The sequence below is a fragment of the Phocoena sinus genome, chromosome 6 (genome assembly GCF_008692025.1).
Source record: "Phocoena sinus isolate mPhoSin1 chromosome 6, mPhoSin1.pri, whole genome shotgun sequence".
Taxonomy (NCBI): domain Eukaryota; kingdom Metazoa; phylum Chordata; class Mammalia; order Artiodactyla; family Phocoenidae; genus Phocoena; species Phocoena sinus.
This window is the reverse complement of record NC_045768.1, coordinates 3559003-3694784: the sequence shown is the minus strand read 5'-3', so window position 1 is coordinate 3694784 and position 135782 is coordinate 3559003. Positions and strand designations below refer to the sequence as shown.

Here is a 135782-nt window from a genome sequence, read left to right as displayed (position 1 = left end):
AGTGTGAATCAGGATGTTGCCTTTGGACTTAGACCCCGCCCCGAAAGCGTGTACCTTGAGGTGTGGAGAGACAGACACCCCCTGCCGCAGGAGCCCTGGGAACGAGGTCGATATTTTTTGGAGAGCAACCTGGCAGAATCTATTACAGTTTTAAATGTTCTTTCCTGACGTCCAGGCGGCCTGTAGGAGTTTATCCCACAGTGACTGTCGCACCTGTGCCAAAGATACACTGACAAGAACGGTTTCTGGTTGGTTGTGGGCAGTAGCAAGAAGCTGAGAGGGCCTGGTGTGGTGAGAGAGCCGGGTGGGCGGGGGCCCGTGTTCAGGTCCTGCACCTGTGACCCCACACCACAGGCCGGGCAGGTGAGCCCCGACCTCCCACGCCAGCCTCCCCGCCTGTAACAGGGGTGTTAGTAATAGTAACAGTACTCCCTTCTCGGCATTGTTAGAGGGCTGAATGAGGCTTTTGGAAATACTCAGAACACTGAGTGCTGGGCAGAGTTTGATGAAGTGGGTAAGTGAGTCCACTGATAGGGACGACGTAGTTAATTAAACGACGGCCCGTCTGTGCCAAGGAAGACCGCACAGCCTTTGAGAAAGCGGGCTCCATGGGCCAACGTGGCTCGTGTCCAGAAAGCTTGCTCTAGGAAAAGCAGGTGTTATAGCAGACTCTGTGCTATAAAAGTAAACTGGGTGATCATGGAAGCCTGGAAAGATGGGGAAGTTTGGGCCCAGAGCAGTTATCTGCAGGGAGGCGGGAGGGCGAGAAGCTTCTCTTCCCTCATCAAGTATTTCCATCAACGAGTACTGACCGCCTGTCAGGGCCCCAGGCTCCCCTTGGAGCCAGTGTCAGTGGGGACGTGACAGGCGGCTCCGTGCAGGGCCGGGGGCTGGGGAGCCGGTGGAGCCCCAGTGAAGGATGAGTGGGCGATGGGAGCCTGCAGGCAGGTGTGTGTCTTAAAGGAGATAAGTGGGGGGTGGGCTGTCATGCACAGTGAGTGGGGTGCGGGAGGGTCCTCGGGGGAGCTGACCTTTGAAACAGACCTGTGTGATGACAGAGCCGGGCAGGTGAAGATCCGGGGAGAACGTTCCAGACCAGGGGGCTGGCACATGCAAAGGAACAGTCGGGGGTGTTGCCCCCGAAGTGCAGAGAGCCGAGAGAGGGGTGGGGTGAGGGTCGCACGGACCACAGAAAGGCGCTTAGATTTTATGCTAAGGAGAAAGGTGTATTGTCCCCTTCCTTTAAAAAATACATCCTGGGGAGTTCCGAAAGGAGAGAGGAATGTGTGACGGACGCCCACTTACGTCACCAGCCTCAACTTCCTGCTGCTGGTTTCACCTCCCACCACCTCCACCCCCAGCATCACAGCGCGTCCTCCAGAAACAAGTGTGTGTCTCTAACTGGGAAGGACTTGGTTTATTTTAACTTAGCCATAGTGCTGTCCTCAGAACGAGCAAACGTTAACAGTGTCCTTCACGTCATCCAGGGCCCAGTCCTCGCTCCGTTTCCCCATTGCCTCAAAAGTAAGTCGAGAGCCAGACAAGGGTCGATGTCTCTCAGGCCAGTTGAGTCCATAATGCCACCGCCCCACATCCTTTTTCTGATAGCAGGAGTAAATTGTGCTTGTTAGAAAAGACCAGACATTATAGAAATGTATAACTGCAAGGAATCGGTTCCATTCCCTCCCTGCTGAAAACCCTAGTGTGTACAGTTTTCTGTGCGTATGTTATACTCATTATGAGAGTTTCAAATTTTTTAAATGTACATGTTTCTGAAATTTGAAACTTATTTTTCCCCCACAAGCAGTTTACTCTTACAGTCAGAAACAAAAATATGTAGAAGAAGGAACTAGAGGCACCCGTCCCCCGCCCCGCATCGCCGGCCCTGATGCTGGATGGCAGCGTCAGAGTCACTGCTCCGTCCTGTAGGGCCAGCAAACAGCTGTCTCCCAGCCTCTGGGAGGGGGACAGGGGTGGAGGTCCGGCTGCCCTTGAACCCACAGGCCCTGTTTTTCTCCCATGTCGTTTATCGATTTTCCAGCGCGTGGAAGGAACCTGCCTTTTCTCCCAGGGCTGCCATCGATTTTTCTGCTCTGATGGCCCTCATGGGTACCAGGGACTGGCACAGAAGGCCTGGCCCCCGCCTTGCTGGCCTTCCTGGGTCCAGGGGGGCTGAGCTTCCTATATGGCCAGCGGGCAGAGGACAGGCTGGGACGCTGGCCTGACGGGGGTCCCCCCTCCTCGAGGCAGTTGAGGGGGGAGGGCAGGCGGCCCGTGCCCTGCTGCTGCCTGGCCCAGAGGGAGTGCCCGGGGCTTTCCTTCGGGGGTGTCTGGGGCCTCGGGGAGTTGTCTTGGAAAACAGGATCGTGCTCAGGATGGTTTCGAGTGGAGTCATGTTGTTTACAAAAGACACAGATTTGATCCCGTCTTTGTAACTTTGTTTCCCAATGTGAAAAATCACTTTGTTGTTCTTTATAAATATGCCGATGGTATGTACTCATGTAGAAAATTACGGTAAAATGGAAGCAGATTTAAAAGGTATTAATCACCTGTGTGACATCCAGGACATACTCTGCCATGCACTGCAGAATAATTGAGAGGGTTTGGGGCGGGGCCTGGATGGCGTGAAACTGGCCCTGTGGAAGCGGATGGTGGGCTTATGGGGGCTCCTTGTACTGTTCCCCCTGCTTTGCGAAGCTGTGATGTTCCTGACGTCCCACCTCAGAGGGAAGCGCTCTGAGCCCCCTAGGAATCGTTGACCCTGTGTGTTCTGTGCTAACAGCTGGTGGCAGAGCCCCATCCCCCCCCCCCCCCTTTTGCTTTTGGCCGCACTGTGCGTCTTGCGGGATGGATCTTAGGTCCCTGACCAGGGGTCGAACCCAGGCCCCTTGCAGTGGAAGCTCGCAGTCCTAACCACTGGGCCTCCAGGGAGGTCCCCAGAGCTCTTCTTTTAGCCTCTGTGACGAGAGCATCTGGTAGTATCCGTCCTCCCTTCACTGCGGTATCGTTGAGATGCTTCCGAGCAGGATGGAGGTTAGCGGCCCCGCCAGCCTCCCTGGGCTCAAGTCCCAGCTCCATCACCTCGAGCTCTGGCTCGAGGCAGGTTTCCAACCCCTGTGGCCTCAGTGACTTCACGGGAGATGGGTCCTTCCTCGTAGGATTGTTTCGAGGGTTAGATAAGTGACTTGTGGGCATCGGTAAGCACAGCTGCGCTCTGACAGCTGATTGGTGGTTCCCGTGTGGCCGCCCGTGCCTCAGCTGATTCCACTGTCCCTGCCCTGATGGGCATCTGGGCTGTTTCCAGCTTTTCACTGGCTGGACGGTGCCGTGCACGACACAACGCAGTCGTGAGGCCACCAGCCTCACGGCAGGGGCCCTTCCCCACACCCCAGCCTCGGGGACTCTTGGCCTGGCCCTGCTTCGGAGCCTCTCTGAGCTGACTCGGACTCGCTGCCCCTTCTTCTCCTGGTCATCAGCCTGAGAACAGAGGCGCCTGCCTTCAGTGGCCGGGGCTGAGATCCGCTTCTCACCCAGATTCCAGGGAAACGCACCCACACGTGGGCTGCCCGTGTCCAGCGGGCCCACGCCTGGCGCTCCCGCCCTCAGCAGCTCTCTGCTCCTAGGGAAGGCTACAACAACCCCTCCATCTCCGGGGAGAACCTGATCGGCCTGAGCAGGGCCCGGCGCCCTCACAATGCCATCTTCGTCAACTTCGAGGGGGATGAGGTACCCGAGCAGCCGCTAGAGGCTGCGGCCCAGACCTGGAGGAAGGTGTGCACCAACCCCGTGGACCACAAGGTGGAGGAGGAGCTGAGGAAGGTGAGCCCTGCCCCCCTGGCCACACCTTCACTGGCCGCACCTTGTCTTAGGCTTATTTATTAACACATGGGAACTCTTCACCTCCAGATGTGACATCTAAAGCTATGCCAGTGTAAACCCTGCCCTCCCAGAGTTCAAAGTGCTCCTTAAAACTCATAAGAGGTCCCTTTGGGATGGTAAACGTTGTCCACGTGTGACCTCGGCGTGGAGCTCCGGGATTCCGGAAGCTTTTGTTCATCTAGCCCTTGGCTGCAACACATCAGATGGGGCACCTGGTGCGCACCAGGCCCGGCGCTCCCTCCCCGTTAGAGCCGGGCTGGACGGGGGCCCTGGGCGGAGGCGGCCTTCTGCCTTACCCGCTGGCCTGCAGGTTCTGGGAGACCCAGGCCAGGGGACTCTGGTCCTTGTGTCGCCACAGGTGTGGACAGTAGGTTCTCAGCACATCACTGCTGACTGACCCTTGCCTCTGCCCCTGTTGAACTTGACTGTCCCCTTGGTGCGGGACGGGGGTGGGGTGGGATGTTATTCCTTAAGTGGTGGACACCTTGTTATATTTCTAGCAGTCGCTAGGTCGGGGGGACGTGGGGGCCACTCTCCAAGGCCCCTCGTTGTCATCGGGACACAGCCCAATCTCCCACCTGGCTCGGGGCTGCTCCCACCCTGGCCCTCCCACTCCAGCCCCCCTGGCCCTTCACAGCCCTCTCACTGGGAGGGGGTGGGCCGTCCCCTGTGGCCTTCGTCACATCCCGGCTCAGGCCCCTGCCCTCTGGGGCTGCTCAGGGGCCCAGAGCTCCGGCCCGTCCCCCTCCTGGCCCTGCTCTGGCTCCTTTGGTCCTCTGCCTCCCCGCTGCCCTTTGAGCCGCCTAAGGACAGGGACAGCGTCTCTCATGGTCATTTCAGGAACCCCAGGCCCTGCAACTGCACTTGACACGTGCTGGGCGAGCAGGGCGCTTCTGAGGGCGGGACGAGTGGGCGTGCGCAGAGGCCCCCCCCACCTGCCTGGCCCCTGCTCCCCCCACCCCCACTCCTCTCAGGAAGGTCCTCTGGGGCCAGACCGTGCGGGGAGCCTGGGGCAGTCGGGGAAGCTGCGGGTGCTCTTCTCAGCCTCTGCCTTGACCCTCCAGCTGTTTGAAATCCGCCCCATCTGGTCACGTAACGCTGTCAAGGCCAACATCAGCGTCCACCCCGACAAGCTGAAGGTCTTGCTGCCCTTCATGGCCTATTACATGGTGAGTGCCCGCCCACCGCCCACCTCGCTTCCCACCTGTGCTGTCCTGATCCCTGACGTGCCTCAGAGCCCCAGCAAGGGCAGGCGGCCCTGTCCCAGCAGCTGGAGGATGGCTTCTTAAAGGGATTATACTTTGTTTTTTGTGGTGCGCGGGCCTCTCACTGCTGTGGCCTCTCCCGTTGCGAAGCACAGGCTCCGGACGCGCAGGCTCAGTGGCCATGGCTCACGGGCCCAGCCTCTCCGCGGCATGCGGGATCTTCCCGGACCGGGCCACGAACCCGTGTCCCCTGCATCGGCAGGCGGACTCTCAGCCACTGCGCCACCAGGGAAGCCTGGATTATACATTTTTTAATGGCCTTGTATGGAGAGCTTTCTAAGGACCAGGCCCTGGGTTAAGTGCTATGTGCATAGCATCCTTTCTTCTTCCGTGGGGCATGGCAGCAGGGTTTGGACCTCTGATGAAGAGGCTCGGCTCAGATTGGCGACTTGATGGGCCAAGATCCTACAGCCAGGGAGTGGCAGAGCCCCCTGGGGACCCCGGCCTGTTTGGCTGCAGCGTCTGGGCCCCTAACCACAGTGCCACCTGCCTTCATGCATTCTCCCTGGGTTGAGGGGCGTTCAGTGGGGGTCACATATGCCTTGGACTCAGTCCAGGAGGGATGGAGATGGGGCTTTCATCACTGACAGATTCCCCAAGGTGCTGTGAGGAACAGCTCCTGCCAGCCAGGGGTCCAACCTGGGGCCTGGGGAGGCAGACGGACAACGTGACCGTGACCGTGGTGGCCAGGAGGTGGGGGGCATGAGACGGGCACATCCCTCCTGGGCTTAGACCCGACATCACAAAGCTGCTGCCTGCCTTTCAGCACTGGCTTTCTGGACACCAGGACCTCGGGAGCACTGTCTGGGGACAGTGCCTCCCATCCACTAGCACAGTTGTGACAGTTCTTGAGCTCTTTCTCTGTGCCGGGTACTGCGGTGAGGGCTTCAGGGGCACCGTCTCATTTAATCCTCACCAAGACGCCATCTGACTGGAAGACCAAGGCTTGGAAAGGCCAGGTGACCTACCCGAGGTGACCGAGCCACACGTGCGAGCTGGGGGGCAGGGTTCCAGAGCCTGTCCCCAACTCGGGGGTGTGTGGTGCTGCCCCGTGTGGGCAGCCACCTGGGCCTGCAACTCAGGGGGGCCGGGGATCGGCCTTGACCACACTTCGCACTCCCGCCCTTTCTGTCTCCAGATAACAGGCCCCTGGAGAAGCCTGTGGATTCGATTCGGGTACGACCCCCGAAAACACCCAGACGCCAAGATTTATCAAGTCCTTGACTTCCGAATCCGTTGTGGAATGAAATACGGTAAACAATTACCGAAACCCTTCCTTTTTTTTCCCTTTATCGTTTTCTGTTTCCAGCATTCTCTTCTGTAATAAGAATATATCCACGTGGAGAGGATATATTCCCCCCTCGGTGGGACTGTTAGGGACAGAAGAGCGCAGACACGAGGACCCGAGCTCTCGTCGTGGCTCCTGTGGCGATGGTCTAGTGGCTACTTACAGCTCCTGTGGTGCAGGCCAGGCATCCCGTCAGTCTCCTGTCCCCGGCCCGCGGTGACCCCCCCGCACACAAAGCACCAGGACGCGGCGGCTCCTGTCACTCCAGCGGGGGGCCTGAGTCCCCTTCTCAGGAGCCGTCCCAGGGAACCCCGGTGCGCCTGTGGCTGCCAGAAGGGGCTCTGTGCCCACCCCACCTGATGCGCGCCCCCCTCCGGCAGGTTACGCCCCCAGCGACATGCCCGTCAAGGCCAAGCGCAGCACCTACAACTACAGCCTCCCCATCACCGTCAAAAAAACGAGTAAGGGGCTCAGGCTCCCTCTGCGGATCAGGCGCTGGGGAAGATGGGCGTCCGGACGGCGGGATGGGAAGGGGCTTCCCGAGGAGGTCACTCCAGGGCACTGCTGGCCCGCGCACCCCGGGGAGGGAGGGCGGGAGAAACACACCCCCGTATTCCAAACCCTGCCGTGGTCCCCTCGCAGGCAGCCAGCTCGTCACCATGCAAGACCTGAAGCAGGGCCTGGGTCCCTCCGGGTCGGCCAGTGCACGCAAGTTGGCCTCCAACAAGTACAAGCTCAAGGTAGGTGTCCCCTGAGCTGCCTGCCTGGGTGAGGGCACGGGGAGCGGCGGCCCCTCCCTCGGGCAGGCCCAGGACCCCTCACACAGCCCCCAGCCCCGTCTGTGACGCCAGGAGGGGCTCCGACTGAGGCCGCTCTGCCCTCCCTGTGCCTTTACGTGACTCCCACCTCCCGGTACAGCCTCTGGGCGTGGGTGCTGGGGACCACCTGGGCACGTCTTAGGGAGGGGCTCAGATGCCAGCAGCCCCGCGTGGCAGCCACGGGGCTGGTGAGCCTCAGGCGCTGTGGGCCTGAAGCCAGAGCGGACCGTCTGCACCCTGGCCGCGGGCTGGCCGCGGGCCTCCCTCACAGGCTCAGGCTCTCGTTAGCACAGGCACGCAGCAGGGGCGGCGACTCCTGGGGCCCTTCCCGTGCCTGGCCGACGTGTGCTGCTCCAGGCTCGGGGGGAGGCTGGCAGGGTGGCCCCCTCCCTGGAGTCACCTGCCTCGTAGAGGGGGTGGGGCGGCTGTCTCCCAGCAGTGTCAGGTCTCCGCTCCTCAGGGAGGGCCCGGACCCTCGCCAGAGCAGCCGTCCTCCTCCAGGGCTCTTGTCTTAGGCCTTTATCCCCACCTCTGGAACTGGCCTGCAGGGCCACCTAAGATGACCGAGCAGTGGAAGAGAGACGTGCGGAGGGCCCTGCAGGGAGGCGCCGAGGCAGAGCCCAGGCCCGGCCCCCGGCGGCTCACGGTCCCAGGGCCCAAGGGAGGGCCTGGCTGCTTCGACCACCCCTCGACGCCTGGGGAGTCGCGGCTCGTCCTGCCAGGTCCTGGGAGCAGGATAGGCAGCCGCCCTGGGAGACGCCCCGTGGGAGCCACGGCATGGGGCTCTCCTGCGCCACCCGCCCCCGGGGACGCTCCCTCCGACCTTGCCGTCTCTGCCCTCCTTTGCCAGGACTCGGTCTACATCTTCCGGGAGGGGGCCTTGCCACCGTACCGACAGATGTTCTACCAGTTTTGCGACTTGAACGTGGACGAGTACGTACGTGTGGGGCCCTGAGACGCCGAGGTGGGGACCGTGGGACTCGGGGTCAGTGCAGAGAAACCAGCCGGGGACCGAGGTGTTTCCTGCGACTCTTCCACTTCACGTCAGCCTTAATCTCTCAGCGAGAAGGCCGGCCGCCTGGGAGTCCTCTGCCCGGGCTCGCGCGGCCCTCGGGAGTGGCTTCCCGGGTGCGCCTCGGGCCGCACCTCTGAGCAGCTGGCTGGGCTGTGCGCAGAGCACAGCGCTGGGCCGGGGTCTTTGCCTTCCTCCTCCTCTGCCCGCATGGGAGTTCCTGACGCGGTCCCCAGGCCCTGGAGTTGATCAGAATCCCAGAAACCTTTAAGCCAGTTGTTCCTAGTGATGTTTAAAAACCTGGGGGAGGGGTGCTGGGGTGGGAGGAGGCGGGAGCGTGTTAAACCCAGCCTGGAACCTGGTGAACGCTCAGGCTCTCACCAGGCAAGTGGGCCGCGGCACACGCCCCCCTCGTGTGCAGGGTGGGGATCGGGGCCCCAGCTGGGGGTGGACCGCTTTCTTGACGCCCTTCGGGACCGAGCTCCTCCCTCGGGATGGCGCTCTGAGTGCTGTTTTTCTGAGCACGACCCCAGCTCTGCCAGAACCGCTTCCTGGCACCTGTGGGCAGAGACCCCACCCGGGAACTCCGTCTCCCAACGCCAGGCTGCAGGAGATCATTCACCGCAATGACGGCGCTGAAAGTCTCTGCACAGAGCGGGACGGCTGGTGCCTCCCCAAGACCAGTGACGACCTGAGGGACGTGATGTCCCTCATGATCCGGCACACCATCCGCTCCAAGAGGCCTGGTGAGTGCGCGGGCGCAGGGAAGCCTGGGTGCTCTGGGCCCCCTCTGGGGCCCGAGCAAGTGTCCCTAGTGGAGCTGCTCCCCAAGAAATTGCACCCAGGTGGGAGCCTCTTGCCCTGACAGTGGTGGGAGGGGGGCCTTCGGAGCCAGGGCTCAGCCCTGGGGGCTGAAGGCAGGAAACGGGCCCAGAGGGGTGGGGCTGGAACAGGGCCAGTGCTGCCAGGGGGGCCGCCGCTTTATGCCCTGACGTCACCCTGCATCCTCTGGCCACGTGCGGGCACGTTGCTCCCGTCTCCCCTGGGAGGGCAGGGACGGCGGGGCCTGGGCTCCTGTCGCCCGGCACTGCCTGCCCCTCCCCAGGATGAGCGGACATCCCCGCACGGGGTGTGAGCAAGGGGAGTGAGCCCTTGCTGCACTGCAGGTGTGATGGGGCTGGGGGAGAGCAAGCGGAAGGGCCCCTCTCGGGGGTTCCTCCCAGGCTCGGGGAGGGGGCGTCCCAGACCCACCAGCCCCTGTGGAGCTGATGGGAGTAGGGGTTCTCAGCCTCCTTTAGGACACAGCCCCCCTCTGAGAGTCCAGTTGAGAAAAGCACTGACACAGAGCCCTGCACACTTCTGGGGCGTCCACAGGACCCGTGAGCTGCCCGAGGCTCCTCCGGGGAAGAGGTTTTCAAGGCCCTTGGCCTCAGTGTTCCCTGAAGTGCTTTTTCAACTGGAGTCCCAGGTGCCCCAGCCGTCCTGCTTCCCAAAGCAGCTTCTCTAGAGCTTGAGCCCAGACACCCGTATTTGTAGACAGGCCCCCAGGAGCCGAGGGCCTCTGGCTGAGACCAGCGACAGCTGGTGTGGGTGCGCCCAGGAGCCAACGACGGGACACACACGGCCTGTCTTTTGGCCCAGCTCTCTTCTCCAGCCCAGCCAAAGCTGACGACGGGAAAGAACAGCTGACCTGCGGATCTGGGGACGAGGACGCAGAGGACGCGGAGGACGAGGACGACGAGGACGACGAGGACGACTTCAAGCCGTCGGACGGGAGCGAGAACGAGATGGAGACGGAAATTCTGGACTACGTGTGATGCAGCCCTGGGCTCCAGGCTGGGCCCCCCGACCGGGCCTGATGAGGGACCCAGGACAAGCCGGGGCCCCCTGCTGCTGCCCACAGAAGCCAGAATGTCCTCAGGCGGCCCCGCTGAGGAAAGCAGCCGGGTACGGCCGACCCTGGGTGCCCGGGCCATCCCGAAGGTGGTGCCCCGGCTTTGCACAGCCGCGAGCCAGCCCGGTGTCCCTCGGGCTGAGCCAGCGCCCAGCGCCTCCCTCTGGCCGAGACCAGCAAGCGCTGGAGGTGGAGATGGTGCGGCGGGGGAGGGCCGGCCCTGGCTGCCGCTGAGGCAAAAGGACGGGGCGAGGAGCCTGGTCTGTGGTCACAGGCGGCCAAGTCTGCCATCGTGTCTGGACCCCATCCGTTTGGGGTAACCTGGCAAAGGGCAGGCCCAGCTGGAATTGTCCGTATTAAACACATTTTCCCAAGGAGCCTTGGTGTCTCAGTGGGGATGTCAGCCAGAGAGGGGTTTCCTCTTGCCTCTGGGCTTGGGCTCCGCGCTGGACGTCGTTTGTCCCTTCAGTCGTTCATTCAGTGACCTCGTGGTGGGTGATGTTGGGATGGTTGAGAACAGGCCTGATGCCCCTCGGCAGTTGGGCCAGGTGAGAGCAGCCAGGAGTAACTGCAGCCCCGGGGGGCCCTACGGCCTCACGTTCATCCCTTCCTGTTCCAAACGGATGTGTTCTTGAGAGGTTCACGGGAGACAGACCCTGTCTCAGGGCTGCCTGGTGTGAAACCAGAGGTTTCCAGGGATTGCAGGGTCCCTGGTAGGGCTGAACCTGCCCTCCCCGGGGAGTACCCCCACACACAGTGCCTGAGCCAGAGATGAACCCCATCACCCACTTCCTCAGCCGGCAGGCTGGGCCACAGAGTGTGACCACAAGCTCCAAAGTCAGACAGAAGCCCCCTCCCACGACAGGTAAGAAACCCCAGTGGCTCACAGTTGGCCTGAAGTGGTGAGTTCTGGGAACCGGCCTTGTAGAGCTGAGCGCCCCGACGTGCCTGTCGCTCCCACTGGGGGTGAGGTGCAGCTGCCTGGGCCTTCCCCCTTCCCTCACCTCTGTACCGCTTTCACTCAGGCCGAGGTCTCTGCCGGTGGATCTTAGCTGCGGCTGGTCCCACTTCTTAACCGTGCTGCTAACCTCAAAGCTCAGAGGGAGACGGTCTGGGTTCTGGCCCCCTCTCCCGGAAGCTGCCTTGGTCCCTGTGCAGAGCTGAGAGAGGCATGCCGGGGGGGCAGGGACACTCCCTCTGCAGCTAAGCCCCACCTTACCCAGAACCTGCCTTCTATGTGCCGAATTGGACGGGCTTCCCAGGTTCTTGAAAAGTATTCAGGGGTTCCCTACTTAGAAACCGAAATACCTACACACAGCCCCTTTTAAAAAGCATTTTATCCTGGAAAATAGCAAATATACACAGAAGTTCTGAGTATTGTATAATAAGCCCCTATTTATCCATCATATGGCTCTACCAGTTACCATCCCATACTTCAGTGTGTGTCTAACACATCAGGACTTTTTGTTTTCAAAACACGGTGACGCTGTCATCACACTTAACAAATCAACAGCAACTCAGCTTCGAACGCGCCCATCCAGTTGGGAGGCACCGATGTCTGCTGGGTCCCTTTAGTGACACGAGCGCTGACTGACCCTCAGATTCGGGTGCTGTCCGCCTCATCCACTGGCCTCATTTATGGCTCCACAGCAATGACCAGTGATGACCAGGGGGACGCTTTTAGCTTTGTGATGATCTGTTTCAATCAGTTGCAGTCATGCTTTTTGCTGCCCTACTTGTCTCATGTCTGGCCTGAGAGCAGCCCCGGGTTGGGTCCTGTGTCCTTTGACGCACCCTCTGGTCTTCCAGCCTCCTTGCTTCCAGCCACCATGATGGCCCAGGCTCCTCCACTGCATTTCCTGTCTTAGATCCAGCCTAGCCGTTGCTCCAGGGTGCCACCTTCCTTGGTGTGGGAATGGTGTTTAGACACCCCAATCTGGGCACCAGGGGGTGCTTGTTGCGCCTGGGTTTTCTTTACCTCTAGGGCTTTGGATTACACAGCTAGGAAATGGACACTTTTTTACCCCCCAAAAAATAATGTTATGAGTTCATATAGATATCTCCCAATGAAAATGTAAGATTATAAGGTTTTACTTCTCTGCGCAGCATGTGGGATCTTAGTACCCCGACCAGGGATTGAACCCACACCCCCTGCATTGGAAGTGCAGAGTCTTAACCACCGGACCGCCAGGAAAGTCCCTCTCTGATCTTATTCATTTCTTTTTCCACCTATGCTGAAAATCTTACACCACTAGCATGATTACTTTTTCTCCTGTAACATACATATATTTTCAAAATAGAAAATATTATAATAGATCATATAAATTATCAAGTATACAAATTTAAATAACAAGTGATAAATTATATAAAGTAATCTTTGATAAAATAATATGACCATCAAAAATCATTTAAGGTTGTGTTGCACTTGCTTTCTCCTTAGGATAAATGCTGCTATGAACATACAGTCGCGCCTCCAAGTCACTTGAAGTAACTGTTTTCTCTGTGGCTAGAACATCTACTGATATAGTTAGGTTCCCTACAACTTAAAATGGACATTTCTCTGCCTGAAAACAAATTTTAAATGTTCCTTTTGAGCACCTTGTAAACAGTAGACCCTGATAATTGTTGTGCTATGAACCTCTCAGACATCGTTCCCTGAGCAAAGGTATCAGTGGGGAAGTTAACAGAGGTAAAGACACATGTCCAGATCCCACAGCTATCGAGTGGCAGTGTCAGGGTTGGACCTGTGTCTGTCTGATTTACAACATCTGCAAATGTTAACACAGGTGCATGTGCCCTTACAGAATGTGCTCCAGCCCAGAAAAACATTTTAAAAAAGTATTTGTGCCATTAAATCAATTTCGTTAGTTTTCTACTTTGTCAGTTATACCAATTCAGAACTTTTGATACTTCCAACGTAGACTCTTTGGAAGGTCATAGATGCTCCGAGCACACAGTGATAACCGTGGAGTCTTTCTGAAGGAGGATATGCTTACCCACAGATATGTGCATCAAGTTTCAGGGGCATCCAGGCTCCCACGGCCTGTCCTTAAACTTCCTAACAGGCCCACGGACCAGGATTCAAAACTCCCAGTTCAGACATTTGGATTAAGTTTTCTCCACCGAATTACCATAATGCGGCTGATACGTAACAACCACACTGCTCCAAGTTTTGTCTGATTTTCCCAGTTTTCTTTTGTGAGAACCAAGGAGTCAGAAGATTGCCTGAGAGAGGAAAAAGCTACAGCCGAGGCCACGCACAGCAAATCCCACACAATCCACAGCAGGGGGACCGAGGTGGCCCAGGCACGCAGGCCAGCCCCTCTTCCAGGTTAGAGTCCCAGGGCTCTTGGGAGATCTGTCAAAGAAAAACCAGACTACACTCCAATAAAAATGATTAAACACACACACGGACAGTTGTTAAAGCAGTAAGAAGACTTTTTTTTTTTTTTTTGGCCGCGCCGCATGGCTTGTGGGATCTTAGTTCCCCAACCAGGGATGGAACCCAGGACCCTCGCAGTGGAAGCCTGGAGTCTTAACTACTGGACCACCAGGTAATTCCCCAAAACAGATTTTATTCAGGATTATTGCGATAGGGAAAGAGAGACTTCCATATAGAGCTGAGCTCAAGTCCAAATACAGCCTGGGCAAGTGGGGTTTCCTAGCCAAACAAGGCTGAGAGAGAGTCTGTGGATGGAAACTTACTAAGAGGAAACACCAGGGCTTCCCTGCTGGCGCAGTGGTTGAGAGTCCGCCTGCCGATGCAGTGGACGCGGGTTCGTGCCCCGGTCCGGGAAGATCCCACATGCCGCGGAGCGGCTGGGCCCGTGAGCCATGGCCGCTGAGCCTGCGCATCCGGAGCCTGTGCTCCGCGACGGGAGAGGCCACAACAGTGAGAGGCCCGCATACCGGGGGAAAAAAAAAAAAAAGAGAGGAAACACCAGGGGAGAGGGGGCTTCCGGAGAGACTGACCTAACAGGATTCTTGCTGAAGACAGACCAGGGCGGTCAGCGATCATCGGTGCGGGGGACGGCAGAGGATGGGGACCCCGATCAGAGATCGAGGCAGATATGGAGGGTGGGGCATTCCGGTTAAAGCAATTTAGCGAGATTCTTGCTAAAACCGGACGATGCAGAGTTGAAGAAGAGGTCTGGGAGCCTGAGTAGAGTTTGGTCAAAGAGAGGCTCTTTGTCAGACCTCAGCCAGTGGCCGAAGCTATCTCGGCTGAGATGAATGCCCCTGCAGTTGGTCTCTAACACAGGGTCAAGCAATGAACACATTGGACAGACCCAGCCAGGAAGCCGGGGCGGATTTTTTTACTGGACAGTGTTAGACTCTCCCAGGCACTTCTGGGCATGCTCGTCCTGTGTCTATCGATCACCTATTCTGTGCAGGACCATGTGAGGCCCTCGCTATCCAATGAAGAGGCAGCGACCCCCTATTAGTGAACTGCAGGTCCCCTTCCCTCTCCTGCCCCCTTCCTTTCCTCCTCGGCTACTATAAATAACACTGCACTGAACGTCCTGGAATGTTCCCCTCCCCCCTATTTAGAATTACCTCCTTTAGAACAGATTCTTAGAACTGGAGGAGACGGGCAAAGGTGTGAGTCAACAAGGGCATTTCCTTGTCACTGGCAGCACCCCTCAACACCTTTACACCCCGGCCCCACACTCGCCAGCCCAGCCTGCATGGCCTCTTCTTCCCAGTGTCCTGACCCCCTCCCACCTGCAGCCGCCCACCCCTCCCCACCTTTCTCCAGCCTCTCTCCATTCACTCTGCGTCACAAAAAATCTGGGCACAGGAAATGGTAGGCGGACAGGCAGGCAGACAGACGGACGGCTGTGTATCTGCAGGTTCCCTGTGGCCAGAAAGCCCGGCCCTTCCTTTTCCCCGGGAAGCCCTCAAGGCTGGGCTGGATCTCTCGTCCTGCCCTCCCAGGACTGCGCTGCTGACAGAGAGAAGCCCCCATACCCGGAGGGCGGGACGATGCTCAGGTCCCCACCCCACCTCGAACTGCACAGCCAGCCGCTGCCCAGTAGCCCGTGGCCCTCTCTGTTGCAGAAATCACGCGCCCAGTCGCCTATCAGCGCCCACTGCAGAGCTGCAGGCACGGCATGGGGACGAAGCGTGCCCATTTCCCCAGGAGCGAAAGCAAGCCCTTGTCGAGGCGCCCGAATGCAGCGCACTTAGCACCCAGCCAAGCCCCAGGCCTCCCCACACCCCCTGCACCCGTGCCATCTGCCTCTGTTCCCAGGCAGGCAGTAACCTACACAGGTGCACTGTAGGGACCAGGTCACAGGGCAGCAGCCGACCCTGGGAAAGATGGACTGTCCCCACGTGTGTGTGTGTGTGCGTGTGTGTGTGTGCGTTTGCGTATATATGCGTGTTTGCACGTGACCTTGGCCCAGCCCGACCCCGGCTGGAAACAGCAGGTGTCTCCTGACCCCAGGTACACCACCTGGAGTTCGGCCAGCCTGGAGGAAAGGGTAACGGTAGGAGGCGGGGGAAAGGGTCCCTCCTCAGGCAGCTGTGGGCCGGCTCCAGGCCCATAAATACCGCAGGCCCAGAGCGAGGGCCACAGAGAGGCAGCCACACACCATGGGGCGCTGGGAGCCGGTGGTCTTGGGCCTCGCCTGCTGGCTGGCTGTAGCGAGTGCGGCGAAGGTAAGCGAGAGCCCAGCAGAGGGGTCGGGCCAGGGGAGGGGTCCCTCTCTCCTCCGCTGAGCCAGACCTGGAAACTGGGGACAGGGCCCAGCCGAGGGAAGACAGGCAGAGTCACTGGCAGAAAGAGCCAGACTGAGAAAGAGAACCCGACGACAGACTGTCAGCCTCTCCTGGCACTTACTCTGCATTTCGTGTTTTGCCCTTCGCAGGATGACTCAGGCTGCCAGATAAAATACTGGGTGCCCAATTCAACTTGAATTTCCCATAAACCACGAGTCATTTTTGGTGTATGTTCCACCCAATATTTAGGACATACACTAAAAAAAAAAAAAATCATTATTTATCTGAAATTCAAGTGTAACTGGGCAACCTGAACTTTTATTTGCTGGGTCGGCAACCTGACCCACAACACCCCTCTGGCTCCTTCCCCTCTCCAGAGATGTCAACGCTGTCCCTCTTTTCCGGAAGGGGAGACGGGGGCCCAGAGCAGACAAGGGGCTTGCCCAACATCACACAGCCACAGGGGCTGAGCAGGAGCCTGGAACCTGGGCTAGTCCAACCCTGGAGTCTGGCTCGAAGTGTAACCTCCATCTCCCGGTCCCCCACCCGCCTGCTTGCTACAGCTCCCCTCCCCAGTGAGAGTCAGGAGGCCCAGCCAACCCTCCTGGGGCGGCCATACCGTCTGAGCTCCCTCACTGCCCTCCTGCAGCGTGAGGGCCACAGGGCGGGGAAACACTTCCAGGGCGGAGCGAACAGCCACGCGCAGAGCTCACCGTGCGGGTCCCACCACCCTTCAAGCTGCTCTCTCAGGCCCTACTCTTTCCACCCTCTGCCGTCCCGAGGTTCGAACCCCTGCTGCCTCGTTCTGGGCGCCGTCTGCCCCCGAGAGAAGGTCACTCTCCTTCAGGGGAAGCTCTTTTCTGGGTGCTGAGGGGGCCCTGGTTCCTTCCGTATTGCTCCAGAGCCAGCGACGCCCCTCCCCACCGGCCTCGATGGATGGCCAGGGTCCCCATGCCCTGCCCCGCCCCGGGGCCCTCAGGCTGATCTCAGTCACACAGAGCCACTTCTGAGCTGCTCCCCGCCAGGCGCTGACCTGGTCCGTGCCCTCTCCCAGCAGCCAGGGAGGCTGATCAGGAAAAATGCCTCGAGGCTGGGGGTGTGTGAGGCTCCTCCAGGACAGGAAGCAGGGAGAGAGAGGGACAGGGGCCAGCCTGGGCTTGCCGCCTGGGCCCAAACCCCAGGCACCTGGCAGGTGTTGCTTCCAGCCCCTTCCTCTCCAGTTCCAGCCCACCTGATCCCCACCCAGCAAGGCAGGGGGCCCCTCTCAGCATAGACTTCAGAGGGCAGCTGGGATCCCGCCAGGCCTGGGACGTGGGGCTGCCCTGCCCCTGCCCACCTGGAACCGAGCGCAGGTGAAAGCCAGGAAGCATGGACTTGTGCTCACCCTGGGCCACGGGGTGAAGCGCTGGGAGGGGAGAAGGGCCGGCCCTGAGTTCAGACAGTTTCCCAGCGGTGAATGCAAACAGGAAAGCCTCAGTGTTCCCTCCAGGAACAATGGGTAGATGAGCACCAGCCCCCGGGATGCTGGTGAGGATTGGACGCATTGGTCCGCGGGGGGCCAGCTCCGCACAAGGGCTAGATATGCAGCAGCGGTGCCGGCGGCCTTGCGGGGCAGGGTTCTTTCCCGGCTTGGAGCACAGGGGCTGTGAGGACTTGAGGGGACACCGTCGGGGGAGATGAGCGGAGGAGAAAGGCCCACCGCTCAGGGAGCGCACAGCTGGGCGTGAAACATTCAGTGTCCACGGTGCACCTGTCACTGCTGGCAGCTGGACAAGCAAACGGGCCACGAGGGAGATACTGTCGTCACCCATCTTACAGGAGGGAAAACTGAGGCTCAAGGGCATAGGCGGCCACAGCAAGAATCCAAACCTCCACCCCACGTGTCCCAGCCTTCTTGGAAGGCTTTCCTGAGGACACACTGCTTGAACCAGCCTCCTTTGAGATTCAGGGAGCAGGACACCCAGGGGGCGGGTGGGGAGTGAGCCCCCTCCTCAAGCAATGGGAGCAGGTGGCAGGGGCCTCGGTCACAGGTACAGATGGGCCTCTCCTTGAAGCTGTCTCTGGGGAGCCTCTGGGCACCCGGGGCCTGCGGGTGGGCTCCCTGCCCCCAGGCGCTGACCAGCCCAAGCCCCCCTGATCTCCCGCCTCCCATCCCAGCTGGGTGCCGTGTACACGGAGGGCGGCTTCGTGAAAGGAGTCAACAAGAAGCTGGGCCTCTTTGGCAACTATGTCGACATCTTCAAGGGCATCCCCTATGCCGCCGCCCCCAAGACCCTGGAGAACCCACAGCGACACCCCGGCTGGCAAGGTGGGAGTGGGTGAGGGTGGGGCAGGCCCTGTGGCTGGTGGGCCCATCCTCACCCCAAACCCTCCGGCCGTCCCCAGGAACCCTGAAGGCCAAGGACTTCAAGAAGCGTTGCCTGCAGGCCACCATCACCCAGGACAGCACCTACGGGAAAGAGGACTGCCTCTACCTCAACATCTGGGTCCCCCAGGGCAAGAAGGAAGGTCTGCTCTCCCCACACACCCTCCAGCTCCCCTCGCCCTGCAGGATGCCCCCAAGTAGCCAGAGGCCCTGTCCCTGCCCCTGGGTTGTGTCTGGGGGCTTCAGAGCTGCACTTCCCTGACATCAGCACAGAGCGGGGAAGGGGCTCATCTGGGGTCCCCGGGCCTGCTCCCCCCGCCTCAGTCTCCCGGAACCTGCCCGTCATGATCTGGATCTACGGAGGTGGCTTCCTCGTGGGGTCCAGCCAAGGGGCCAACTTTCTCAGCAACTACCTGTACGACGGGGAGGAGATCGCCACTCGAGGCAACGTCATCGTGGTCAGTTTCAACTACCGCGTCGGCCCCCTGGGCTTCCTCAGCACCGGAGACTCCAACCTGCCAGGTCCGCTGGGCACCGGGGGCACTGGGTGTGGGAGTGAGCGTGCCCAGCCCCTAAGCTCTGAGCCCAGCGGGGACACCCCTCAGCAGCCCTTGTTCTGAAACAACTCCCGACATCCCCCCAGAAAGGCCCAGAATCCTATCTGCAGAGTGAGGGAGCTGGAGCTGGACCGTGAGACACAGCTGTAGCCAAAGAGAAGAGGTTGCCAGCCAGACCCAGAGAGCGCCGGGGGGAGGGGCAGGGAGCCAAGTGAGAGAGACAGGGGCTGGGACACCGAGGCAGTGACTCGGGACACGGAAGCCCCAGGACAGACAAGAGGGAGCGTGGCCCAGCGGGAGACAGCGGAGCGGCCCTGGCCCTCCGCGCCCCTTCCCGAGCCTGGGACCCGCTCCCACAGCTCCCAGCCCACCAGCCTCCTGGGGACGCTGCAGGACGTAACATCCTGGGGCTCCAGAAGGTCTCCGCACAGTCAGGGACGTGCTCATCCCACCCACACGGACAGCGCACCTTGTGTGGGCCAGGCCCCTAGCACCCCGGTCTGGGCTGAGGGTCCCCGATGAAGGCCCCTGCCCTGTCCCCAGGTAACTACGGCCTTCGGGATCAGCACATGGCCATCGCTTGGGTGAAGAGGAACATTGCAGCCTTTGGGGGAGACCCTGACAACATCACCATCTTTGGGGAATCAGCCGGAGGGGCCAGCGTCTCTCTGCAGGTCTGGGGACCCCTAAGGGGGGGCCTGCCCCCAAGGGTGTGGGAGGGGGTGATGCAGATAGGGAGTAGGGGGGCTGGAGCTGACGTGTGGGGTGTCCTTGGCCGAGCCCTGGAGACGGGGGCGGGGGGGGGGCGAGGTTGGTGACAGGACCTCTGTGTATTGCAGACCCTCTCTCCCTACAACAAGGGCCTCATCAAGAGAGCCATCAGCCAGAGTGGTGTGGCACTGTGCCCCTGGGCCATCCAGAAGAACCCCCTCTTCTGGGCCACAAAGGTAAAAGGAGGAGCTGTGGGGGGGAGACTTCCTCCTTTCCACTCTCTGTCCTGGACCCCGTGTTCTCTGCCCTGAGCACTGCCTCTCCCCAACCCCCAGATCGCAGAGAAGGTGGGCTGTCCCTTGAACGATACTGGCAGGATGGCCAGGTGTCTGAAGATCACCGACCCCCATGCTCTGACATTGGCCTATAAGATGCCCCTGGCAGGCATGGAGTGTGAGTAGGGGCTGCTGGGCGGGGGACACGGGGGCTCCACATTGGGCGCCACGTCTGATCCTGGCTCTGTCGCCAGCTCGCTGGCGTCCCCACGCAGCTTGCTGCCACCACTGCCCTTGCAGGCCTCAGTGGCCTCGGCCGTAAGGGGAGGAGGGACCGTTCTTTCCTCTTGTCTTCGGTGGGTCACGACCCCTTCGAGGAGCTGATGAATGTTTGGTCTCCATCCCCCAACAACGCACACACGTGCAGTCATCCGTACACAATTTTTGGCAGACTCGTGGACCCCAGACCAAGAGCCTCTGTCCTAGACGAACATTCATTCTTTCCTCCACTCATTCATTCAACAACATTTCCTGAACACCCACTGTAGCATTTGGCCCTTCCAGCTCTGCTACTCTGTACCCAGGAAGGTCAGGGGGACCCCAGCAGCAAAATCCTATGAGTGTCTGTCTCATCAGCCCAGTAGGTGAGAATTCTCTCTTGCTCCTCCTTCTAAGGCAAAGCATGATGGGACCCCATCATTCGTATTTTACCTAATGTGAATTAAACCATAAGTGCTAGGCAAGATGAAACCAAAGCAAACAACACGGCCCCGAATGCAAACCAACTTCATGCCTGAGGGTTCCGCATCTGGGGAGTCAACCAACTGAAGATGGAAAACGTTAAAAAAAAAAATTCCAGGAAGTTCCCAAAAGCAAAACTTGAGTTTGCCTCTCCCTGGCAACTATATACATAACGTTTGCATGGCATTTACAACTAGTTACATAGCATTCACATTGTATTAAGTATCATAAGTAATCTAGAAATGATTTAAAGTACGCAGGTAAATGTGGGTAGGTTATATGCAAACACTGCACCATTTTATATAAGAGACTTGAGCACCTGGATTTTGGTGTCCTGGTAGCAACACCCATGGATTTGCAGAAATGCGACTCTATTTCCTTTTGAGCTGAACTGGAGGGAAAACGGGCCAGGCCTAATGAAGGCAGGGCAACCCTCTGCCCTAAGCCAGCCATATGGTCCTTTCCCGGCCAGTTCAGGGGTCTCGCGCCATTTCCGGCTAACACACTGGAACCCAGCGTGGAGAGGGGGCACTCTTTCTCCATCGGTCCCCTCAATGATTTCGAGGTCTTCCTCCCCCCTGATTGAGGCCCAGCAAGAAAAGAGGGACAGGAAAGGGACATCAGCTGCAGCGAGAGGACAGTCTTGGCCCCTGGACCAGTGGTTCTCAACCTGGGCGATTTTGTGCCCAGGGAACACGTGGCAGAGTCTGGAGACACTTTTGGTGGTCGCAGCTGGGGAGAGGGTGTTACCTGGTGTCCAGTGGGTCAAGGCCAGGGAGGCTGCTAAACACCCTGCACTGTGCAGGACGGCCCCTACGACAGAATGATCGGGCCCGAATGTCAGTCGCGAGGAGCCCTGGTCTCCATCAAAGGAGGTAGATCTCCACCGCGGCCTCAGGATGGAGTCAGCTCCTGTCCTGGAGGTTGAGGGGCAGGGCAGGTGGGTACCGGAAGGTGTGAAAACCTGCTGCTCTCCCCCGCCCCCCCCCACCCAGACCCCATGCTGCACTACCTGGGCTTCATCCCTGTCGTCGACGGAGACTTCCTCCCCAGTGACCCCATCAACCTGTACGCCAACGCTGCGGACATTGACTACATAGCAGGCACCAACGACATGGACGGCCATGTCTTCGCCAGCGTGGAGATGCCGGCCATCAACAAGGACAAACGGGCCATCACAGAGTAAGGGGGGGGGGGAGTGGCACAGGGACGGTGCCCCGGGGCAGCTGGGGGAGGCATCGACAGAATGAGGAAGGGAGCACCGTGGCAGGGATGGGGGGGTCGCCCGTGGCCTTCTGTGGCATAGGGGTGCAGATACCCTCCTGTGGGCATGGGGTGGAGGATCCAGTGTCAGCCTGGACTCTGCAGGGAGGACTTCTACAAGATGGTCAGCGGGTTCACCATCACCAAGGGGCCCAGAGGTGCCAACGCCACCTTTGACTTCTACACCAAGCCCTGGGCCAAAGACTCGTCCCAGGAGAACATGAAGAAGACCGTGGTGCACTTGGAGACTGACATCCTCTTCCTGATGCCCACGGAGATCGCTGTGGCCCAGCACAAGACCAACGCCAAGTGAGGAGGGGGGCGCGGGGCTGGCCCACCTGGGATCACGCACCTTGCCAGCGAGGTCTGGCAGGTGGGTGGCTCCCAGGTGTCCGAGAGGCCTGGGAAAGGCATGCTCAGTCCCCGCCTGTGCCTGCACCATCTACCAGGCCTGACGGGGCTTGGGAGGGCCCCTCTTCCCCTCCCAGCCTTGAGGGCTTTACAAAACCCTCCCGTGAGCCTCTGCCCAGTGCAGCCCTGCACGCTCTCCCACACCCCATAGCTCTTCCCATCGGAAAGTCCTTGAGTCTGCCTTCCATCCCTCATGCTGTGTAGAAGGAGGGCAACACTGGGTGATGTTCTCTGCTGTGGGTTTCGAATTTGCCAACTTTCAAAATAAGCCTGTGGCCACATTAAAAACCTCCATATAGTAATAGCCGGTGAAAATAAAAAATAAGTTAGGAATGCTTAAAAAGTAGAAAGATAAAATTACACCTAGAAGTCTGGGATGAAAGCTTTGCAATAAATTTAGCTCTGAGGTTCCTGTCAGTCAAAGCAAAAAGGGAAACATCTGAGGGCATATACTACCTTGTCCCATCAAATCAAGAACACAAATTCACTTGCAGAGAAAAAGAATCTGTTGTGTTTTTTTTGGCTGTGCCATGCAGCATGCGGGATCTAGTTCCCTGACCAGGGACTGAACCCGTGCTCCCTGCAGGGGAAGCGTGGAGTCTTAACCACTGCACCGCCAGGGAAGTCACAAAAACAATCTTTCTTGATACTGAATTGTGAAAGGAAGACGCCTCCCTATGTTTGGTAGAGGCGAAGTATAAATACAATTGAAATCGTAGAACCCGTGAAGTCATAAATTTGGCCACAGCTTTCCTTCCCCCAGGTGTAATGATCCAGATCCTTCCTGAGTCTTTTTAAAAAAAATACTTTATATTTATCTATCTATCTATTTATTTATTTTGTCCATACCACGTGGCTTGCAGGATCTTAGTTCCCCGACCAGGGATTGAACCCGAGCCCTCGGCAGTGAAAGCGCCGTCGTAAGCCCTGCACCACCAGGGAATTCCCCTTCTGAGTCTTGTGGGAATTCCCCAGACCCTTCCCTGCTCTCCCCATGGCCTTCCCCTGGGGCCCCAGGTGAACACCCTGCCAACGTGGGTGGTCTCCACTGCCCTCCTCAGGAGCGCCAAGACCTACTCCTACCTATTCTCCCAACCATCTCGGATGCCCACCTACCCCCGCTGGGTGGGGGCTGATCATGCAGACGACCTCCAGTACGTCTTCGGGAAGCCCTTTGCCACCCCGCTGGGCTACCGGCCCCAAGACAGGACTGTCTCCAATGCCATGATCGCCTACTGGACCAACTTTGCCAGAACTGGGTAAGGCGGCGGTGAGGGTGGCCTCCTGCCACCTTGCCCTGCAGGGCTGGGGTCCAGTCCCTGTTCGCTCACTTACACTTAACCTCCCTGAGCCTCGGTACCCCCGTCTGTGTAAGGCTCAGAGCTCCTGGCCGGGCCTCAGGGTGCGTACGTACCCAGCCAGTGCCCAGGAGACAGGGAAGTGCTTACGGGGCAAAGGGTGGAGAACTGCCCAGGAGAGCCGGGGCGGAGCCGGGCCAGGGACCTGGGTCTCCAGCCTGCCGTGAGCCCCTGGGCCCCAGCCAGCTACCCAGCCTTTTTTCTCACTCTGCAGGGACCCTAACATGGGCCACTCGCCTGTGCCCACGCACTGGGATCCCTACACCCTGGAAGGTGGCAACTACCTGGAAATCAACAAGAAGATGGATGGCAGCTCCATGAAGCAGCACCTAAGGACCAATTACCTGCAGTACTGGAACGTGACCTACCAGGCACTGCCCACGGTGACCGGCGAGGGGGCCACTCCCACGCCCCCCACGGGTGACTCTGAGGCCACCCCCGCGCCCCCCACGGGCTACTCTGAGGCCACCCCCGCGCCCCCCACGGGCTACTCTGAGGCCACCCCCGCGCCCCCCACAGGCTACTGAGGCCACCCCCGCGCCCCCCACGGGCGACTCTGAGGCCACCCCCGCGCCCCCCACAGGCTACTGAGGCCACCCCCGCGCCCCCCACAGGCTACTGAGGCCACCCCCACGCCCCCCGCGGGCGACTCTGAGGCCACCCCCGCGCCCCCCCCAGGCTACTGAGGCCACCCCCGCGCCCCCCACAGGCTACTGAGGCCACCCCCGCGCCCCCCACAGGCTACTGAGGCCACCCCCACGCCCCCCGCGGGCGACTCTGAGGCCACCCCCACGCCCCCCGCGGGAGACTCTGAGGCCACCCCCACGCCCCCCGCGGGAGACTCTGAGGCCACCCCCGCGCCCCCCGCGGGAGACTCTGAGGTGGCTCAGATGCCCATAGTCATTGGCTTCTAATGTCCTTGGCCTCCAGAGGCCACAGGGTGTGACCCCACGGCCCACCTTCCCTCCCAAGCTCTTCCTGAATAAAGCCTTATCCCTCTCTGTCTGGCATCTCTTTTTGCTCCCAAGACCCAGCTGGAGGAAGGGGGGCCCTCAGCTCTCATGACAGCACCAGGAGCCCGGCCCAAGGGTTTCACCCTGATCTGTCAGCCCTCAAGCTCCAGGAAGCCGACAGGACCATCCTCATTTTGGAGAGGAGGAAACAGGTTCAAAGAAGTGAAGCATCAGGGCCAGGACTGGGATTCCGGAGTGGATCCCTCCACACAAGGCTGCTGGCTCCGAGGGGCTGGGCTCTGCAGGCGGTGGCCGCCTCTGGACCAGTAGAGCCCAGCCACGGCCAGGTCCTCTGGGGTGCGGGGAGGGACCTCTGTGTTCTAACTACAGTCTGCCTCCAGCTGGATGCGAGTCAGTGAGAGGGTAAGGCATTGCACTGGAAGGATCAGAAGCAAAGGGTGCGAGAGAACTGGGCGTTGGGCAGTGCCCGATGTCTCTGGCAGAGTCGGCGGCGGGGGGGAGGCAGAGGTCAGAGTCGGGGTCATCTCCACCTCTGGGAGTCTAGTCCAGGCACATGCCCAAGGTCATCAGAGCAAGATTCAAACCCAGAGACTCCACAGCCAGCGCTTGTGACAATGTTGGGGCTTCCTCTCCCCGCTCCCCTCCATTCTTCAGTCACTGTGGGGTGGGGGTGAGGGATCAGAGATTCCGGAGTCCTGAGCAGCTCAGCCTGGGGAGGGGTGGGGGGAGTGGGTGCAGTAGCACCGGGGGTCAGCCGGCCACCCTCCCTCTCCAGCAACAGATGGAAGGCTGAGCCCGGGCAGCGAGTCCTGCAGCCCCACGCAGCAGAGCTGAACAGGGGGCATACCTGGCCCCCCGAGGAGCAGGGGTCACCCCAGGCTGGCCTGTGACCACCTTGGCGGCTCTGGGCTTCCTGGCCTGGTCGGGTGTAAAAGACGGAAGGAGACAGCCCCTCGCTGCAGTGTGGGCTCTCCCGGTCACTAGCCCTGCTCTCGGCCGATGGAGCCCAAGGATGCAATGTATCCCTGCTCAGCACGCACGTGACTTCTCTAAGTGTTTCTACGTGCTGGGTCTGCTCTCAGGCGCCTCCTCTGGGCCTGGACAGTGCTGCAACGTGGTACTTCTCTCCCTTGCTGGGGGACAGAACAGTTGTGCCTATCATTCAGGAAATCATGTCCCTGGATGGCTGGGCCACATCACAATGGCCGGCATCGAGGTGTGTGCTCAGTCCCTAGGCTGCACGGGCCTCCCTGGCAGGGGCGAGCCCTGCTGTGTGTCTGGGTGACACCCGCAGCCGTCGGGACAACTTGGGGAGACGCCTCGTAATTCGTCTGGCTCTTGCCTTTCCAGGCTTTATCCAGGGGATGAAGCTGAAAATACCAAGGTGCAGGCCAGAGGCCTGTCCAGAGTCCTGGAGGCTCCCTGATGGGCCAAGTGGTAACCCTTTAACTCCTCTCATGATGAAGCCCCGGGGGAACACGCAGGTGAGCTCAGGTCAGAGTCTGTTTACCACCCTGACGAGACTTGGTGCTTCAGTATGTCATTGGCAAGGCTGTGCCCAAGCGTGTCTGTGGGTTGGCAGTCTTGGGGTCATCCCCCCTCCCCGCCCCCATGCCTCATCTTTCAACCTTCCCCGCGGGAAAGGTTCAAACAACCACAACCCCCCTCCCCGTGACATAACCACAACACAGACTCGGACAAAAAAACGCAGCCATTCTGGGGGACTCTGCAAGCTCTAAGGGCTCCGGCCCAGCTAGCCTTTAGGACATAGTCAGTACCAACACAACTGCCTTTGTAAACTGGTGATTGTGTAAGACGGTGGACCTCAGAACCACACGGCCTCTGACTTTATCTTGGCTAGAGAGGGACAACGCAGGGGTCCTTCACTGGCAGGAATGAGTCTCCTTATCCTAGCAAACCAGCACTCACCCGGGATTCATCAGACGCCAGCCCGGATGAGTGGCCACCACATGCCGGACAGAGAGAGGAAGGACGCCTTCTAGCGAGTTTCTGGGTGAAATCAATTGTGTGAAGAATTGTAGAAAATCCTAGAGTTGCTGGAAATCCTAGTTCACAAGAGCAGAAATGCTTAAGGAATGAGGCCCAGCTGTAGCCTTAAAAGCTGCATCACAAACACTTCCCCTGGACGTGAAACCAGCAGGAAAAGGAATTCTGATGTCAGAGACAAGGATTCCAGGAGGTCAAGGGTCGATCACAGGGCCCTGGAGGATGCAGAGCCCCCATGCTGTCCATAGTCCACTGGCTAATAATGACCCCCTGGCCTGTTCCTTCCCACATCGCACTTTTTGATCTGTTGACAATTTCTGCCCACTTACTGCTGATGAAATTCCAGAGTTTGACCTTGAAATCTACAAGTGGTAGACTGGTGGTCAAGACACTCTAACAGGACAAGGAGAAAATGCTCCCTCTTCCTGGAAAGCTGTAGAAATCAGCTTGTATATGTCAATCCCAGTCTACTATATATAATATAGATAACTAATAAGAACCTACTGTATAGCATTCTGAACTCTACTCAGTGCTCTGTAATAACCTATATGGGAAAAGAATCTAAAAAAGAGTGGATATATGCAGATGTATAACTGATTCACTTTGCCGTACAGCAGAAACGAACACAACACTGTAAATCAACTATACTCCAATGAAAATTAATTAAAAAAAATATTTTGCCAATAAGAAAAAAAGAAAAGCAGCTTGGGAGGAAGTTATTTTTTAAAAACTGGGATAAAAATATATATAACATAAAAATGTTAATTTTATAAACAAACATTTATTTAAATATTAAATTATTAAATAGATTATTTATTTATTTATTTGGCTGTGTCGGGTCTTCATTGCGGCTCTCGGGCTTCTCTCTAGTTGTGGTACGCAGGCTCCAGAGCACGCGGGCTTAGTAGTTACGGCACGCAGGCTCTCTAGTTGTGGCCCACAGGTTTAGTTGCCCTGCAGCATGTGGGGATCTTAGTTCCCTGGCCAGGGATCGAACCCACGTCCCCTGCATTGGAAGGCAGATTCTTAACCACTGGACCACCAGGGAAGTCCCAAATATTTTATTTTTAAAAGTATGATTCAGTGACATTAATTCTATTCTCACTGTTGTGCAACCATCACCACTATTTCCAAAACGTTTCATCACCCCAAATAGAAACTTTATACCCATTAACTCCCCATTCCCCCCCCACACCTCCACCCCAGTAATCTCTTCTACTTTCTGTTCCAATCAATTTGCCTGTTCCAGATAGTTCTTACAAGTGGAATCAGCGTTTTCAAGGTCCATCCACGTTGTAGCATGAATCAGAGCTCCATTCCTTTTTACGTCTGAATAATATTCCTATGCATACCGTTGACGTACAATGGTGCACAGTATTCTCTCATAATCCGTATTTCTGTAAAGTCGGTAGTGATGTTCCCACTTTCGTTTCAGGTTTTAGTAATTTGAATGTCTTTTTCCCCTGTTTTTCCTTTAGTCAATCTAGCTAAAGGTTTGTTAATTTCACGGATTGTTTTTCAAAGAACCAACTTTTGGTTTTGTTGATCTTCTCTGTTTTTCTACTCTGTTTTGTTTCTCTCCCCTATAATCTTTATTATTTGCTTCCTCCAGCTAGCTTTGGGTTTAGTTTGCTCTTTTTCTAGTTCTTTAAGGTGTAGAGTTAGGTTACTGATTTGAAATCTTATTTTTTAACGTAGGCATTGACAGGAGTAAAATTTCCTCTTTGTACTACTTTTGCCGCATCCTATAAGTTTTTGGTACATTGGTTTTGATTCCTTTCATCTCAAGGCATTTTCTAATATCCCTGTGACTTCTTCTTTGACCCACTGGTTGTTAAAGAGTGTGTTGTTTAATTTTCACATATCTATGAGTATTCCAGCTTTCTTCTCCTGTAGATTTCTGGCTTTATTCCACTGTGATTGGAAAAGATACTTTGTATGATTTCAATCTTTTAAAAATTACTGAGACTTGTTTTGTGGTGTAATACGTGGTCTACGCTTGAGAACACGCCACATGTTCTTGAGAAGGTGTGTTCTCTGTTATATTCTATACACGTTAGCTAGGTCTCATCTGATGTATGGTGCTGTTCAAGCCCTGTTTCCTTACTGGTCTTCTGTCTGGTTGTTCTAGTCATTATTGGAAGTGAGGTCTGAAGTCTCCAACTGTCTATTTCTCTCTTCAGTTACATCCATGTTTGCTTCATGTGCTTTGGAGATGTGTATATGTTTACAATTGTTCTATATTCTTGATGGATTGAATCTTTAAGTGATATATACTTTCTCTCTTGTTACCTTTTAGACTTAGTCTATTTTGTCTGATAATAACATAGCCGTTCAGCTACCTCTGTTTACTATTTTCACAGAATATCCTTTTCCATCCTTTATTTCAACTTTTTCATATCTTTGTAGATAGGTGGATCAGGTTTTTTAAAAATCCATTTTATCACTCTGACTTTTAATTGGAGAGTTTAACCCATTTACATTTACAGTAATTACTGATAAGCATTTTCTTCTTCCATTTAGCTATCTGTTTGTATAACTGTATGCCTTCTACACTTTTTGCTCCTCAATTCCACCACTATTGCTTTTTAAGGCTTTGATTTTTTTTTTTAATTAAAAAAAAATTTTTGTTTTTGGCCACACCTCGCAGCTTGTGGGATCTTAGTTCCCTGACCAGGGACTGAACCTGGGCCCTCGGCAGTGAAAGTGCAGAGTTCCAATCACTGGACCGCTGGGGAATTCCTTTGGTTGATCTTTTTTTAATAGTGCACCATTTTGATTCCTTTCTTTCCTGTGCATTTCTAAAAAAATATTTTCTTATTGATTGCCTTTGGGATTACAAGGAACATCTTAAACTCATAACAGTCTAGTTTGAATAATCCCAAATTAGTTTCAGTAGTATACAAACATGCAGCTCCTCTGATCTCCATCCCTCCCCCTTTATGTGGTTGTTGTCACAGGTTATGTCTTTATACATTCTGTTCCCATTAACACACTTCTACTTATCGTTTTATGAATCTGCGTTTAAGTCATATAGAAAAAAGAGAAAAGGTACAAACAAAAGTGCAACAATACAGGCTTTTAGAATTACCTATTAGTTACCTCACCCAGTGTTCTTTACTTTTTCACACGGCTTGGAGTTACAGTCTAGTGCTCTTTCATTCAACCCAAAAGGCTCCCTTTAGCATTCCTTGTAGGCAGGACTATTAATAACAAACTGCCTTAACTTTGTTTATCTGGCATCATCTTAATTTCCCTTCATCCTTAAAGGATCGTTTACTACATACAGAATTCTTTTTCTTTCAACACTTTATTTTTTATTGCTTTCGGCCACACAGGTTGGCACGCGGGATCTTAGTTCCCTGAGTGGGGATTGAACCTGTGCCCCCTGCAGTGGAAGCACACAGTCCTAACCACTGGACTACCAGGGAATTCTCATCTTTCAACACTTTATGTCACTCTACAGCCTTCTGGTTCCCATGGTTTGGATGAAAAAAATCAGCTGTTAATCTTATTGTGGAGGGACCCCACCCCACCCCTTGCACATGACTGTTTCTTTCTTGCTGCTTTCAAGATGTCCTTTTTGTCTTTCAACAGTTGTGTTGTAATGTGTCTTGTGTGGCTCTCTTTGAGTTTATCAGGCTTGGAGTTCATTGAGCTTCTTAATGTGTAGATTTATGTCTTTGATCAAATTTGAGATGTTTTCGGCCATTATTTCTTCAAATAATCTCTCTCCTTCTGGGACTCTCTTTATGCATATGCAGTTACATTGGATGGTGTCCCCACAGTCCCTCTGGGTCTGTTCAATCTTCTTCCTTCTTTTTCCTTTCTGCTCCTCAGGCAGAATAATGTCAACTGCCTTAGTTCACGGACTCTTTCTTCTGACGGCTCAGATCTGCCACTGAACCCCTCTAGTGAGTTCTTCATTTCAGTTATTGTACTTTTCAGATCCAGAATTTCCACTTGGTTTATTTTTATAATTTCTATCTCTTTACTAAATTCCCTATATGTTCTTACATTGTTCTCTTGATTTCCTTTAGTTTTTCGTCCGTGGCTCCTTTTCGCTCGCCGAACATATTCAAGACAGCGGACTTAACGTCTTTGACTCGTAATTTTAATGTCTGAGCCTCCTCAGGGATAGTTTCTGTCCAATTCTTTTTTTTTTTTTTCCTGTGAACAAGCCCTATTTTTCTGTTTCTTGATATGCTTTGTGATTTGTTCAGACCTGGATATTGAGAATTATAATATCGTAACTCTGGAAATCAGATTCTCCCCCTCCTCAGGGATCGCTTCTGTTGCTTGAGGGCTGCCATCTTCCGTTTCTGTAGTGACTTTTCCAAACTGTTTTTGCAAGGCCTATATTCCTTGTTGTGTAGTCACTGCAGCTTCTGCCCCATTGTCTCAGGGGGTCAGTGTGTGACCTGACAGAGATTTCCTTAACAGCTGAAGTTCAGCAGCCATCACCCTTCATCAAGCACTCTCCTGGGTGTTGTGTCTGATGAGGTTCCAGAGTCTCAAAAGTGTTGATTCTGATAGTTTTTTTCCCCCAGCTTCATTGTTGTTTCCATGGAGAGACTGATCTTTACTCCACCATTTTCTGTTAAAAACGTTATTTTTATTTATTTAAAAAATATTTATTTATTTATTTGGTTGCACCGGGTCTTAGTTGTGGCACGCGGGCTCCTTAGTTGTGGCATGAGAACTCTTAGTTGCGGCATGCACGTGGGATCTAGTTTCTTGACCAGGGATCGAACCCGGGCCCCCTGCATTGGGAGCGTGGAGTCTTAACCACTGCGCCACCAGGGAAGTCCCCAAAACGTTGTTTTTAAAAACACTGGAATTTCACAGGTTGCTGCTATGCCGTGTGAAAGCACTTCCAAATTCAAATATCAGGGGTTCTGAGGGGCTGTCTCAGCTCATGGCCCAGTTTAATGATACTGAAGTGAACATCTGCTCTGTGAAAGGTGGACTTCTCTGTTTCCTTAAGTGAGCCAGAGAAGGGTGGCTGGCCCTTCTTGCTTTTCCTGCCCTTCTTTATTTCCTGTGTAAAATAAACCAATAACCCTGCAAGATTTCCTATTTGAACATGGAATGTGAGAGTCTATATCTCACTTCAATGAGCACAGGCAATGAAAGAACAATACCACAACTCCCAGGCTATAGTAGAAACAGGATTTTAATATAATATTCAAGTCTAGCATTTGCTATTTACAACAAATAAATATTGCCCCTCCCCAACTGGTAAACATTTTTTTTCACCTTTTATACAAATATTCAATCCCCCTCCCCTCCCCCCAAAACCCTCCTTTCCCACCAATCCCCGTCTCGTGTGGTCTCGTAAAGCCCAGGATACAGTGGTGGATGGCACTTGCAGTGTCATGAAATCTGACATCAGTGGGACTTGGCTGAGACCATCCTCACTCACCGGTTAAGAGTGTGGTCCGTGAAGGGGGTGTCTCTCTCCTCTGCCAGGGGAGGGCTGGAGTGGGCAGTGGGCGAGACTCCCTCACTTTCAGTTGGCCCTGATGATGGAATCTTTGGTGCAGCCTGAGGAAGGCCACAATGGTGGGAGGAGAGAACTGCAGTGGTCAGACCCGGTGGATGAGTAGTGCCCTGGGGTGCCCATGGGCACAGGTGGCAGTGGCCCACACCTGGGAAGGTGTGAGGGAAGTGTATGGAGGGCAGTGCCCGGCGGCATGCAGGGCTCCGTGCCCATTGGCAGCGCTCCTTGGCAAAAGTCAGCTAGTCCTCTGGTTCCAGAGAGCAGAAGGCACCTAAGGCAGCGAGTGGTCCACGGGAGGCCAGGTCAGCCCATCGACTGGCAGGCATCAATCCCGGCAGCAGGAGAGGTTCAGGGTGAAACTGGAGTCTGGGGGTGGCCTGGGCTGGCAGCTTGGGCACAGGTGCCCACCTGGCCTGAGCCACTGTAGTCTGTAAGTGCTTAGTTGCCCAGCCAGCTAGACCCTGGAAAGGGCAGCTCTGTGGCTGGCCAGCTAGGGACGAGTTAGAAGATGCCCTTGGCAATCTTGAGTCCCTTCTGTTTCATGCGCGGGAGGGTAGAGCTGGCTCCATGCCTGACCTTTGCCCCCTTGGTGAAGGTCCGTTTCTTTAGGACAAAGTCATAGTTGGCAGTAGAGTTCATGGCGTAGAACACATTGGCGTTGTCAGGGATCTTCAGCTCTGGTCGGGGAGGGGCAGAGGGTCAGCTGTGCTTATGCGGGCCCCACTGGACACCCCACCACTTGAGAACCCCCAGGAGAGCAGGCCTGATCCAGACACCTGAGACCCCTCAATGCAACTCCAGGACCACCAAGGACCCCTCTTAATGACACCTGCCTGGGACAGACTCTGCTGAGGCACTGAAGGACTTCCCTGGTGGCACAGTGGTTAAGAATCCGCCTGCCAATGCAGGAGACACGGGTTTGATCCTTGGTCTGGGAAGATCCCACATGCCGTGGAACAACTAAGCCTGTGCTCTAGAGCCCGCGAGCCGCAACTACTGAGCCCGTGTGCCGTAGCTACTGAAGTCTGCACGCCTAGAGCCCATGCTCCGCAACAAGAGAAGGCACCGCAGTGAGAAGCCTGCGTACCACAACAAAGAGTAGCCCTCTCTCGCCACAACTAGAGAAAGCCCGCATGCAGCAACGAAGACCCAGCGCAGTCAAAAATAAATAATTAATTTAAAAAAAAAAAAGAAAAAAGGAACTCAAAAACAAAAAGGATTCTGGGGACTTCCCTGTTGGTGCAGTGGTTAAGAATATGCCTGCCAACGCAGGGGACGTAGGTTCGATCCCTGGTCCGGGAAGATCCCACATGCCGTGGAACAACTAAGCCCATGCGCCACAACTACTGAAGCCCGCGTACCTTAGAGCCTGCGCGTCACAACTACTAAGCCCGTGCACTACAACTACTGAGACTGAGTGCCAAAACTACTGAAGCCTGCGCACCTAGAGCCCGCGCTCTGCAACAAGAGAAGCCACCGCAGTGAGAAGCCTGCGCACCGCAACAAAGAGTAGCCCCTGCTCGCCACAACTACAGAAAGCCTGTGCGCGGCAACGAAGACCTGACACAGCCAAAAATAAAAATAAAATAAAAATAAAAAGGACTCCGACTCCAGGAAGCCCCACCTCAGTCTGCAGCTGGCAAAGGGTCATCCCATCCTGCCCCCTGCTGCCTTCACTGATCGGGAGGTCCAGCTGCAATAAGCTTTCTAGAACCTAGATCACCTCCCCAGAATCCTGCACAACTCGGGACAAGGGCTCTGGGGCCAAGTTAAGGGCGGGCTTTGCCCCAGGCCTCCTGCACAGGGTTTCATAGGGTGCCAGGATCCCAGCAGGTACTTGCTCTTGGCTCTGTTTCCCACCCTCTCCTCTGGCCTTGAGCCTGTTACTCTCCACTGCTGGGCTGGAACATGTGTGCTCTGGGCTCCATCGTGTGGCTCTTACTCTGGTCATTAACCTGTCTAGGTCTCAGGCTTCCTTTTCTGTAAGATGGGGGTCCCACCTGCCTTGCTTACCTCACCAAAATGGTGCAACAAGGTTAAGAGAGGATTTAGAAAACAATTTCTAGCGGTCGTGGCGGGTCATTGCTAACTGTCTGGGTAATGGCTGTGAATGCAGCATGGGAAAGGAAAGAGTGATGATAATCTTTGCAGTTATGGCACATCTACGGCACACGTACACACATGAGCATATAATCCATGTCTGTATGGATCAACTCACTACCTATTTTATCTCCATTGTGGGGATGGGAAAATAGGCACAGAGGACTTAAGGAATTTGCCCGAGGTCTACAAGCTGTAGCTGTCTGGTTCCAAGTCTGTGCTTGTTCTTGATCCTTTCCCTTTCCCAGTTTTTAGAATACCCAGCTGCTCCCTAGTAGCCTCCGTGTTTAGTATCTACTGTGGGCTGAAAGTTGGTGTCCTCTCTAAATTTGTTGAAATCCTAACCCCCAATGTGATGGGATTAGGAGGTGAGGCCATTGGGAGGCCATTAGGTCATCAGGGTGGAGCCCCACGAATGGGATTCGTGCCCTTATGAAAGGGACCCCAGAGAGCTCCCCACGCCCTTCCACCATTTGGGTTCACAGTGAGAAGTCAGCCACCAGCAACCCAGAAGAGGGCCTTCACCAGAACCTGACCATGCTGGCACCCTGATCTTGGACTTCTAGCTCCAGAACCAGGAGAGATAAATTTCTGTCATTTAGAAGCCACCAGTGGTGGTATTTTGTCATAACAGCCAGAACGGACTAAGACAGTGTCATACGTTCATGGATTTTCACAAATTCGATGCTTTAATCCACGGTAGTCATGATCTTTTCTGAAGCACTCATTTCCCATCTTAGCCAGAAAACGCACTTTTGTACGGCCTGTGGGCTCGGCCATCTGGCTGCCTGGCCCCAGGAGAACAGCCTTTTCTCTCCCCTCCTCAACCATGCTAGCACTGAACGAGGTCTCCCACTGACTATTCACGGCCACGGAAGGGCAAGGAACAAGGGTCCAGCAGCCACCAGGGGCCAGTGAGGAGACACTGGGGGCATCCAGAGCTGCCCCTAGGCAGGTCTGTGTGTGGAGAAAGCCCACGCCCACCCTGGTGGCATGTCTTCTGGGGTGGTGGGCCTGGGGCACGGTGCTCCCTGCCCCCCGGCCCCATCGCCCGCCTGACCGTCCCTGACTTACTTCGATCGTCCGAAATAACCTGCACCAGCTCGTAGTCTTCTGGCTCATCCTCATCCAGGTTGTGTTTGTCCATGGCTTTGCGGATTACAGCTGGAGCCTTGTCTTGGCTGGTCACCTGGACGGGGTGGGGGACAGGCCATCAGGGCAAGGGTCTGGTGTAGCTTGAGGGTGTAGCAGCCAAGGGCCCTCAGAGCTGCCTCGGCGCTGTGCGCACAGGGGCTCACAGCCTCTGACCCGAGGCTGGGTGCAGGGGGGTTGCGCCTCCTTCTCCTGCCCCTCTGCGGAGGCCTCCATGGACCCCGATCACTTACCCCCCAACTCCTGCAAGCCTGCCACCTCCTCCCAACACCACCTAGGGCAACCGCCTGCCCCCGGGGCTGCTCCCCTTAACCGTCCCCCTTGACCCTGCCCATCCAGGACAACGGTATCATTGCACCTGGGTACAGACCGCATCTAGTCCCAGCCCTGGAGGTGAGAGAGGAGCAGCTGGCTGGATGCCCAGTGGCCGCCTACGTGCCAGGCCTGCACTGGCTGGAGGCTGCAGTGTTGGAGCGTGCAGGCCGAGCCCTGCTGCCTCGACCCCAAGGGCCAGAGCACAGGCAGGGCTTAGACTCGGGGTGACACAGGTGACGGTGTTAATGGGGCATCTGACCCAGTGTGGGAGAATGGGGGAGGATTCTGGGGGTGCAAATGACTCACTGGCAGCCTGAGATCTGGAGGATGAGAGGAGTCCTCCCAGCCCCCAACCCCCCTTCAACATACATAGTGTTTGTGGGCAACTCCCACTGGCAAGATCTCGACACCTCCAACTATCCCCGGTGTCTGACACTGCCGGCCACCTCCACGGCCACCAGCCTGGTGCAGCCATTGCTACCCACCCTGGATTGCAGCCGCCGCCTCCTAACTGGCCGCCCTGCAGCTGCCGGCACCAGCCCATCGCCCACGGAGAGGCCGGAAGTCACTGCTGCCCCTCCAGTGCTCCAACGAACAATGCTCCCACCTGTCTCGCATGAGATCCAGGCCCCCGACGCTGGCCTGCTCTGCTGAGCCCTACTCTTCCCCCGACCCCTGCTCCTTCACTGCGGACCTCCTGCTTCTCCTCCAAGCCCCAGGCACACTCCCGTCCTGGGAGGCTGCACGCTGCTCCCTCCTCCCCCCAACACTCAGGCCCTTTATGGGTGAAGTCCTGCCCCACTGCTGCTGTAAACCCCTAGTCAACCACCCCGGCACAGATCACCATCGACACACTAGCTGGTTTTTTTTTGTTTTTTTTTGCCCTACGCGGGCCTCTCACTGTTGTGGCCTCCCCCGTTGCGGAGCACAGGCTCCGGACGCGCAGGCGCAGCGGCCATGGCTCACGGGCCCAGCCGCCCCGCGGCATGTGGGATCCTCCCGGACCGGGGCACGAACCCGTGTCCCCTGCATCGGCAGGCGGACTCTCAGCCACTGCGCCACCAGGGAAGCCCCCACCAGCTGTTTTGATTCCTTTCCCTGGTTGGCCCTCTGTCCTTCCCAGCCCGCCAGGAGAGCAGCTCTGGGAGGGCAGGGATGACCCACGGTGCTCAATACGGGTTTGCTGCCCGGCAGAGGAAGGGGCCCGCGGGACGCCCGGCAGAGGGAGGGGCCCGCGGGGACGCCCGGCAGAGGGAGGGGCCCGCGGGACGCCGGCAGAGGGAGGGGCCCGCGGGACTGCCGGCAGAGGAAGGGGCCCGCGGGACGCCCGGCAGAGGGAGGGGCCCGCGGGGCGACCGGCAGAGGGAGGGGCCCGGGGACGCCCGGCAGAGGGAGGGGCCCGCGGGACGCCCGGCAGAGGGAGGGGCCCGCGGGACGCCCGCCGGCTCACCAGGATGCTCTTGTACATGTTGCCGTTGTCCACGTCCAGGCTCACCCGGATGATGCAGCAGTCGCCCACCTGCTGGTTGTAGAGGGGCAGGGAGGAGCTGTAGCCGCAGACCCCCGACACGGAGCGCTTGTGGGTGCGCGTGGTGGCCACGGGCGTGGTGGAGGCTGAGGAGGACGAGGTGCTACTGGAGGCCGAGCTGATGCCGGAGGTCTCCGGGGACGACTGGGAGGTGCACTCCCAGAACTGCGGGGACGGCACGATCAGCGGAAGCCCCGGGCCACTGTCCAGCTCCGGGGGCTTCTGGTGTGCAGCGGGGAACTCTGGCCCTAGGAAGGGCTGAGAAGGGCTGTCAGGGAGGGGGTGGGGCAGTCACCTTCTTCTCCTGGCCGTCAGGGGACTCTGGGACAAAGCTCATGGTGATCTCCTCCACGTCGGAGCTGGAGGAGCCGGCCGAGTGGACACTCAGTGCGTCGGCAATGTCCCCGCTGCTGAGGTAGGGGCCGCACCTGAGCTGGTCACAGGACTTGGAGTGGTAGCTGCTGCCGGTACTGAGCTCCGTGCTGGGGGCCTGGCGGCTGCATGGAAGGGCTGGCTGACTTGGGGGAGGCCTCTCCTGGGACACAGCCCACCCCCATCCCCTACACCCTGTGCCGAGTGCTCAGGCAATCACCCCGTTGGCTCCAGCGTCCGACAGATCATTTAGCATCACCCCATTTCACAGGGGGAAAAAATGAGGCCCAGAGGGGTGGAGCAAGTGGCCCCGTCACAAGGCTGTCGGCGGGGGAGCTGGGATCCCAGTGCCAGCTGCCTGACTCCCGAGCCCGCTCGCAGCCCGAAGCTTCCCTGAGCCCCGAGGGAGCGCCCCTGCCCACCCGGGCACTCAACTCGCTCCAGCGCTTGACGATGGCCGTGCTCTTCTTGACCTTGAGGGTGTTGCTGGCCGACTCGGAAGGGGGCTCCAGCTCACACGACAAGGAGTAGCTACAGGACAAAGCGGCGGCTGTGGGGAGTCGCACCCGGGTCTCCCTCCCGGTGCCGGCCCGGCCGTCAGCAGTGACGGCACCCATGGCTGCCCGGGATCCCAAGCCACAGGCTCTCTGGAGCTGCCCAGGGACAGCCCACGTGTACCCCCCCAGCTCCTGCCCGGACTCACCTGTCAGCCTCGCTGAGCCGCTCCATAGCCCGGAACCAGGCCCCAAAGTGCTCTTCGGCTGCGATGCTGTAATTGTTGCAGGCCGATTGGAGCAGCTTGATCTGGGCGATCACTTCGAACTCCTGGGGCCAGAGGGGAGGATAGGATGCTGACGGTCTGGGTCGGCCGGGCCTGTGCCAGCCTCTGCGTCCCCACTTCCCACCCAGTCCTCACAGCCAGGTTGAAACAGCCCCTCCAGGAAGGTGTCCTTGATTCGACCTCCTGCCCCATCCTCCCGTGGGAAAGGCTCCCCCTCTCTCTGTATCCAGCTCTCCCCAAAAATGTGACAGGGAGGGGTCGGAGCCAGCTGTTCTAGCCAGGTGGCTCTCTGATCCCGCCCCCCACACGGGCCCCCTTCCCGTGAGGCTGCGTCTGCTCACCTTCCTCCTCTTCTCGAAGTTGATCAGTCTCCCCTGGAAAGCACACGGCCAGCGTCCATCAGAAAGTGTCCCCTAGCCCATGACCGCCCCTCACGGGTCTCAGGCTGCACTACCCAGAGCACACACCAGGGGGCAGCACAGCACACACCTGGACCTGGGTGGGGCCGGGGTGCCGGGGCGGGGTGGGAGGGGCGCCGCGGCTCAGGGGTCTGAGGACAGTTAGAGAGACTGAGGCCTTGGGCAGGAAGGCCAGGTTGGCCACGTGTGCCTGACCCTGGAGGGCCCAGCCTCTCCACCCATGGCCGCCACCTGAGGGCGGGGCTGTGTCCTGCTGGGTCAAACCCCTTGCAGCTCTGATGAGCCCCACCAGGCGGGCACCAAGCTCTGTTCACTCACTGCCGAGATAGGCAGGTGTCCCCGGGACACAGGGGCGGCCAGGGGGCTCTCGTAAGATGAGGTGCACCCTCTGCTGAGAGCTCGGGGCTCAGGACCCCCCCCCCCCAACCCCGGCCCTGGGCTGACTCACATACAGATAGTCCTTCATTGCAGTGTCCAGCATCACCAGGTCTGTGAGGAACGTGCCCAGGTAGGGGACGGTGCCCTGGATGACACCCTGTGACAACTGGGTGGGGCGGGGGGGAACTGATGAGCAAGGCCCCTCCCCTGAAAACCCCTCAGCCCCACTCAGGCCTCCCACTTGGAGCAGCCTGGGGACCTTTAGCCTTTTCCCCCCAGTCCCCCTCCCAGCGTGCATGGACCCAAACTCCCTCAAGTCACCTTGCAGGCTTGGTATTTGGCAAATCTCCAAAATCTATGGCCCCCGGCCCCTCCCCCCTCCCAAATCCCCACTGGGCCCAGATCTTCCAGGCCCCTGCTCTGGTGGTTACTAGTCCCCCGACACCAGCTGTTCAGGGCGCAGCGCCCCCAGGCCCCGGAGTAGGTCGGTCTAAGGGTCATGTCAGGCAGTGCAGCTACAGGAGCGGGGGCTCGGGGCGGCCCCTCCTCTCCCAGCCTCGGGCACACTCACCACCTCCTTCGGCCGCCTCTGGGCTCTCTTGGGGTTCATCTCCAGGGTGGCAAACTTGGAGGTCCCCTCCTGCAGGGCCGAGGACAGGGTCGGTGAGGCCTTCTGACCCTCCCCCCATCAACCACCAGCAGACACGACCTTGGCCCTGGTGACTGGTGCAAACGCTCCAGCCACCCCAGTGTACTCCATTCCTAGATCTGCACCCCTGCTCGGGTGCTCACGGGGTGTGGGAACGTGGGTCAGCAGCCCGGCCTCCTTGGAAAGTACAGATGAGGATTACACCTGCCCCTCGGGGTCTCCAAGGACTCAGCGCCACACCTCCATCACCATGGCTGTGCTGTTCCCCCCGACCCCCCGTCTCTGCAGGACGGTAGGAGATTTCCCTTCCCCCTTGAACCTCACTGCCTCCCCGTGAGGTTGGCACCCTGGGGTCAGCATTTGCCCACTCTCCAGATGAGGAAACTGAAGCCCAGAGACAGGCATTGCCTTGCCTCTGAATGAGCCTCAGAAGGGCTCAGAGCCTCTGGTGTGTGCCGGCCCCCCGCCGGGCGAGCCATCGAGAGAGGGACAGGGAGTCTGGGGGGGCCTGGCTGAGCAGGGTGTCTGCCGCGCCAAGGCCTTCACAACCCCACGGAGCCCCTCGGGATGTCCCCTGCACAGAGCTCTGCCTTCAGCCGCTCAGGAGGGGTCTCCTTGGTGCCACCTCTGAGAGGGTGAGCTGGGGCTGCTGGGAGCACCGGGTGGTGACACTTTGCTTCCTCTTTGTATGGAAGTTTCCGGGGAAGGACCCCTGTGAATGCATCAGCACCCCTGTGCACTTGGCACAAGCTGTCTGGGCCATTTGTCACGGCCACCAAAGGCCCTGTGGTGAGACTCTGAGAAGAGTCCCTGGATTCCTTTGCAGTGTCTGCCCTGAGGCAGAGGGAAGAGCCCCCAGCCCCCAGATCTACCTCCTGGTCTGCTCATTTGGACGATGGCTGGGCGGCCCCTGCAGTGCCATCCCTGGGCAGGCGGGGTGCCTGGCCCTCGGAGGTCAGCGCAGACAGGAACAGCAGGGCCTGGCTTTGTGGGGACAGGCTAGGCTGGTCTGGGGAAGGAAGAGACCCTCACCCTTGACCTCATCCACCCCGAGTGCCGGGTGAGGGACCAGTGAGGACCCAGGAGACTCTAATCCTGCCCCTCACCTGCCCGCAGCTCTAGGACAGCCCAGCTGCCCTGCTCCATCCCTGTACTAGGGCCTCCCATCTCCCAAACTGCCCCCCACCTGCCCACAGACCCGACAGATCTCATGAGAAGTTTTCGAAGAAACTTTCAGTGGGAACATAAGCCCCTCCACCCCGAGCCCCGGGACTCTACCTTGATGAGCAGCTCTCTGCTTAGGGAGTAGTTGTTCTCATCTGAGAAAATCTCCGACAGCTTCTGAAAGATGCGGAGGCTGTCCCTGGGGGAAGGAAGGAGAAAGGAAGGCATGGTGGGGAGGGGTGCGGGGGCAAAAACATTTGAGGACCCAGAGACCCCAACTGCCTGGATGGGTGGTTTCCAAACAGAGTTCTGCTGGACCCTAAGGGCTCGGTAGGCCTGGAGGGGTGGGTCTCATGTGGGTCACCGGGGAACCCCATTCCCAGTCGACTGAGTGGCTCTGTTTTGGCCAGTTCTGATTTTAAGCGCACAGAGTCGTGTGGGTGAAGTAGACACATGAAATCCCCAACGTGGCTCAAGCCAGTACCTGCCAGAGAAAGAGACCGGGTCCTGAGGCGGAACTGCTGGCCCTGAGAGACCCCGCCCCCAGGATGCGCTGTCCCTGGGCAGGTTCCAGGCAGCACCCAGCCCCGTGGAAGGCCCCAGGTCCACCCTGGAGCTCCTCCAGGGAGAAGCCTGCCCACCTGGAAACTTCTTCCCACGTCTTCTTCAGCCGGTGGATGGAGTTGCTCTGCAGAGCCGAGAGGATGGCGTAGAGGGACGAAAAGTTCTTGAGGACCCGGCACTCCTGGGAGGGAGGGGCCAGGCTGTGAGAGGGGGCCGAGCTCCCGCCTGCTCCAGCTTCAGTCCCTCTTAGGGGGGCACCCCCCTCCCGGATGGGACAGACGCCCCGGGAGGTGCTCCTGGGGTCGGATGAGATCAACTCAGGGGCAGAAAGGGCTCCCCGGGCCCTTGGCGGCCGCGTACCCGGGCCACCTCGATCCAGTGCTCCAACACCCGGGCCCTGGCGCGGGCCGTCACGCTCCGGTCCCCGAGGCAGGTGGTGATGACGCAGTTGGCCACACTGTTGAACTGGGCGACGGTGGCACGGACGGTGGGAGCCAGGTGTTCCTTGCCCCTCTTGTCCCGCTGAGACCAGATGGAGCCCAGGCAGTGGTAGGGCACCACCTTCTTGAACAGCTCCTGGGGGCAAGGGGAAGGTCAGCCGGCACTGCTGCACCCCAGCTCAACGCCCACAGTCCCCCCAGCCCCACCCCCAGGCCTCGGCAGGGTCACTGGTCAGAGCTGGAGCTCTGGAAGCCGGGGAGGCGGCTCGAGCCCGGCCGGGGGAGGCGCGGGGAGGTGGTGTCTCTGGGTTTTGTTCCCTGCCCACTGTGGGCACCCAGCGCAAGGTGAGCCAGAGTGACCCTGGCAGGAAAGAGAGGTGGCCACCTTCCCCAGTCCACCCCAACTCCCAGCACGACATGCGGCTCACACCTGCCCATACAGGTGGTGCTTCTAGCCCTTGGTCATGCCTCAGGCCTGCCCCCTGTCCAGATGCCCCTTCACGTGGGCACTACAACCAGAGGCTGCGTCTGCCACGGCTTCTAGCACGCACCAGGTGCCTGCTAAGTGCCGAAGCTGGTGAGGCCTCCTCAGCAGACGTGGGGGGCAGGGGGGGCGGACCACGGAGTGAGCGACCGTCCGCTACCAGGTGGGCCAGACCCCGCCCAGCTTTCTACCGCTCCACCTCATTCCACCCAGACACCGTGTGCGAGGGATGGGGCCTGGGTCCACAGCCTGGAGGGGAGTCGAGGCCTTCGGGTGAGGAGACCTGCCCAGGTGACGCGGTTTGTCATGGGCTTTGGGGCAGGACATCAGCTCTGGACAGGGCAGGGCAGACGCCTGAAGGAAGGTGCACCCCTGCCCGCCCTGCTGAGACGAGCTGCCTACCGCGTCCATCAGCGTGAACTGCTCTGCCACCAGGTTGGGCGGGAACGCCAGGAGGTGAGGCTTCTCCTCACCCAGCCCGTTCTCTGCAGCCACGGGCGAAGGCCAGGAAGGCTCTGTGGCTGGAGCTGGTGCTGGTCCCAGAGCTGGCTCGAGGTCTGGACCTGGCACCGGCCTGGGTGCTAGAGCTGGAGCCGGCACTGGCTCGAGGGCTGCAGTTGGCTTCAGAGCTGGAGCCAGAGCTGCAAAGAAGAGCGGAGCTCAGCAACACGCCTGCCTTTTTTTCCAGGACAGAAACCACATCACTGCCTTCCAGAGAAGCTTCAGCTCAAGAAGCACCCCAGGACGTCTCCCCGCCAGTGGTCCCCACGTGGGCGGTCTGAGGCAGCCCCGGGGACTCCTGCGTGTCCAGCACCGACCCCGCTCCTCACCCTCTGGCTCTGCCTTGGTGAGCTCTGTGCGCTCCAGCTGGGCCAGGAGAAGGTGGGCGCGGCGCTCCAGGTCGGAGCCGGGCATGTTGAGCTGCACGTAGGCCACCAGCTGCTTGAGGCACGGGAAGTCCGGGGGCTGACAGAAGTCCTCGGAGTACTGGTCCAGCCAGGTGCCCAGGATGGAGGAGACGGCACTGGGGGCAGGCGGGCGGGCAGCAGTCAGGGGCCTGGCCTTTCCTTCCACGCGGCCCTCCCCTGGCTCCCTCATGGGGGATGGGCTTCTGGGCCCGCCCCTGCCCCACCCGCACTGGGCTGCCAGGCGGGGGCAGGCCTGGTAGGAAGGGGCCCTCCGTCCCTGGTGACCACCTCTCCCTTCCTCGGGGGAGCCTGACTCTCTCCTGTCTGCCCCCAGCCCCCTGGGCCCTCCCCACTGGGAAGGAAACTGCAGGAGGGCAGGGAGGGCCGGCCCGCTCTGTTCGTCGCGCTGGCCTGGCCGCACACAGTAGGCGCTGCATAAACAGGGGAGGGAGGAGGGGACAAGCAGAGTGTGCCCCTGCCCGGCCTTCACGGGCCTCGCGCACCTGAACCGGAAGCTCGCGCACCGACGGCTGCCTTGGTCTGTGCACCGGAGTGCGGGTCTCGTCCTCCCAGGGACGCTATTCTTGGTGGTGGGGATGTAGCCAGCCCCCTGACCCTGACTGAGCTCCCGTGAGCCCCAGCTGAGCACTCACACTGGGCTGCGAGGCTGAAGTGTCAGCAGCTTGCCCCCCACACCTCCTGTCCTGGGCCCCGGATCTGAGGGGGGATGGATGTTCTCAGGGGCCGGCTCTGAGCCCCCAGCCTCCCCTCTGCTCCCTGGGGACATGGGACCCCAGCCACAGCTCTCTGACTCCTTTCCTCCTGCAGGAGAAGCCCCCAGACCTCAGCCCTCCAGCGGGAATCACAAGATACGTGGCAGCCAGGGTTCTGCCCAGCCCCTCCCATCAGACCCAAAGTCTACTCACTTTTTCAGTTGGTCCTGAGGTCCGCCGTCCTCGCTGGAATAAGGGAGGATGCACCCGTATCTAGAGGAGGCCGTGAGGGCGTCACATCTACCGTACCTGCTATGACGTCTAGTGTTACTGGCTGACCCCCCGGCTAGGATGGAAGCCCGGGAGGGCGGGGATTTTTGTCTGCACCGTTCACTGAATTAAGCCAAGTGCCTAGAAAAGTGCCTGCACACAGTAGGCGCTTCGTATGTATTTGCTGAACGAATGAGCCCAACCAGCACCTTACAGATGCCCGAGTGGGCCTGGGCCCTCAGCCGGCCCCCAGCCAGCCCTGCCCTGGCTACTCCCAGGAGGGACCCCTGAGACAGAATCTGGAACCTCCTTTACAAACGGGAAAACTATTCTGCCCAGCGGCTGGAAGCAGAGAGCTTCTCCATGGGGCAGAGGAAAACCTTAATTAAAACCACCCCAGCCCTCAGCAGCCCTTTCCACAGGGCCGGGCGCGGGGCCGCACTGTCCATGCTTATCCAACAGTCCTGGCAGCCCGGCCTTCACGTGAGTAAACTGAGGCTCAGAGAGGTAAAGCGACATTCCCAAGACACACAGCCAGTGGGTGGGCGGGGCGCTCACCTTTGGAACAGCAGGTCCAGGACCCGCTGGGTGGTGGTGAAGGCTCGGTAGGTGCACAGGAAGATGGTGACATAGGAGAGGTCGCTGCCCTGGAAGGCGGGCACCAGGTGCTCCACCAGCTTCTCCAGCGTGCCTGCCTTCACGGTCCGCACCTTGCAGGTCTCATACAGGTTCAGGGCCGAGTCATTTTCATACTGGGGTGGGACAGAGAGGCACAGACGGTCAGCGACAGCACCGTGGCCCACTAGGCGGGCAGGGGCTGGAACTCAGAGGAAGCTCCAAGCACCCGGCGACTTCTGGACGGAGATGGGACGTGAGTGCCCGGAACAGAAAAAGGGTCTCAGCTTTTGAACTGGAGGTGGGGCGATGAAAACTCGCAATACCAACACCTTCAGGTCATTTTATTAGCTGAGTAATGACAGCACCTTGCCGTATTAAGGGCAGAGTCCCCGGGATCCCTGGCAAAGCATCCCCGTTCTAGAGATGAGAAAACAGAGGCTCAGCCTGGGGTGGAAAGGCACGGTATGTTAGGACCCAGAGGCTATTCGGGGCGGCACTGTGGAAATGGCTGCAGAAGGGAATCCCGTCAAGGTTCACGGCAGTGAAGGCTGAGTTATGGTTGCGAACCAGCCTCCCTTCTGAAATGTTACGTATTTGTCAGGCCCCCGCTATGACCTGGAGGGGTCATGGAGTTGTGTTCCGTGACGGCAAGTTGCAGAGAACCATATATAGTAGGCTGAGTCCTTTTTGGGTTTAAAAAAAAAAAAAAAAAAGCCCTACTAAGTAAGGTGATGAAAGCCTTGGCGAAGGTGTGGAAGGACAGTCGTTAAAACAAGAAATACTGGGGCAAAATGCATAAGTAATCCCAGCCTAAGATGAAGTGGAAATAGTATGGAAGTGTCTTTTTTTGATGTTCATACAAATAAGTGAACAGAGAACTATGCACTTGGCCCAGCCCAGGGCTGGACAGTAGGGGAGGGCTGAGGGCCCAGATTCCTTTGGGAGCAGGGCTGGGGGCCCCCCAGGCAGGAAAGCCCTGGGAGGGAGCCCAGTGGAGTGGCCAGGGTGGCCCCTGCATCCCAGGCCTTGTCGGGGTTCTGGGCACGGAGACCCCCCATCCACACTCACCCCGAGCCAGCGCTGGCCCTTGTTGGCGCCGTGGTGCACCTGAACCTTGCGCAGGGAGATGGAGTAGATGACGCCGTTGACCAGCTCCTCGCCAATCTCCTGCGTGGAGCTCTGCAAAGACAGCGCCCGGCCACCGGGCGGGGGTGTCGGGGCCTGCCTGGCTGTGTGGCAGGGGGACGCCCCGTGCCACTTCCTGCTCCCTAGATGAGGCAAAGGTCGGTGGCCACAGAGACCTCCAGCCCAGAATTTAACAGGACGACAGCTGGAGGGCCGGGGGTTACTATCGGGGTGGCAGGCACTGCCCCCAGCACCCCCGTCCTCACCCCACCAGCCATGGCTGGGTGTGAACGAGACGTACCCAGTGGGGTTCCAACAACAGCCTGCCCCTGCCCAGGGGGGTCCCCCCGCTCCCGCCCCCACCCCAAGGCGAGTACTGTTATCCAGTCATTTCACAGGTGACTACACAGAAGCCAAGGGAAGGGCAACCCATCCAAAGCCATGCCGCTGAGGGTAAACAGCGGAGCCGGGACCCCGAGGCCCTAACTCAGCCCACTGCACCTAGGGGGCTCTGGCCCCCCGAGAAGATGCCTCCCCCAGGGCGTGAGGCCGCTGGCCCCCTCACCCTCACGTGCCCAGACGGCACCTGCAACAGCTGCTCCAGCCCTGGAGTCAGCCTCCCGGGTCTGGGGCAGGTGCGGGCATCCTCGACAGCCACAGCCACGGCCACTTCCTTCCCTTTCTGCTCATTCAGTCTTGTGCCTTCTTGGGCAACAGAGGCGTTCCCAGTTCCCTGCTCGTCATCACGTGCATGGGGGCAGCGTGAGAATGACGGCAGTGCTGGCATCCGGGCTGATGCCTGGGGTTCCACAGAACTCCAAAACCACGGGACTTCGGCTAGGCCAGGAGTGGGGTGGGGGGTGTCATCTGGCTGCTTCCTAGACCCCGGGCAGGAAGACCCTTGTTTTAAAAGGCAGTGATCCCTCCTGCTGGGCAGGCTGGCCCGGGGGCTGCATCAAGGCCTGGTCAAGGTCACTCAGTCGTTCTCCACCCCCTCTCCCACTGCCCCTGTCCAGGGATGGGGTGAGCTTGCAGTGGGGAGGGGGGCCTAGGAGTAAAGAGACAGACCTCTGAGAGTTTAGGGAGGAGGGGGGAGGTGCTAGCTGGCAAAGGGCCATCATTCACATGGTCAATGCCAGCAGCTAGGATCACGGGTCACTGCCCCAGCTCAGGGTAGGTGTGGAGCTCACAGAAGGCCCAGTGGAAGTGCTAACTCAGCCTGGGCCCCACCGACAGCCTTTCCCTAAATCCCTTGGCCTAAGCTGGGCCCCTGGGTAGGAACCAGGTGCCCAGTGTCCTGTGGGCTGTACCCCCGGACATCAGCACCCCTGGGGTCAGGGGCTAGGGAGCGGGATGGGCCTGGACCTCCTGCCTCAAGGGCTCTGGGAGGCCTGGGAGCCATCCTCCGGAAATCTACTTCCTCTGACCCAAGGCCGCCCTCCCACTCTGGGCATTGTACCAACAGGAAAGCCAGTGCAATCACACAGGGGCTCCTGACCCTTCGCCTTCTCCGGAGACACAGCCAGGCATTTCTTGGAAGTCAGCAGGGAACCCGCAGGTAGAGGTCCCTCATCTCAAGAGCCCACGCCTGGGGAGGTCCAGCCCTTCCATCGAGGAGGAGAAACTCTTCCTCCTGAGGCAGAACTGAAGCAGATACGCACTTTCCTCCCCCGGGTCACACATCCTTCCCCGGCCTAGAAGAGGCCGCGGTGATGGGTGATGTCAGGGGCCTGCCATCCACCTGTGAGACCAGGGCCCTGTCCACCCACCCCTACCTCTCCTCAGGGGTCCTCGACTGCCTCTCGCAAAGGCTGCTGCCCGCCCTGGAAAGGCCCGTCCCTCTCCGGGGGATTCCAGCCACCTCTGGTCCAGCCTGGAGCCAGACAGTGTCCTGATAGAGTTCCCGTGCTGGACCTGCCTGACTGTGGGCACGGGACTCGAACCCCGTGGGAGCACACACAGCACCTGGCTCCCAGCGGGGCCCCATCAAGGCCTGCTGGACAGAAGCGCTTCCTGGCCAGGCCAACCAATGGGAGGCCTCGCCATCCCTGAGCGGGTCTAAATAGCGGCTCTGCAGTGAGCCATGGGCCTCGCTGGCAGACAGAACAGCTGGCTGCCCTGCCCAGACGTCATGTGATCCCGAGCCCTTCCCCCACCCCGAGGGGCCCCCTTCTGCCAGCCCGGTGGGGGGCAGGGCAGGACGCTGAGAGCCGCACATGCTGGGCCAGGGGGAGTCACCGCCTCGTGGCACAGATGGAGAGCTGCTCCAGCCCCGCGGAGCTAACCCTGTCCTCTCCGGGCCCTTCACCACAGCCCAGCAGCAGGAACAAAACCAGATCGTCCAAGCAGCGCAGAGAGCAGGCGCCATTTAAACCATCGACCAAGAGACAACGGCGGGGTGGGATCCAAAGATTGCTGCCCGCATCCTGGGCACAAAGCGGCAGAGTGGGGCGTCTGCTCTGCGCTCCCACCGCGCTTCCAGGGACAGAGAAGGACAGCGGCCGACAGCCCTGGCATCTGCCCCGGGACCCTCTGGGGCAGGAAGAGCTGGGCCCTGGACCCCACAGGTGACCCATCCTGTTAGCAGAGCAGACAGCACACAGGCCCGGGAACAGGCAGCCCGTGTGGGCAGCACCAAGCCTCTGGGGGTGCTCTGGAGCTCCCGGGGGAGGGCATGGCTGAGCAAACAGCAGACACCCTGGGGGGAGGCGTCCACAGGGCAGCAGAGAGCTCTTAGGGGGAAAGAACACCAGGTGGGTGGCTGTGTCCTCAGGGGACAGATCCTCCTGTCCCGCCCCAAGCAGGCACCCACAGATGTCCCCAGGGCCCGGGGACGCAGCTGGCAGCTGGGCCTTGCACACAGTGCCGAGCCTACCACCACTTGGGTCTGGAGCGAGGGTGGTAAGATGCCTCCAGGCCCTCGTGAGCAGAGGCTGGCAGAACGGGCACCAGGGTGCCCCATACCCCGCTGTCCCTCAGAGCACAGCCCGGAGCCCCAGGGACAAGGAATCAGCCTGGGTGACATGTTAGTGTGTCACCTGATCAGCCTCCTTGGGGTGATGGGCCAGCAGGATGCCGTGGCCCCAACTGACTGCAGGCCGAGCCCTGATTCCCGCAAGACAGAGTAACAGGGTTGCCGGGAGCCGACCCCACCCTCATTTCTGGAGAGAACAGAGGGGACCTACTGGGCCTTTTCCAGCCCTGCCATCTCCCCCAGAAGGCGGCTCGTGCTTGCACACACGGGGGTGGCGCCTTCTCCCATCCTGGTGACCTCTCTCCTCCCACACAGCTGTACATTTGCTGTGGAAGCTCCAACTAGAGACCACGCGGGGCCTCCAGACCCACAGACGCCTCTGGCTGCAGACCGTCTCCCCCTCACTGGCCAGGGGCTCACGGAGGAAAAGGGCCTGAAGCCACACCATGGTCTCCTCCCTGGGGCTGCACGTGGTGGTCTCCTCCCTGGGGCTGCACGTGGAGAAACCTGGTCTCACTCAGGCGAGCGGGGGGTGGGGGGTGGGGGGGAGCGGGGGGTCGGTGGCCCCCATGAGATCACCACCCGGGGACCTCATGGCACCCCGCTGAGCTGCTGCTCAGGCCCACTGAGTCACAGAGGTCACCCGAGGCCCTGACCCAGCCACCCGCCAGCACCCTGCAGCCCTGGGCCCACCGGACCCACAGGTACTGTCTTTCCTGCAGGGCTCTGGCTCCCAGCTCAGCTGAGCCCTGCAGCCCTTGGCCTCAGTGAGACTGGCTGGGAGATGGGCGAAGGGCAGCAGCTCTCCAAGGGGACGAAGGCGGCAGGGGTCACGAGAGGGGACATGAGCGGCTCGGCGCCAGGCATACAAAGCACCCAGGAACAGGACCTGAGGGCGCTGTGGCTGGCGGGCTGACAATGGACACGGGGCCAGGGAAAGCCTCCCGGGAGACCTGCCAGATGCCCGGAGAGCTGGAGGAGGGCCAGGTGAAAGGGAGGGCGGGCCATCCTAAATCCGTGCAGAGGAGGAACCAGGCCTGCGGCTTTCCGACCCTTTAGCCTTCTGTCTGAATGCAGGAGCCAAAACACGAGAGGGATCAGGGATCAGACAGGGCTGCTTAGTCTCTCCGAATCCCAGGATCCCGGGACAGTTTGAATACAAAGTCGAGCACCCATTTTACAGAGGTAGAGACCAAGGCCCAGGGGAGACGGTCAAGTAGAAAGTGTCCAAGCCCTGGTTCATCTCTCAGATTGTGTGCCCAGGGAGGGAGAAAGAAAACGCCAAATGTGTGTGGCCCTCCCGGTGGGCGACGGGGCGCCACCCTCGGGCCTGCCCCCACCCCAGGTGGGTGTCCTGCACCCTGAGCCCGAGGACATGAACAGACCCCCAGTGAGGACTCAAGGTCAGCCCTGGATGGGGGTGGCCACGCTCCTGGTCCCCAGGCACTGCAGCCCAGAGGTGGCCTTAGTAGGGGACCACACGAGGTGCATGGGTGGCAGGGCAACCGGGGAGCTCAGTGACCCCAGAAACTGCAGTTTGGGGACCAGCCTGTGCTGAGCCTCCAAAGAGGCTGACCCATCTCCCCAAGAACCTTCTCGGCCAGCCGGAGCCTGGCTACTCGTCAGCGTCTAGAAGAGAAACGTGCCGCCAGTGGACAGCGGAGACCAGACCTCAGGCTGGCCTTGCCCACCTCGTCCTCCTGCCCCCCCAGGACCGGCTCCTGACCGTCAGGCCTCTAGGGGCCAGGCCTGCAAGGGGGCATGGCTGGTGACAGCTGAGGAGGAGGGTGGCCTCTCACGAGGGGGTGGAGGGAGGGCCAGCTGACATCAACACCACCGGCCACAGCATCCAGCACTTGAGGGCATTTCCCAGGTGTCAGGCCCTTTGCACGCTCATCACATTTAATCCTCCCGACACCTCTCTTGACGGGTGGCGAAAGCCAGGCGGGGAGCTCATCCCCGTCAGGAGCCAGGAAGAGGCAGCCGGGGCAGGGATTTGAACCCTGGCCCGTGACAGTCATGTGCCGTGGAGACACACCTAGGCCTCGCTCCACCGGTGGCTGCCACGGTCACAGCCTCAAAGTGCAGTTCAGCCCCTGGTCACACACATGCTAGAGGGAGGGAGACCAGAGACAGAACAGGCTTCCTCAGGTCACACAGCCAGAGGGGGGCGGGGGGGCGGGGAGTGGCAGTTCCCTCGCACCCGCACCTCTCCACTGAGAGGGGACTGGTCGGGGCTCCTGCCACAGGATGGCCAGGGCACCCGCAGGCCTGGGGTCAGCTACGAGAACCAGGCCTGGGAAGCACCATGCTGACCAGGCTGGCCAGCGTCCTCCTGGAGCCCTGGGCACGGGCACTCCCCCAGCACCCTGTCAGAAGACACAATCGTGGCAGCCACGGCCTGTCCGGCTCTGACGCAGTACCAGGCGCCATGGGGACCGCTTGCCAGGCCGCCTGTCTCTTTCGGTCCTCACCAGAAGCCTAGGCGGAGCAACTGGCCTCGAGTCCAGATAAGGAAACCAAGGCTCAGGGAACGAGAGCACGTCTAGGGCCGCGAGAGGCTGAGTCGGCCTTCCAGCCCAGCTCTCCTCCCTCCAGAGCCCAAGCTCTGGACCAGCACGTGTGACGCTGCCCCTTGGGTCAAAAGGACATCGTTCCTCCCTCAAGCCCGCAGAGCTGGCTGTGCCAGCATCCGGGGGCCCCCTGGGGAGGAGAGGAAAACGCCAGGCAACACGCGCTCCCTGAGCTCCCAGACTGCAGGCCCATGCTGGGTGCCCTCAGCCTGCTCACCGAGCACCCTTCTGGCAACCATCGGCTCGCCCCCTCCCCCGCCCCCCGCCACAGGCTGGTCAGGAGATGGAAACCGGGGGCTGCTCAAAGCTCCGCTTCTTCTGCACTGGGCTGCAGGCTTCAATTCCCACCTCCTCAGAACTGGGTTGGGGACAGTGGCTTCACTGGAGCCACGTGTCCAGGAACGTGGCACTCCTGAGCCTGAGAGGCCGGACGCCGAGCCTGAGGCAGGGCGGACACAGCATGGTGCCACGCTGTGAGGGCCTTACAGGCAGCCAGTCCTCCACTGGGTGGCTGGGCGCCACCTCCCCAAACCGCCCCCACTGGCCTGCTCGGAGGCTGCAGGTGGCCGGTGCTAAGTCTCCTCCAAACCCTCCTCACCAGCAGTGAAGAAGGGCCCGGAAACGGCTAACTTCCAGGCTGAGGATGGGGCCCCAGTCCTGCCTGCCAGCGGTCTAACACCTCCCAGCACTGAGCCCCCACCCGCTCCTGCCCCAGGGCCATCCCGGAGCCGCTGGGGAAACAGCTCAGCGTGCCCAGTCCGGAGGAGTCCTCCCCGCCAGAGAAGGAACAAGGACCCAGTACCAGCCAGCCTGGCCCCTGAGGAGTAAAGCAAGAGGGGAACCCGAGAGTCCATGGGGGCCCAGCAGGTGGCAGCCGGTCAGGCCCCTCGTGAACCTGACAGGCTGTGCAGTTGCTGGAGGCCGCCCCCTTGGAGCCTGCCGGGAAGCCTGGCTGGAAGATGACAGTACACAGACTTACACACACACACACACACACGCACACACCACACACACAGACACACGCACACCACACACACACATCACACACAGACACCAGACACAAACACAGACACACACACACACGCACACGCACACACCACACACACAGACACACGCACACCACACACACACACACATACATACCCCTACCTCTCAGGTCACGCCTCTTGGCCTAAGGCTAATGAGCCCTGGGGGTTAGACTGGAGCCCTGCACACCGTGAGATCAAGAGACCAGACAACGGGGAAGGAGGCGCGGAGGCTGGAGGGAGACGCATCTCCCCTGCACATCTCTGCTCTGCCCGGGAAGGCTTCCTCATTTCATTCCACCCACATACGCCGCGCTCAGGGCTTGCAGCTCCCTGCCTGGGTGGGATTCCCGCCCCTGCCACTCACTGGCTCGGCGAGTTTGTGTAATCTAGCACCTCGGTTGTTCCATCTGTTAAATGGACGACAGATGATCCTGACCCCCAAAAGACATAACGCACGCAAACTGCTCACACACGGCCTCCCACCAAGTGCCGGCTCATGTTACCTATCATCGAAAAACTTCAGGGTCCAGCTGCGGGCTTGTTTCTTCCTTGAAGCTCTGCCCCGTGTCTTGTGGCCCAAAGCACTTTCACCTTCCTCTGGCCTATAAGCACCCCTACCCTTCACCAAGCATGGGGACTTCTGGGCTGCCTGGGCCTGGTTCCGTTCCCCTAACAGCTCCACCATCCTCCTGGGGCACGTGTAATTGTCTCACTGCGAGGTATCCTTCTCTGATCCCTGTGGGCTCTCGTACACAATAGGCGCCCAGCACAGAATACTGCCCAGCTTCAAATCCCGGCTGCGTCCTCGCTGGCCGCGTGTACATTTAGTTCAGGGACTTCACTTCTCTGAGCTCCAGTCTCCTATAAAGTGGGGTCGGCACCTACTCGGGAGGGCTGGTCAAAGCCAGCTGGAACGAGGGGGTGGTGTCTGCAGACAGTAGGTGCTACGGACTCCGGGACTCCTCCTGCCTGGCTGAGGCAGTGGCCTGCACGGAGGCAGGGGCGTGGGCCCGGTGACCTCCAGAAAGCACAGAATTGCGCAGGCCGGGCTGGGTCAGCAGTGGCCTGGCTTAGAAGTACGATGATAAGCAGATGCCCAGATGTGTGAGGACATCTGTTAGCCCAGAGAGGGAAGGACGGGGTGGAGACTTGTTAAGGAAAGGGGGACCGGGGAAGGAAACAGAAACTGCCTAGTGGTTTCCAGACAGGACAGGGACCACAAACAGCCGCTTCAGCTCTGGCAGGCCCCAGCGACCAGGAAATCGGCCCCAGGATGGGAGGGGGTGGGGGTGTTGGCAGGAGGGACAGGGACTTCCCCACCCCCTCCCCCAGCTCATGGTAAATGGTCATTGTGTTTGGTTTCCGGCAGTGGCCTCCTCTCCTGCCAGGACCCTGGTTTTCCTGCCCCAGCCAGAAGCTTCCCCTTTGATTTCTAAATAGCAGCCACGGCCTGGATCTCAGTGCTGGGGCCAGTGAGGAAGAGGAGGGGGGAGAGGGGGAGAGGGGGAAAAAGAGAGAGAGGGAGAGAAGGCAGACCCTTGGGCAGGGGTAGGGCTCAGCTCTGCCTCTCCCTCGGTTCCTCAGGGATACAGACGGACAGACAGAGGGAGGGAAGGAGGGAGGGAGAGAAGCAGCTGAGCGGCCCACCCCTGCGAGCACGCAGGCCGGACCCTCCAGTACACAAAGCCCGAAGAGCTGCCAGACATAATGAAAGTCAGATGAGTGCTGGGCTGGTGTCAGGCCGCCCACCCCCACCCTCCCAGGGGTCTCACTCCAGCCACTAATGAAGACCAGAGCTGTGGGTGGATGAGGGTCGGGGAGTGTGCCTGGCCGGGCCACCGGCCAAGCTCCGCAATAAAGGGTCTCCCCGGCCCGAGGTTCTCCCACCAAGAGCTCCCTCCACCCCCTGCCTTCCCCCCACTCTGGGCAGGGAGATGCGCTTTATCCTCGGGTAAGTATGCATCCCGGCCCCGTCTAGGCACTGGGGACACAGAGGCACGAGACCCAGACTGGCAATTACAACTTACCCGGGCCTAAAGTGACAAAGCAGGGATACCAAGGGGCCCTCGCCAGCTCGGGGGCTCAGGAACCCCGCTGAGCCCTCCGACCCAGGAATGGCCTCTGTCCAGGCCCCAACCCTGGATTCTGCCACCCTGGCCGCAGGGAGTAGGAGGCTGGTGTACAGTCAGGTAGGAGGCGGGGGGGCACTCCTCCCCTGCCCCCCGCTGCCCAAAGCACACTAGAGACAGGAGTCCAGCCCTCACCTAGTTCCCCCAACCACATGCATGATAGGCACACCCCCGTTCTGAATCCTCCCAAATCCTTACAGATTCAGGGTGTCGGCGCATTTTCTAATCAAGAAGTGAGTCACCCCTCCACCTGAGAGGCCCTTGTCCCAACCTCCCCGCCTGGACACCGGGCCCCACTGGTTGGAGGCCTGTCTCCCCACTCCCCCGCTTTGAGCAGCCCAGAACATCGGAGTCCACTTCTGCCCCCAGGGGGGGCTGTCTGTAAGACCACTGTGCTCCCAACTGCCTCTGAGGATTCTAGAAGATTGCCGCCCTAACCACTAGTTCACCACCTGCATTTCGAAGCCAAACTGCCTAAGCCGGCCCCGGCCTGGCCACGGGGACTAAATACGGCCCAGCCCTGCTGTAGGGAAAGGCACAGACGCAAACAGACAGCGACTGCCCGCGGGAGCAAGTCTACCTGGGTTGCAGGGGCGCGGGAGTGGCACACCTGGGCTCGGTGAGGTCACGCACTGGGACGGATAGAGGGGGGCACGAAGACCCGGTTCTGGTCCCGAAACTGTTGGACCGGCTGGCGGCAGCCCCTCCGCCCACCTGGCTGCCTTGGGGTTGGCGCAAGGAGGGGGATTTCTGCGGAAGGACCCTCCCCCCCCCGCAACCTCCGGACTGGGGGTGGTGGTGACCACCACCACTGACGGTGGGTGACCCGCTAAGGACGCTGGGCCCCCACCCACTCCTCGCTCGGCCGAGCGCCGGGCCAGCCTGGCTCACCCACCTCCAGGCGCGGCAGGTCGGGGTCGAGCTGCGTGAAACTGTGCAGCACCACCGGGCAGCTGTCGGGGCCGCCCACCTCCAGGCGCACGGCGTCCCACACGCTGCGGCTCCGCCGGGAGCCCGGAAACAGCGGCTCGGCGCCGCCCGCAGGCCCGGCCGCCTCGGCCCACATGCGCTGCACCATGGGCGGCTCGCAGCGGTGCGGGCGGCCGGCCGGGCCGCGGGACCCGGGGCGGCGCGGGCGCGGGGCCGGCCCGGCGCGCGGCGGCGTCGGCGGCGGCGGCGGCCCGCGCGGCTCGGCCCTGCCTGCGCTCTGCGCCCGCGGCCCGGCCCCGCTGAGGTCAGGCCGGGGGCGGGGCCGGCTGGCCAGGGGCGGGGACCGGGAGGCGGGGCCTGCGGCGTGGAGGGGCGGGGCCAGGGGCGGGGGTGGCCAGAGACGCCGGAGGGGAGTGTGTACGCCTGCGCGCGCGGAACCCCGGTGGAGTGATGGCGGCTTGCGTTTTACGGAGTGCTCGTGCGGCGTGTGTCGTGGGGCTGCGGGTTCCACGGTTAGGCCCTTTGTGTGGGTGCGTGCGCGGCCGCAGCGCACGGGTTGTGTAGCTGTGTGACTTGTGTAAGTGTCGACGTGTGGCCAAGCAGTGGGTCTCCACCTCCCATAAATTCCAGTTAAGCCCCTCCCTAGCTCTGTGGCCTCGGACAAGTTGCTTAATCTCTCTGAGCCTCAGTTTCGTCACCCGAGAGGATCACAGTGGGTAACTGACATATATAGCACTCACTCTGCCGATGCCTGTGCCTCGCTGTGTGCTCCCGCGTCCTGGAACCGGGTCCTCAGTGCACACGTGCATTTGGAAGTCGTGAGGGTTGGGGTGTGTATTTGGTGCGGCGGGGAGGGGCCTCTGCCTGCACTGTCTCAGCCCTAAGGCCACCCTGAGGAGGTACAGGCAGAAGGGAGGCAGCAGAGGAGGGGCAGCTGGGGGAAAGGGGGAGAACCCAGACCAGGCATCACCAGGTGGGGCCAGCACTCAAGAGTGAGGAGGGATCAGGAGAGACAAATGCCAGCTAGGCACCTGCCACTGGTCTGGTCACCTGGGGCCACTCACTGGTGGCTTGAGTGCTCAAGGTCTCAGGGCAGCCTTCAGGGTGGATATAGGATGCTGAGGGCTGGGGAGGAAGCAGGGCTAGGGAGCCTCAGCTGCGCTTTCTAGAAGCCAGGGAGGAGGCAAGTAGACAGATGAATGAATGGGACCCTCCCGCACACCAGCACACTGCCCAGGCCTGCCCCGGGCCTCAGCCCTCAGCCCTCACAGAGGCCTGCAGTTGCTGTTAGCAGCCCCGGCAATGCCACCAACCTCCCCAGAACTGGTTCCATACCATGGGCCTCAGTTTTCCCATCTGTAAAATGAGAGGGCAGGTCCAGACTACTCATTCCATAAGCATATCTCGTGCACCCACTGTGTGTCAGGCCTCAGATACCCATGGACAGTGGGGGCCCAGCAGCTCCCACCCACTTGCGTGCGCACGTGGGCAGCTTGAGCACCTGCCGGATGGTTCTCCATCAGGCACAAGGCGAGGCCTTGACAAAGACGCACGGAAAACAACTTGGTGATTCCTATTAAAGGCATTAAAAACGCTCATGCCATGAAAAAGAATGTGTATGTGCATAACTGAATCACTTTGCCGTACATCAGAAATTAACACAACATAAGTCAACTCTGCTTCAGTAAAATAAATTTGGAAAAAAAAACACAAAACGCTCATGGCTTTGATTCGACAATCCCACTCTTGGGAATTAACCTTAAGGAAGCATTCAGAGATGTGGGCATGGATTTCTGTACAACGGTGTTTATGGAAACCTCAATTACAACACTAACAAAGGAATCAACTCAAACACCCTATGCAGACTTACTGTCAGGACCCCGTGCGCCATTACCTACCACAGTAGGACAATGATACAGGGAGATGCTCAGCTATAACTGTAAAGTCAGAAAACCACGATGCAGAGCATGCTTTTAGAAGCTGACATTCCACGCGAACATATGACTAGAGGGACCTACATTGCAAAAGGAATGGTGGTTATTTCTGGGCAGTGCTATACGCTGTTTTCTTTTTACTTCTCAGAATTTGCTAATTTTTCTAAAATATTTTAGTAATCACACACACATAATAAGAAACGCTGGGTTTTGTTTGTTGTTTTCGTTTTTAAAGCAAGATGGGTAGATTTGGCTGGGGGTGGAGACCCCTAGGAGGCTGTTGAGGAAGCCCCAGGGGAGGGTGAGGTGGGTGGGACATATTTAGAGGAATGAGGTCTTCAAAGACCAAGACAGGGGTGACCTGGACACTGGACACGGCCTTGGGCTAGAAGCTTCTCTTCCCACACTCCTTCTCCTGGGGCCAAGCTCTCAGTGCCTGGAGAGCCCAGCACCTACCTGTACTCACTTTATCTCTTTTCTCTGCTCCCTTTATCTCTTTCTCCCAGGGAGGGGCCTGGGAAGCAAGCTCGTGCCCGTTTTACAGCTGGGGAAAGGGGGCCATGGAGGCCAAGTGACTCCTGAGTGCACCAAGGTCACTACCTCTCTGACCTTGAAGGTCAAGGGGGCCGGGGTTAGGGGGGCCCAAGCAGGCTGGGGAGGTGAGGACTGGGGAGTTCCATCAGGATGCAACACACCAACACAGTCGGCCTGGCTGCCTCCCATCCGACTACCTGGACATCATTTGCATGGAGGGGGCGATGGGGGGGTTCCCTCTGGTTGGTGTCTGTCTGGTTGGTGCCTGTCCCCCTCCCCGCCTTGTTCCCCCCACTTTGGGGCTCCCCTCCTGGGTCCTGGCAAGCTTGTTTGCTGCTCCAGCTGCGTGAACATGCGCGCACACATACGCACACATCCTTAGTTCCCAGAGGGGCAGGGTAGCACAGAAGCCAGGTTCTGGCACTGAAATACCTGGGTTTAAAGTCCAGCTCCACCCCTTTCTTACTGTGTGACCCTCCCTCCCTGCCAATGCCACCCACCCCTCAGCCCTCGGCCCCCGAAGAGTCACCTGATCTCTAAGGCACAGTTTTCTCCTGGTTAGCAAAGGGAAGACAGCACAGGTAAAGCTCCTCACCAGGGACTGCAGTTCACTGAGGCCCCCCTCCCCGGCCCTCAAGCACGTCCCCTCACGATCCTCCCCCAAAGCTGTGGGGTAGATCTCTTCCCAAGGGCAAAAGAGAGGGGGCCAGGACAGTAGGTGCCACCTGATGGATGAACACAGAGCCACCCACGAAGTGCCCTTGCCAAAAACCTAACCTGAATCCAACCAGGCCTCTGCATGGAACAACCTTTCGGGGGAATGACAGGGCACAGAACATGTTAAACATGTATAAGGATGCACCCCACAAATTCCAGACTCTGGGAATCTTCACAGGACAAACCACCCAGTTTCAACAAATACATTTCAGGGGAAAACACAAAGGAGAAACTGTAGATTAAAATAAAGGTGGGACAGGGACTTCCCTGGTGGTCCAGTGGGTAAGACTCCGAGCTCCCAATGCAGGGGGCCTGGGTTTGATCCCTGGTCGAGGAAGTAGACCCTGCATGCATGCCGCAACTAAGAAGCCCGCGTGCCACGACTAAGACCCGGCGCAGCCAAAATAAATAAATAAATATTTTAAAAAATAAATAAAATAAAGGTGGGACATACGACCAAATGCAACGTGCAGATTCTGGATTGTGATTTGAACAGGGCAACTGTTTTTTTTTTTTTTAAAAAAAAAACAAAGAAAGAAAACAAAGAAAACCCTGAGGAACAATTGGGATTATTTGAACACTACTGGATATCTGATGATAGCCAGATGATAGACATCATTTTTTGGGTGTGCTCACAGGATTTTGGTTACTATTAGAGGAATGTATTAAAATATTGATGGATGGGGCTTCCCTGGTGGCGCAGTGGTTGAGAGTCCGCCTGCCGATGCAGGGGACACGGGTTCGTGCCCCGGTCCGGGAGGATCCCACATGCCGTGGAGCGGCTGGGCCCGTAAGCCATGGCCGCTGAGCCTACGCGTCCGGAGCCTGTGCTCTGCAACGGGAGAGGCCACAACAGTGAGAGGCCCGCGTATCGCAAAAAAAAAAAAAAAAAAAAAAAAAAAATATATATATATATATATATATAGAGAGAGAGAGAGAGAGAGAGAGAGAGAGAGATGGATGGAATGATGTGCCTGGGATTTGTGTCAATATCGTTTGCTGTGGGGAAGGCGGGCAGGACATGGGGCCAGTAAGAGAAGAAGACTGCAGCACGAGTGGCCCCGCACTTGGTGATCACGAGCGCTGCGTGCCTTTATGCCATTTTCTCCACTTTTGTGTCTTTTTGGAATTTTCCATAATAGAAGTTAGAAAAGAAAAAGGACACAGTTTGCAACTTGTCCCCTAATGCTGCTGAGGCTCACAGTAGCCCTGGAGGGAGGGGAGCAACCTCCAGACCCGGGGCCAGCGCAGTGACCACGCCCCCACCGTCACCATTTCCCAGGCTCCACACCCAAGGGGCACTCAGAGCATCCTTACAACACAAGGGGCCCGAGGCAGTGGGCAGCTGGGAAACTGAATCACGCAGCTCAGATGGGGCTGGAGGCAAACCCAGGGACCTCAGGCAAGCCTGAAATCGAGTCTATGCTAACCTGGGCCCTTGGAGAGTCTGCTGGGAGGGAGAGAGAGTACAAAGCACTGTACAGCCTTTCCCCGGAGAGTGGATCTGTCCTTCTCTGGGCGTCACAAGGAGCCCTGGACGACATCGCCATACAGACCGTTCCTGTAGGCAGGACGCTCCTCGCACGGGAAGCTCAAAAGACAGGTCTCTAGCTGACAGCTGGGAAGAGAACCGGGCCAAATCTAGCCCACGTGTGTTTTGGTTGGCTTGCAAAGTGTTTTTCAATTTTTGAGCCAACAGTAAAAGGTCAGGTGATTTCATATAAAAATCCACATTTCTGGCTGCTCCTGTAACTTTGGACAACCCAGCCGCACCGGGTCTGTGTTCCCACGCAACAGGAGACCGGGTGGGAGCTGACAGGCAGCTGTCCTCTCCAGCCGAGCCATCTGCTTGTGGGTTTGCCCCAGACCCCACTGGGCTTCCCCTCACTCCCTGGCTCAGAGGCCCCTGAGTAGCCACCTCCGGTTTAAGGGAAAGGTGTCTCAGGCCAAACCTCTGGGGCCCCTTTTCCTACCCACTGTCGTCTGATCATTGGTCCCCCTGATGCACAGCAACCAGAGGGGTCTTGACCCTTCAAAGCCCCCCAGCCCCTCGCCCTCAGGCAAAAGACCAACTGCTTGGTGCAACCCCAGCTTGCATCTCTGGGGTCCTCTCTCACCACGCCCAGTGAGGCTCACACAGAACAGCTGCGGTCCTCAGAGCCTCGAGCCAGCCCCTCTCTGCCTAGCCCATGCTTCCCACTTCCCACCCATCACTTTGCCCAGCACAGGGTCCCAGAAGATGGGGTTTGGGCCCAGGGTGCAACTCTGGGGAAGCCCGGCAGGCACACGGTGGCTCAGAGCGAGAACTGATTCAAGGAAATGCCCAGATGACAAGGGCTTTGGTCATCACCTCCTCCAGTCTGGGCTCGGCCAAGGTGATGGAGGGAGCTGGTGGCCCAATGAGGAACAGGTACCCGGACTCGGACCAGGCCTTTGTGGAAAACCTTTCACCTCTCACTGGGCAGGTGGAGGTCACCAGGTCTGTCTGTCTTTTCTGGTCTATATTTAGAGCCTGGGGAGGTCATTGAAGGGGTGTGGCCTGGCCAGGCTCCTCGGTCATTCCCCTGACCTGATGTCACCATTCCTGGCAGCCTGAGTCCTGGGGTAGCCCTCTGTGGGCAGGTGAGCACACACCTTGGCAGGAGGTGACGCACCTGGGCTGAGCGTGGGAACTATTGGCACAGCGAGTGGGCCCAGCTTAGCCCCACCTCCTCTGCCGCTGGTCCCTGGGAACTTCCAGGGACCGCCTCCTCCTCTTTGGCCTCACAGGCTGGAGGCCAAGCTCAGAAATGGTCAGGAGGTGGGAAGTGAAGCTTCCAAACATCTAGGAGACCATCCTGGGTGGAGGGGTTTGACATCATCATCGCCCCAAATCTCTGACCTCACAGGGCGTTGCTGTCCCAGGGTGACCAGAACAAGATGAATCAGTGCCCGGAGCCGTGGAAGTGGCTCAGGAGAGCTCCCTGTGCGGCCTCCCTTCCTCCCCCGGAGGTGGGTGTGCGTGGCCCTGACTCTAACTCTTGGGACGCTAAGGGGGACACTCGGAGGGGCACACGTGTGATCCAGGGCCACAGAGTGAGACCAGGAGCCACTCTGATGACAGTCCTCCACTCCCAGAGCGCTCAGGGCCCAGCAACCTGAGGGGTCCCTGACGTCCCCAAAGGCCACCAATCCAACGTGTGACTAGCCCGAGGTGGGAGTGCAGGGGAGGAGAGAGGAAGAGAAACAGAAGGGACACAAACACGTGGAAACTCAGCCTGAAACACGAGAACAACGGAGGGGAAGGTCAGAAAGGGAGGGGTCCCGTCCCTCGCAGGGACCACGCCGGTGGAGCGCTGGGCACACACGACCAAGGAGCAGGCCTGTAGGTTTGGGAATCTCTTAAAACGTAGAGCCTAGGTTTGTGTTCAAGTCCCTGCTAGGCACCTTCCTAGCCTCAGTTCCATCTCCCTGAGCCTCAGTTTCTCCATCAGTAAGAGGGGGATAATAACAGTAATAAAAGTAGTAGTAATACCACCACCACTTGGCTCTCAGGAAAGATGATGAAACAATGCACAAGAGCTCTTTGTAATCTGAGACACCTCATATGAACCCGCAGAGCCGCTAGGACAAGCCGCAGCCACGCTAACCCGCCTGGGCAGGCGGCAGGTAGACAGGCCGGCCAGGTGGGCAGACACGGGTCCCAGGGTAACCGCCACCACCAACACCACCACCCCCCCGCCTCCTCTTCCACACCCAGAATGGGAGATGGAGCCTCCCTGGGCAGCTTCCAGCCAAACTTCTTCAACCAGTTCTGACGGGAGGGGAGGACGTCAAGGGCCCTGGCCGTGGCCTAGCCAGTCTCTCAGCAGAGGCACCGAATGCCCGGGAAACTCACCTCGGTGGCCGGTGCCGGCAGAGGTGTCTTCGGCCAAGGTGTGGGGCTTTGGAGAGCAGCACGGCGGGCGACGACCCTCTGTCTGGTGGTCACCCCAGAGACACAGGCGAGGAACACCCAACCCTTCCTGCCTCTGGGCTCGGCAGGCCTGGCTTCCTGGGCCATCATGGGGTGGGAGCCAGGCCGGGGGTGGGCTCCCAGGGAGGCCCTCTGCCAGTCTGTCTGCCCATCTGCCGGCCCCAGTGGAGTCGGGCGCCCGAGTGCCTAGGCCTGGTGTCACCCGCGTGGCTGTCATACCTGCTCCCGTGATAAACAGGGCCAGGAATTCCCACTCTCACCAGGCTGAGAGCCAGCCAAGGGTGGGTGGACCGGGCTGTGTCCTGAGCCGGGCCAGTAGCTGCAGCTCAGACCTGCTGTCTTAGGGTGGGCCCAGCTGTGTCTCCCAGCACCCTGAGGCCCTGTCCCCATTTCCCCTGCCTGGGGGGAAATCACCACCCAGAGTCAGAAAAGGTGGCGAGTACACGTCACGGAGGTCAAAGCAGCTTGGCCAGTGGGGCCCCCAGGCAGGTGTGAGCCCTGCCAGGCCCTGTGGAGGGTGCGCAGGAGACCCCGCTTTCTCTAAGCCATCATCTAATTCCGGAAGCCTTCCCCGCCACTCAGCCCTCGGAGCTCCTCCACCCCTGGCACCCAGACATGGGATTTAATTTTAAACTGCGGGGACCAACCTAGGGTTGGCAACCGTTTATCTTGCCAAGTAGGGCAGTAAAAAAAAAAAAAAAAAATGCCACCACTATCATTACCACTATCACCACTATCATTACCATCGTTTCAGAAAAGACCCCACCAAAAGTAACAAGGAGGGCATACGATCAGAAAAAATGGATAATTGTTAAATGAATACATTTGGCTTTAAGGAAAACTCACGACCTTGTCTCCATTTTTCTCATTTTGCTGCAAACCAGACATTGTATGCCATGGGATAAGCCCAACCCACACATCTGACAAACGGAAAAGCTGAGGCCCGGGGAGCAAGGACTTGCCCAAGATATCACAGGGAGAATCCGGGTCCTGTCTGTGCGCACCTCTGCGGAGCCCACATCCTCCCTTCGTCAGCATCCACAGCCCAGATGCCCAGACCCGGAGATGCCAGGATGACCCAGAGGCCAAGGGCTGCTTCCTTACCCTCCTCGGACCCTGGTGGGCAGCCGGCTGGGGACGCAGGATCGCGGAGGCCGAGAGGAGAAGGGGGTGGACAGGGGTTCCGGAGCCGGCCCACAGGCACATCAGGCCCCGGGGCCCTGGTGGGGTGGCCAGGGCCCAGCATGCCGCCCTGACGCCAAGCCCCGCCAGCACTTGCTCTGCCTCTCTGAGCAAGTGTTTCACATCCTCTTCCGGTGGCTTTGTGGGGCGCAGGCAGCTCAGAGCCGCAGAACCGAGACCTGGTTCCTGCCCCCGCCTGGTACTGCCTCCCTTTGGGACTCGCAGGTTCCTCTTCTCTCTGAGCCTCAGTTTCCTGATCTGTTATAGGAGGGGGGGGTGGTGTACAGAGGTTTTCAAATTCAAATCCCCGCCCCCCACCTCTGGGGCAGGAGAATTTCTTTCATGGAAGAAAGGACTCCCGGGACACAGGAGCCCCTAGGGTGGGGCTTCTCTCAGGGATGTGGGTGGGCATCTGGAGGTTGGGGGGCTGAGTGGGAGGGGGTTCCAGGTGGACCTTGAGGCAGCCGCCTTCCTGCCTGCAGGTGCCCACCTCATGCCTGCACCCAGAGCGCAGCATGTTTCCCTGGCACTAAAATCCCTCCAAAGGCTTCTGTTCAACCCACAAAAGCATCCAAAGTCCTCCCTGCCCCCAGCCCCCTCCCACTCACTCGGCCCTGACTCACCCCACGCTCATCTCCACTCAGGCACCCCTGCTTCTTCTCCCCAGCCACCTTAGCCCTTCTGGGCATGGAGGCTCTTAATCTGGACCTTTGGGAAACTGGGTGGGTTTAGGAGACTGGGCTCTCTATTAGCAGCTCTGGGACTCTGGGCCAGCGACTTAGTGGCCTCAGTTTCCTCATCTGTAAAATGGGCACAAGGACGCTGCAGGATTCAACAAGAACTCAGCACAGGCCTGGTTCGTGGCTGGCACTGAGGGGACCTGCACTCTGATCGTGTCCCATGGACATGGGCCTGGCATATAATATACACTCAGTGAATGTTGGCGGAATTGCCCCTGCACCAGGGGTACTGTGGCCTGGCTCCACCTCCAAGAGCAAGCTCCAGATGGCAGTGTGAGGTCTGTGGGGTGCTCGGCACGCAGCCCTGCAACCGGATCCCAGTGGATAACTTGGAAATGTTTGTTGTCACCCTGGTCCGGCAGAGGGGAGGCCAAGAGGGCTGGCAGACACACTCTGGTCCACTTTCTCGAGGACAGGCTGGCATGGCAGGGCTCCCCCAGCTGCTCAATCTTGTTGGGGAGAAGCCCTGTGCAGGCTCCAGCAGGACACGGGTGAGGCAGGGGGCAGTAGAGTTCCGAGGAGGGAGACAGCCCTGTGGGGCCTGGGCAGACCCCACCCTTGGCCTCTCTCCCCCTGTGTTGCCAGCTGACTGGCCATGTGACCTCGGGCACCCCTCGATGCGGTTTGGCTGCCCTGGAAGTGGACCAGCGAGCTCTCCCTAGCCTTGGGGGCATTGGATGAAATGGGGGAGGGTCTTCCCTGAGCCATGGCCTCCTGGTCCCTGGGCCCAGCGCTGTGGCAGGGATGAGCGGGTGGGCGACGGGATGGGAAAGCCTTTCCAACTGTGTGGACATTCCTGGGGGTGGCGGAGAGCTTCAAGAGGCCTTTAGAAGAAGCAGGGGTGGGGTCACAGGAGCCAATAGGGAGCCAGGCTGCCCAGTTAGGTGTGTCCGTGTGTTAATGCCTTTGATTTGACAGGCATTTATTGAGGGCTTCCCGGGTACCAGGATCTGTGCCGGGCGGCACATCTCCCTCCCGGAGCTCCTGAGCACCAGACAAGGCTCCCCGGGCTCTTCTCCAATGACCCTAGGCCCCCGCACAGGTCAGTCTGGCCTCAGAGACATTTGGGCCATTCCTTTGTGAGCCAGGCCAGGCCCAGGCAGGGCTGGACCCGAGCAGTGGGCCCTGAGCTCTGGGAAGGCCGAGGGCCTGAGTCACAGCCAGGAGGTAGGACAGGACCAGCTGCCGGCAAGAAAGGCAGGAGCCCTGAGGAGGAGGGGCGAGGGGAGGAGAGGCGGGGCCCATCCACCCCTCCTCCCACCCGTGTAGGGCAGAGCAGAGGCGCCTTTGTTCCTTGCCGGCCTTGTGTCACCACATGGCCCACACCATCACTGTCACGGCCTGGAACGGAGACCGGCCACGGAGAGCCAGGGCTCTGAGGCTGGGACCAGTTAGGGGCGCTCCACTTGCAACCCCACCCCCACCCCCGCCACTTCACCTCCATTCCTGTGCCCCTATACTGTGCACGGAGCTCTGGGTGGGCGTGGCCTCGGGGAACACGCACACCAGCCCTGAGATGCTACCCCGGCTTCCACGCTTGTCCCAGGACACCAAGGTCACGTGACCTGAAAATGGCACTCTGCCCACGATGCAAGGTAGCCCTGGGATAAGGCACCTGGTCAGCCACACACGAGCCCAGACGTAGCAAAACCCCGCTCGTGGACACACGTGTACGCACAGACGTGCGCCCCGAATCAAGCCCTTTGGGCAGGGGAGGGATTCCGGGGGAGCCTGCTGCCTCCGGCACGTGGGGTCCCCTCACCCTCTTCAGACTCCGGGGGCGGGGCTGGGGGCAGGCCCTGGTGGGTGGGAAGCACACCGTTTATAAACACCGCGTGGCCGTCGCTAGGAGCTGTGACTCAGAGCCGGAGTGGCGACTCCAATTCAAGCTGTTTACTCAGCACAACATCCTGTCCAGGAAGCAGGCGGGAGAGGCCTGGGGCCAAGCTTTCGTTCCTGTTTCCTGCAGCCTCCTGACCTGACTTGGGGTCCTGCTGGGGGTGGGGACAGCCCAGTTCTCCTCCCTCTCATTTCTGGGAACATGAGGCCCATCATCAGGTCTCTCAACACAGTCACCACCAGCCTGGCCCTGCTAGGTAGGGGTGATGCCACAGCCATGCGCACCAGTGTCCCAGCCCCACAAGCTGGGAGAGGGGCTTAGGTCCGGGGGGGGTTCACCTAAGGCAAATAGAAGCCTTGCAGGCAGAAGTGGCTACTGACGAGACAAAACACCTTTCCACCCAGCATCTGTGAAACAGATGAAGCCACGGCGACTACCTCTGCTGTAAAACAGAAAACCGAGGCCCAGAGAGGGCAAACAACTTGCCCGCGGCTGCACAGATGGTCAGTGCCAACCCCAGGTATATGCCTGGGCCTGTCCGGTCCCCAGGGCAGCTTGCCTTCCTCCACTGTGCACTGGGTTAAAGTGGATTTGTTCCTGGCAGCACGGGCAGGTTTGGGGCTGCTGGGTCCCCGTCAGCAGGGTGGGTGGTCTGTCTGCTGTATGAGGCCCAGCTTGAGATTCTGACATCCATTTCCCTGTTCACCTCCCCCACCCCCAACTCCATGCCTAAACCGGAGTCATCGACCTCTCTAGTATTTCTGTGTTCACTGATATGCCAGTGTGGATATCATTTAATCGTCACAATGTGTGAGGCAGTTTTGCAGGTGAGCTTGGGGACAGAGCTCAGAGACGGCACTGAACTCACCCAAAGCCACACAGCAGTCTGGCTTTGGGGCTGTTGTTCCCATGCTGCTCCCAGCTTTTCATAAGAGCCGAGGGAGAGTCTATCCTGGAGGTGCCCTTCCATGGGCAGGGGGTCCCTCTTTACAGGAAGGCCATCGGGGGCCAGAGCCTCAGGGTGACTTGTGGAAGGCCACACGCCCGAACCGGAAGGCTTTGTCCCCTCTTCCAGGCTGGGGAGATGTGGGGACCCCTGGGAACGGCAGAGCCACAGGGAGCATCTGCCAGGGGAGCCGGGAGGGAGAAAGACAGAGGGGCTGTGCTTGTTTTGAGAGCTGAGGCTTGGCCCCGCCCCAGGCAGGACAGTAACCCAGCGGTCAGCTGCTCTGACTACTGATTCACTGGCCACAGGGCTCCCCTGCTCGGGCTGTCCACCCGCCGGCCCCTTTTACCAGCCCGCTGAGTCACACAGGTTGCCAAGAAGCTGAGGATCCGAGAATCCGGGCCCTGCCCCAGCTGCTCCCCATGGCTTTGCGCCAGCAGGATCTAGCCGGGCCAAGGGTGCCGGCGGCCCCCTCCCGTGGCAGCCGAGGACAGTTCTCCGCCCCTTCGGGCCTGCACCCGCGTCCAGCTCAGCAAAGAGCTCAACATCCAACTCTATGGATTAGAGTGTCAGCCACGAGCTGGGGCTCCAGGTAGACGGAGTCTGGGCTCAAACCCAGAGCCTGCCACTCACTGGCTGGGGGAGCTAGCAAGTGACTTTCTCCCCACCCCGCGCTGAGCCTGGTCCTAAGCCACACATGGGGATGACCTCTGCTTCCGAAAGCTCGCATGGGTTAAATGCAATATCGGATGGAAGCACTTAGGATGGGGTCTGGCATAGGCCACATGTTCAAAAAACCTTATCCTCAAGTAGCCTAGGACATTCTGTGGGGAAGAATCAGTGGTTTTCCTTTTTAATCCCCAAATTGGGACTGACTGACACTGTCGTAAAATGCAATTGAAATGCCGCGGCAACATCCAATTGCCGTAAAAATCTCTAAGCAATTTCAGTTTATCTTGCATCCCTGAGGGACTGGTAACGGGGTTTTCAGTCTGCACCATCTGCAGACCAGAGTGGCGCCGGGGGCCCAACTACAGCACCACACTCAAACCACAACTGATTAACTGAGCAGGTACTAGATGCCAGGCCCTGCTCAGGTGCTGGGAACAGGCCAGGGAATGAAACAGATAAAGATCAGCTTCTGGTCCTCAAGTATAATAAGTAAAATACTTGTTTGAAGGCAAGCATGCTAGAGAAGAAAAAGATAGGATAGAGTATGGGATTGGAGAGCTGCAACTTTAAATAAGGTGGGCGAGCTGAGAAAGTACCACTAATAAAATGTTAATAAAAAAATCATCCAGGGCTTCCCTGGTGGCGCAGTGGTTGAGAGTCCGCCTGCCGATGCAGGGGACACGGGTTCGTGCCCCAGTCCGGGAAGATCCCACATGCCGCGGGGCGGCTGGGCCCGTGAGCCATGGCCGCTGAGCCTGCGCGTACGGAGCCTGTGCTCCGCAACGGGAGCAGCCACAGCAGTGAGAGGCCCGTACCGCAAAAAAAAAAAAAAAACCAAAAAACAAACAAATCATCCACTGTGGGATTGGTTTGTGTCTCACCACTCAATTGGGCTGTAAGCTCAATCTGCCCCGTTCGCCCTCATACCCAAGTACCTGGAAAGAGGACCGGCCCGTGGTGGGTTCTCACACTGTCGATGGGCAGATGGATGACTGTGTCACTCACACGTGCACACGCACACCATCACAGGAGTGCAAAGGCCACTGTGTTCTAAGCATCTTTTCAGTTCTTCCCTCTCTTACTGGAACGGGTCTAAGCTCCTTGATAGCAGGGACACTGTTCCCTGACGTATCGACCCCTGGAACATTTCCTGGCACACCGTGGGCTCTCAACAAATACTCCGTGGTCCAGGTGGTCCCTGCGGCTTCTAAGTTCCTGGACTCGAAAATATTCAGGGTTCGGGGCCAATGAGCTCCATCTGGGAAGATGACCAGGAAAGCTTCCGGGGGGAGGTGGTGAGGCTAGAGAGGAGCCTGAGGAATGGCAAAGAGGAAGGGCGAGGCCCAGTCTGCCAATCTGCCATTAAAACGGTTTCCAGAGAGTGGGGCTGGGAGCACAGGTGGGGGGCATGCCCAGGCAGGAGCAATGGGGAAGCCAGGTTTTCTGGAAAACAGGAGCCTGGAGGCTCCCAGAAGCCAGCCTGCCTGGGGATGTCGGTCGGGGGAGGTGGGCAGTCGATTTAGCTCTGGTTCAACCTGGGGTTTTTTTCTCCTTCGTGAGTCCCCAGCTCAGTAACAATTCTTCGGGAACGGGTCTCTGCTCATCGGGTAAGCAGAGCTCGCTCTGGTGTGGTTAGGCCTGGCCTAGGAAGCCCCTTCCCGAAGCACAGCCAGGCCTACTGAGGCTGGGGTGGGGGAGGGAGTTGAGCCCACAGTCAGGCCCCTGTGCCCAGCGGGGCCTGGTCAGTCAGGGCTTCAGGGCCAGGGGAGTCAGGACAAACGGGCTCTTGTGGTGAGGAGGCTGCCTGCCGTGCCAGGGACACTGCGTACCCGGCGCTGCCACCCACCCGCCTGCGGGGGCCCAGGGCCTGGGAAGCGGGGCTGCCCTTTCAGAGGGGGACCTCCTGAGCTGTCCTGGCCTCTGAAAAGGACCTGGGGCTCCAGCTGGCTGCGGGAGATGGTGGGGCTGGTGCCCACTGCCTTCTTTCTCACAGTTCTTCTCCAGCAGGCCGGTGGGGGGTGGGAGGGCGAGAGGATGCCCTGGGGCTGAGTGATGGTTTCACGGCCTTTGTCCCACCCTCCCACCGTCCACTGTCCTTCTGCCAAGCCCTGGACTTAGCTCCTTCCTTGGTTCCTCCCACAGAAGGTGAGACTCCAGGGCCTTCACCTGCTCATACCTGGGACAAGGGACAGGGGGGACAAGGGACAGGGGTGCCAAGGCACCAGCTGACCTTCTCTGCCTGGGGACCCTCCGAGAGCTGTGGAGGTCTCCACGCGACCGCAAGAGCGTGCCCACGCGTGCCAGGCATGTGCCAAGCACTTCAGAGCCCTGTGAGCTGGGCACACTTCTCAACCATGTAAAGATGAGAGGTTGAGGGGTCCGGCCTCCTCATGGTCAAGGCTTGGGCCTGGTGCTCTGAAAAGGGAAGACGCCTGCATGCAAGCACGTGCACACATGCCTGTGCTCTCGTGATACGCGCTCTCCCTCCCCCGGCACCAGTCGTGAGCCCGCACGTGTCCTTTCACACGTGTGCTCGCTCAGCCACTGCCGGACTGCCATGTACACTACTGGCACGTGATGACAAACGTGGTCACAGATTCACTCAGACGTGCACACATTCACCCAAAGGCAGGGGGATGCTCCCAAGACAGTCGCATGTCCATGTGCAGGATGGGACACCCAGCCCCAGGAGGCTCGCCTGTACCTCATACTGCCAGGCGATGGCCACCCCACGTCCCCAGACTCAGTGAGCACGCTTCCTCAGGGACACCCCATGCCTGCTCCCGGCAGGGCTGGTAAGAGAGGAAGGAGGCCCGTACTCTGTGCTGGGATTTCCCGGTCCCAAGTGGCTGTGAAAGAAACTGTTTTTGAAATCCTGGAGAATGGCAGTCGTTGTAGTCGTCTGCCGTGACGTGGACGCGGCACTGCCCACCTACAAGCTCCCTGCCCCCAAAGTCCGCAGCTGCCACCTCCCTGGCCACCCAGGGCCTCAGGCCAGGTGGACTGCCTCGCCCTTGAACTTCAACCCGAGCAACTAGAAGGTCAAAGGGCAACCTTCCAGTCTGCACCTTCCAGTCCCTATGGGGGCAGCGGTGGGGGGGGTCGGTGGTCAGGGGCCTGGAACGCTGGCTTCAGGTTAGAAGGCTATGCAGGGAAAGCTCACCGGACAATCTTCTCAGCTTCTCTGGGCCCCAGTTTCCCCAGCTGGAAATACGCGGGGATTCAACTTGGCGCCCTGCCCCCAGCTCTCCAAGGGTGGTCAGCACTGCTTGTCCACACAGCTGGTGGGCCACACGGCCACCTGCTTTCCTTGAAGGGTTAAAGGCATTTCCTGCCACCTGCAGAGGGCTTGCCTGTGCTCGTGCCAGGTGCTTCAGGGACATTTCACACACCTTGACATCCAGGGAGTCCACAGGTGAGGCAAGAGAGGCAGGGAGGAGTGAAGGCATCTACCTGTCTGGATGCCGCAAATCCTAGCCAGGCTCCCCGGCCGCCCCAGACTTCTCTCTCCCCTTTGACCTCTAGACAGCCTCTCCCACATGACCAGGGGCCAGGGCCTCCCTTACAGATGGTGATGGAGATGGGCCACAGCCCAGACAGATGGGGGTGGGTAGCAGCAAGAATCTCGTTGGAACAGATTCATTTCAGATGGCGGCAGCCCCAAGGGCTTCCACACTGTCCTCCTCACCTCCCCACCACGCTCTCACCCTCCCAGTTCTGAGCTGGACAGTTACTGGGAAAGGGCCTCCTGCGACAAAGGCCTGTGGTCACGGTGGAGTTCCAAGAGTGGAGGGGCTGGGAGGTGGGTACGTTTTGGGGCTCAAGGTCACTCACTGGCCAAGGGGACTTTCCTCTCCACCGTCCAGGGTCACCCCCTCCCCACCACAGCTCCAAAGAGTCAGGTGGTCACACCTGGACTCTCAGGTGGTGCCAGAGAAGAGGCCCTGTGCCTTCCCCAAGTAAACCCAGAAAGCGGGGACGATCTGGGGTGCCCCCCCAGCCCCGGGGTGGACCCGCCCCCTCTTCCCCTGAGGGGTGGGGTGGCGTGGGGGAAGGGCCCAGCTGCCTCACTTCGGTGAACTGAGCTCCCTCCCTGCAGAAAGCCCAGGGTGGGTGGGGGCAGTGCCCCCGCGTCTTGGTTCCCTCCCGCGCCGGTGGCCTCCTGCCCGTCCTCCCCGGCCGCCCGCGGGGCTGGGGCTCACCTCGTCCGCCCGCGCGCTCGGCGGCAGGACCACCAGCATGAACGCCGGCAGGGGCGCGCCGCCACGCCCCGCTCCGGGCACTGCTGCCGGCGCCCGGGTCCCGGGCCATTGTCTGCGCCGCCCTCGCCCCGCCCCCTCCTCCTGCTGCGCTCGAAGCGAGGGCTGGGGACGGGGGTGCGGGAACTGGGCAGTCAAGGCCAGGATCGTCCGGCAGCCCCGCGCTGCCCGCACGCCGAACACAGGTGTCCAGCACCGGGTTACCGGGTGCCGCCGGAGCCTCCCCCAACCCCGGAGGTGGGCACGCCCCCTCCCCGTTTGACAGATGCGGCCAGGGAGGCACAGAGGGGTGAGACGATGGCCCGAGGTCACTCAGAGAGTGAACGGTCACGGTCAGTCTAGAATCCTGGCTCGGGGTCACCAGCAGTCCCACTCCTCCCTGCCCAGCTCCAAAGTCCAACCACTGGGCAGCCTGGCCCCTACCAGCCTCTCCTCCCTTCCAACACGCCACCCTGTCCTGTGGTCGAGGGGCTCCTTCCTGGCTACCCACAGCCCTCATCCCTGTCCTTGGGGCTGCTGGGCACGGGGTCAGTGCCCACAAACTAAAGCAGCCCCTAAGAGGCCCACAGGGCCGGACTGCCTTCCATCCCCATGGCACCCCATTTCCTCACACTGGGGAGCAGTGAGCCACCACGGGTTTAGTGCCTGTTCCAGGACACTGAGTGCTAAGCACTGAGCTGGGATACAGACACAGGTGTCCATCTCCAAAGCCAGTGAATGGCCTTAACCACGAGGCCGCCTGCCTCCCCTGGACCGTGGAGACGGATGCAGATGGGCAGATGAAGAAGCAGTGCCTGGCCTGGTCCTGGTCCCTCACCCTCCCACCCCAAGGCCCCATAGGTGGCATAATTTATGCACTTAATGGTGAACACACGGGTACAAGGGTAGCTGTGACTACAGACGGGGAAACTGAGGCTAGTAAGAAGGGGCATGCCAGGGTCACACAGCCAAGTCTCCAAGGCGGCCCAGAACAGAAATCCTCTATCTCAGCACTCTACCCGTCGCCCCCTCCAGCAACACCCTGCGTTGCCGCCCTGCTCCAGGCCCAGGTTACTCATGGCTTCAGCATGCAGGGGGTGCAAAGCACAAGACACCATACTGCCCCCAGCCCTGGCTGGTACTGGGTTCCATCTGCTGTGCCCTCCGACCCTGCACTTTATGACGTTCTGCTACCATCAACTGTCACTCAGTTGTCCAGGAAATAGCCGTTGCTAGGGGACTGGCCTGATGCCCGGTGGCTGGCTGGCAGGGTGGGGCAATGGGGAGGGGGGGAGCAGGCTAGGGTTTCCCTCAGGAAGACTCAGAGGTTGAGGCTGCTGGGTGGAAGAGGAGGGTGTGGTAGATCAGCCACAGAGTGGCTAAGGCTACACACAGGCCATGGGAAAGCCCCAGCCCTGAGCCTTCCTGCAGGCAAGTATTTCGGGGACCCGTAGTTGCCGAGCAACGCCTCCTGGTTGCCATGGGAACTCTCCTTTCTCCTGGGACTTATCATTAGGGGGATGCCCTCTCCTCTCCACCTCCTCACCCTGGCCTGGCTGCCCTGGGAGGAGACATTGACGCCCCAAAACCCCATTCCCCCACCCCCAGGGAGACCACTCAGCCGTGACCCTAAGAGAAGACTCACTGAGGTTCAAAGTCCCAGAACCCTAAGAAAATGCAGAGAACAGAGTCCAAGGCCTTCATTAGAGCGGGGTGAGGACAAACGGGTCCATTAGCTCTGTTTACATCTCCACTCCCGCTGTTAACCACCACCTTGGGGCCTGCCCTGCCCTGACCGTTGGGAGCTCACTGTAATTGGAAGGAATTTGCCCCCAACGCCCATGCCCATGCCGGGCCCCTCCCAGGCTTGTCTGCACGCAGGGACGCGCCCTCACCAGCCCTGCCACTATCTAGCTGTGGGAGTCCCTTGGCCTCCCAGGGCCTCAGTTTCCCAAAAGTGAGGATGGCAGCAGTGCTGATCTTGCAGATACAACGAGACACTGCAGCCCAAGGCCGGACGCAGGGGAGGTGCCATGGGCTGGCTGTCGTTACAACAGGCATCTCCGCAGCCCGGGATGGAGGTGTGGGAGTGGCCTAGAACTCTACAGAGCGTGGCCCCGTGGCCAGTGTGCCACTGCTGGCCGAGCGGTCACCAAACCCAGGCCCCCAGGGTCCCAGTCAAATGCCTTCCCCACTGGATCTATTGCTTGTCCTATACCCTTGTCCCTCGTGTCTACGGTCTGATCCCCTCAGATGGGAGTCAAGGTGTTCCACACGGGCCAAGTGCTCAGCTCTGAGGCCCTCGATGAACACCTGCTGCGTAAATCCCTCAGTGACCCACCGCCAAGGGCTACTGACCCCGGCCTTGTGAGATGCGGAAGCGCCCAAAGAACACAGGAAGAAACGGCCTCCACTTCCCGGGCCAGGGCCACGCGGGGCACTTTGCTGCATCTCAGTGATGCCTCGGGGAGCCCAGGGGCCCTGGTCCTCAGCAACAGATGGTGCTCCCCGCTTTGTACAACCGGGCAGAACCCCACCAGGCGGGCCATGGGAGAGCTCAGGCAGCATCGCCCCCTTTGGGCAGGGTCTCTGGGGAAGGGACCCCTTAAGCATTGACCTGCTCGGCCTGCCCACCCATCCCCATGGCTGCCTTCTGCGATCCCCCCAACATCTGGGACGCACGGACACCCGGCCGGCGGTAATGGGAGAGCTGTCTGGAAACCACCCCCAGTGTAATCATAGCTGCAGGGCCCCTGCAAGCAGCTGAGAAGGGTCGGCTCAGCTTGCAGGTATAGCAGGAAACGAAAAACTAACCCTTGTGGGTCTGACGGGGTCGGGCCCCGTGGCGGCCCATTCAGGTCGCCACCCAGTCACTACCCCGGGGCCCCGCCTTGTTTGATTTCCTCCGCAGCGCGTCACCCCTGAACTGACTGTGCTCCTGGTCTGCTTACAATTTTGTGTCTGTCGTCTCCTCGCAACTGGAAGGTGAGACCTTTGTCTACGCGCCGCGGCTGTTCAGAGCCGCGCCGGGGCCGTCGCAAGGAGGTCACAGCGCCACCTGCTGGTGCTGCGTCAGGACGCGCCGAGCTGGGGAGCCGTGCTGTCCCCGACAGGGCACCCCCAGGCTCCATCACACCCCAAAACCTCCAGCCGGGGGCCAAGCCCCGGACACCTGATCAGACCCCAACTGCTGCCCCCATCCCTGAGGACACCTGGGTACCTGGCCTTCGGGGGTAGAATCACTTCAATGTCCTTGTTCTGGACTGAACTGTGTCCCCACAAAAGGCAAGTTGAAGTCCTAACCTTGTGCACCTGTGAATAAGACCTTATTTGGAAATAGTCTTTTTTTTTTTTTTTAGGAGCACTCTTTTTTTTAAAAATTAATTTTTACTGGATTATAGTTGATTTACAATGTCGTGTTACTTTCTGCTGTACGGCAAAGTGAATCAGTTATACATCTACATATATCCACTTTTTTAGATTCTTTTCCCATATAGGCCATTACAGAGTACTGAGTAGAGTTTCCCGTGCTATACAGTAGGTTCTTATTAGTTATCTGTTTTATATATAGTAGTGTGTACATGTCAATCCCATCTCCCAATTTATTCCCCCCGCCGCTTTCCCCCTTCATAAGCATAGGTTTGTTTTCCACATCTGTGACTCTATTTCTGTTTTGTAAATAAGTTCATTTGCGCCATTTTTAAAGATTCCACATATAAGCGATATCACGTGAGATTTGTCTTTCTCTGGAAATAGGGTCTTTGCAGACATGATCAAGTTAGGCTGAGGTCATACTGGAGTAGGGTGGGCCCTAATCAAATGACCAGTGTCCTTATAAGAAGAGGGAAAACCGGATACATACACACAGAGGAGGCCATGTGAGTATGGAAGCAGAGTTTGGAGGGATGCGTCTACAAGGCAAGGAACATTAAGGATTGCTGGCAACCACCAGAAGCTGGCAGAGGCAAGGAAGAAGGAAGGATCCCCTCCTAGAGTCTTCAAAGAGCATGGTGGCCTCCAGAACTAAGAGAGAATAAATTTCTGTTGTTTTGAGTCACACGGTTTATGGTACTCTGTTACAGCAGCTAAAGGAAACTAATACACCACCCCACCTCCAGTGGACCAAGTCCTACCTCTGCTACCCCAGCCAAGTGCAGCCAAGCCAGTGTTCCAGGCAGAGCCCAGGAACCTGATGACCATGCAGGTGACCCGGGGCAGTGAGGATGGAGCGCAGGTGAGCGCTTGGTAGATGCCAGACCCAATCATCATTCTCATCTCCAGCATCGTAACCTCCCCTACTCAAACCAACCCTACCACAGGACACTTCCTTCCGGAATATCTCTCTGCACCCGCCCATCGCCTAGATGAATCCCACCAATAACCCGAGAATGGTCTCAGAGGCAGACCCCACCCTGATTGAGCCTCAGTTGAGACCACAGCCCAGCCTCCTGGGGGACCTCAGGGCAGAGGCTCCCAGCTGAGCTGAGCCTGCCTCCTGGTCACAGACACTGAGAGGGTCAGTGTTTGTCCTTGTAAGCGCTACATTAGGGGATGCTGTCGCATGGCACAGACACCGGGATGTCCTTCCAGGTCTTGCCCTGCCCTCCTCCCCGCTCTCCTTCTCAGCTCTCCCAGCCACACTGGCTCCTGTCTCACTTCTTCCTGGCTACAAAATCATCTGTTTCCAAGTCTCTGCACCTTTGACCTTCCCCCAGGCTCACTGCTCACAGAGTGTGCAGGGCTGGCTGCTCTTGTCTTTCTGGTCACAGCATCAATGTCACCTTGGAGGCCTTTTAGACCCTCCAGGGGCTCCTGGCCCTCCTTCCAGGGCCCTGACTCATTCCCTAGAGCACTTGCTCTTCTCTCTCACGGGGATTTGCTTTCCTGCTTTTGTCCATCTGCCCTTCTAAGCTGTGAGCTCCTGGGTGAGTGCCCAGGGCACAGTAGCTGAATCAATAGAGGATCTTGGAGCCCCCTCCTGCCTCTGAGCAGCTCATATTGTGGACCTGGAGGCTAGCAATAAAAGGTGCCTTTTGGGTCGGAGGCAGGGGGACGCCCAGAATGACTCCCGGGTGCCCCTTCCCTGCTCCAGTTGCTCCATTGAGCAGAGTGAGCACAGCCCGCCCCCTGGTGGTCAGCCCCAGCACTGCAGCCCCAGGCAGGAAAACCAGAAAACAAAACACACACCTTTGTTTGGGTGTAGTCAAGGCAGCGACTCTCCCTACCCCGGAGGGGCAAAGGAGCAGGACCTGCCGGCTCCAGGGGAGATGTGCAGGACCTCAGAAGCCTCTCTTGCTCCCCTCTTTCCCGCCACTGTCCTGGTGTCCAGTTCACTCCGGAGGCCTCCTCACTCCAACCAGGGCAGTGACTCCACCCACTTCCAAATGAGGACCCCCAGGTGCCAAAAAGACGTGGTCCAATGCTCTGCCTCATTCTGTGCCACCCAGGTCCCCAGTTCCCCAGGCCCCCAGGCTGCCCCCTGCTCAGAAGGGCCTCGAAGGAGTAAAAAGCATTTTCTACTCGGAAGACTTGGAGCACAGCGGGTCAGGGATGGAGAACCAAGGCCAAAAGACTCTTCTACGAGCTGCAGGACCCTTGGGATCACCCCATCTATGCACCCCAAATTACAGTGGAGTAAACCAAGGACTTCTCTCCTGTGATTCCCTCCACACTATGGGGGAATCTCATCCTAGTTCCAGGTGCCCAGAGTGGTGGATGCAGGACCCGAGGAACTGTCCTCTCCAGGCTGCCCTGGGGATTGTTCCTGCCTACGCTGACCCCCGGGAACCTTGGAGACGCCCAGCCCCTCTGCCTGGCACCTCTGTCCCTCACGCTTTGAGCCCTGGGCATGTTGCCAGGAGACTAGATGGTCCTGCCCCGTGGTAGAACTGCCTCCAGCCAATTTCTTCTTTCCCCCTTGTCACTTCTGTGTCCACTCTCCTCTGAATCTACGCCATGGTCCCCACCTGTGAAGTCAATGTGTGTGTATGTACCTGTGGGCGCGTCGGGATGCCGAGAGGAAAGGGCCCCTCATGGGTGGGGGTGAACAGGGGTCCCCCAGAATCTTAGGGGCTCTCATTCCCAAAGGAAACCCCATGATAGTGGCTGAGCACTGGCATTGGAGGCTGGAACCCTCCCTTCTCTTCTGGACTCTGCCCACCTCGTGGCCCCGGGCCAGTCCGTGTCTTTCTCCTGGCCTCAGTTTCCCAACTGTACCAGGAAGGGTTGGACGCGGAACTGCTGCGTAAGCGAGCGCTCAGCGTGGACTCGGCGCGATGCTCCTTCCCGGCTGGATGGGGTGTGGGCGGGCGGGGGGGGGGGGCGGGCACGCGGTCCTTCCTCCACCCCCTGGCGGTGGGGAGAGCGGTCGCGGCCGGGCGGGGCACTCACCTGGCAATCTACCATCATCCTCAGCCCTGGCAGCACATCGCCGGCCCCAGGGCGGGGCCCAGGGCTCGCAGAGGCCGCTGGCCTCGGCCCGCGCGCGGCGCAGGGGGGCGCCCGGCTGCGGGGCTCATGGCGCGGCCTCCCGTCCCCGCCGGGCCCGGGGCTCCGCCAGCGCCACCGCCGCCGCCAGCGCCGCTCCCATTGTCTGCGCCGCGCCGCCGGCCGCTCGGGCCCCGCTGCTGGGTTCCGCCCGGGCTCCCGGGCTCCGGCCGGGTGGGCGGGGACCGCCGCGGCCCCGCCCCGCCCCGCCCCGCCCCTGCCCTGCCTACCGCAGGTGTGAGGGGCGGACCCCGCCGCGCGAGCTCGGGGACGCGCAGCGGTCTCCCTCTCGCTGGGTGACGTGGGTGGACCCCGCCGGGGCAGCAGGGCCTAGAGTCTACGGCCGGGAGCGCACACGGGGCCTGCGCGGGCCTGTGGACGTCGCGTGCACGTGAGCCCCGCCTTGCCGCGCGCTCGCGCGCAGCGCACCGGGGAGTCACGGTGCGTCTCCCACCTCCGCCACCTGCTCTGTTCCTCCTGTGCCCCCTAGGACCTCCAGCCGCCCCAAACACAACCGGGCGGGGGCTGGGCCGGGTGGTAGTGTAGACCTGGAGATGTGAGATTGTACAGCCCCATCCTTCCGTCCTACCCCGTATGCCACCTGCTGGGGCCAGCTCAGCGCATGAGCGCATGGCTGGGACAGGCAGTCCTGGAGGCGGCAGTGGACACGGGGTACAGAAAAGAAGGTCAAGCCGCCCCTACCACCACCCCCCCCCCCACACACTCCCTTCCTTGTTTTCCTGGCAGGACTTCCGGACACGAGGTCCAGCCTGTGGCCAGCTGCAGCCCTGGCTGGTGAAAGGGGGCTGGAGGAGCCGAGGGAGGAGGGGCCCACCACTGGCTGAATGACTGTCGGCGGTAGTTAGTAAGAACACCCCCTGGGTGCTCAGTGATTTTGACTTTTTATTTGTGAACAGTGGCCTCAGCTCTCAAGGTCACTCAGCTCTAAGTGAACGGGGGACTCAGAATCATTGCTCTTTACCTTCACTGAGCCCGCGCTGACCATCAGAGGCCTTGTCCTGTGTTGGGCGCCCTCAGCCAGACGACCTCCTGAGTCCAAGCACTTTGGGCACCTTCCCCCTGCTTTAATCCCCAACACTCCCTCCCAAGGTCAGAGTGACTGACCTTATGTTCAGTGGAGGAAACTGAGGCTCTGAGAGTCACCACACGGGCTGTGACGTGGCCCCGCTGTGGGTTTCAACCCAGATCATTCTGACCTCAAAGGCTGTGGCTGCACAGGAGCCCAAGGTTGTGGCCTCTGAGCCCAGCCTTGGAGGTGAGTCCCTCTTGGATGGGGGGCTTCAGGGAGGGGTGCTGCAGGCAGGGGCTCTGTGGCGGGGAGGGCTTGGTCGGGTCCCTGGGGGAGGAAGGCTGTAGGGAGGCTGGGGTAGGAGTGAGGGGTGCACACACTGGGGAGGGTGTCTGGACCAGACCACACAGGGGTCTGAGTGTGGGGCAAGGAGTTGAGGATCACTGCAGGTTGGGGGCAGCAGGGGACACGATCCATGTGGTTTTATCAGAGCCACAGCATCTGAACTGGAAGGAGCTTAGTGGGTGCGTTATTCACCCCACCCAAGCATGCATCCCTGAGATGCAGCCAGGGATGGGGTCTGCCTCAGTTTCCTCCTTTGCACAGTGGGGGCTATGATGGTCATCTGCCCTCTCCCAGGGTTGGGCATGTTGCCTAGCTAGGTCCCAGACCTATCTACTTCTCCAAGTACCTGCCCAGAAGTCAGTGCCCAGAGGTCTCCCAGCCATAATCCCATTTGATCGTCACCCCAGGGCCTCAGAGAGATAGAGTAACCTGCCCAGCATCCCTCGTGTGCTAGGACAGACTCAAACCCGTGTTCTCTCAGCTGCCTCACATTCATGCAGTCATTCAACAAACACTCATGGAATGCCTCCTGGGTTTCGGGTACCAGGGTAAACCTGGCTGACCGCCATCTGTACCCTCTTGTGGTTTACCAACTGGGGAAAGGGGTGGAGATGGGCAGAACACTGTCAATGATGACATAGGGATGAGGATTTATGGGGACACTGAAAGGCACCCACCCTGGAGGGGGAATAAGTCAAGGCAGGCTTCCTGGAGATGTCAGGAGTCTGTCCCCAGGAATTGGCCAGGTGATTGGACAGGGAGGCCTGACCAGCAGGCCGTGTGAGTGGAGGTGTGCAGGGCCAGGCCCTGTGGCAGAGCAGGGATGCTGGACTGTAGGGAGTGGGGAGGTGGTAGGTGGCCATGAGGGGACAGCAAGTTTAAGTTTCAGGGGCCTCCCTGGCAGGGGGCACTGCAGACATTTTGCATCTGTAATTTTGTCTATTTCTTTTTCTGGCACTCCCCCTCCCTCTGCTGGGTCAGGCCTGTCTCCTGCCACCCCTTCCACTCCTACCAGGCCCCTTCTTCCCACGCACGGAGCGGCTCTGGCCCCAAGCCCTCAGCTCCTTTTTGGGAAGTAGCCTGGACCCTGGTTTGGGTCCAGGAGTTGGGCACTGTAACTCACTCCACTGTGTCTGAGGCCTGCGCCCTGGGATGGAGACCAGGGTAGCCATAGTGCCTGGGGTTTGAGCCACGGCTGAGAAGGGCCCATTAGCTGGGCTGGGAGTGAGAAGGGGCTCACTTCCCCGCAGCAAGGATGGTGCTGCCCGGGCCTCAGGGCCTCAGGGCCACCTGCTCCTGAGGGCTTCTCTGGTCTCCATGATAAGGGCCCTCTCCATGCTCCAACATGGAAGCTCCTTGAAGGCAGGGCCTGCTCATTCAACACTGCTGGCCTCACACACACCCTGGGGCAGGTCCAGTCACCATGGTTAAGGTGCTCCCCACTAGCGACACATGGGCCATGGGTCCACCCTTGTCCCTCTGCCCAGGGAGCCCCTCGGGGCCTCTCCCTGACCGTCCTCTCCAGCGCAGGCTGTCTCCTCACAGCAGTCACTCAGTCTGTCCACACTCTTGCAGTCTGTCCTTGCTTGCCGCCCAAAACACAGGTGCAGGAAGAGTGGACTTGGGGCTGGCCCCCGTTTTGCCAGGGGTGGTCAGGTGGGTGGGTTCCTCCTCCTCCCGACGTGGCCACAGACCGCATCGCCCCCCGCCCTCCGCCCCTGCCTTACGTGGCAAAGATGCTGCTGCCCCCAGGGGAGTGGACACCGGGCCAGCCCCCACTGCATCTCTGTCCCACCAGGCAGAGGGAACCACCGCAGGACTCTGAAGACCCTCTAATCCTGGGCTGCACCATGGCCTTGGCGCCCCAGGTCTGCCAGGGGCATTCCAGGGCGAAGGCTGACCGTGCACGCAGGAACCCCGGCAGACATATTTGCTACGTGCTCAGGGACCAAGACCCCACAGGGTATCCAGCTGGTGGGCTCTGCGCCCCCCAACGCAGAAGAGCATATCTGGCGACACTTCCACTTCACCCATCTCCACGGGAGAAGCAGGGTGAAATCCTGTCTGTTGCAGCAGCCAGCGCCAGCATCAGCCCAGGTTCTCTGGAAAACTGTATCCTGACCACACCCACCCGAGCTGAGTGTATTTGCAACCCAGGCTGTCTGCATCCCTGAGGGCTGGTGGCCAAGATACTCGGATGTGCAGGTGAAGAAACCCCAGTTAGGGCCGAGCACACGCCACCTTTATTAAAAACTGCCCAAACCCTCTTACAAAGGAGGCGGCTGGTGCCAGGGAGTGTGGTGCACCTCAAGGGAGGTGGGACATGAAACCAGAGCGAGCCTAGACCTGGTCGATTTCAAAGGCTCACTCAGGGACCCGAGCGAGGAATTGGCTCCATGTGGCTGGGGGACATCACAGTATCCAGGGCCCCTGCAGCCAGAGAAAAGGGGTCCGGGATGCCTTTCACACAGTGTTAGAAGTGCAACTTTAAGGGCAACAGGCAACAGAAGAGGGGCAGAGGGGGAATTTGAGGTACCGGGCGGGGCTGAGACTCCAGAGCCTGCCCCAAGGCACGTGTGCTGGGTGAGGCCTGCCGGGCCCTGTCTTTTTCCACCTCTGGTCTCCCCGCCTCCTGTCCTGCTGTTCTTGGGACACAGGCTACATGATCTTGGCCTTCTCCTCATATGCGCACCACCCTTCACAGTTTACAAAGGTCTTTACAGGCCCATTTTCCCGTTGGATTCTGCTGGCAGACTGAGAGGTAGACAGCACAGGGCTGGTCTCACTTAAGGCTTGAGAAGTGAGGCACCGGTGCAAGGAGGTTCCGGTGAGCTGGGCGCTCACTGGGGTCCCCCCTATCCACGGCAGCCCCGGCTCAGCCATCAGCTTCTCAGCCAGTCGGTGTCCTTGTCGAGGGTAGAAAAGCGGATCAGCTTCAGGCTGGGGGGCTGAGGCTTCCTGTCATCCCAGAGGTACTCGGGGGACAGCACTTTGGAGGGCTTATGTGAGATGAAGCGGCGGTTCAGGTGACTCTCCTCCTGCCAGGCCGCCATGATGCCGTTGGCCTTGTCTGCCAGGATGCCCATGTGGCAGCCTCTGGTAAACTCGTATACCTTGGCCACCCGCCCCCCAAAGACCTCCCCGCCATAATAGAAATCCCCCTCGCCATCCGCCACAAAGGCGGTGGAAAGAGGCCGGCGCTCGTAGGGGAACTGCTGGCGGGGAACAGCGAAGTAGCCAGGGTGAATGGCAGCGACCAGGTCCCCCAAGGTCTCGGGGCCCCACGGGTTCCGGAATACCATGTCCACATCGAGGCAGAAGAGGTAGTCGACCTCCCGGTGCGCCCTCTCAGCAATGTGCTGGCTGATGCTCTGCATCCGGCGTGTGGAGATCTCCTCCCAGCGGGCCTGCCTCAGGACGGGGATGATGCTGACGAGGCGGCCGGAGCCCAGCCGGACCCGAGGAACGGCCGTGGGGTCGTTAGTGAAGACATAGTAGTGCACCCGGAACCCCTGCATGAAGAACTGCTCGGCTGACTCCAGGAAGTGCTGGACGAACTGGGTGTACCTGGTGGAGAGAATCCCATCATGCACCATGGCCTCAGCAGGGCCACTGCCTGGGTCCCCACTATGTGCTGGCACCACACGGACAGGGCTGGGGTTGGCCAGGCTGGGGTCCACCTCCCAGCTTTCCATCTCAAGAAGTCACTCAGGTCCGCCCCTCGGGGTCCTTGTCTGTCAAATTCCCACAATCTTAGTACCAACCTCTTAAGACCGTCCTAATAATGATAATTGATGACTCATATTCACAGACTGAGCTAACTTTTACTGAGCACTTACTAAGTGCCAGGCAGTGTTCTAAGGGATTCTTCTCTCCTTCTAGCCTCATAAACTCCCTAGAAGGCAGGGACCACAGTCCCCACTTCCTAGGCACAGACACTGAGCCTCAGAGAGAGGAAAGTAGCCAAGAAACGGGCAAGTGGCCGAGTCAAGGGAAGGTGAGTGGTGCTGGCTGCTGGGTGCCGATTGGGCCAGGGGTGGGGGGGGGGTCCCCTGATCCCCGCTGGGCCATCCATCATCTGGCCGGTGCTTAGCTGCTGGGGACCCATTAGGGTCCCTCTCTCAGGAGTCCCAGAAAGGGACCCAGAGGGAAGCTGCCAGGTGATGGCTCCTAAAGGAAAGGGCAGGCGGGGTGAGGAAGGAGAGGGGAAAACAGGAGGTGTCCAGAGAGCCCTTAGGCCGGAGGCTGGAGGAGAGAGGGTCCCCAAGGATGGGCTGGCTCTGCCTGGGTCTCTTGACCTGCCTGTGGCCTGACCACGGACCCCCAATTCTATGCGGTGGTCTGGGGGGCTTTCCACTCCTTCATACCTGCCTGGACGGTTCAGGGGAAGCAGAAGGGGTGAAGGGACAAGGGTGTCTCCTGACAAAGGCTCCTGCTGCCCCCTCGCCTGGGCTGCCTCCCCCTCCCCCCTTCCATGCCAGGGCCAAACCCCCTTCCTCCAGGAAGCTCCCCTCCCACCAGCATACTCCACTCTGTACCTTCCCACCTGCACAGCACCTGGTTCAGGGCCTCCCTGGTGCCCGGGTTGGGGTCCTGTCTCTCCCCAGACTATAAATTCCTGGGGCTCAGAATTTATAACCCCCCTCCCCCCAGCCCAGCCCAGCCCACTACTCACTTCCCCACGGCAAACACCGTGACCCCGACGGTCAGGTTCAGCGGCTGGTAGATACGATGCAGAAGTTCCGGATCGAAGGTTCCCTCAGAGACAATGGGCGCTAGCCAGGGTGTGAGTGTCAGGAACTCTGTGGGCCTGGCAGCAGAGGAGGCCGTGGGGGCTGAGACCCTCCCCTGGGAAAGCCTCCCTCTCATCTTGGCCCTGCCAAAGCTGTGTGACCCCGGGCAGCTTCATCCCCGTCTCTGGGCCCCAGTATCCTCATGTGGAAAGTGGGGATAGTCATAGCTACTTCCCAGCGTGGTCAAGACCAGGAGTTAATGCATGCCCAGTGTCTAGAGGAGCCTGGCATTTCCGGTGCCCGCTAAGTGCCTCGGAGACGGGGGTCATCAACATCACCATCAACGACGGATCGAGCGCGACTACGCAGAAGGCACAGTGCTCTGCGTTATTATTATTATTATTTTTTTTGGCCGCGCCACGCAGCTTGAGGGATCTTAGTTCCCTGACCACGGACTGAACCCAGGCCCTCAGCAGTGAAAGCACGGAGTCCTAACCACTTGGACTGCCAGGGAATTCCCTGCTGTGCATTTTGCAAACGCCATCTCATCTGGTCCTCCAACCTCCTATCAGGTGGCTATTATTATTATCCACCTGTGCACAAACATCCCAGAGTGGTTGGCTAACTTGTCCAAGGTCACACAGCTAGTGACAGAGCTGGACCGGAGCCCAGGTCCCAGACTACCCAGACCCCGAGGCCAGTGGACACCTCCAGTACCCCAACTTCCAGATCAGAGGCCTGAGCGGCCCCCTCCACCCCAGGTCTCTCCATTCTGTGCCCAGGCCCTAATCGACACCTACTTTTGCTCCAGCAGCTTGGGCTGAGGGTACTGTGACCTGCAATCAAGAAGGGTGAGTGGTTAAGGGGAGGCAGCCCCCAACCCCGGGGCCGCAAAGGGGGAAATGACCGTCTGCTTACAGTGTCACAGGCTGGAATGGCTTCTCCCCCTTGTACTGCAGCTTCATGTTGCTGGTGGGAGAGGTGAGACAGAGCCATTAGTGCCGGTGGGGGGCAGAAACACTCAGCAGGGAAGGATGAGGTCGAGGTGAAGCACCCCCATGGGACAGGCACCCCCAACCCCCCAGATGCCCTTGACCCTCCCCCACTGCTCTGTCCACTCTGTCGGGGCTGGACTCCCATAGAGGAAGTCTGTCCAGGGTCACCGTGTGGCAGGGCAGTGATTCCAGCCTGGTACCACTTGTCTCCAAAGTCTTTTTCTGTCTCTCTTTCAAACATATTGCTCTGAAAGAGCCTGGGCACTGGGGAGAAGGTCTGCGGAGCTGTAAAGGCCCGGTGAGCCCAGTTCTGCCACTTTCTAGCCTGGGTGGGCGAGTTACTTAACCTGAACCTACGGTGATGGTCAGTTGAAGAAGCCAGTTACACAGCCACCAATCAAGGCGTCGCTGTGAAGGTACGGATTTTGTAGATGTCAGTAACATCTACACCAGCTGACCCCATGTAAAGATCATCCTCCACAGTCTGGCAGGCCTGATATGGTCAGGTGAAAAGCTACAGCATAGAACTGAGGTTTCCCTGAAGAAGAAATTCTGCCGGTGGACGGTAGTGTCAGGTCCTGCCGAAGAGTTCCAGCCCACCCTTCCCGATGGCCCGCTCCGTGGATTTCAGACTGGCTTCGCCACCCCACAGTCGTGTAAGCCGATTGCTTTCAATCAATCAGTCAGTCGTCAGTCAGTCTCCCTCCGTCTTCCTGGTTCTGTTTCTTTAGTGGAAGGCTGACTGATACACCCATTTTCCCTTATCTGTAAAATGAGGTAGCACCCTTAACCCTTAGAGCTGTCGTGAGAGGTAAGAGAGGTATGTAAGTCGGGGCCTGTCAGCCAGTGCCCAGCATGGAGCGAATGGTAAGGGCAGCACCCTGGCCCCTTCTTGGCGGGCTGTCTGTGTGGCTGGCCCTCACTAGCTGCGGCCAACCTGGGGGGATTAGGAAGGAGGGCTGATTAAGGAAGGAGGTGGCCGGCGGCAGGGTCAGACACGGGAGGCTGCCGGCGACATGCCTCTGGCTCTGCCACCAGCTGGCTGGAGAGACCAGGGGCCGGACATCTCACTCCTCGGGGTTTAGTTCCCTCACCCTTAAAATGGGGACAATAATATCGCTCCCCAGCGTGGAAGTGAGGCCTGGGAGATGGAAAGGCTTGCCCAAGGCCACCCAGGGACTGGGTCAGAACCTGTTCCAGCAGAGGCCTGAGCTCGCCTGTAAGGCTCAGACCACCTGAGGACGTGGGTGCCTGCCATTCACTTGGGTCTCTTCAGTACGTCACCTACGGTGGGATGGCTTAAGCCTCCTGGAGCTTTCCTAGTTTTTTCAGTCTATGCTTTGTGTGTGGGGTAAGATATACATAACAAAGATTTCCCATTTTAACCATTTGAAAGTGTACAGTTCAGGGGCATTAAAGGACATTCACATTGGGCAACCATCACCGCCATCCATGTCCAGAGCTTTTTCATCGTCCCAGACTGAGACCCTGTCCCCCTGAAACACTAACTCCCCATTCCCTCTCCCAGCCCCCGGTAACATTGTTCCTACTTCTGTCTCTATAAATATGACTATTCCAGAGATCTCTTAGAAGTGAAACCCTATTATATCTGTCCTTCTGTGATCAGTCTATACTCTGGAAGCAACAAGTTTTAAAAGGTGATCCATCCAATTGGCCCCCTGCCCTAGTTTCACACCGACAAGCACGTTTTAGGCCCCCGCTCAGAAAGGGATAGGGGGACTTCCCTGGCCGTCCAGTGGTTAAGACTCCACGCTTCCACTGCAGGGGGTGCGGGTTGGATTCCTGGTCAGGGAACTAAGATCCTGCGTGCTGCCCAGCACAGCCAAAAATAAATAAAGAAGACAACATCTTCAAAAAGAAAAAAAAAAAAAAAGAAGAAAAGAAAGTGATGGGACTCTGAGAAGGTAGTCAGAAGTGAGAAGGGGAAAGGGGCCCTTGTTCCACACTTCCCTGGCCATCGGTATTTCCCTTTCCCCCACCAGCCTGGACACACTCTGCTCTGGCCACTTTAACGGGTTAGACATAAGAATTCCAAAGCCACAAAAGGAACTTCATATTTCCAAACCTCTGAAGGTCGTGAAACTAAAAGTAGAGAAGAGATCCAAATGAACAGAGGGGAAGATGTGACCATTCCAAACAAACAAAACTCTCCAACTTTATCTATTAAAAAAAAATAATAACTCAGTAGAACCAAAAGATAGACACACTGCAAAGAAAAAAAAATGTAGCAAGTACTTTCGGCCAAGGGTGGCGATAGAGGACCCGCCGACAGGCCAAGGAGAGAAGGTGCTGGAGCAGGCGAGGCACCAGAGAGGAAATTCAGTTAATGGGAAGGCGTGGGGGAGGTGAGGGCCTGGTAGGAATCAAAGAAATGAAATTTAAACCACATCGCATTTCCCGTGTCTGGAGTCAGCAAGGTGGTTTGCTTTTTGTTTTTCATAGCACCTAATACTTCCAGCACCAGCCCAGGGGCAATGCAGCTGCAGCGGGGTGGAGGGGGTGGCGTATCTGTGTGAGTTCGAGTGTGTGTGTGCCACTGTCCCCCTGGAGAGCAACCTGGCGCGATGGAGGAATACCTCAGCCATATCCTTTGGCTCAGAAACTTACCAAAGGAAAGGATCTTTAAGATGGAAAAAGCTGCCTGTCCAGAGCTGCTCATTACAAACTGATTTAGAACGCTGGGAAACTGGAAACAACCTAAATGCTGCAAACTTGCTGGTGGGAAAGGGAGAGGGATTCAAGAATTAGGGCCCAGTCCCTGGGTGGAATAAAATGATGGTGACCAGATGCCAAAAAAGCAAGCCAATTCTGGGGAAACTGGATAAAAATCACAAAAACACTGTGGTCACAACTACTTTCAATAGCAAGCAGCCTTTCTGCTTTTTAGAACAATCTGTTCAAATAGAAAGCGTAGCAACCAACGAGCTGACAATGAACTCTGGAGTCAGAGTATGACTTAGACCAGCAAAACACAAGAGGGTATTTCATTTTCTTTCGTCTTTTCTGTTATCCAGCCTCCTAATTTACTGTATTCTATGTTTATAATAGTGAAACACACTTTGTTGTTAGCTATGAACTATGTTGTTAGTCTATGATCCAGATTTTAAACTTTCCTTTTGCTGTCATGAAAAACAAGACTGGGTGGCCAAATGTCCCCTTGAGACTGTCCCAAATCACCTTTTTCACTCTTTTTTTTTTGGCCTTTGAAAATTATTGTTACTAGTTTTAGTCTGATGACACAGAGGACTTGGCTGGGAAACACACTGGTTCTTATAAACCAGCACTTGTTTGGGGCATGAAACAAAGCACAGTGAGAGGACGTCACTGGGATCAGGCCGGCGCCGTCACAGAACAACCTGCCCAGGGCAGAGAATTATTCGCTAATGACAGCTGAACGACAAGAGCGCTGGGGCGATCTGAACGGAAGACTGTTCCATCCCATCTTGGCAAGTCTGAGATACGTTTGATATCGGATATAAAAAGTGACGCAATCAGTAGGAATCATTTCAAGTTCTAGGTTCATCTATAACCAAATCTTTTTCACTCTTAACTGACAAAATGTCAGATTTGTTATGTCGGGGAGACTGGTCACGTGTCCATTTCTTCTTTGAAGCCACAGAGAACACAAAATAGAGCAAAATGTCAAGTCCTGGACTTCCCTGGCGGCGCAGTGGTTAAGAATCCGCCTGCCAATGCAGGGGACAAGGGTTTGATCCCTGGTCCAGGGAGATCCCACAGGCCGCGGAGCCACTAAGACTGCGAGCCACAACTACTGAGCCCACATGCCACAACTACTGAAGCCCGCGTACCTAGACACCATGCTCTGCAACAAGAGAAGGCGCCGCCATGAGAAGCCCGTGCATCTCAACGAAGAGTGGCCCCGGTCGCCACAACTAGAGAAAGCCCGTGTGCAGCTAAGAAGACCCAATGCAGCCAAAAATAAGGAATAAAATAAAATAAATAAATGTATTGAATAAAGAAAAAGAAGTCAAGTCCTGAAAGCACTCTTTCCTGAGCACCTCCTACGTGCCAGGTGCAACACCAGGATATTTACAGGCATCGTTACAGTACCCCATGCTCTGGCTGGCTCGGGAGGGGCACCTCTATCATCCCATTTTACAGATACAGCAAGTGAGGCTCAGAGCTACGCAACAGGCTCAAGGTCACAGCTGTGGAGGGGGCACTGCAAGGACACCCAAGGACTGAAACAGGGGAATTTCACTCCACATCTGCGGCAGCTCACCACACGGCTCAGAATCGTGACCTTAGGACCTAAGAACCTACAAAGTGACCTTAAAAACCCCCTCACCCCCTCCACTCCGGGGGCCCCCAATTCGCCCTGGCCCATACTTACAAGATCTCTGGGCAGGGGAGATAATAGGGGACATAGGAGACCGGCAGCCAGTTCTCGACATACACCCTGGGAAGGAAATACATCTGTTGACCTGACTTTGCACGTGAGGCTGAAAACTCGCTTTGCTGCATGTCAGTGGGAATGCAGGCCCCACGTGGTGCACCTGGGATACACCTCCCCTCCCCCCGCCCCCGCCCAATCATTCCTTGGGTCTGGCTGACCTCGGAGGACAAAGCCTCCTGGTCTTCTGCAATGAGTCATTAGCCCTGCAGCCATTCATTCCCGGGACAGGAATGTTCTTGATGCCAGGCCCTGCACACAGGGGGCTGGTGGTTGGGGGCGGCCCCCAGAGCTTTGTGGGAAGAACACATAGGGTGAATTCTGGAGCATAAACGTTAACATGGCTAGAAGAACAGTCCAGGCAGAGGAAAGAGCGAGTGCAAAGGCCAGACCAGTGCAAAGCAAAACACATTAGCCAGGCTAGTTCAGTCTTACCGGGGCTGGGGTGAAGGGACAGGTGCACCGAGAGAAGGGGGTGGGACCTGGGAATCCTGTGAAGGGGTCAAGCTTTGGGGGTTGAGATGCTGAGAGATGGAGGGGTCTGGGGTAGGCAGGGAGGGCTCCATGGGGCATGCTCACCACAGACAGCAGAGGGCCACGCCCACCAGCAGGCAGAACCCCAGGCCCAGGGCTAGTCTGGGGCAGCGCATTGCAGGGCGGGCAGCATCTGAGCCTGGGTACCTGCAGAGTCTGGGTGTGCCCTGGTGAATCAGCCCACCTCTCTCAGAGGTGTCAGGCTCGGAGCCTGTGTCTCCGGGGTCCGGGAAACACCTGCAAAGGAACGCTCCTTATCCACAGGACAGTGGCCCCATTTTTGCTGCCCTGCCCTCCCCTGGGCGGCCTCACCCGGGGAATGTGGATTCCAGCTGTCTCCTCGTACTGCTGGGCCCAGGCCCAGGTCTGGCAGCTCTGAAGGACAGAGGCTCAGGACTCAGCCAAAGCCTGCTGCGGTGCCTTGCGAAAGGCCCCGGGCCGGAGAGGCGCCTGGCTCCCTGCCTTGTCTCTCAGGTCTCCCTGCTGACCTCCTTCTGTGATGAGCTAAGGGCGGCCATCCTAGGGACTAGGGGAACAGCGCTTGGGGGGGGTGGAGGGGGTGGGGCGGGGCTTGGAGAAGGATTCCAGGGGAAACTGGGAGGACGCCGGAAATCAAGCCCAGAGCCCGCACCGCGGGGGCACACTCGGCCTGGGGAGGGGTGGTGCGCTGGGAGAGGCGGCATAGATCCCCCGGGAGGGGCGTTGGGGCAGGGGTGGTAGCAGCGCATTCCTCCGGGAGAGGGGGCCTGGGCTCTCCCGGGACCGCGGGAAGGCGCTTCAGCTCTCACCCGCTCTCGTTGGTAACCCTGGGCAAGGCGCTCTCCTGCCAGCTCCACCACAGCCTCGGCGTCCTCCTCAGCTATAGGGGGCTTGGTGAGGTGGCAAGACGCAATCCGCACCGCCCCTGATGTGCGGGAAGGGCTCTAAAGCGCTGGGTCCGGCGCGGGTCACAGAGAGCGCGGGACGCCTGACAGCTCTGCGGGGGTCCGCCCGAGGTCAGATAAAGATCCCCGGGCCGGAGTTTTGGGGCTTTGGCCCCGGCTCACCCGGTGGCCTCTGGCAGGCCCGCTCCCTCTCCCTCTCCCTCCCTCTGCGGACCTCCGTTTCCCCACCCGGGCTTGGGGCGCGGCGTCCTCCAAAGCTCCGCGTCGACCGTTGGCTCCGCTGGATTCTTCCTCCGGTGGGGCCCGGGCCGCCGGGGCCGCTCCGCCGACGCAGAACCACGCCCGAGCTTCGGCCGCCCCAGCCGGGGATCTGCACCCAGAAGCTTGGGTCTGAGACACGCACCTCGACTTCGGCCGGCCACTGCAGGCTCCGGGCTCGCGGCGCTGCTCCTCCGGCCGGGCGCGGGGCGGGGACAGGGAGCGGCGCGGGAGCGTGACTGTCCCTGCGGGCTGCAGACTCAGCCCCTTGCGGCCGGACCAGCGTTAGAACGGACGGAGGGGCGCAGCCCGGCCCTGAAAACAGAGTCTCGGTTCGCCCGCAGTCCGGCGAAACCCAGGGCCTGCCGGGCGCCTTTAGTAGCGCGCTGGGTGGGGCCCGACTAAGGGCCCGCAGGGATCGGGGCCGGGCGGGGTTCGGGGGAGGGGAAAGGAGCCGCGCGCCCCGCCCACCGGCCGCAGCCCCACCTACCCTCCTGCGTGCCCCGCCCGCCCCGCCCCGCCCACCAGCTGCAGCCCCCAGTCCCCAGGGGTCCACGAGCGCCGGGGTCCCAGGACCTTTAACCTCTGCTGGCTACCTGGGCCGTGGCCTCCGACGCAGGCGACCCACCTTCCAGGCGAGGAGCGCGGGTCAGGGAACTCTGGGCTGGGGTGCGGGCTTGAGAAATCAGGGAAACGATTTGAGGGAAAAACTTAATTGTTTCTAGAAAAGCCTCGAAGCAATCACCGGATGGGAAACCAGCTGGACGTCGTACTTACTTTCCGGGTTAGGATCATCACTCTTTTGCTCGGGGCCCCTGGGGCCGGCACGCCGGCCTGGAGACCGTGAGCGGCTCCCGGAATCCCTCGGAGCCTCTGTTTCCTCTTCTGTGAAGGGAGTTGGCCATACTTTCTTACCAAGGCCTGTCCGAGTTGTATTGACCCTGGTTCATCCTAGGGACTCCAGGAGCCCCAGGGGGACCGTCTTATATGTCTCCAAGTGTAGGCCAAGCGCAGAGGGTGGTGGTAGAGGCGTGGCGACGGAGGGGGCATTCAGAGGGACAAAAAGGAAGGCCCCCTCAGGGTAAATAAGGGAGCTGTAACAAGGGCCGGGGAGAAACCCGATACAATTAGGATGAGGCGAAAGCTATAGGCATTCAGTAGAAACCGCAATTCGAATTGTAAATTTTGATCTTTCCCCGGCTGGCTATGGATTATGCGGTGGGATATTCTCGTGATGCTGGTCAGCGTGGTGGCAACTGTCAGCCACTCCGTCACCAGGCTCAACAAGGATACACTTACGACCATTCTGTACCCTGACAGCCATTCTGTTTTTCACTTTCAGTATAGTGTTCAGTAAATTGCATGAGATGTTCAGCTCTATTATATTATAAACTACCAGCTAACGTACGTATTCTGAGCAAGTTTAAGGTAGGTTAGGCTAAGCTATGGTGTTCAGTATGTTCTCACCTTAGGATGGGTTTATCAGGATGTAACCCCACTGTAAGTCGAGGAAGATCTGTGCAGAGAAACAGCATGGGAGACAAAACAACAATCAAGGCTCAGAGAGGTTATAGCTTTGTTCAAGGTCACAATGATGCAGCTTCAAGTTGCGAATGCAGATCTGCCTGGTGCATGGGCACAGCCTCCCAGGTCCTTTGTGGGTGTCATTGCCTGTGTCCTTGGAATTTCCCTTGAGGACCTCAGGTTCCTGTAAGGCAGGGGTTTTTTTCCCCAGAGTCTGCAGGGGCCAGGCACAGGCCCGCAGAGCTTGTGACTGCTGGCTGAAAGGTCGTGCTTCCATTTTTAGCTGCAAACACCTGGTTCCCTGGGACCTGGTCTGGGACCAACTGATTGGTTTTTCTCATTCAGTTTGTGTTTTTACAAAGTTCTCTGGTGTACCTTCCGGACACTGGTCCCTCCCTGGTGATAAAGAGGTGAGCCAGGGACTTCCCTGGTGGTCCAGTGGTTAAGACTCTGCGCTTCTACTGCAGGGGGCATGGGTTCAATCCCTGGTCTGGGAACTAAGATGCCACATGCTGTGTGCAGGGGCAGACCCAGCCCTGGGGTCCTGGCAGACACACCAGTATTCTGTCAACAGGCAACACCCATCCGCTGGCCAAACCAGCATTCCCTGTTTTCCCTGTCCCCCCTCCCCTCAGGAGAGGAAAAATTCAGCCTAAGGACAGCATCAGGGCTGGTCTGGGAGGAGCTGGGTGAAGAGATGAAGGAAGATAAAAGGTCCCCGGACTCTCTTCTTGGAGGGTGACTCGGCAATAGGACCCTGATACCCTCCCCTTCAACTAAGTTTATCTACTTCTAGAAACCAGAGAAAACAGCTAGAGACATGTATAAATTGCTCATATGCATCGATGGTCATCTGTGCCTGGCTCTGAGAGCCCTGCAGGGGACACCCCCAGGGGCTGGCAGGGGGAATCTGGTGTCCTGGCAGTGGGAACACTCAGACAGAGGTCCCCACTGCCCTCACCACCGCTTAGTGGGCTATGTCCGAGTTAGTGGGATAGCTGGGACTTTTAAGTAAAATCGAAAACATTGGAGGGTAGCCCTCCCAGGATGAGTCAGTGTTTCACGGCCTCTGAGTGTGTGTGTGTGTGTATGTGTGTGTGTATACACTGTTTCAGATGTGAAGTGGTGAAGTGTGTTCCAGATGGGGATAGGCCAGGGAACAGGCCACAGCCTGTGGGGGGGAGGGCCTCTGACATCCCTGCTCAGGGCTCCATTTCCCAAGAGGAGGCGGAGCCGGGTAAGGGAAAGGGGATGCAGGGGAGGGGAAGCCTTGTGCCTTTGGACCAGAGAGATCTGGCTTTAACCCCAGGGCTGCTAATTACAGGCCAGGAGGGATCTTGGCATCTCAGTTTCCCACTTAGAACAAGGGGGAACTGTAGTCCCCAGGTCAGAGGTTCTTGTACAGATGATCAGAGGTTCTCGTGCAGATGCAGCTGGAGGATGACTGAACCTTCGTCCCAGGGCCTCACCAGGCAGTGACCTCACCCAACCAGCTGCTCTGAGCCAGGCAGTCTCTAGGGTCATCTAGCAGCCTGGCCCCAGCAGCCTCCTTGCAGCTCTTGGGCAAGCCCTCATCCACCGTGAGGGCTGTGAGGAAGAGTCCAACTTCTTCCTTTGCATGTGAATATGCAGTTGTCCCAATACCATTTATTGAAAAAATCTATTCTTTCCCCAGTGAATTGTCTGGTTGCTCATCAAAAATCCATTGACTACAAATGTGAAGGTTTGTTTATGGACTCTCAATTCTCTTCCATTGATTTGTTATGTCTATCTTTATGCCAGGACCACACTGTCTTCATTACTGTAGCTTTGTAACGAGTTTTGAAATCAGGAAGTATGCGTCCTCCACTTTTGCTCTGCTTTTTCCGTATTGTTTTGGCGATTCTGGATCCCTTGCATTTCCAAATGAATTTCAGCATTGGCTTGTCAATTTCTGCAAAAAAAAAAAAAAAAAATGGCAGCTGGGATTTTGCTATGGATTGCATTGAATCCATAGTTCCATTTGGGAAGTATTGCCATCTTTTTTTTTTTTTTTTTTTTTTTTTTTTTTGGTACGCGGGCCTCTCACTGTTGTGGCCTCTCCCGCTGTGGAGCACAACCTCCGGACGCACAGGCTCAACGGCCATGGCTCACGGGCCCAGCCGCTCCGCGGCATGTGGGATCTTCCTGGACTGGGGCAGGAACCCGTGTCCCCTGCAGCGGCAGGTGGACTCTCAACAACTGCGCCACCAGGGAAGCCCACTCTCTTAATAGTATAACGTCTCTTGATCCATGAATGTGGGATATCTTTCCATTTATTTCAGCCTTCTTTAATTGCTTTCAATAATGTTTTGTAGCTTTCATTGTATAAGTCTTATATTTTTTATCCTAAATTTATTTCTGAGTATTTTATTCTTTTGGATGCTATCGTCATTTAACTTGTTTTCTTACATTCATTGTCAGATTTTTCGGCATTAGTTTTAGAAATGCAGTCGATTTTTAAATTGACATATAACAGTATATTAGTTTCAGGTGTATAAGATAATGATTTGATATTTGTATATATTGCCCAATGGTCACCACAGTAAGTCTAGTTAACAATCACCACCTCACATAGTTGCACAGATTTTTTCCTTCTGATGAGGACTTTCAAGAACCACTCTCCTGGCAACTTTCAAATATTCAACACAGTATTATTAGCTCTAGTCACCATTCTGCACACTACATCCCCAGGACTTCTTTATTTTATAACTGGGAGTTTGTACGTTTTGACCCTATTCATCCATTTTGCCCCCATTTACTCCCTACCTCTGGTAACTACCAATCTGTTCTCTGTATCTATGAGCCCCTATTTTTTTTTCTTTAAGATTCCACGTATAAATGAGATCATATGGTATTTGTCTTTCTCTGTCTGACTTGTTTCACTTAGCATAATACCTTCAAGATCCATCCATATTATTGCAAATGACAGGATTTCCTTCTTTTATGGCTAAATAATATTCCATTATATGCATATCACATCTTCTCTATCCATGCATCCATCAATGGATGCTTAGGCCGCTTCCTTATCTTGGCTACTGTAAATAGTGCTGCAATGAACATTGGGGTGCATGTATCTCTTTGAGTTTCATTTCCTTTGGGTAAATACCCAGAAGTGGGATTGCAGGATCACATAGTAGTAGTTCTATTTTTAATTTTTTGAGGAACTTCCATACTGTTTTCCATGTGGCTGCACCAATTTACATTCCCATACAATTGATTTTTTTGGTATTTATCTTGTATCCTGCAACCTTGCTGAACTTGTTTATTAGTTCTAATAGTTTCCCCCCGTATTCTCTGTGATTTCCTATATACGTGGTCATGTAATTTGCAAATGGAGATAGTTTTACTTCATCCCCTCCAGTCTAGATGCCTTTTATTTCGTTTTCTTGCCTGATGGACCTCCAGTGAAATGTGGCACTGAGCTGGCAAGACTGGTCACTGCGCACCTTGTTCCTGATCTCGGGGGAGGCTTCAGTCTTTCCCCACTGAGTGTGACGTGAGCTGTGGATTGTTCCCAGATGCCCTATATCAGGCTCAGGAAGTGCCCTTCTGTTACTAGTTTCTTGAGTGTTTTTCTCATGAAAGGATGTTGGGTTTTGTCCAATGTTTTTCTGCACTTAGTGGGAAAAGCTTTTACAGCAGCTTTTAAGCCATGAAATCATCTGCCTCCCCCTCTTCCTCTGTGTTTCTCCCTCGCCAAACACACACAACCTCCCTGGAAGCAAATCAGAATCCAAATATTAAACACTCACTGCAAGATGGTTAAATGATTAGTGTAGCCGTCTTCATCCTGTTATCCTTGCCCTGGCTGCTGTGTAATTGGGGGTGGACCAGACTATTGGACACCCCAAGCAAATGACAGCTAGAAATTCAAATATTAATGATGATTTCCAGGGGTGGTGGCTCCCTCTTTCTTGCATACGCCACGATTGCCTCTTCTCTTCGCAGACCGTAGAGTGAAAATATTTAGCGTCAGAGGAGAGGGTTGTGCATGAAATAGCATGTATTAAGTTGTGTGCTAAAAGGTAACAATGAACAGGCAAAAGACTTGACTTCCCCAAGACATGTATTGAAGGGATGATAACATATTCTGTGCAGACCTTCCTGTTGTGGAATTCCGCACTCAGAAAATCCTGTTTTTAGTTTATTTTTCTGAGGCCTTATATGTCCGCCTCTCTGTTCCAGGAGTCTGCATGCTGACCGTATTGTTGGCCAGCCTCGTGAGTGTAAGCTCTCTGACCACATTCTGGATTGTTACAGGTAAGAGGGCTCTGGGGGTCTTCTGTGTGTCTTTAGCCAGGACAGTGTCAGCCAGCCTTTTCTCGGAACCCCGGGCAGCGCTGGCAGAGCTCAGAAGGAAACACCAGGCTTGCGTACCACCAGGAACTGAGTCTAAGGCCTCAGGTAACAGTGATTGTAAAGGGGAAGCAGGAAGGACAGAGGCGAGTCAGGGCGCTCCACCAGGATACACCCGTATACACACACACACACACACACACACGACTTATACACATGTGCATGTAGACACACACGCACATGTGTATATGTTGTGTGTATATATAGAGAATTGATTTTAACATGTGGGCTCATGTGAGCAAGGGGGCTGGCATGTCCAAAGCCTGCAGGACTGGACACTACAGCGGGCTTCTAGATGCTGTGTCTTTTTTTTTTCCCCCTGTCGAGTATTTAATTTAATTAATTAATTTGTTTATTTATTTTTAACATCTTTATTGGAGTATAATTGCTTTACAATGGTGTGTTAGTTTCTGCTGTATAACAAAGTGAATCAGCTATACGTATACATATATCCCCATATCCCCTCCCTCTTGTCTCCCTCCCATCTTCCCTATCCTACCCCTCTAGGTGGTCACAAAGCACCGAGCTGATCTCCCTGTGCTATGTGGCTGCTTCCCACTAGCTGTCTATTTTACATTTGGTAGTGTATATATGTCCATGCCACTCTCTCACTCGTTCCAGCTTACTCTTCCCCCTCCCCGTGTCCTCAAGTCCATTCTCTACGTCTGCGTCTTTATTCCTGTTCTGTCCCTAGGTTCTTTAAAACCATTTTTTCTTTTTTTAGATTCCATATATACGTGTTAGTGTACGGTATTTGCTTTTCTCTTTCTGACTTACTTCACTCTGTATGACAGTCTGTAGGTCCATCCTCCTCACTACAAATGACTCAATTTTGTTTCTTTCTATGGCTGAGTAATATTCCATTGTATATATGTGCCACGTCTTCTTTATCCATTCATCTGTTGATGGACACTTAGGTTGCTTCCATGTCCTGGCTATTGTAAATAGAGCTGCAATGAACATTGTGGTACATGACCCTTTTTGAATTATGGTTTTCTCAGGGTATATGCCCAGTAATGGGATTGCTGGGTCATATGGTAGTTCTATTTTTATTTTTTTAAGGAACCTCCATACTATTCTCCATAGTGGCTGTATCAATTTACATTCCCAGCAACAGTGCAAGAGGGTTCCCTTTTCTCCACACCCTCTCCAGCATTTATTGTTTGTAGATTTTTTGATGATGGCCATTCTGACTGGTGTGAGGTGATATCTCAGTTTTGATTTGCATTTCTCTAATGATTAGTGATGTTGAGCATCCTTTCATGTGTTTGTTGGCAGTCTGTATATCTTCTTTGGAGAAATGTCTGTTGAGATCTTCAGCCCATTTTTGGATTGGGTTGTTCGTTTTTTTGATATTGAGCTGCATGAGCTGCCTGTATATTTTGGAGATTAATCCTTTGTCTGTTGCTTCATTTGCAAATATTTTCTCCCATTCTGAGGGTTGTCTTTTCGTCTTGTTTATGCTTTCCTTTGCTGTGCAAAAGCTTTTAAGTTTCATTAGGTCCCATTTGTTTATTTTTGTTTTTATTTCCATTACTATAGGAGGCGGGTCAAAAAGGATCTTGCTGTGATGTATATCATAGAGTATTCTGTCTATGTTTTCCTCTAAGAGTTTGATGGTGTCTGGCCTTACATTTAGGTCTTTAATCCATTTTGAGTCTATTTTTGTGTACGGTGTAAGGGAGTGTTCTAATTTCATTCTTTTACATGTAGCTGTCCAGTTTTCCCAGTACCATTTATTGAAGAGGCTGTCTTTTCTCCATTGTATATTCTTGCCTCCTTTATCAAAGATAAGGTGACCATATGTGTGTGGGTTTATCTCTGGGCTTTCTATCCTGTTCCATTGATCTATATTTCTGTTTTTGTGCCAGTACCATACTGTCTTGATGACGGTAGCTTTGTAGTATAGTCTGAAGTCCAGGAGCCTGATTCCTCCAGCTCCGTTTTTCTTTCTCAAGATTGTTTTGGCTATTCAGGGTCTTTTGTGTTTCCATACAAATTGTGAAATTTTTTGTTCTAGTTCTGTGAAAAATGCCAGTGGTAGTTTGATAGGTATTGCATTGAATTTGTAGGTTGCTTTGGGTAGTATAGTCATTTTCACAATGTTGATTCTTCCGATCTAAGAACATGGTATATCTCTCCATCTGTTTGTATCATCTTTAATTTCTTTCATCAGTATCTTATAGTTTTCTGCATACAGGTCTTTTTGTCTCCTTAGGTAGATTTATTCCTAAGTATTTTATTCTTTTTGTTGCAATGGTAAATGGGAATGTGTCCTTAATTTCTCTTTCAGATTTTTCATCATTAGTGTATAGGAATGCAAGAGATTTCTGTGCTTTAATTTTGTATCCTGCAGCTTTACCAAGTTCATTGATTACCTCTAGTAGTTTTCTGGTAGCATCTTTGGGATTCTCTATGTATAGTGTCATGTCATCTGCAAACAGTGACAGTTTTACTTCTTCTTTTCCGATTTGGATTCCTTTTATTTCCTTTTCTTCTCTGATTGCTGTGGCTAAAACTTCCAAAACTATGTTGAATAATAGTGGTGAGAGTGGGCAACCTTGTCTTGTTCCTGTCTTAGTTCCTGATCCTGAAATGGTTTCAGGTTTTCATCATTGAGAACAATGTTGATTGTGGTTTTGTCAAATATGGCCTTTATTATATTGAGGTAAGTTCCCTCTATGCCTACTTTCTGGAGAGTTTTTATCATAAATGGGTGTTGTATTTTGTCTAAAGCTTTTTCTGCATCTATGGAGATGATCATATGGTTTTTCTCCTTCAATTTGTTAATATGGTGTATCACATTGATTGATTTGTGTATATTGAAGAATCCTTGAATTCCTGGGATAAGCCCCACTTGATCATGGTATATGACCCTTTAGTATGCTGTTGTATTCTGTTTGCTAGTATTTTGTTGAGGATTTTTGCATTTATGTTCATCAGTGATATCGGTCTGTAGTTTTCTTTTTTTGTGACATCTTTGTCTGGTTTTGGGTGATGGTGGCCTCGTAGAATGAGTTTGAGAGTGTTCCTCTCTCTGCTATATTTGGAAGAGTTTGAGAAGGATAGGTGTTAGCTCTCCTCTAAATGTTTGATAGAAATTCGCCTGTGAATCCATCTGGTCCTGGGCTTTTGTTTGTTGGAAGATTTTAAATCACAGTTTCAATTTCAGTGCTTGTGATTGGTGTATTTATATTTTCTATTTCTTTCTGGTTCAGTCTCGGGAGGTTGTGCTTTTCTAAGAATTTGTCCATTTCTTCCAGGTTGTCCATTTTATTGGCATAGAGTTGCTTGTAGTAATCTCTCATGATCCTTTGTATTTCTGCAGTGTCAGTTGTTACTTCTCCTTTTTCATTTCCATTTCTATTGATCTGAGTCTTCTCCCTTTTTTTCATGATGAATCTGGCTAGTGGTTTATCAATTTTGTTTATCTTCTCAAAGAACCAGCTTTTAGTTTTATTGATCTTAGCTATTTTTCCTTCATTTCTTTTTCATTTATTTCTGATCTGATCTTTATGATTTCTTTCCTTCTGCTAACTTTGGGGTTTTTTTGTTCTTCTTTCTCTAATTGCTTTAGGTGTAAGGTTAAGTTGTTTATTTGAGAGGTTTCTTGTTGCTTGAGGTAGGATTGTATTGCTATAAACTTCCTTCTTAGAACTGCTTTTGCTGCATCCTATAGGTTTTAGGTCATCATGTTTTTATTGTCATTTGTTTCTAGGTATTTTTTGATTTCCTCTTTGATTTCTTCAGTGATCTCTTGGTTATTTAGTAGTGTATTGTTTAGCCTCCATGTGTCTGTATTTTTTACAGATTTTTTCCTGTAATTGATATATAGTCTCATAGCGTTGTGGTCAGAAAGGCTACTTGATACGATTTCAATTTTCTCAAATTTACCAAGGCTTGATTTGCGACCCAAGATATGATCTATCCTGGAGAATGTTTCATGAGCACTAGAGAAGAAGGTGTATTTTGTTGTTTTTGGATGGAATGTCCTATAAATATCAATTAAGTCCATCATGTTTAATGTATCGTTTAAAGTTTGTGTTTCCTTATTTTCATTTTGGATATCTGTCCATTGGTGAAAGTGGGGTGTTAAAGTCCCCTACTATGATTGTGTTACTGTCGATTTTTCCTTTTATGGCTGTTAACATTTGCCTTAAGTATTGAGGTGCTCCTATGTTGGGTGCATAAATATTTACAATTGTTATATCTTCTTCTTGGATTGATCCCTTGATCATTATGTAGTGTCCTTCTTTGTCTCTTATAATAGTCTTTGTTTAAAGTCTATTTTGTCTGATATGAGAATTGCCACTGTAGCTTTCTTTTGATTTCCATTTGCATGGAACATCTTTTTCCATCACCTCACTTTCAGTCTGTATGTGTCCCTAGGTCTGAAGTGGGTCTCTTGTAGACAGCATATATACAGGTCTTGTTTTCATATCCACTCAGCTAGTCTATGTCTTTTGGTTGGAACATTTAATCCATTTACATTTAAGGTAGTTATTGATATGTATGTTCCTATTACCATTTTCTTAATTGTTTTGGGTTTGTTATTGTAGGTCTTTTCCTTCTCCTGTGTTTGCTGCCTAGAGATGTTCCTTTAGAATTTGTTGTAAAGCTCCTTTGGTGCTGCTGAATTCTCTTAGCTTTTGCTTGTCTGTAAAGGTTTTAATTTCTCCATCAAATCTGAATGTGATCCTTGCTGGGCAGAGTAATCTTGGTTGTAGGTTTTTCTCTTTCATCACTTTAAATATGTCCTGTCACTCCCTTCTGGCTTGCAGAGCTTCTGCTGAAAGATCAGCTGTTAACCTTATGGGGATTCCCTTGTATGTTTTTTGTTGCTTTTAATATTTTTTCTTTGCATATAATTTTTGATAGTTTGATTAATATATGTCTTGGCATGTTTCTCCTTGAATTTATCCTGTATGGGACTCTCTGTGCTTGCCGGATTTGATTGACCATTTCCTTTCCCATATTCAGGAAGTTTTCAACCATAATCTCTTCAAATATTTTCTCAGTTGCCTTCTTTTTCTCTTATTCTTCTGGGACCCCTATAATTCGAATGTTGGTGCATTTAATGTTGTCCCAGAGGTCTCTGAGGCTGTCCTCAATTCTTTTCATTCTTTTTCCTTTATTCTGCTCTGCAGTAGTTATTTCCACTATTTTATCTTCCAGGTCACTTATCCATTCTTCTGCCTCAGTTCTGCTATTAATTCCTTCTAGAGAATTTTTCATTACATTTATTGTGTTGTTCATCATTGTTTGTTTGCTCTTTAGTTCTTCTAGGTCCTTGTTAAACATTTCTTGTATTTTCTCCATTCTATTTCCAAGATCTTGGATCATCTTTACTATCATTACTCTGAATTCTTTTTCAGGTAGATTGCCTATTTCCTATTCATTTGTTAGGTCTGTTGGGTTTTCACCTTGCTCCTTCATTTGCTGTGTATTTGCCTGTCTTCTCATTTTGCTTTTAACTTACTGTGTTTGGGGTCTCCTTTTTGCAGGCTGCAGGTGCGTAGTTCCCATTGTTTTTGGTGTCTGCCCCCAGTGGGTAAGGTTGGTTCAGTGGCTTGTGTAGGCTTCCTGGTAGAGGGGACTGGTACCTGTGTTCTGGTGGATGAGTCTGGATCTTGTCTTTCTGGTGGGCAGGACTGCGTCCAGTCATGTGTTTTGGGGTGTCCATGAACTTATTATGATTTTAGGCAGCCTCTCTGCTAATGGGTGGGGTTGTGTTCCTGTCTTGCTAGTTGTTTGGCATAGGGTGTCCAGCAGTGTAGCTTGCTGGTCATTGAATGGAGCTGGGTCTTAGCGTTGAGAGGGAGATCTCTGGGAGAGCTTTTGCCATTTGGTATTACGTGGAGCCGGGAGGTCTCTGGTGGACCAATGTCCTGAACTCAGCTCTCCTACCTCAGAGGCTCAGGCCTGACACCTGGCTGGAGCACCAAGACTCTGTCAGCCACCCGGCTCAGAAGAAAAGGGAGAAAAGAGAAGAAAGAAAGAAAGAAAAATAAATAAAATAAAGTTATTAGAATAAAAAATTTAAAAATTATTAAAAATAAAAAAGTAATAAAAAAAAGAGAGAGCAACCAAACCAAAAAACAAATCCACCAATGATAACAAGCGCTAAAAACTATACTAAACAAACAAACAAACAAACAAACAGAAAATGGACAGACAGAACCCTAGGACAAATGGTAAAGGCAAAGCTATACAGACAAAATCACACAAAGTAGCATACACATACACACTCACAAAAGGAGAAAAAGGGAAAAATATATATATTTTTAAAAAAAGGAAGAGAGCAACCAAATCAATAAACAAATGTACCAATGATAATAAGCTCTAAATACTAAACTAAGATAAACATAAAACCAGAAACCAATTAGATGCAGAAGGCAAACCCCAAGTCTACAGCTGCTCCCAAAGTCCACCTCCTCAATTTTGGGATGATTCATTGTCTATTCAGGTGTACCACAGATACAGGGTACATCAATTTGTCTATGGAGATTTAATCCGCTGCTCCTGAGGCTGCTGGGAGAGATTTCCCTTTCTCTTCTTTGCTCGCACAGCTCCTGGGGCTCAGCTTTGGATATGGCCCTGCCTCTGTATTTAGGTCGCCGGAGGGCATCTGTTCTTCGCTCAGACAGGACGGGGTTAAAGTAGCAGCTGATTCGGGGGCTCTGGCTCACTCAGGCCGGGGGGAGGGAGGGGAACGGAGTGCGGGGCGAGCCTGCGGCGGCAGAGGCCGGCGTGACGTTGCACCAGCCTGAGGCGCGCTGTACGTTCTCCCGGGGAAGTTGTCCCTGGATCACGGGACCCTGGCAGTGGCGGGCTGCACAGGCTCCCCGGAAGGGGGTGTGGAGAGTGACCTGTGCTCACACACAGGCTTCTTGGTGGCGGCAGCAGCAGCCTTAGCGTCTCATGCCCGTCCCCGGGGTCCGCGCTGTTAGCTGCGGCTTGCGCCCGTCACTGGATCTCGTTTAGGAGGTGCTCTGAATCCCTTCTCCTTGCGCACCCCAAAACAGTGGTCTCTTGCCTCTTCGGCAGCTCCAGACTTTTCCCCAGACTCCCTCCCGGCCAGCCGTGGTGCACTAACCCCCTTCAGGCTGTGTTCACGCCGCCAACCCCAGTCCTCTCCCTGGGGTCTGACCTCCGAAGCCCGAGCCTCAGCTCTCAGCCCCGCCCGCCCCAGCGGGTGAGCAGACAAGCCTCTCGGGCTGGTGAGTGCCGGTCGGCACCGATCCTCTGTGTGGGAGTCTCTCCGCTCTGCCCTCTGTTGCTCTGCTCTCCTCCGTGGCTCCGATGCTTCCCCCCCCACACCCCCATCTCCGCCAGTGAAGGGGCTTCCCAGTGCGTGGAAACCTTTCCTCCTTCACAGCTCCCTCCCAGAGGGGCAGGCCCCGTCCCTATTCTTTTGTCTCTGTTTTTTCTTTCGCCCTACCCAGGTACGTGGGGAGTTTCTTGCCTTTTGGGAGGTCTGAGGTCTTCTGCCAGCGTTCAGTAGGTGTTCTGTAGGAGTTGTTCCACGTGTAGCTGTAGTTTTGATGTATTTGTGGGGAGGAAGGTGATCTCCATGTCTTACTCCTCTGCCATCTTGAAGCTATCCTTAGCTGCTGTGTCTTGAGGCAGACTTTCTTTTTCAGGAAACCTCGATTTTTTGAAGGCTTGTAAGCCCTTCACGTGATAAGACCCACCCTTTGAGTAATCTTTACTTAAAGGCAAGTCAGCCACACCTATAAGTACCTTCACAACATGTGTGGACTAAATCACCAGTTTGATCGAATGACTGCACACTATGGCCTGGGCAGGTTGACACGTGAGACCAACTGTCACGGCCCACCTTCTTTTGACTTGGTACCCACAGCTCTGCTGTAGCCACGTTGAGTCTCTAAGTGAAGACAGTAAGAGTCGTTCTCCCTCCTAATGAGACACGCGGACACTGTCCCCAGGGCATGCAGAGTGCTGGGGTGATGCTTACTTTTCTCCCTGACGACCTGTAACGACCTGTAACTTAAACCCTGTGATGTGAGGGTAACAGTTACTTGTGCATCTTATGGTCGATGTTATGCTATATGGTAAGAAGATAAAGGAAGGGAAGAAAAGAAATGGACTTGATGCGTACACAAGTGTGTGCGCACAGTCTGCAGTCATGAGGTTGGTGAACTTTTTGTCCTCTTGCAGCACCAGTGCCAGCTCGACTGCCGACTCCCAAGCTGGCACCACTGTCAGTGCCAGATCTTGTACCAGTGCTAGTGCCAGAGCTGGTATTAAAGGCGTTTCTGGTACCAGCCCGACAGCTAGAGGTAGCACCAGCTCCAGAGCCAGAGCCAGCTCCAAGCACCAGCTCCTGCAGCGTTCCAGAGCTGGAGCTGGCTCCAGGGCCACCTCCAGATTTAGAGCCAGTGCCAGGTGTAGAATGAGAGCCGGCTCTATCACTAGATCTAGAGTCAAGTCCAGTGAGAGAACTAGTTCCAACACTGGCTCATGGAAAAGCCCTCAAACTCCAGTGAGCTCCGCAACTGGCTCTAGCACCAGCTCCAGGGCTGGAAGCAGCTTTGGCACCAGCTGTCTCACCAGCTGCAGGGATGGAAGCAGCTCTGTCATCAACCAATTTGCCAGCTCCAGCAGCAGCTCTAGAGTTTGGATCAGACCCAACACAAAGTCCAGAGTGACAGATAACAACAGGAAGTGAACTCGAGTCTACCCCAGCACCACCTCTGGCAACACAGCTAGAGCTACAGGCAGCTCTAGAGGTAGAGCTCTCTCTAGAGCTAGTGTCAGCACCAGAGCTAGCTCGAGCATTAGCTCCTGAGCTAGAGAGAGCTCCACTGCCAGTTCCAGGGCAAAAGCCAGCTCCAAGCACCAGCTCAAGAGCGCGAGTGATATCTGGAGCCAGCTCCAGCCAAAGCTCTAGACTCGGTGTCAGTTCCAGCACCCGCTTCAGCACTGATCCATTGCCGGAGCCAGTTCTATTACCACTAATAGTTCTGGCTGTCCAGAACTGGAGCCAGAGCTGGCTGCAGAGCCAGAGTCAGCTCCAGCACCAGAGTTCGAGCCAGCGCCATGGCAACAGTCAACTCAGGCTCCAACACTGGCATCAACTCCTGAGATAGAGGCAGCTCCAGCCTCAGCTCCGTTGCTGCTCCTGGGCAGGGCTGCTGTTATCCCACGAGCTGGAGCTGGCTTGAACACCAGCTGTCATGTCAGCTCTACCTCTGGAAGATAGAGACAGCTCTATCACTGACTCCCGTGCCAGCCCCAGTGATAGACTGAGAACCAGCTCAAAGCCAGTTTAGAGCCAGTGCTTGGTGCCAAGGAAGAGGTCGCTCCAGCTCCAGCTCTAGCATCAGCCCCAGAATTACAGCCATTCCTGGCACCAGCTCCAGAGAGAGAGTCAGCACCAAGTTCAGAGCCAGAGCCTGCTCCAGCCACTGTTCTAGGACCAACTCCAGAGCCAGAGCCCCCATGAGAGTCAGCTCCTGCAGCAGCTCCAGGGCAAGAGCTGGCTTGGGTGCTAGTAGCAGACTTAGAGCCAGTGCCAGCTCAGGAGAAAGCGCCAGCTCCAGCACCAACGTCAGAGCTAGATCGTGCTCTGGCACCAGCATGATGCCATTTCAGAGATAGAGGCAGCTCTATCACCAGCTCCTACGCCAGATTCTGTGCCTGCTCTAGTGCCAGAATCTGCCCTGACACCAATTTCAGAGGTGGAACCAGTGCCAGAGCTACAGCCAGCTCCACCACCGGTTTTAGCACCAGCCACAGAGCTAGAGCCAAGTCCAGCATCAGCTCTTGCATAAGCTCCAGTGCCAGTCCTAGGAGCAGAGCCACCTTTGAACTAGAGCCAGCTCTGTACCAGCTCTAGAACTGGGCGGGGCTGGGGGCGGGGCTGAGGGCGGGACAGTCCCTTCTGGGCAGATCACCCTCCTCCTCCCTCCCTGAGGTCCCGGCCCTCGGGTCCTCTGAGGCCCCGCTTTCCCAAGCGAGGCTCAAAGTGGGCAGAGACCGCTCTGTTGGAAACTGTGGCCAATACCTTAAAAACTGTATATGTTTTGACCCAGAAAATCCACCTCATGGATTCTGCCCTAAATAGAGATTTATGGACGCAGATGTTCCCTTCAGAATGATTCTGAGAGTGAAAAATGGCAAATGGCCCATGTCCCATAGCAGGGGCTTTTCGGAAGTTCTGATTCGGGGCCCCAGAAAATGCGGAGGAGGAAGACGATGGACTGATCAGCACCCACCCGGGGGAACCAGGTTCCAGAAGGGCACACGTGCCACCTGACACCCACAACTGCACACGCACACACGTGCACATGGGAACACACACCATGCGAGAATTCCTGTGGGTAAACTCCTGGGATTAGCTCTGCAGGTAAAGGGTTGCACCTGCGGAGCTTTGGGGTCCTGCGCACTGTTCTCCCAGACAGGAGTGTCCTTCCACGCTTCCCTCTAGAGGACCTGCTGGGCCTCTGCTTCCTCACACTGTCCCCAGCGCTGGCCGCCACCAGACTAGAAACCTGTCGGTGTGGTGTTGACAGCGCCGTCTCCACGGCGTTTACATCTGCGTGTCCTCATTGGGAGGTCAAGCGTCTCTGACTTGTACCGACCGCGTGGGTGGCCTCTTGTTGGAACTGCACGTGTTTGTTCTCTGTCCCTTTTTAAAACATTGACTTTCAAGATCTGGGGGACCACAGGGGTGTCAAACCTTTCTCTGGCCCTGGGATGTGAGGAATCCTGTTCCAGTTTGTGGTTTGTCTTCCCAGCTTTCTACATGTTTCTTGTTTCTGGTTGGCCATGGGAAGAGCCAGGCGTTTCCCTTCTGTCTTCTGTCTCTGGGGCCATACTCAGAACAGGGGTCTCTACCCTGAGACTGCACACATATTTACAAAAAAGACTTCAATTTGTACATCCCATCTTTGATCCATCTGGCGTTTCCCTTTCATATAATAAAAATGCTATTTTAAAGTAAAAAAAGAAAATAAAAATTAACTACTCCCCTCTTAAAATATGTGGCCTACACAGAAAGACACCTTGTATAATTCCATTTATAGGAAACATCTAGAACAGGTAAAGACACAGAGACAGAAAGCCGATTACAGGTTGTCAGGGGCTGGGGGAGGGAGGAATGGGGAGTGAGCGCTTTGGCTCAGGGATTCCTTCTGGGGAGTGAAGCAGTCTGCCTGAGACCCTGGGGAAGGTTGCACAGAACTGTGAATATACTCGATGCTCCTGGAATGCACAATTTCAAATTTAAAAAATTAAACTTGGTTATATGAAGACGTAAAAGACACCATAATGTGAAATGAAAACATAAAATTAAAAACCAAATCAGAAACAGTAACAGGGGAGGGGAAGGGAAGTTCGGGGGTAGGGGGAGCGGGTAGAAGTGGGTCAGGAGCTGACACTGAGCGTGGTGCCAGAGCTCGTTCTCCCCGCAGGGGTAGTGGGTGCTGAGCCGGCTCTGGGTCTCCTCCGGAGCAGGTGCAGCCACGGGCCCTGGATGCAGAGGTGCTGATGCAACTGATTGTGATGTTGGCTCCCACTCTGGTGCCGCCGCTCGAGGCGTCCCTCCAGCCACTGATGGAAACGCCTCCAGCTCTGGATCTGGCTTTAGTTCTGTTGCTCCTTCTGCAGCTGGATCTAGGTCTTCAGATTGTACAGGGGCTGGTGCTGGAGCCGGTTCTAGATCCTGAGATGGCAGTGAAGGTGCAGGAGGAGATCCACGTGCCTGCCTCACACACGTGCCTTTGCAAGCAAAGGAAACAGCCCGCGGCCTTTTACAGAGGCTCCATCCGGGATCTGAGACAGGACATCTCCCCGACAGCGGTCCCCACGTGGACGGTCTGAGGCAGCCCCGGGGACTCCTGCGTGTCCAGCACCGACCCCGCTCCTCACCCTCCGGCTCTGCCTTGGTGAGCTCTGTGCGCTCCAGCTGGGCCAGGAGAAGGTGGGCGCGGCGCTCCAGGTCGGAGCCGGGCATGTTGAGCTGCATGTAGGCCACCAGCTGCTTGAGGCACGGGAAGTCCGGGGGCTGACAGAAGTCCTCGGAGTACTGGTCCAGCCAGGTGCCCAGGATGGAGGAGACGGCACTGGGGGCAGGCGGGCGGGCAGCAGTCAGGGGCCTGGCCTTTCCTTCCACGCGGCCCTCCCCTGGCTCCCCCATGGGGGATGGGCTTCTGGGCCCGCCCCTGCCCCACCCGCACTGGGCTGCCAGGCGGGGGCAGGCCTGGTCGGCAGGCCTGGTAGGAAGGGGCCCTCCGTCCCTGGTGACCACCTCTCCCTTCCTCGGGGGAGCCTGACTCTCTCCTGTCTGCCCCCAGCCCTCCGGGCCCTCCCCACTGGGAAGGAAACTGCAGGAGGGCAGGGAGGGCCGGCCCGCTCTGTTCGTCGCGCTGGCCTGGCCGCACACAGTAGGCGCTGCATAAACAGGGGAGGGAGGAGGGGACAAGCAGAGTGTGCCCCTGCCCGGCCTTCACGGGCCTCGCGCACCTGAACCGGAAGCTCGCGCACCGACGGCTGCCTTGGTCTGTGCACCGGAGTGCGGGTCTCGTCCTCCCAGGGACGCTATTCTTGGTGGTGGGGATGTAGCCAGCCCCCTGACCCTGACTGAGCTCCCGTGAGCCCCAGCTGAGCACTCACACTGGGCTGCGAGGCTGAAGTGTCAGCAGCTTGCCCCCCACACCTCCTGTCCTGGGCCCCGGATCTGAGGGGGGATGGATGTTCTCAGGGGCCGGCTCTGAGCCCCCAGCCTCCCCTCTGCTCCCTGGGGACATGGGACCCCAGCCACAGCTCTGACTCCTTTCCTCATGCAGGAGAAGCCCCCAGACCTCAACTCTGCAGCGGGAATCACAAGATGTGTGGCAGCCAGGGTTCTGCCCAGCCCCTCCCATCAGACCCAAAGTCTACTCACTTTTTCAGTTGGTCCTGAGGTCCGCCGGCCTCGCTGGAATAAGGGAGGATACACCCGTATCTAGAGGAGGCCGTGAGGCTGTCATATCTACTGTGCCTGCTGTGATGTCTATCGGGGCTGGCTGACCCCCGACTAGGGTGAAAGCCCGTGCTCTGCCTTCCCCCTCCATTTACCTGAGCCCCTCTGGAAGTGCCCTCCCGGGCCGGCCCTGGCCGCTCTTGCTGGAGCGGCCCCCATCCGGGCTCTGGGCTCCGTCAGCCTGTGCCTCCCTTCAGGTCCTCGTGTACCTGAAACCGCCCAGCTCATCTGTGTCCCATCATCCGCCGAGTCACCTGCTCAGTGTGGCCACCCCTGTCCGCCCTGCTCCCAGCGTCCCCAGGACCGGCAGCACAGCCAGTAACCGAAACACACTCTCATTGCCCCTGCTGGTCTTCACCGGCCTGTGTCTGGTGCAGGTTCCAGGGGGGTCCTCAGGGGACAGAGGATGGCCAGGGCCAGGCAGGCCACCCTGGGGAATGGGGTGGGGTAGGGGTGCTCGGGGGGTGCCCGCCCTCCAGGGCTGCGAGAGAACAGGGCCTCCTCGTCGCCCTGCCCGTGTTGCCCTCCCCAGACGGCCTGCTTTTGAAAGGTGGTGTGGACCCTCCACCTTGGGGAGGCCCAGCTCCTGTTCCAGAGCTCCCGTCCACAGCCGTTGGGCCTTCTCATACTGCGCTGATCTTGAGGGTCTTGGCTGCCCACTCCGGCCTCCCTGGAGCGCCGAGCGACAGGCCCGGCCAGCTCTCTCCAGAGTTCGGGAAATCTCACCCATGCACACCGACGGAGGTGTCTTGTGGGGGGTCTTGGGGGGGACCCCTCAGTGTACCTGTGAATTTGCATGTCCATACTTCATGTTTGCAAATTAAACCAATGCCTGTCGGTTGGTGGTTTCAAACTGGCATTCAGCTCCTTGCCCCTTCCAGAAAACATCAGGGACCTCCACCTCGCATGCCCCCCCCGAAAGATGCTGAGCGGGCCTGTGGGACCAGTCTTCCTGCCCCCGTGTGCTACTGTAGGACGTGGACTGGCATGATGCATCCATCCACACGAGGCCATCCTGTTCTGACCCCACCAGACCCTGCTGCCTGGACCCTCAGCAGCAGACAGGGTCCTGGGGTGGTCATGTACACCGGGAGCCACGGGGTGGGGTCCTGGAAAACAGGGGCCCACACCTCATCCCAGGAACACAAGTGTTGCCAAGGAAGGTCCCACAAATGAGGGGGCATCCAAAAGTTCCTGTGAACAGGGTCCCATCTCACCCGACCACCTGGGGAGGACGCCTGTTCAGGGCATGGGCAGGACGCGAGGGCCTCGAGCCTCAACACCCAAGACGGTGTCGAGGGGCAGCCGGTGCCGTCCCATCCAAACCCACGTGCACATGCCTGCCTGTCTCCCTGAAGCTCAAGGACCCAGGGGGCAGGAACGTGTCTCGTGTGCTCCAGGGGCCCCGTGGGTGCCGATGAAAACAAAGCACACAGACCACACTGCAGAACCAATGGTCCAGGTCCCCATTCTGCCCAAATCTAAGTTTTATTCCTGTTGAAATCATGCTGTCTGCTTTGCCCAGCCTGTCCCAACCCGGATGGAATCTTCTTAGTGGCTCACCTTGCAACCTCACGTTATAAAACAGCCCCTGAAGCCAGGCAGCAGGGAAGCAGCCCAACCTAGGGGTATTTTGGTTGAGAAAAGTCAACCTGGTGAGAACTTTCCTAACATACAAGGGACTCATCTTGAGGTAGAAGCAAGGACTTCAGACTCCAGGGACGGGATGTTTTCCGACGGGTCCTTTTCAGGCAGGCCACTTGCCCAGTGAGCCTGCTGGGTCCTCGGGTCTGAAGTGGAGCCCCGGGCGGGCAGCTGCTGAGAAGCGCTCCTAGCAGCAGCGACCCAAAGCCTGGAGTAACTGGGAAGATGCTAAGGACCATGCCAGGCGTGGGTGTGGGTACAGGGGGTTGGTTCCCAGCTTCAGAACAGGCTCGGCTGCTGTTTCACTCGGGAGAAGAGCAGGCAGGTCAAGGGGAGTGACCCAAGTCCAGCTCGGCCTGCACTCCCGGGGAAGGAGGGTCGGCTGCACCGCGGCCCTTGGCGCCCTCCTGGCCCTGCAGTCGGTACAGGGCCTCGACCTGCTTGCGCTTCTCTTTGGCCCGGTTGATGGTGGTCTGGAAGAGCCTGCAGAAGAGCTGGACGGCCGGGGGCGAGTCGTCGTTGCCCGGGACGGGGTACGTGATGAGGGATGGGTTGCAGTTGGTGTCCACGATGCCCACAGTGGGGATGTTCATCTTGGCCGCGTCCCTCACGGCTATGTGGGGCTCAAAGACGTTGTTGAGCGTGTGCAGAAAGATGATGAGGTCTGGCAGGCGGACGCTGGGGCCCAGGAGGAGGGGCGCGTTGGTCAGGAGGCCGCCCTTGAAGTAGCGGGTATGGGCGTATTCCCCGCAGTCCCGGGCCACGTTCTCGATCAGGTGTGAGAACTGCCGCCTGCGGCTCACAAACAGAATGATGCCCTCGCGATAGGCCACGTGGGCCGTGAAATTCAAGGCCAGCTGCAGGTGCGTTGCCGTCTGTTCCAGGTCAATGATGTCCTGGTCCAAGCGGCTCCCGAAGATATACGGCTCCATGAACCTGCCGGACACCCACCAAGGCCAGTGTGAACCAGTCCCACGTGGCCACCTCCACCCGCCCTTTCTCACGCGCTCCCCCAGCCCCGGGCCCCTGCACGGGGGCCACGGCAAGCCAAGGGCTGGTACAGTCTGCAGCCCTCACCATGACGACGGCAGCGGGGACGCTGTCCCAGGAGTGACAGCCGCGGGCAGTGGGAGGGTGAGGGTGGGTGAGCAGGGCAGGCTGGGCTGCAGGCCACTCCATGTCTCGGGCAAGCGGCTTACCCCTCTGAACCTCCACCTGGCCGCGCGGGGTGCCTAACAGAGTGGACCCACACGGACATCTGGACACTTAAACGTGACGTCCGGACAGCGTCCCACCCGGTGCTGCTTGTCTGGCTCCCATCCTTGACATTATCATCACCTTCGAGGCTTTACAACTGAGCCCCCCCCCGGGGGGGGCTGGGGGACCAGAAAGGCAGGGGGTGCCCCGGGCTGCAAGCATGACAGGCCGGAGCAGGAGGCAGCCAGGCCTCGGAGGGGAACCCTGAGGGCACAGACCCGTTGGCCTGGGCCGAGAGCCGGGGCTGTGAGACCATCCTCTTGCAACCTCCACCCCATTCACTCTTCTGCTCACCCCCGCCGGGACTTTCTCTTCCTCTCCAAAGAGCCTTCCCAAGGCCCCACGTGCCCTCACCTCAGGTGACTTCTCCGCAGCACCTACAGTGGCGTCCCTCCTCCCATGCCCCGGCCCCGCCCCCTCTTCCCAGACTCTGAGGCACTGGTTGCCCAGGGCTCCCGCCTGGGACTCCCTCTCTCCTCCATCCCCCACTCCACGTGTTCTCAAAAGGTCCTGATGTGGTGGCCCCTGGCCCAGGCTGCTTCTCCCTAGTGCCTGCGTGACATCCCCACTGGGGTGGCTGAAGGGTCACCCTCATAGGACCCAAGTTCCTGATGTGAAGGATGTCGACACCTGCTCTGGGCTCTGCTCAGCTGGACCTCCGGCTCTGCCCCCATCACCCCACATCCAACCACTGCTCCGGCTCTGCCGGTGTGGCTGGGCCCATCACCTTTCCCCTGAACATCTACAACCGCCTCCCTCCCTGGCCTAACTGCTCCTCCAATACACGCCCAACCCAGCTGTCAAAATCGCCACGTGAAAAGACTGGGCCAGTCACCACTCCTCTGTGTGCCCTTGGAGACACCTCCACGAGAAGCCGACGGCCTTGCCAGCACTGCCCTCCCGGCTGGCCTGTCTGTTGGGGAACCAGCAGCAGCGGGCCTGGCCCCAGCGACGACCAGGAGCCCCACAGCAAGGTCCGCGGGGTCTGGGGGTCGGGGGGAGCAAACGGGGCCTGAGAATAAACAGCTGCCCCTCCTTGGGGCTCAATGATCCCATCTGGAAGAAAAGGGAGCTAGACGCTCTTAAACTGAGGGCTTCCCTGGTGGCGCAGTGGTTGAGAGTCCGCCTGCCGATGCAGGGCACGCGGGTTCGTGCCCCGGTCCGGGAAGATCCCACATGCCGTGGAGCGGCTGGGCCCGTGAGCCAAGGCCGCTGGGCCTGCGCATCCGGAGCCTGTGCTCCGCAACGGGAGAGGCCACAACAGTGAGAGGCCCGCGTACCCAAAAAACAAAACAAACAAACTGAAAAAGGGGCCCTGGACCCCAAGGCAAGGGTCCAGAGCCCCCCAGGCACCCCTACACTCGCCAGGGGCATCACCTACCTGTGCCGACAGCCAGCTTTGTGTCCCAGGTGCACCCGGGCATCGAAGAGACTTCTTACAGAAAACAATTCTTTGACATTGAAGAAGTCTAAGTGCTTGAGGGGCTCGCTCAGGATCCTCTCGTTCAGATCTGGGGCGGGGAGGGGGAGAGGATGCAGGGTCTGGATCCCGGTTCCCAAGCCTGGGGTCTGCGGGAGGGCAGATGCTGAGGGTCCCCAGGGGCCTTTTCTGGAGGCTCCGGGCAGAGGCCGAGATCTGACCCCAGCTTCGCCCCTGGGTAAACGTGGCCGAGTCTTCACTCGGAGAGAAGGGGAGCCGGGTGGTGTCTGAGGTCCCCGTGGTCCCGCCAGCCGCCCGCGGGAGCTCCCCTGCCGCGGTTCGTGGAGGTGGGGGGGGGGGCGGGCCTCGGCCCTACTCGGCGGTGGGGCTGCTCGGAGGGCTGCAAGCTCGTGCGGCCCAGCACGTGAGCTGCCAGGGGCGGAAGGCCGCCCTTCGCCCTCCCCAGTCCCGCATCCTCCAGGGGCCCCATGGAGACCCAGAGCGCCCGGGACTCCTAGCAGCGGGACAATTTCAAACCCCCAGGACCGCAGAGCCGGCGTTACCGCTGCTGCGCTCGGGCTCCCGGGCCGCGGAGGTCACGGCGCTCCCCAGCGTCCTGCCGCTCGGCCCCACCGGGCCCGGGATCGCCGTCTGGACGAGGTGCAGCTGGAGCGGCCAGCGCCGGACACCTGCGGCAACAGCAAACTCGTGGCGCGCGCCCCCCGCCCGCCTCCCTCCTTTCCTCTCTCCCGCCGCCCGGCCCGCAAGAGAGTCCCTGCCGCGCCCCCCACCCCCGGGTCCCGGGCGCCTTACCTGCGCCGAGCAGCCGGGGTAAGACCGAGCCGGGTACCATGGCGTGGACTCCCGTAGGCGGACGGACGGACAGACGCGGAAGACGGGCAGGCGCGGCCCCACGAGCGGCTCCTCCTTCCGGCTGCGGCCCGCGCCTTCGCCGCAGCGCCACCTGCAGGCCCGGGGGTGCCACTGAGCGCCCGCCGCCTCTCTCGGGCACCCCAGCTCTGGACGCGTCCCCGCCCCTTGGCCCCCGCCTGCCCCCCGGGTCGGAGCACGCAGTCCTTGGGGAAGGCTGGGCCTTGCGCCCCAGGTCTGCCCGGGCACCGTGGACCCGCAAGGAGCGTGGGGCGGGCCGGAGCCGGGGTCCTGTCGAGCGCGGGGTCTGGATACTCCTCCCCTCCTCCCCTCCCTGCACAGTGCCCGGCGGCCGAGGAGGTTCCCAGCCGTCCCGCGGGAACTCGCCGGGAGATGGGGACTGTCTTCACCTGCGGCCAGTCCAGCACAACCTCCCGCTGTCCAAAAGTGTTTTAATTTTTAAACATTTGGCTTAGAAAGATTCCATAAAGTTAGGCAAATCTGGAGTCTTAATTTTAGATGCAGCGTACTGGGGGGGCCTGAAGTCGGGGGTGGGGGTCAAGGAGCAGCCCTGGCCCACGCGGTGAGTGTCGGAGCGTTACAGCGAAGCGGCCTTAGAAAACCTGAACTCCGCAATTTGCCGATGAAGCCCCAGGACCGAGGTTTCATCTGCCTGGAAATCTGCCCCCCACCGCATTTGGGAGAATGTTGGCGCCGAAGGCTACTGATCATAGGGTACCCGGCACTGCGGCCCCAGGAAGTAATGCCTTATTATCCCGGCCAGCCTAGGGCCTCGTGGCTCGCCACGGAAGGTTCTAGAACCTCGGACTTCTGCCCCACAAGCCGGCGGTGGGCGCCCTCCGGCCCAGGAGGCGCGGCGCCTTTAAGGGCCCCGCCCACCCAGTCAGGTGACCGGGCCGTCGCTTAGCAACAAGACGCCGCGCGGCCCCTCACGGCCCCAGGGCTGAGAAGCTGTTTCCTGCCCGCTAGCTCTTTCCCCGGAAACTCGGGTGGACCGAGGCGAGATGTCCGAGGAGGACCCCGAGGGATGCGCGGAGCAGGAGGTGCCCAAGGCCAAGGCCCCGCCGGAGAAAACCAGCGACTACTACCGCGTGAGCGAGGACCTGCCGGCCAGGTTCAACAACCCGGCTTGGTTTCGGGGCTACAGGTGAGGACCAGGGAGTCCGGTCAGGGTCCACCTGGCATACGAAGAGGAAAGAAAGGGCTCCTGGTCCAGCCGCCAGCCAGGTGCCCAGCTGGTCCTGCGCTCTGCGCAGATGGCCCGTTGTGCAAGAACCCCCAGGCCCCCTCCCGGCCCGCAAGTCAAAAGCGGGGTCAGCTGTTAACCACCAAATGAGCGCGGAGGTGCTGCCTGCGGCTTGCGACTTGCGGGTGGAGTGAGTGGGCCTCCCGCCAGCGAGGTGGGGCGGGGTTTGCCCAGGGGAAATCACACAACTCGGGCTGATCCCAGCAGCACCCTCTAGGGCGGGTCAGTCTCCTCTCCTTTCCAGGCGGAGAGGACCCGTCCGCCTGAGGTGCATGGCAACACCTCCATCACCAGGCTGCCGAGGGGCGTGGCCTGCCAGCTGTTCCAGTGCGCCACAGTCTCTTAAGACACAGCTGGGCAGGCTGTGCGTGCCTTCCCCGCTCCCCCCTCTCCCCCTTAGTCCCTCCACGATCCCACAGAGTTGGCTCTGTTAGCATCTTCATTTCCCAGGAGGGACATCTGGGTTGTAGAAAGACAGATCCCAGAGTTAGTATGAGGCAGAGCTGGGGTGTCTGAGCCCACAGCTACTAGTTAAACTGCTGTACCAATAGCATCAGGACTAGAGACTGCAGGAACATTTTCTCCTGGAGGCTCAGAAGTGGAGGGACCTCCCCCCTGCCGTGGGAGGGCATCCCCTCCCATCCCAAAGGGCTGGCCCCCGCGAGTGGCAGGCCTGGAGGCTGAGTCACAGCTCCCAGCCTACCCACCCACCCAGGAAATGACAGCATGGGTCCAGGTCCCGCTGGGGCTGAGGGCCAGCACTTGCCACCTGGGAGTTCTTTAGGGCTTTGGCAGAGGTCAGCAGAGGGAGTCAGGGAGGCTGAGCCTGCCAGGGAGGCCAACCCTGCACTCCACAGGAGCCCAGGTTCACGGCTGCATCGCCCATCTGGGGCATTTCCAACAAAGTTCCATCAACCAAATATGTTAAAGCTGTGGCTTGGGCAGAATTAAAACAAATGAGTGGAAAATAAAGTATTTTTCTCCTGCTAGGACCAAGGAGCCCCCCTCAGTGTACAGGACCAGTAACCAAGCTTATGGGAGCAGAGCACCCACCGTGCACGAGATGCCGGTAAGGAGGAAGCCAAGAAAGGTGCGCAGGTGGGGTATCTCTAGGAGGAGGCTGAGACTCCGGATTTCTCAAAAGAGCAACACATCAGGAGGGGGAGGTGCAGAGAGGCCCGCAGTTCCAACAGCACGAAGGGGGAGGGCGCACCTCAATTTCTTTTGGGACGGGGCAGGGTAGAAATAAATGAACGAATGAGTTTAGCAATGAAATGATTTAAAGGATGAACAAAGGGCATGTAGTCTTCCTTACAGCATCCCAAAGGGCTGGCCCCATTCACTCGTACAACCAGCCAACTCTCGTAACCTAATGCAGTAGGTTTTGAGGCAGGTAAATGAAGAACTGCCTTCTTTTTGGAGTAATACCAAAAAGTATTTTATGAAATATTTAACTTGTGATCTTAAGAGACAGCGCTGGCTGATGAAAGCACAGGTTACAAAAGGGCCCCGGGATCTATGCACTTTTGGGGAACCTGACCCCTCTTTGAGATCAACCTCACACGGCAGGGAGCCTCCTAGAACCCCCTGATGCCCCTGCTGGGTCCAGGTGAAGGGCAGATGGACCAGTGTAAGCATCCCCTGGGTACCCAAGACAGGAGGGCCTCCCATTTTGGGGCTGGCAGTGTTGTTTTTCTTGCAAATTATTCATGTTAAAAGATCATGATAATGGCTTATCTACCTTTTTTTCATGGGGGATAGAGCTTTTGTGAGAAGATTGTTTCTCTAGAAAGTTCCTAGAGCATTTAAAGGTCATTCTCCCAGGATCAAGGGATCAGGTATTTCCATGAAAAAGACCGACACACTTACAAACATAGGTCCAGATGTTTTGCTTTTATAAAAAAGGCCATTTGCTGGTCTTATGAGGCAGTGGGACGTGAAGCACCGAGGTTCTCCGGAGGCAAGTTTAGAAGTTTTTCTTGCTGCTTATCGACCTGCTTTACCTGGAACCTGGTTTCCAGCTTCCTGACCTGAGTGTGGCCGCGGGACTCAACCAGCAGCACGCAGTGTTTCCTTCCCACATGGGAACAGAGAATAAAAATGCATTCTTTGGGTTTTAGAAAATATACTGAAGGAAACTATTCTTAATGACACTGTAGTGGTGGATACATGTCATTCATTATTCATTTGTCGAAACCCAGAATGTACAATGCAAAAAGTGGACCCTACGTACACTGTGGACTTTAGTTAATGACGACCCGTCGCCATTGTCTCAGTTGTTCTAAAGGCACCACGCTGATGGGAGATGTGAACAGCAGGTCAGCTGTGTGTGCTGCTGGGGAGGCGATGTGGGAACTCTTCACTCTGCACAGCTTCTCTGTAGACCCCAAGCTGCTCTAAAAAGTAAAGTCTATTTAAAAATGCACTGGGAATCCCCTGGCAGCCCAGTGGTTAGGACTCCACACTTCCACTTCAGGGGGCACGGGTTTGATCCCTGGTCGGGGAACGAAGATCCCACAAGCTGCAGGGTGCAGCCAAAAACGAAACAAAGCAAAACAAAACACAAAATAAACAACAACCACAAAAAACAAACAAAAGAATGCACTGAAGGCCATTTCTCTTGGTACTTGCTTCCTGCCAAGGAGACAAAACATCAAGTGATCTACTTGACACGAGGGGAGCCTAGAACAGGCCACCTGTCCCAAGTGTACTATCTGATAGCGGTCCAGGCCACTTCTGTCAGAAACCTCGAGGTCACCTGGAGATGCTGTATTGCTGAAATGACTCCTACCCCTGGGTGCCCGCACACACCAGCGGCCTCATCTGTGTTCTCACTGCACCTCCACCTCGCTAGGGCATCCCTCCCCAGACCCCTCGGCTGGGGGGGCACGGCCATCAGAATTGTTTTAAAGCTCTACAAGGGATTCTAATACCCCATCAAGGTGGAAACCTACTGATGTTATCTCTTTTCCACGGAAGAGAAAACTCAAGTTCAGAGAAGTCCAGTAACTTGCCCTAGTTGTACAGTTGGCAAAAGCTGAACTGGGAACAGCTTTGGGCCTGACCCATTGTAACCATATTCAGGTGTGGCAATGCCTTGCCCAGGTGGCCCCATAATTGATTCTTCTATCCATGTAATAGCGAAAGGAGGCATCATTAATCATCATTCCCTGACATTAGGCAGAAATTGGGATGGTTGGGGCCAGCTAGGCCAGCCATCCTGCCCACCCTGGCTTCTCTGTTTCCTAGGATTGGAGACGACATTTTCTTACAAAATAAGAATTTAAAAACATTTTCTTACAAATTTTAATTTTTCTTCCCAAAATACCTAATGACTGATTGCTCAAGAGTGTTATCATGTATCACTAACCCTAGTGTCCCCTTTTCACTTCCAGAAGGTATTTTATCCAAATTCGTATAAATTTTCTAGACAAGTTGCAGCTGGTGGAATGTTCCAGAACAATACTTTCAACGTCTCCATGGAGAAGAGCATTGTGACGGGTCCGGACAACTACATCACCTTCTACGATCGGCTCAACTTCCACCCCAGCTACAGGGTCAGCAAGCCGTCCATCTGTGATTGAGGGGCCTCCCGGCTCTGGCGGAGATAGTCTGGACAGTTGGCAGCCCTAATCTTTGATAAGTTGCCCAATTGTAAAGGAACACACTTCACTGCTTTCCCTGAAAATATTTTCCCCCTCTAGGTTAGAAAAATTTGCAAACGGGGCTATGATGCCGTACTTTCTCTGTTTTACATCTAGATGAAAAAGAGCTAATAGCTTGACTTTCCATTAAAAACCTTGCCATGTCCCCAGTCCCTGACTCAGGTATAATCAATGAGTAGGGCGGTGGGCATCCTGGGACCCCGATCTCAGTCTGAATCCTGGGAACGCCCGAGAGCCCCACCTGCATCTTTGTTTGGGAGCCATTTTTATACTCATGACAAACTACGCGTGGTTTGTGTTCTCAAGCATCCTGCCAAGCCACGGAGGGAGGGTAGGATGCTCTGCCTGGGTGTGGACGAGGGCTGGGCGAGGAGGCAGAGGGGACCTCAGGAGGAAAGCTCCAGGCGGGACCAGGCAGGAGGGCCCTTACTGGCCCTGACCCGGGCCAAGCTTGGAGTGATATTGAGCACGCCCTGGCCACGAATGGGGCGGGGGCAGAGGCGGAATCAACAAGGTTGGTGAGTGCTGCTTGTTGCTGAGGGGTGAGGTGTACGTCGGGCTTCTCCACTTGCTGTTCATTGTACCTCTTCAATAAAATGTTTTAAAAAAATCAGGCGGGGAAGACCATGTTTTTCTCAGGTGGGGGTAATAACTACATAAAGTGGATTTCTCTTTCCATGTAGTTAGTTCTCAATCAATGTTTACTATGATGTATTGGGTCCTCAATAAGAAAACATTTTCTACGACAATATATATCTTCCAGACATAGATTCCTCCCACCTTCCTTTATGACAGCTCATCACAGGAAATCCGGAAGGTGTTGGAACCAGACAGAAGAAATCATTGTTACAGACCACTGTCGCTACCTTCCTTACAAAGGTTTTTACCCAAAGAGGTTTTACTCACATATGAGTTTGGGAGGAAATGAAATACCATGACCGGTTATTTCTTCATTAAAGACTTATTATTACACAAAAGTAAACATTTCAGCAACATTCTTAACGTCCAGTTTGGGGTGGAAATGGTTTCCAGAGAAAATCAATCTATTATTTGAATAGAAAAGGTACAAAGCTGCGTCTGGATCCAGGGTCTATGTCATATCCTTCTCCTTAGCTGGAAAACTAGCACAGACTCCAGGCATCACACTGAAAATGCCTTTTTTTTTTAAAAACAACCTTTCATTAAAAATACCAAAATCCTCAGAATGTTTCTGTATTTCTCCTCTGTTGAAATAAAAAAAGAAAAAGAACAGCTGATCAATCCAGTTTCTAAACTCACTGAAAAGGACAAATCCCTTCCTCTGAAGCTGGCTGGGAAGCGCAGGGGATCCAGGTGGGATGCAGCCGTCAGGCAAAGTGATGGTTTCCCCTCCAAGCTAGACCCGGTGAGCACCTGCCCTCCCGGAACAGGACAGTGTGTGTAGGTCAGGGCCCGGGCTGGGACGGTCAGTCGAGCTGACATCCACAAACAAAACATGCCAAGCACGCCAGTGAGCTTTACGAAGTTAATCCTGGCATCAAAATCAGGTATTGACGTGCTTTAATTGTCATAGCCAATAACCAATATTTCTGTATCAGTTGCTAATGAGTTAATGGAACGTTAGACTCTGTACGTAGAATAAATGTCTGGAAAGACGGACAACCGAAGTACCTCTGGTATAACGTACATGCCTGTCTTCCTGAAAACTCACCCACCATCTCCGGCTCAGGCTCCCAATTCCCACGTGCTCCTGGCGCCTGGGCCCCCACGAGGTGCCATGCTCCCCTCCACTTGTCTGTTTTCACGGTTTTCGAAGAGCTTTGACAGTGTCACCTCATCTGATGCTCACGCCTGGGGCAGGTCTTGCTGTACCTCCATCTATGGATGGGAAAATTAGGGTCCAGAGGGGGTGCCCTGCAGCAGGTCCTGGGCTTGAACCCGCCTTGGGGGGTCCTGGGAGGGGCCGGGTCATCAGCATCTGACCCCATAGACACACCCTAACTTCCTACATGTTTGCACGAGTCATATACGAACTCCAGTGATTATCATGAAATTTATCTTTTTAACCTATTTTCAAACTGGAATCTTTATGTGTGAGGGAAAAAGAAAAGAGTTTAGATTGACAGGCCTAATCCTAAGTTACAAGAACATGCCTTCTGTTCGGCATTATAGCATAAAGAACGGGAAGAAAATGACACCCATCATTCTTCTGACCTTTGTACTGAGTTCTTTTGAAATCTTAAATCCAATCGGAACAGTTACGGGAAAGGCGATCCAAAGAGGTTAACAAAAACCAGTTTCCACAGGTTATTAAATAAACTGCATGGCAATTCCAGAGAAACTCTTTCCCCATCCACGAGTAGGTCTTTTCTTTATCTGGCCTCTATTCCACTCTGAAATGAAACATTGACGAAGTTTCACAGCACTTTACTGATCGCTTAATTTAGCTGCTGAGTTGGCGTAAAACCAGTAACTTCTTACCCTAAAAGTATATTTACATTTGTCTATTTTTCTTCAGTGATATTTAATCTTTTATTTACAGTCAATTAGAATAAATGGTTTCAAATACATAGTAAAATGTGTTGACACTGGGAAAAAAAAATCCCTCTGTTCACACAAAACACCAGAAATCTCAAAGCTTCTGCAAATAATATAATATTTCCCCCTCCCCGTCCCCTCTACACAGGCCCTTAAATTAATTTCAAGGAGAGAGGAGGATCAAGGTGGTAATACTTTTTATATGAGCAGATAAAGTGCTAGTATTTCAGTTGAGGGCCTGGTTTCCCACTGCGAGTGTGTCTCAGCTTGGGAAAACCTGTTGATAACTCGGATTCTGAGCAAAAGAGAAAGTTCAGAGCAACACTTCTCGATTTCTTAAAATTTTATTTATTTTTGGCTGCACTGGGTCTTCGTTGCTGTGCGCGGGCTTTCTCTAGTTGTGGCGAGCAGGGGTTACTCTTCATTGCGGTGCGCAGGCTTCTCATTGCGGTGGCTTCTCTTGTTGAGGAGCACGGGCCCTAGAGCACGCGGGCTTCAGTAGTTGCAGCGCGTGGGCTCAGTAGTTGTGGCGCATGGGCCTAGCTGCTCCGCAGCATGTGGGATCTTCCAGGACCAGGGCTCGAACCCGTGTCCACTGCATTGGCAGACGGATTCTTAACCACTGCACCACCAGGGAAGTCCATGACTCTTCTCTTTAGGAAGACACTCTCCTTGATGCGGAAACGCGGGTGGTGAACATCGAACACTAACCTCCAAGACTTCCCCCTCTTCCCATTCCCATCCTATTCTGCTGGGACTTCTGAAGCGGGCCCATTCTTTCCAGAAAAGGGGGCAGTTCCTGCAGCGACACAGTGACCCCAGGATGACCTAACCCAGAGCATTAGACACCTCAAAAACCGGGTCTCTTGGGGCTTCCCTGGTGGTGCAGAGGTTGAGAGTCTGCCTGCCGATGCAGGGGACATGGGTTCGTGCCCCGGTCCGGGAAGATCCCACATGCCGCGGAGCGGCTGGGCCCGTGAGCCATGGCTGCTGAGCCTGCGCATCTGGAGCCTGTGCTCCACAACGGGAGAAGCCACAACAGAGAGAGGCCCACATACCGCAAAAAAAAACCCTCAAAAAACAAAACAAAAAACCGGGTCTCTCCCCCTTCTTTGCACTAGGTGAAATGAACCTGTGGCCCCAGGTACATAGACGCCCACCCCCTCCCCATTGGGAAGCAAGAGGGGCTCTTTGGTTCGGACTTATCTGTAGGTCTTAGTAATTACAGCTTGATTTGGTAACACATCCTTGCTGAGACTCTTCCTACAAGTGCGGGCACATGTGCCATCTCGTGCAGCAGCTCCGGGGATGCTGTGATGTACGGATGCAGGGTCGGGCCCGGATCATCGGAGGAGCTGTACCAGGGCTGCAAACGTATAGACAGCCATCACTAAGGGACAGTGCTCCCGTCTGCCCCCCACTGCAGCCCCCTTTGCAGACAGGGTGCAGGGGGACCTCGGACCTTGGCCCCAGTGTGTGCCAGAGTTGACCTAGGATGCTGGGGAGAGGGAAAGCAAAATCTTTCAAGCAGCATGGCTTGTTGGCAATCCAGGGATGGGCCCGCACGGTCACGTTTGCGTCCAGTTTGTGAAAACCAGGCATGGCCTGCACTGCCAAGTAAGCACACAGACTGGGGCTAGGGAGGCAGGGGGAGAGGAAGGTGCAAAGGGTCTGGGGGAGACTGGGATGGACCGCAGGAGCAGAGAGGTGCTCAGGACTAAATGCACGATGGCACAGAAGAACACTGGCAGGTCCTAGACATTGGGTTCTCACGTCAACATCCTGCAAAGGCCACTCTGCACAGGACAGACTACATCAACTGATTTGTGAGCAGTGCCTGATTTATTAGCATAAAAAAAAAACCCAAAACAAAAAATCCAGTTCTTATATACAAAACAAGCTGATTTTTGTTTTCAAGTGTTAATAGCGCTCCTTCAAAATTAAATGAAATTTAAAGCGTGGATTAATTGTTTTTCCAGGAAGCACTTAAGTGAATGAATATTCGACAACGGAAATATCGGATGCACAGCGCGTAGGCACCGGACGGTCACGGAGTCCACAGGGACTGCCCGTCACAGCATCTGACCCAGCGGACACTGACTGTGGGTGCTGGCACACGTCCCCATTTGGGTACAGAAGTGAATTCCTGCTAAGACCTAGGGGGGCACAACATGTAGAAAATTCACTTGCACATCAGAATAACAACTTCAGCTGCAAATTAAACCTTGCTCCAGGCCCACTGCAGCTACTGATGGGCTGTCACGGCTGCGGCAGCCGATCAGTTTGCTGGACGATCGCGGGTAAACGTCAGCGCTCAGCCTCACGTGTGCAGGTTCCCACCTGCCTCTTCCGTAGCTGTGGGCACCGCAGCAGCCTCAGAGCACAAAGTACAGGATGCCACGCTCTTCCCTGTGGGCGTGGCACCGCCGCTCAAACACACCGAGAGTACGGGCACACCCCTGCTGGTGGAGTGGTCCCAGCGAGCCCAGTTCCCGGAGGGCGGTGGGCTTTGTCCTCGGTCCTCAGGACTCCGGGCACCAGAACCCATGAAGCAGCCGCTGCCTCTCTGCTTTGCCCAGATCAGGACAAGGGCATTTAAAACACACGGGCTGCCTGGTACCTTTTTAGAGCTGTGACTAAAAACGAAGGACGGCAGCTCCTGTACAAAGAGGTTTATTGAGCCGGTAGAATCATGTCATGATTGAACAGGACTGGACATTAAACAACACAGGCTTCAGGTGTGAACTGGTGACCGGCCCTGAGATCTCACTCAGGACTCCTACGTGCAACTGGCATGGCCAGTTTGCTCGCTGGCCATTGTGCTTTGAAACGCTTTTCCAATTGAAGACATGCTCGGGCCTCTTTTACATAAGAAGTGCTGTCCAGGGGTGTCCCAACCAAGACCGCTGGGGCGTTCTGGCACGTCTCAGGCGGGGCACCGGCTGCTGCCTTCCTCGGGCCCGAACTGTGGCCACGACTGGCCATGGCCACCAGCGATCAACCCCAAGTGCAGGGACAGTCGGAACCAAGTGTTTGCTGATCTAAGACTAGTGCGGAGACCACGGAGAACTGCCCCGAGGAACGCCCTACAAAATCCAACAATGGTATTCACCAAAAATATTTTTTACAGCACTTTAAATAATTTACAAAAAGCCTACAAAAATTATATTTACCAGGACACATCTGTTAAATAAAAACATCCTTTCGCGTTAGTGTACATATATACAGGCTGTACAGGGGCCTCCAGGGCTCCGCCCTTTCATCAGGAGTGTGTGACACGTGGGGACGGGCACACACATGCTTCGCCCACACTTGCCGCGGCCAGGAGCGGGCTCACAGCTGGAGGACGGGGCCCTTGGCCAAGAGGCTGCCGCCCTCCTCCACAGACGCATCGCTGAACTCGCTGGCGTCGCTGCCCAGGGCCTCTTGGTCTTCATCGTCTCTGTCCACCCCCCTCCGCCTGTACCGCAGGTCCAAGATGCTCTCCTCCGGCCCCGAGTTCCTCCTGTCGGGCAGACTGAGCCCTGCCTGGGACTTCCTGGGCGGCCAGCGGCCACCCTCCTGCTTCACCAGCAAGTGTGAGCTTCCGAACACTGGGCCGTGGCCAGCCTGGGTCTCTCGGAAGGCCGAGAAGGATGCGCCCTGTAGAGGCAGGCTCAGGGGGGGACTGAAGAGGCTGGCCTGCTTCCCGCCCCAGGAGACACTCTTCCCGAAGTGAAACAGCTGCGTGGAGAGCAGTGGTGAGAAGCCGGCAAAAGGCAGGCCTCTCTTGGGGTCCATGGCGAGGCTGGGAGAGCCCCGGGCCTGGCCCTCCAGCCGCTTCTCTCTCTGGCCCCTGAGGCCCCCTTTCCACGCCGCCGTGTCCCTGCCTTTCGTGTTCAGTGCCCAGGTGCTCTGCAACCGGCTCTGGGGGGAGAAGTCAGTCCAGGGCAGGGCGAGGCCGGCCCGGGGCCTCCCCTCTTGCTCGGCGACTGGGGTCCGTGCCAGTGAGCTCCGGCTCTCTGCCCGAGCGCCAGCCTCCACGCAGCTCGGGAGCTGAGCCAATGCGCTTTCCCCCGCGGCAGCCTCGGCCCCCCTCGGGCTCTTATCTTTGGGCACATAGGCGGTTCTCCTACTGGCTGGTGACCCCTTGGCAGACGCGGTCCCGCTGGCGCTCCTGGGCGGTACCAGTTCGCATCTGGCCAGGGCTGCAGGGCTGCAGGCCTGCTCGGCGCGGGGGCTGCTCCTCCCGGCCGGAGCGAAGGCTCTGCCCGGGCCCCTCGGTCCCTCGGCCGGCTGCAAGGGCCCCCTGCACCTCTGGCTCCGGGTGCACATGCCAGGCTGAAGGGCCGGGCCGGGAGGTGGCACTTTCCGGCACGGCAGCTCTGGCTTGCCCCCATTTCCCGTCCCGAGAGCGGTGGGGCCCCCTCCTTGAATTTCTGATCCGCTCACGGACTCCTTGGCCTTTTCGGCCAAAAACTTCCTAATCTCCAGTTCAATGCTGTCATCGCTGTCTACAGAGCTGCTGTCATCAGACAGGGAACTGGGGCTTGGGGCCGGACCACGAAGTTCACGAGCTTCCGATTCACCAGAGAACAGGCTCCTTCCTGCAGCTTGGCCCCTGGACCGGGGAGCCGGGGGCGCGTCCTCGGCTGCCACGCCGTCTGGCTTTGCTCTCACCGCTTCTCGGCAGAGGACGTGCGAGGGTCTCCCCGGGCTCTCTTTTCTGGACTTTGAGAGGCAGCTTTTCAGCAGATGTGGGCTTCGGTCTTTCCAGTCTTTCGGGAAGCCCCCTACTTTATCCAGGAACTGCGTCTCCGTGGTGCTGAACCTGACCCTCTTCTTGCAGCTGGCTCTGGGGTCTTTGCACCTCTTCCGGAGCCTCCGCTTGGACCGCAGCAGGTCCTTGATGGCCGTGTCCAGGTCCTCGTCACTGTCCAGCGAGCTGCTCTTGTCCTCGGAGCTCTCCTTCTCATCCCCGCGCCTCGCCTCGGCCGCCTTCCCGGGGCCTGGCAACACGGTACCCTGCGTGACCCGGGCCCCGTGCTCATCACCCAGCACGCCCGTCCTGCAGGGGAGAGGCTGGCCCCAGGTCTCACCCTCCCTTCCCGGGGCCTCGCTGGCTTTCCCCTGGCTGGGCTGCGCTCTCCCCTGGCTGCGGTCGGCGTCCCGGGCGCCCTCCTGCGCCTCGGCCGTGTCTCTGGTCCTCTTGGGCGTGCACGGCCGCACGGCGGTGCTGCCTGCTCCGCGTTTCCTCTTGCAGCTCAGTGACAGGTCCGGCGTTTTGGAGGCCGAGGCGCTGAGGCCGGACGGCAGCAGCGGGCTGTGTGCTGGTGGCGGGCACGTCTCCGTCCTGGGCAGCAGCCCCCCTGACTGCGCCTTCAGAGCCAAGAACGTCCGGATTTCCCGTTCGATGCTGTCGTCGCTGTCCACAGAGCTGCTGTCACCGTCGGAGCAGGAAGGCACGTCGTGGGGATACAGGAGTGGGCTGGTGGGCGGGGATCTGGTGCCGCCCTCCAGGGGACCTGGCAGGATCGTTTTGGAAATGTCCAGGATCGCTTCCGCGCACATCAGCTCCGCGGATGTGTCTGCGCGGCACGGGGACCCGTCCACAGACTTGCTTTCGGCAGCTGTACTTCCCGGAGGTGCAGGAGCCACGGTGTCCCTGGGAGGCCTGGAGGGGTGGTCGGGGTCCGGGCCACCCGGGCTGAAGTCCGCGGCCTTGGTGGCCACTGGCTTCTTCTTGCCCGGGGTCTTCCCGTGGCCTTCGAGCCAGGTGCTCTTGGTGCAGAGGCCCGTGCCGTGCGCAGGGGGCCCGGGGCCCTTCTCCTCCGCGGGCAGGGCCCTCTGCAGCGGCTCGCCACCTGCCTCCTTCCTCTTCTCCAGCTGGTACAGCTGGATGGCCTCCTCGATGCCATCATCGCTGCTTGAGTCGGCCGCCTCAGGCACCAGGGCCGCGCTCCTGGCTCGCCTTCCCCTCTTCCCTGAGCCGGTGCCCCTCCTGACCCCGACTTTACCAGGGGCTGCTTCTGCAGGGCGGCCCGCAGCCACGGCGGGCTCAACGGTGACCTTGCACCTGGGGCCTCTGGGCAGCACGCCAGCCTTTGTGGACCTGGGAGGCTTCCGGAAGGTGAACTCCTTACAGGCGCCCGCCAGCTCCTGCTGGTACGCCTTGCCCGTCGGCTCTCTGCTGGATCTAGACGCCGACTGGGCCAAGCCGTCACCGGGGTCTGGTTTTTTGTCTGCAGGAACGTCGCATTTTTGGGTTTCGTGCTGCCTCTTCTCACTTAGGAACTGTTCGATCTCTGCCCGGATGCTCTGTTCGAAGGAGTCCTCACTGCTCACACTGAGTGGCGAGGCAGAGCCCTGGTCCTGGCCGACTCCCCTGTGGCTGCCGGGGACACCAGTGGGGCCAGCTGCAAGGTCTGGGGGGCACAGGGCGGTCGGGGTGCCGCTCGGAGGCGGCTCTGGTTTGCATCGACTGGCTGCGGGAGGCCGGGCGGCCCCGCTCTTGGCCTTCAGGTACTCCTGGATGGCTTCCTCAATGTCGCGGTCCACGGAATCATCACTGTCCGAATCCAGCACCAGGGGGCCGAGGTCCGCGGCCTCCTCCTCCCCCTTGGGGTCAAAACCAACAGCAAGACCACAGGCGGCAAAGGCGGGGCTGGTAGCCAGCCTGGTGCCACGGCCCCTCTCCGCTCTCTGGCTTCTCTGCCGGCCATGCTCGCCACTCATGCCCAGGGTGGCCCCGTCCCCCTGAAGCGTGCTGATGACCGCCTGCACCTTGGCGCTCACCGCCGCTCTCGGGACGCCCTCCTTCGGCTCCGAGAAGCATCCGGGAAACCTACAGCTCCCAGGTGGGCCAAAGGCCTCCCATTTGGACGGCAGGGCGAGCACAGGAGGCGCATTCATGAGATACATCCTAGCCGACGGGACACGCAGACAGGCGGCACTTTGCTTCTCTGCCTGCTTCACATCCTGGAGGAGAAGGCACGCCGGGATGGCGCCCTAGGTCAGGTCACGGAGAAGCGGTGGGCCTGGTGAGGGTCCAGCCGGCCGCGGGTCCCAGGGCAAGTCACTCACGCCTCCCGGGTCTCATCTCCCTTGGCTGTAGATGCAAGACGGCCACAAAGCTTCATGAGAAAACGCTTCCGAGCCACCCGCAGCGAGCTCGCGGAAGCTCACACGAGTGTCCTTTCCTCGTCCCTCTGTCCATCTTCTCCGATACAGGAACAGAGGTTTTATTTACCTCCAGAAGTTGTCAGGAGGTGCCAATGAGATAAAGACTCAGTGCTTCTCTGCAGGTGGAAAAGAACAACTAGTATGAATCCAGGTTCAGTGAGACGTCGTGGGTAGGTCCAACCTTGACGCGAATCAGCAGCTCCTGAAATGAGAAGTTACTTGATGGGAGCATTTATCTCCCTAAACAACTTTAAAGGGTCACTTATACCAAAGCCTCTTTATTTTATTTTTTTATTTATTATTATTTTTTTTTGTGGTACATGGGCCTCCCACTGTTGTGGCCTCTCCCGTTGCAGAGCACACAGGCTCTGGACGCGCAGGCTCAGCGGCCACGGCTCACGGGACCAGCCGCTCCGCGGCATGTGGGATCTTCCCGGACCGGGGCACGATCCCGCGTCCCCTGCATCGGCAGGCGGACCCTCAACCACTGCGTCACCAGGGAAGCCCAAAGCCTCTTTATTTTAAAACGTCGAACGTATATTTGCCAGATGGTCTCACGGGACCGTATGATTATTTTTAGGTAATTAATACAGAAGTTGCCCCAAACACAGTCAGGTGCCCCTTTTCAAGCTGTGTGGTTTCTCCACAGCTTTTGTATCTCAGACCAAATGTGGCTGGGTCGGCAGAACCACTGGGATAGTCTTGGGGACACTTTGAAGACCTGCTCCCAACAGCCTTTACACTACAGGTCTGGGACCACCGCCGGGGAGGGGAACATAACGCAGGCTGTACACAGCCGATTAGAAAGACGCAGAATACATCATATGACTGTCAGCTCTTAACATGTTTCTCTGACCTCTCCCGATCCCCTGCAAACTGGAATGCAAAGTAGCCGAGATGCAAGAGGAGAGCTTGGCAGTGCTTGTGGAAACAGGGAAATTGAGTTCCAACTCCAAACAGTGCCGGGCAAGGCGGTCACCACCCTGGGGCCTTGGGGGGTGGCCGGAAGTGGCCTGTGTGTTTGCTTTGCTTCCCATGCAGATCCTTCTCCCCCAGGAGCTTCCTTCCTGACGAGCACAGAATCCTGTGTTTACACACCACAGTCCTTTCCAGGAAAGCCTAGCCCAGCCACCTAGGCACAGACGTGCCCAAACAGGTGGGACCAGCAATGAACCAGAGGGCATGACCGATTCAGAAGGAAGTCCTCTGCTATTACTACTTATGCCCAGAAGGTGAGACTCTACAATGTAAAAGAATCTGCTGCATTTACCTGCGATTCTCTTCGAGTCCAGGTTCAGCGTGACGTTTGCAGAACGGTTCAGGGATTGGGTCTTCGTCCCCCCACCTCTACGCTGTAGAATCTGGTGCCCACTTTTTAAACGGACTTTTGACTGCCAAGATTAAAGAGAATCAGAGACCTAATTCAGAGGCTGAAACTACAGCTGGTAAGTATTTGGGGGGAAAGAAATCACATTAAGGGCTCAAAATTCAATTTTGGAAGAACTTACCCTGAGGCCAAATACAGTTAACCACAACTAATTCCCAACTCTCCTGGGCCATCGGTCTGATCCTGTAGGATGGTGACGGCAGGGAACATGTGAGGCTATTTATCAGTCCTCAGATGTGAGCACCCGTAACAGTCCACGATCCCTCCCACAGCACCACCCTCCAGGGAGGTTCCCTCCCAAGGGCAGTGGGGAGCAACAGTGGGGAGGGGGAGGGCCCTTTCCCTGGGCTGTGCCCACCTTGCTGTGGTCATCATTCAAGCTGCCTTGGCAAAATGACAGAGATTACGAGACATCTGCATAGGCCTTGATCTGTGACGAGTCTACATAAAGAATATTAACTTCTTAAACAGCACTGCTATCTGAAAAAGTGGGCCCAAGGATGAACCCAAGCTGCAGTGGTTTCCACTCCAGGTAGCAGAGTGGGCGGAAGGAAAAGCGCTGCTCTCTACTCATCACCTTGACCATGTTCACAGCTCTTAAATGACTGTCGAGAGCTCGGACTCCTAGTGGGCAGTTTTCTGAACTGTCAAATTACCTAGCGCAAGAATGAGGTTAAAAATTCAGAGAGCGTCTCCAGCGACAGCTTGTGGCTTTAAAACAATCACCTACAATGAGATGAATCATTCTGGAAAACTCCCCGAAACTGTACTTGGAGAGACTGTGGGCTGAAGCCTGGGGGCTTTCGCTTTGCCAAACTGCCACCCTGCTCCTCGAGAACCCGGGGACCAGGTCTGGAGGGCGGCTGTGAGGACGCCCAGCCCTGCGCCCCAAAGCCATGTGCTGCCAGAATTTGAACAGTGGAGGAGGGCGCCTGGGTCTCTTCTCAGTCTAGACACCAACCTCCAGGAGGACAGAACCTCGCTAATGCCCATCCTCTGGCCAAGTCTGGCTCCCCGCACGCCATGTGGCTTCGCCATTAATGCTGTGCAGCTCCTGCCCTTCCCTCCCAGGCTGGACTTTCCCCGGGGTTAGGGAGGTGAGGGTCGGGATACAAGGCCCAGAAGGAGGGCCCTCTCTGGAGGGCCAGCCTGAAGTGGGCGTGCGCTGGAATTCCGGCCCTGGCCTGCGGAAGATGAGACTTTACAATACGGCAAGGACGGCTCCCCAGCAAAGCTGCAGGGCCACTGCCAGTGCCTAGGGGGCCGGAGGCCAGGCGAGACCCTCCCGGCTGACCCTGCCCTGCCCTCTGCTCCCGGCCTGGGGGCGCTCACTCCCAGCGCAGCCTCTGCCAGGAGGGATCCCGGCGCCCGGAGAGGAGACCCGGTTCTCTGGCAGGAAGGGGTCGGGCCTCCACGCAGGGCTGAGCCCGGGTTATATTCTGGGCTCGGTGGGCTTGGGGGCGAGGGGCCCGGTGACCCTCCGGGAAGCTGCACGGGGCGGGGCGCAGGGCACGATCTCAGCGGGGGGGGCCGGGCCCCGGGCCCTCGGCCGCGCCGGAAGCTGTCCCGCCGCGGACCCTCACCTGCACCTCACCTGGGCCCCGCGTCCGGCCGGCTTCGAGGAACGCGGGCGCGCGCAGGCGGGGGTCCCGGCCAGGAGCCGCCTCTGAGGCCGCGACCCCCGCCCTCCGCGCCAGCTAACTACCCGGCGCCGGGCCGAGCCCGCCCCGCCCGCCGCGGCCCCTACCCCGGCGGCCCGGCGCCGCGGTGCGGCCTGCATGCCCGCCCTCCGGCCAGGCCCCCTCCTCCCACTCGGCCCCGCACCGGCCCCCGCCCCGCGCGCCGCGTCCCGGGGAGGCGGCGGGGTCCCGGCGCGGAGGGGCCGGGCCGCCGGCGCCGGGGGCGCGCGCGGGAGGGCGGGGCGCGCGTGCGCGGGGCGGGGCGGCCCCCGGAGCTCCCTCCCCGGACCTACCGGCGGCGGCGGCGGCGGGGCTGTGGCGGCCGCGCTCCGGAAGCCGTGCCCGGTGGCTGGGCATCATGGGAATGGCACGGCCGAGTTCCGGGGGAGGCGCGCGGCCCGGCCGGACCCCCGCCCGGCGAGCGCGCGCCCACCTGCCGGCCGCGCTGCGGAGGAGCCGCGGGCGCAGCGCGCCGCCCCCGCTCCCACCCCGCCCCGCCCCCGCGCCCGCCCCCGCGCCCGCGCCCGCGCCCGCGCTCGCGCCGGCCCAGCCCGGAGGCGGCCCGAGCCTCCGGAGACGCCCCGCCCCTCCCCAGCCTCGGGCCGGCCCCCCGAAATGCCCCCGGTGCGGTTGGAGTGAGTAGTCGGAGTGATGTCTGACCCCCAGCCCACTCCGGCCAGAGGCTGGGGTCCTCCGGTGCTGTTTGGGCGCCCTCTCCCCTGGCCCCCAACTGCCCCGGGAGCGGGGGTCGTGCGCTGAGTCAGTGGCCGAGTTGGCAGACGCCGCCCTGCCTCCGCGGTTCCCGGTGGGAAGTTCAGGCCGGGAGGCGCACAGATGGGCTACTTTGTCGTGGAAGATGTTACTATGGTCATCAGCAGTCCTGTTACTAGAAGCTCCTACATGGCCAGCGTCCGCTGTGTGCCTAGCACCGTGCCTCCGGCTGGAAGGAGGTGGTTCCTCGCCTTAAGTCTGCGCAGAGCTCAAGTCTGGCTCCCTGGAAGCAGCGGGTCCCTCTGTGCCCCCCTGCCCCCCAGTACCCGAAGCTCCAGTGCTGCATGGCCAGCCTTCTTTCCAGGAAAGCTGCCCAGGCCTCCTGCTGCCTTTGCCCAATGCTTCTGTGTGTCTGCGTTTCTTACTTCACCCCAAACTTCGGGATAAGGAACCTGAGGCTAAGAATGGATAAACAGCCCGCCCAGGGACCGGGGTCCTGCAGCAGGGAAGCTCGGGAGGCAGCCTCATGTGTAGTGGAAGCCCAGGACTTCAGAGCCATAGGGGAGCTGGGAGAGCAGAGCATCCCTCAGTCGTTCAGGAAAAGGTCACTGAGCACCTGAGCGTGTGCAGGCCTTTGGCCTGGCCTTGGGGGTCTGTGGAGGCCGGGGTGGAGGCTGGGGCGCCCTGTGACTGGCTCCATAGGCGTACCTGCAGCTGGGTTCCAACAGGAGGAAACAGATGTTAAAGACACATCTGTCATGGGCGTTTGGCCTGTTTGGGAATGGGGAGGGAGCATTGTCTTCCAGGAACAACCCCCCCCCCCCCGCCCCGCCCCGCCCCGCCCCACACAGTAGACAGGTTCTGTTTTCTGGTCCCTTCGCTGACTGTGTGGCCTTGAAGTTCTTTCTGGTTTTGTTTGATTTTTCTAACAGTTCAGAGATCTTCACCGGAGGCTTGTGGTGTCTCACTGCTACTCAGGGTGCTAGGGCTGGTGGGGGTGGAGCCCGGGCAGTGGGAGGGGCAGGTTGAAAGCAAGATACGAAGACTGTCCGTCTTTCCATCCCTACCAGCCTCCATGCCCCTGACCCAGACGTATCTCGGGATGAACTGGGGTTTCGTTTCCTGTCTAAAAAGTGCCAGAAGTTGGACAGGAGAAAAAAGTCAGAGGCTTTTTCCTGCAGGAATGAGAAGGGGGCTA

At 57.4% G+C, this 135782-nt stretch overlaps 7 protein-coding genes across 35 annotated transcripts in view; 3 read left to right on the top strand and 4 right to left on the bottom strand.

The window, feature by feature from the left end:
* GTF3C5 (general transcription factor IIIC subunit 5) overlaps positions 1–10533 on the top strand; it is a 15276-nt gene extending 4743 nt beyond the window's left edge. Inside the window, exons 4-11 of one of the 2 annotated variants that reach the window (XM_032635076.1) lie at positions 3624–3819; positions 4944–5048; positions 6283–6397; positions 6813–6893; positions 7075–7172; positions 8101–8183; positions 8866–9008; positions 9904–10533. In XM_032635076.1, coding sequence (XP_032490967.1) covers positions 3624–3819; positions 4944–5048; positions 6283–6397; positions 6813–6893; positions 7075–7172; positions 8101–8183; positions 8866–9008; positions 9904–10079 — 997 coding nt within the window. In that variant the 3' untranslated portion in view covers positions 10080–10533. Of the gene's footprint in view, positions 1–3623; positions 3820–4943; positions 5049–6282; positions 6398–6812; positions 6894–7074; positions 7173–8100; positions 8184–8865; positions 9009–9798 lie in introns of both variants that reach the window. The other variant, XM_032635075.1, reaches the window with a different exon arrangement.
* A 5210-nt stretch (positions 10534–15743) lies between these two features.
* On the top strand, positions 15744–24560 carry CEL (carboxyl ester lipase). Its single transcript, XM_032635074.1, has 12 exons — positions 15744–15820; positions 18038–18188; positions 18266–18388; positions 18570–18767; positions 19346–19476; positions 19642–19749; positions 19849–19966; positions 21525–21711; positions 21898–22101; positions 23265–23462; positions 23776–23959; positions 24344–24560. Exons 1-12 carry the CDS (start codon positions 15755–15757, stop codon positions 24473–24475), a joined length of 1800 nt encoding a protein of 599 aa, XP_032490965.1. The 5' UTR covers positions 15744–15754; the 3' UTR covers positions 24476–24560.
* Positions 24561–31700: 7140 nt separating this feature from the next.
* Positions 31701–79011, bottom strand: RALGDS (ral guanine nucleotide dissociation stimulator). 9 transcript variants are annotated; one of them, XM_032635069.1, is made up of 18 exons: positions 78808–79011; positions 45969–46079; positions 44841–45034; positions 44226–44324; positions 43222–43415; positions 42794–43032; positions 41828–42043; positions 41545–41648; positions 41018–41102; positions 39662–39730; positions 39161–39256; positions 38635–38667; positions 38216–38337; positions 37948–38043; positions 37436–37637; positions 37063–37305; positions 35220–35334; positions 31701–32722 (listed from the first exon to the last, which is right to left on the bottom strand). In XM_032635069.1, exons 1-18 carry the CDS (start codon positions 78823–78825, stop codon positions 32547–32549), a joined length of 2412 nt encoding a protein of 803 aa, XP_032490960.1. In that variant the 5' UTR covers positions 78826–79011; the 3' UTR covers positions 31701–32546. The 9 variants fall into 9 exon arrangements, with proteins under 9 accessions (XP_032490960.1, XP_032490959.1, XP_032490955.1 ...); XM_032635068.1 differs by lacking the exon at positions 78808–79011 and adding an exon at positions 63904–64102; XM_032635064.1 differs by lacking the exon at positions 78808–79011 and adding an exon at positions 62722–63476.
* A 3492-nt stretch (positions 79012–82503) lies between these two features.
* GBGT1 (globoside alpha-1,3-N-acetylgalactosaminyltransferase 1 (FORS blood group)) lies at positions 82504–92537 on the bottom strand. Of its 10 annotated transcripts, none has more exons than XM_032635094.1 (7): positions 92074–92536; positions 91123–91212; positions 90382–90447; positions 85930–85980; positions 85812–85847; positions 84954–85088; positions 82504–83845 (listed from the first exon to the last, which is right to left on the bottom strand). In XM_032635094.1, the coding sequence occupies exons 4-7, from the start codon at positions 85974–85976 to the stop codon at positions 83161–83163; spliced, it is 903 nt and encodes a 300-aa protein (XP_032490985.1). In that variant the 5' UTR covers positions 85977–85980; positions 90382–90447; positions 91123–91212; positions 92074–92536; the 3' UTR covers positions 82504–83160. The 10 variants fall into 10 exon arrangements, with proteins under 10 accessions (XP_032490985.1, XP_032490978.1, XP_032490980.1 ...); XM_032635087.1 differs by having other exon boundaries at positions 91021–91212; positions 92074–92528; XM_032635089.1 differs by having other exon boundaries at positions 91021–91212; positions 92088–92528.
* Positions 92538–112454: 19917 nt separating this feature from the next.
* MRPS2 (mitochondrial ribosomal protein S2) lies at positions 112455–116222 on the bottom strand. Of its 2 annotated transcripts, XM_032635099.1 has the most exons (4): positions 116141–116222; positions 115891–116016; positions 115289–115418; positions 112455–113586 (listed from the first exon to the last, which is right to left on the bottom strand). In XM_032635099.1, exons 1-4 carry the CDS (start codon positions 116178–116180, stop codon positions 112977–112979), a joined length of 906 nt encoding a protein of 301 aa, XP_032490990.1. In that variant the 5' UTR covers positions 116181–116222; the 3' UTR covers positions 112455–112976. The 2 variants fall into 2 exon arrangements, with proteins under 2 accessions (XP_032490990.1, XP_032490991.1); XM_032635100.1 differs by lacking the exon at positions 115891–116016 and having other exon boundaries at positions 116141–116211.
* A 642-nt stretch (positions 116223–116864) lies between these two features.
* C6H9orf116 (chromosome 6 C9orf116 homolog) lies at positions 116865–121740 on the top strand. Of its 4 annotated transcripts, none has more exons than XM_032635102.1 (3): positions 116865–117365; positions 118455–118554; positions 120860–121740. In XM_032635102.1, exons 1-3 carry the CDS (start codon positions 117223–117225, stop codon positions 121046–121048), a joined length of 432 nt encoding a protein of 143 aa, XP_032490993.1. In that variant the 5' UTR covers positions 116865–117222; the 3' UTR covers positions 121049–121740. The 4 variants fall into 4 exon arrangements, with proteins under 4 accessions (XP_032490993.1, XP_032490995.1, XP_032490994.1 ...); XM_032635104.1 differs by having other exon boundaries at positions 116867–117365; positions 120895–121740; XM_032635103.1 differs by having other exon boundaries at positions 116869–117365; positions 118455–118533.
* A 3571-nt stretch (positions 121741–125311) lies between these two features.
* Positions 125312–134306, bottom strand: PPP1R26 (protein phosphatase 1 regulatory subunit 26). 7 transcript variants are annotated; one of them, XM_032635049.1, is made up of 5 exons: positions 134167–134299; positions 132553–132635; positions 132316–132377; positions 132078–132198; positions 125312–131009 (listed from the first exon to the last, which is right to left on the bottom strand). In XM_032635049.1, exon 5 carries the CDS (start codon positions 130544–130546, stop codon positions 126980–126982), a length of 3567 nt encoding a protein of 1188 aa, XP_032490940.1. In that variant the 5' UTR covers positions 130547–131009; positions 132078–132198; positions 132316–132377; positions 132553–132635; positions 134167–134299; the 3' UTR covers positions 125312–126979. The 7 variants fall into 7 exon arrangements, with proteins under 7 accessions (XP_032490940.1, XP_032490941.1, XP_032490942.1 ...); XM_032635050.1 differs by lacking the exon at positions 134167–134299 and adding an exon at positions 133778–133902; XM_032635051.1 differs by lacking the exon at positions 134167–134299 and adding an exon at positions 133789–133851.
* Positions 134307–135782: the final 1476 nt, after the last annotated feature.

Bases quoted from the DNA above. Each gene is read 5' to 3' on its own strand.
- MRPS2 (XM_032635099.1), bottom strand. From the start codon at position 116,180: ATGGTACCCGGCTCGGTCTTACCCCGGCTGCTCGGCGCAG. The intron at 115,419-115,890 runs GTAACGCCGGCT...TCCCCGCCCCAG, and splicing joins GGAGCCCGAGCGCAGCAGCG to ATCTGAACGAGAGGATCCTG. The intron at 113,587-115,288 runs GTAGGTGATGCC...GGTGTCCGGCAG, and splicing joins AAAGCTGGCTGTCGGCACAG to GTTCATGGAGCCGTATATCT.
- PPP1R26 (XM_032635052.1), bottom strand. From the start codon at position 130,546: ATGTATCTCATGAATGCGCCTCCTGTGCTCGCCCTGCCGTCCAAATGG.
- GBGT1 (XM_032635087.1), bottom strand. From the start codon at position 91,091: ATGCGCTGCCCCAGACTAGCCCTGGGCCTGGGGTTCTGCCTGCTGGTG. The intron at 90,448-91,020 runs GTGAGCATGCCC...TTTCCTTCCCAG, and splicing joins GTGGCCCTCTGCTGTCTGTG to GGTGTATGTCGAGAACTGGC. The intron at 85,848-85,929 runs GTAAGCAGACGG...TCTTGATTGCAG, and splicing joins CCATTCCAGCCTGTGACACT to GTCACAGTACCCTCAGCCCA.
- C6H9orf116 (XM_032635102.1), top strand. From the start codon at position 117,223: ATGTCCGAGGAGGACCCCGAGGGATGCGCGGAGCAGGAGGTGCCCAAG. The intron at 117,366-118,454 runs GTGAGGACCAGG...TTCTCCTGCTAG, and splicing joins GCTTGGTTTCGGGGCTACAG to GACCAAGGAGCCCCCCTCAG. The intron at 118,555-120,859 runs GTGCGCAGGTGG...TTTCACTTCCAG, and splicing joins TAAGGAGGAAGCCAAGAAAG to AAGGTATTTTATCCAAATTC.
- CEL (XM_032635074.1), top strand. From the start codon at position 15,755: ATGGGGCGCTGGGAGCCGGTGGTCTTGGGCCTCGCCTGCTGGCTGGCT. The intron at 15,821-18,037 runs GTAAGCGAGAGC...CTCCCATCCCAG, and splicing joins CTGTAGCGAGTGCGGCGAAG to CTGGGTGCCGTGTACACGGA. The intron at 19,477-19,641 runs GTCTGGGGACCC...TGTGTATTGCAG, and splicing joins GGGCCAGCGTCTCTCTGCAG to ACCCTCTCTCCCTACAACAA.
- RALGDS (XM_032635062.1), bottom strand. From the start codon at position 55,807: ATGGTGCAGCGCATGTGGGCCGAGGCGGCCGGGCCTGCGGGCGGCGCC. The intron at 46,080-55,624 runs GTGGGTGAGCCA...CTGTCTTTGCAG, and splicing joins CCGACCTGCCGCGCCTGGAG to AGCTCCACGCAGGAGATTGG. The intron at 38,044-38,215 runs GTGAGTCCGGGC...TTTGTCCTGTAG, and splicing joins CGGCTCAGCGAGGCTGACAG to CTACTCCTTGTCGTGTGAGC.